The 115,745-nt window shown below is 44.8% G+C and overlaps 4 protein-coding genes and 1 pseudogene across 4 annotated transcripts; 4 read left to right on the top strand and 1 right to left on the bottom strand.

Moving 5' to 3' along the window:
* Positions 1-10,335: 10,335 nt before the first annotated feature.
* Positions 10,336-20,372, top strand: LOC130487605 (zinc finger protein ZFP2-like). Its single transcript, XM_056861135.1, is given in 7 exon segments — positions 10,336-10,609; positions 11,093-11,179; positions 16,268-16,341; positions 16,576-16,841; positions 17,010-17,918; positions 17,920-17,961; positions 20,339-20,372. Coding segments are annotated over 7 exon segments (1,686 nt in total).
* A 27,827-nt stretch (positions 20,373-48,199) lies between these two features.
* On the top strand, positions 48,200-50,354 carry LOC130487494 (zinc finger and SCAN domain-containing protein 16-like). Its single transcript, XM_056861038.1, has 2 exons — positions 48,200-48,898; positions 50,301-50,354. Exons 1-2 carry the CDS (start codon positions 48,200-48,202, stop codon positions 50,352-50,354), a joined length of 753 nt encoding a protein of 250 aa, XP_056717016.1.
* Positions 50,355-50,426: 72 nt separating this feature from the next.
* Positions 50,427-52,058, top strand: LOC130487412 (zinc finger protein 135-like). The gene is made up of 2 exons (XM_056860943.1): positions 50,427-50,559; positions 51,406-52,058. The coding sequence occupies exons 1-2, from the start codon at positions 50,427-50,429 to the stop codon at positions 52,056-52,058; spliced, it is 786 nt and encodes a 261-aa protein (XP_056716921.1).
* Positions 52,059-65,939: 13,881 nt separating this feature from the next.
* On the top strand, positions 65,940-66,569 carry LOC130487305 (zinc finger protein 182-like). The gene has a single exon (XM_056860831.1). The coding sequence runs from the start codon at positions 65,940-65,942 to the stop codon at positions 66,567-66,569; it is 630 nt and encodes a 209-aa protein (XP_056716809.1).
* A 15,504-nt stretch (positions 66,570-82,073) lies between these two features.
* Positions 82,074-102,871, bottom strand: LOC130487222 (zinc finger protein RFP-like; annotated as a pseudogene).
* Between the last annotated feature and the right edge of the window lie 12,874 nt (positions 102,872-115,745).

Below are 115,745 nucleotides of genomic sequence, written 5' to 3'. Positions count from 1 at the left end.
CCTTTACCTTTTGTTTTCAGGAGGTCAGTGATTGGCAGCGCCACTTGAGCAAAATTGGGAATGAAACCGCGGTAGAAGTTAGCAAAGCCCAGAAATTGCTGTACTTGCTTGCGGGTGGAGGGTGGAGTCCAGTCAAGTACCGATTGGACTTTAGCGGGATCCATGCTAAGACCACGATGGGAGATTATGTATCCCAAGAAAGTAATCTGTCTCTGGTGAAATTCGCATTTGGACAGCTTTGCATAGAGCTGGTGGTTACGCAGTCGTTGTAAAACTTCTCTGACCAGAGCCACATGTTCCTCCATGGTTTTTGAATAAATAAGAATATCATCCAAATAAACTACCACGCCGCGGTACAGTAAATCATGGAGGATTTCATTAATGAGTTGCATGAAGACCCCCGGGGCCCCTTTTAACCCGAAAGGCATCACAAGAAATTCATACATTCCAAAGCAGCTGGAGAAGGCGGTGAGGGGTTTGTCCCCCTCGCGGATTCGAACGCGGTAATAAGCTTCCACTTAAGTCCAATTTGGAGAAAATGCGACCCTCTTGCAATTGTCCCATGATATCTGAAATCAATGGTATGGGGTAAGCGTTGGCCTGGGTGACTGCATTGAGCTTTCGAAAGTCGATGCAGAGACGGAGATCCCCCTCCTTTTTCCGGACAAAGAACGCTGGGGCTGAGTTGGGAGCGTTCGATGGCCGAATAAATCCTCGAGCAAGATTCTTGTCTAAAAAGTCACGTAACACAGCGCGTTCGGAAACGCTCATGGGATAAATCTTGCTCTTAGTCAGTGTGCAATCTTTCACTACTTCATTCGCACAATCAGTGGTACGATGGAGGGGTAAGGCATCGCATTCTTTAATATTAAAGACATCTGAGAAGTCTTTGTATGCCTCGGGCAAAGACGGAGGTGGTGTGGTAGCAGAATTTAAGGCTGAAACTGGTGGGGACACCACCGCGATTTCTTGTCGGTGCAGTTCGCACTTGAGGTTGGCAAAGGTAATAGTGTCAGTTTCCCAGTCTATGCAGGGGCTATGTCCTTTAAGCCAATTAATCCCCAGAACCACTTCGTATCGGATGGGGGCTATGGTAAAGTCTATTTGTTCCCAATGAGAACCAATACCCATCGCCACTCCCTGTGTGCGATGATCGACCGGACCCCCCTTGAAGTGGCTCCCATCCATTTGGGCAAATTGGATGGGAGCTGGTAAAGCCTCGGACTTGACTTTGAGGGCTGCGAACGTGGCTTCATTGATTAAGGTGCGGCCGCAGCCAGAGTCAATTAGCGCCTTGACAGGCAGTTGGGGACCCCCCTTATGGTGTTGTAACACTGCGTCTACATAGACGGTGGTTTCTACTTCACTCACCTTGACGGGAGCTTTGGGTTTAGCAGATGATTCTGCAGGGGTCTGTGGGGATGCTCCACTCACCACAGACCGTATCCGTTTTTTGACAGATCAAGAGGGGATTCCAGGTTTAAAGCTGGAGCATTCCATGGGTGACCCTCGTCCGAAGAAGGAGAGTCGTCCCCCAATGGGGCACTTGCAATCTGGGACCCTGCGGGGTCACTTGGAGTAGAGAGGTTAGCAGTATCCTCGACGTGAAGTGCAGAGGGTGTGGGGCGTCCCGGCGCTGCGCTACGGGTACCCGCGGTGCCTCTGCGTGGAGGTCTCCCTCGAGCCCGAGGTATGCTGGGGCGTGTGATCTCCGGGCGGTGAGGACACGTTGCTGCAAAGTGGCCCACTTCTCTGCATATGAGGCAAGCCCCCCTCTGGAACCTCGTTTTGCGATCCTGAAGCGGTCGCGTGGGTTTCCGCGGACTGGGGAGCGATGCTTTTGCCGGGGGTTTTTGGGCGCTTTTATCCTTGTGTCGTTGCTGGACCAGGGAAATGAAACGCCGGCGGCTTTCCACCTCTTCAGCCAATAAGATCCATTCCTCGAGGGTGTTAGGATCGCCTCGCATATATGACCAGTTCAAAATGTCAGGGTGTAAGGCTTCCCTGAAATAGTGGATTAAGGTGGCTTCCGGCCAGTCCACTATTCTACTGGCAAGTCTCTGGAACTCATCTGCAAATTCCCGGACTGGAGACGAGCCTTGCCTGAGTTGTAAAAGTTCTGCCTTGGCCCGTTCACCCATAAAGGGATCCTCAAAGTGCCTTCGTAAGGCAGTCATAAAATTGTTGAGGGAGCGGATAGAACGAGACCGAGTATCAAATTGCAGAACCATCCAGTCAGCGGCTTTCCCCGTTAATAGAGAAGCTACGAAACGGACCCGGCTATCCTCTGTGGGAAAGAATTGTCCCTGTTCCCGCATATAACTGTCTACTTGATGTAGGAAACAGGGTAAAGTCTCGAGCGAGCCATCATAGGTCGTTTTCAACCGAGGTTGCTTCCATGGACCGGGCACGGGTTGTCCCGGCTGTATGGGGTGCCCTGGCAATATAGGCGCCCCGGGAGCTGGTGCAACTGGCGCTCCGGGGATCAGTGGTTGAACGGGGAGATTAGCTGGGGGGTGAGCCGGGTGAGCGGGCACAACCGGCTGATGAACCGGTGCGGGCAGAATGGGTTGCGCCGGAGTTGTTAGCGCCCGCTGTAAGCGCTCGTTCTCCTGGAACATACGCTCCATTTGATCCTGGAGACGGTCTACATGATCGTATAACTCTCAGTTTTGGGCCCGCAACAGGTGTACTTCCTCTTCGGGTCCACCCGAACGATGTGCTCGACTGGCCCTGAAGCCAGTAGCCCATTGGGAATTGTCCCCATATAAATCCTCCTCGTCAGAACCATCAGATACCCGAAGCCGTTCCACGAGGCGCTGCGCGCGTTGGGCGGTGCGGGACGGAACGAATGCCGGGGAAAACATTGGTCCCCAGGAAGGGTCGGCTCGACCGGAGTCTTTGGGGCGCACACCCGCCCGTGCCCGTTCCGCTGCCAGTTGCTGTTCCTTGTCCCGTACGGCCTGAGCCTTGGCCGCCGCCTCCGCAGCCACGGCGGCGTCTCTCTCCGCGAGAGGTTTGGCGGCCTCGAGTTTCTGGGCAGCATCTGCGGTCACAAGCGGTAAATGTTCCTTTTCCAAAAGGGCGAGGAGCGGTTCGGACTCCCCGCCCAACAGCGGTTGAATCTGGACCGCTAGCGCCGGTGCGGCTGTCCGGAAAGTGGGGTACAACAGTTGTGAAAGAGTGGCTACCGTAGTATCCTTTGTTAGTTCCACAAAAAGGAGCGCCGTTTGGATGGCGAGTCTTTTCGCCTCTGCTTGACAGTCAGATGCATTCAGCACCAGGGAAAAACTAGCCGGCGTGGCTCCTGCCATGGCTTCCGTAGAGTGAGTCTCACGGGCAATAAGTTTGTCCAACAAACCGGTTAATATTTGTAAATCCTCCACCGCCAGTTGGGCATCATCCACCAACCGATCAAGGGCTTGAAGGTCTAAAGTGGCGTTAGCATCCTCAACGTCAGACATCCAAGGAGAAGTTGCCAAAGAACGCCACTGAGTCTGGATCAAACCATTCAGTCGACTGACTTCCGCGTTAATTCTTAGTAGCTCAGTCACGACATCCCGGAGGAGGTCGGGGTCATCAGACGAAGCTTCCAGGGGAAGTCGTTCCAGGGCTCCAGCGGGAGCCCGCCACCCGGGGATCAGATCCACCGGGCCCGGGGCGAACCACACGGGGCTCTAGCCTCAGTCGAATCACTCAGAGAGCTCTCTCTCCCTAGCTCCCATCCGAGTGGCAGGCGAGCCCTCCAGGGCTCCAGCCTGACAGCAGAAAGAGGAGATTGCTGTCACAATGTCAGCGCTTGCCCTACCTGAACCAAAGACCACATCAGAGACAGTCAAGTCTAAAGAAGCTGGTTTACTTGGTCAAAATAGGTTAACAGTGCATACAGGGAAGGTGACAGCAATGAGCTCGCTGTCTAACACTCAGCAGTATAAAGGCAAGGATATTTGCAAGTGATTACAGAACATAAACATAGCTGCTGTTCCCAGGACTCTTTTGGGGAGAGTTCTCAGAGCTTCAAACAGGCTTTGGTATGCAGAGTTGTCCTTGAGCTTAGCCTGTGGTCGGGGCAGCGATAGAAACGAAAGCAAAACACAGTAACTGAGATACAGGCCTGACAGATACAGGATATTCTTGAAAGGCTGGAGAATTGGGCTAAAACTAATAAAATGCATTTCAACAGAGATAAATGTAAAGTTGTGCATTTAGGTATGAACAATCAAATGCATATTACAGGATGGGGGAGAGTTGTCTTAGCAGTAGTGTGTGTGAAAAGGATCTTGGAGTTTTAGTAGACCAAACATTGAACATGAGTCAGCAGTGTGATGCGGTAGCTAAAAAGGCAAATGCGATCTTGGGCTGCATCAACAGAAGTATAGCGTCCAGATCACGTGAAATGATGGTATCATTTTACTCTGCTCTGGTTAGACCTCACCTAGAGTATTATGTTCAGTTTTGGGCACCGCAATTTAAGAAGGATGTAAACAAGCTGGAACGTGTCAAGAGGAGGGCAACAAAGATGGCGAGGGGTCTGGAGACCAAGTCCTATGACAGTGATGGCGAACCTTTTAGAGAGCGAGTGCCCAAACTGCAACCCAAAACCCACTTATTTATCACAAAGTGCCAACACAGCTAGAAGTCCACAGGGGGCTAGGGGTTGGCAGGTCCCTCTTTGCCCTCTGACGGAGGTTCTTGGGGCAGAGCCTGAGGAGGGTGGGGTTTGGGGAGGCACTTCAATGCCATAGAGTCCAATTGCCAAAGCGGCCATTTTCTCCAGGTGAACTGAAATAGCAGATCTCCTGCTACTGCCTGGAGGTTGGCAACCCTGCATGGGCAGCCGTGCGGGGGTAGGAAAGCAGCTGGAGCATAGCCCCCACCCGTTCAGTTTAGTTCTTTTTCCAACTGTTATCTTCATACGAATTTAAAAAGACTGTTATGCGGGGGGGGGGGGCTGATGGTGGGGACAGCCCTCTGCACACGCTCAGAGGCACCTTCGGTTGCATGAACGAGCAGAGTGGAAACCCAAGCTAAGCAAAGGGCTTGGCTCCAGCACAAACGCCAGGCGGGCCCCCGTTCGGCCCTCACCGCCAATCCCCCGCGCTGCTGTCACCAACCAGCCTGCTGCAGATGGCTGCCCAGGCGTCCCACTCCTGGTCCAGCCACCTCTTCCAGTCCTCGGCAGAAGGCTCATTGTTGTCTTCACTTCCAGAGCGCACGGCCAGCGACTGCGGAGAAGGCACTGGGAAGGCATTGCTGGTCCCCAGCCTCCTCAGCCAGGGGAACAAACTCAGGCGAATTCTGTGCTGGGGCGACGGCATGCATGCCCACAGAGAGGGCTCTGAGTGCCACCTTTGGCACCCATGCCATAGGTTCGCCACCACTGTCCTATGAGGAAAGGTTGAAGGAGCTGGGTATGTTTAGCCTGAAGAGGAGAAGACTGAGAGGTGATATAATAACCATCTTCAAGTACTTGCTGTCATCTAGAGGATGGTGCCGAGTAGTTTTCTGTTGCCCCAGAAGGTTGGACCAGAACCAACGGGTTGAACTTAAATCAAAAGAGTTTCCATCTAGACGTTAGGAAGAATTTTGTAACAATTCGACCGGTTCCTCAGTGGAACAGGCTTCCTTGGGAGGTGGTACGCTCTCTTTCCCTGGAGAATTTTAAGCAGAGGCTAGATTCTATGATCTTAGGCAGAACATGAGAGGGAGGACATCTTGGCCATCTTCTAGACATGGAGTAGGGGTCACTGGGGATGTGTGGGGAGGTAGTTGTGAATTTCCTGCATTGTGCAGAGGGTTGGACTAGATGACCCTGGTGGTCCCTTCCAACTCTCTGATTCTATGGGACACAAGGCAGCGTATGTTGTTTTCCTCTCTCCATTTAAACCTCACAACAATCCTGCCATGTAGGTCTGGCTGAGAGGGTGTGACTCTACAGAACACAACAGCAAGCTGGCTAATCTCTATTAGTTATAATGGTAGCATATTCAAATATGTCAAGGAGGTCCGGCCTGCTCTCCAGCAAACCGGTTCCTCCTTGGGTCAAAAGTTGCCAAACTCCCCACTGGGCTTTAGGACTCTCCCTAAAGCACAATGCGGGTAGACTCTGCTACCTTGTCGAGGAGACTCGGTCTGCTCTCCAGCAGGCCGATTCCTCTGTAGTTCAAAGTCACTAAATGTTTCCCTAAGGAAACCCAAATTCCTTACTGTGCCCCAGGATTCCCCCTTTGAGCGTAGTACAGGTATTTCGCCACCAGCTCTCAATTCCAAAGGGCTGGCTTTCCCAGGGATGAGCTGAGAGCTACTCTTCCCCAGCCAGTTTCCCAAAAGTCAAAACAAGCAAAAACCGTCCCTGCAGAGTAGAGCTTCTGCCAGGGGAGGCTTATTGCCACAAAACACTAGGGTAGGTGGTTTTTCACACACACACACACTCAGGCACTTGGATTTAGCCCTGAGACCCAAAAAAGGTTTCTCAGACTTCAATATAAAGTCTATAAGTTTATTTAATAAAATGTGCTCGTTACAGAAAGGAAATTATTTGTGAGAGCAAAATAGCATGAAAACAAGAAAGTCTAACAATTGTTAACTACACAGTAATTCCTAAGCAGATAGGCGAGGCTTTGCAAGAGGTTATAAAGACAAAAGGACTTGTAGCCAAGTCGTTACCAGATTTCCAATTGTAAGGATTGTTCCCATCTTGCCCCTTCTCCCTGGGGCAAAGTGATGCAGCATGAGGCCATGTCAGCATGTCCCCAAAACTCCATGAAAACTATATCAGAAGAAGTTTATTCTTATACCTTCCGAATTCGTCAGCTGGTGATCAAGCAGCCAATGAATTCCTCAGGAAAACAACAAACCAATTTCATATATGTCATGTCACTAGCCAACTCTTTGAAGACAAGGGATAAATTGCATTCCTGCAGTAAATGCAAATCATCAGGAGACCCCAAGAGTCAGCGAGGGCTAAGGTGTGACAGGATGTATCACCTTGGAGACAGATGGGCCATCAGTGAGCAAGCTTCAAAGGGAAGGGGGTTTGAGAGAGTTCCTTCCCCCCGCTCTCACAGATTACAAACAGAGCTTTGAAATGCATTTGCTAGGGGTAACTAGGCCGCAGCCTGAATTAAAGTTTGAGCCAATGTTGTGCAGTATTGTAGCAAAAGGAAATGCAGGGTGTATTTCCTTTACAGAGGACATCTTGGCCATCTTCTAGACATGGAGTAGGGGTCACTGGGGATGTGTGGGGAGGTAGTTGTGAATTTCCTGCATTGTGCAGAGGGTTGGACTAGATGACCCTGGTGGTCCCTTCCAACTCTCTGATTCTATGGGACACAAGGCAGCGTATGTTGTTCTCCTCTCTCCATTTAAACCTCACAACAATCCTGCCATGTAGGTCTGGCTGAGAGGGTGTGACTCTACAGAACACAACAGCAAGCTGGCTAATCTCTAATAGTTATAATGGTAGCAGATTCAAATAGGTTACAGAATAGAGAACTAATATTACATTAACATAAACAATAGCAAACCAGCTCAGTTGCCCTTTCATGGTAAGAGTGATTTCAAATTACTCAGCAAATACTCACAGTTATTACTTACCCCTGGCTGTGTTCTGTTAAGATCAGTCCCCAAGACTCTTACCTCCAGATTATTCCTTATGCTAAGGCGATGTGTTAAACTTGCATTTGCCCAGATGTAAGACTACTGGACACCATTGGTAAGGACAACATTTGTTGTTGCATGATAAGTCATTTAACTGCATATGTATGTCGAATTGTTTATATTGTTGTTTACATTGTGGTTGACTCTGCCTGTAGACTGACAAAGCTTTATGCGCAAACGGAGGAAGTAATATCCAGAAATTCCGTCTCCTGATTCTTGATATTTATACTTACCAGTGATCCAAAGCTGATCTCCCAGGATCATGTACTGTGGATGAAAAGAAGATGTTTTTCATTTGAAGAAGAGAGTATCTTCTCAGTGATTGACTTTAATCCCTGTCGATTATTTGGATTTTGGACTTGTGATGTATTTTGCCCACTGAGGGCAACTGAGCTGATGTACTGGCCAGGGAGGCCGGTGGGGCTGCTGCCGCAGCACGGTGCAGAGGGAGCTGAGAGCGGCCGTGGCAGGAAGTGGTGGAGGGTACAGAAGCTGAGGCTTCTTCAGCCTGGGTGGCTGTACAGGAAACAGTGGGGGCAGCAGTGGTAAGGCAAAGTCTAGGAAACAGTCCAAGAAGTCAGGCCGGGGTCTCTTACATATCACAGGCTTGGCAGCAAGGGTCGCCGTTGAGCAGTCCAAGGTCCGGGTCACTGGCAAGGCGGCAGGCATCATCTACCTAACTGTCCAAGGTAATTCTCAGGCAAGGCAGCAAACAGAGTGGCGCTCAGCTGAAACCGCAATTCGGTACGTTGCTTCCACGCCTAGGCTGACTTTCGCCGTTCCTTAAATCTGGTCAGCTTATCAGAGTGAGATTGGCCCTGTCTTCACTCACTGTCATGCTCTACAGCTGGAGTGCCTCTCCAGCTTTGCAGCCGGGCCGATTGTCTTCTTTCATGCGGCCGGGTCCGGAGTTTCTGTCTTCGGTCAACCGTGGGGGAGGACTGTTGTGAGTCTTTTGGGGACTGGAATTCCTCAGGGGGACTGGAATTCCTCCGCCTGGCTAGACGTAGAAGCGTCTGATGGCCCCTTTAATTCCGCCTGGCTAGACATAGAAGCGTCTGATGGCCCCTTTAATTCAGCATCTGGCTCAGAAGGCTCTTCAGCTGCATTCCCGAGAGGGTCAGCTGCCGATGGGATGGCCAGCTGCTCCAGTTCTGCATCCGAGGCCTCGGACTCAGGCACCGGGTGGGGGTGGGGCGTGATTTCTGGTTTGCTATTATTTATGTTAATGTTATATTGTTATTAGTTATCTATTCTGTGACCTATTATAACTATTAGGGATTATAACTATGATACCATTATAACTATTAGAGATTAGCCAGCGTTCTGTTGTGTTCTGTAGAGGCTCTCACATGACAGCATAGGTTTTTCTTCCTGAGAGGGTGTGACTGGCACCAGGTCCCTGTGTCTCTTAGATCCTAGTCGGACACTCCAACCCCCACACTGTGCTGGATCTGATAGGACAGGGAAGTTGCTGGGTCCCGTGTCTGTTCTGTGTCAGTTTCCTGACTTCTCACGAGCAAACCTTTGTTCCCATTGCACATAGGAGAGGGATGTTGAAGAGCTAATCTGTGCCCAGGATAGTCCGATCCCCTTCATTTTTGGCCCTGCAAGTCTCACATGTTAACCTGAAGCCAGGGGCCAATATAAGCTAAGCAGGGTCAGCCCTTGTTAGTGTTTGGATGGGAGACCACCAAGGAATACCAGGGTTGCTGTGCAGAGGAAGGCACTGGCAAACCACCTCTGTTAGTCTCATGCCATGAATACCCCCCAAAAGGGGTTGCCATAAGTCGGCTGCGACTTGACGGCACTTTACACACACACACACAGCTTTTATTACTGTTGTTGTTAATAACAACAATAATAATTCCACCATCAACCTTAGCTTTGAATGCAAAAATTACATGGCATGGGGGGGATCTGGGGGTTTCTTGGTCCAGGGTTTTCCAATTCCTGGAAAGGTTGGCAAAGCTTCTGGGAGCTACTCATTTCCCACTGTATCCCCTCTCCACATTATTACCTCTTTCCTTCCTCATGGCAACTACCATTTCCTCACCATTCATTTCGTTCCTCTCACCTTTCCACCCACCAAACGAACTCCTCTCCCATCTTCAGCTTTCCCTCCTTCCCTCCCCCTGGCAGCCTCTAGCTGGGAGAAATGTGACCCAGTTATGATGTGCCAGCCCAGTCACTAGGGTGTGGCCAGGTATGTGGTGCTGGCTGGTCTGGGCCCAATTTGAAAGTGGGGAAATTGTAGGGACCTGTGGGGAGTTGCTTATTTTCCCCTTTATCTCCCTCCCTGCACTGTCTCCTGCTGGCAGCCCTCATATGCTCTGTTCTCCCCTGAGGCAAGGGCATCCTGAGCTGTGGGTTGTTTTCCTCTCCATCCGGGTAGGCAGGACTAAAATTGTTCTGACTTCCTGTACCCCGTTGGCGGGAAAACAGCCTGAGGAAGCCAGTTTCCGTCCTGCCTATCCAGGTAGAGCAGGCAACAGCGCAAAGCTCTGTGCCAACGCTCCATTAGGATTAGTGAGATTTAGTTTTTTCCCCTTTCTATTGCTTACCTGCCTTCTGTTAGTCTCTTCTTCCCTAATATTTGTCCCTCTCCTTCCTTCCCTCGTTACCCTTTCCCCCTCTTTACCTTGGGAAAGGGACTCAGGGCAGGATTAATCCAAGATGGCCGACGCCATCTTAACTAGAGAGGACGACCTTCTCTCTGAGAAGGATTACCAAAGGGGGTTGGTTCAAACCACCCCCAAGTGCTCCAGTTCCCCCAACGGCCGTTCTGACGGACCATTAGGGGGTGCAGAACAACCGGGAGAGACCCTGGCCGCTGAACCACCCGCGGCCCAAATAAAAATAAAAAAGGCGCAAAAAGCCGCTCCGCCGCAACCGGACAGCAGAAAAAGGAAGCGCGGCAACAAGATCGGCGCCGGCATGAAAGCCGGACGTAAAACGCCTGATTCGTCGCTGAAAGCGCGCAGCACCCAGACACGGTCTCTTTGGCGGCGGCGGCTGCAGTGGCGCCCGTATTCGTCCCGACAGGGAATAGTAATTTGGCGGCAACGGGGAATAGTAACTTGGCGGCAACGGGAGTTGGCAAACCCCCCCCCCCACTCAGGCGGCGGCGGGTGGCCATTTTCTATCATGGCAAAACGCTGATGAACTGATCAACTATGCCCTTCAGCGCCAGTGGCAAGCCTTCCAATCCTTCCAGGCCCGCCTCCCTACTCCTTTAGAACTGGGCCACTATGGGTCCCCCTCCAATTACCCCCCCATTCTCATCAAACTAGCAATTGCAATACTGTTGATGAGGGCGAAGGTCCTTCTACCTCTGCTAATGCAAGTAATACTACTTGACCCACTAAGGCGGCCATGAAGGCTAACTTCTCTGGAACAAGAGAACATTCTAAATCTCCCAACTCCTCTCTAGAATATGAGGAGGAAAAAGAGGAGGGCGATTTTGACTCTGATGACGAGCCTCCTCAGGAGTCGGACCAACATAACAGGCTTTTCTCTGGTGAGGATTATCAGGCCCTGCTGGCCAAAGCTATGATTGCTCTGGACCTTAACGAGGAAACAGACCAATCTGAGGAACCAAAGTCAAAGTGGAAAAAGGGAGTCAAAGAATGTTTCCCTGGACCGAAATCCACAACTAATTCAGTACCTTTCCCAGAGTTCTTCATCAATGCTGTAAGGGATGAGTGGGATCACCCAGCCCCTAACAGACAACTATCCAATAATATCAAAAAACTATACAACCTGGCGCCTCACGCCATGGCAATGCTTAAGGTTCCTCTGGTGGACGCCCCGGTACTTGACCTACAGTCACCAGGATTGGTTCCAGAGGACAGAGTTGGCTCTTTGAGAGACCAACTAGACAGAAAAGCAGACTACCTAGCGAGGAAGGAGCACGAGGCCTCAGCTACTGCTATTCAGGCCAGCGCTACCACCTCTATTTTCGCCAGGATAAAAAAGATTATCCAACTAGTTCCCGAGGATAATCTCAGGGTCTTAGGGGGCCTTGAGAGAGTCCAAAGCGCCATAACATTAATGGCCGATGCCTCGCTTGATGCTATGTCCTCAGTAGCGAGATCCATGGCATCGGTCACTTCCATCAGAAGGGGGCTTTGGCTTAGGGCCTGGCTGGCCGATTTCAAGGCTAAAACCACACTTATGGCTTACCCTGTTAAGGAAGGATGCCTATTTGGAGAAAAACTTGACAGTGTCCTCATAGAAACAAAAGATAAAAAACAGGTGCTGCCAATGCAGATTAAAAAGGATCATCGACCTTCCTCGTATCATTCCTTTCGTCCCCCCAAGTTCTCACCCAGATTCAGAACAGAATAGAGGAGAGGCTCCTGGGGAACTACTAGAGGTTCCTGGGGTAGCACAAGGTCATTTCGCAGGGTGGGGGGGTTCTCCAGAACCCAAGGTTTCCAACCCAGAGGTGACAAAGGAGACCGATTTGCAAAGAATAACCCCAGTGATGCCAGTCACGTTCAGGTGTTGGGGAGGTTACAGGAGTTCAGGGCAAGGTGGGCCCTGTCAAATCCAGACACGTGGGTTTCACAAATCATATCAAACGGTTACCTCTTGGAGTTTACATCTCGTCCAAGGAACCGTTTCCTAATTTCACAAATATCCCTGAAGAAGGGGAAACACTTAAGAACCCTAACAGCCATTCAACACTTGACCCACATCAAGGCCATAGAACCAGTTCCCAGCTGTCAGAGGGGCCAGGGAGTGTACTACACTTTCTTCACAGTCCCGAAGAAAAACGGGGACTGGAGGGCCATCCTCAACTTAAAATACATCAACAAGAGGATGGCCCACAGACACTTTCGTATGGAAACTGTCAAATCGATAGTGGAGTCCCTTCTCCCTGGCACCTTTATGACGGCGGTGGACATCAGCGAGGCCTACCTCCATATCCCCATCCATTCCTTGCAAAGACCATTCCTAAGATTTGTGTACGGGCACAGTCACTACCAATTCAAGGCCCTCCCTTTTGGGTTGACCTCCGCCCCGAGGGTCTTCACCAAAGTATTGGTGACAGTCATTACAACCCTCAGACAGGAGGGAATCCAGGTACATCCGTACCTGGACGACAGCTTGATATGCGCTCCAACTTTCAACCTTGCCTGCACACACACGGAAAGGGTTACTCAAGTCCTCCAGGAACATGGATTCCTTATAAATTTCCCCAAGAGTTCCTTGACTCCATCACAAGTGATGACACACTTGGGAACCAAAATCAATTCAAAACACAACTCCCTGTCACTACCACAGGAGCGCATAAACAAGCTAGCGATCTCTGCTGCCAACACGGCCAAAAAGAAGTTCGCCATGCTCATGTCTCCAGCGGCCCTTTTGGGACTGATGGTGTCATGCATAGCTATCGTCCCATGGGCACGATTCCACTCACGCCCTCTGCAATGGCTGCTGCTCCTGCACCAACTAGACATCACAAAGAAAAAGATCAAAAGGATAAATATCCCACCAAACGTCAGACACAGCCTTTGTTGGTGGATCAAAACATCAAACCTGCGAAAGGCAACACAATACATACACAAGGACCCCATACAGATTTTTACAGATGCCAGCCTTCTAGGCTGGGGGGCCTCTCTGGGCGATCAGATTGCCCAAGGGCGATGGTCACAGCAGGAGACACTTCTACGGGCCGACTGGCTAAGCCGCCAGTCCATAGATGAAGGAGAATGGGAATTAGACCAACAAACATTTCATCATCTTACAGACATATTTGGTACCTCTTCAGTAGATCTGTTCGCTTCAGAGTCAAATCGCAAGGTTCCCAGATACTATTCTAGGTACTTCCACCCAAAAGCAGAAGGCACAGACGCCCTGCTCAGCCCGTGGCCGAAGGGTCTGCTTTATGCATTCCCTCCAATCCCTATCCTCCCAAAAGTCCTACGAAAAATCCAACAACACAGAGCCGACGTAATCTTGATAGCCCCCTTTTGGCCACGGAGACCATGGTTCGTGAACCTAAAACGCATGTCATGCCAGGACCCATGGCAGATCCCAGCAAGACTGGCCATTCTCCGCCAGGGTCCGCTACTACACCCAGACCCTCAGTGGTTTTGTTTGACCGCTTGGCGCTTGAGAGGGTACTCTGAAGGGGTCATCAATACTATTATAGATGCCCAAAGGCCATCTACCAGGCGCATATATAACGCGTCCTGGAAGGCCTTCGTCCGGTGGGCTAGAAGAAAAAAGTTTGACCCAACCCAACCAGACATTCCCAAAATCTTAGAATTCCTTCAGGAAGGAGTTCGACAAAAACTCAAGGCTTCTACCTTGAGGCGACAGATAGCGGCCATCTCTACCGTGGTCCCATTCTTAGAAGGATGCCGCACATCTCAACATAGGCATATCTCAGTATTTTTAAAAGGGGTCTCTTAAATTCAACCTCCCCTCATTCATAGGTTTCCTACGTGGAATCTCAATTTGGTCCTAAAGGCTCTCATGGAACCACCCTTCGAGCCCCTTAGATCAGTTTCCATGAGATACCTTCAGCTGAAGGTACTCTTCCTTACAGCGATCACTTCTGCAAGAAGGGTATCTGAGCTCAGAGCTCTCTCCATTAGAAAAGGGCTATGTGTCTTCCACAAAGACAAGGTAGTGCTGACACTCGACCCTACCTTCCAGCCTAAAGTTAACTAACGCTTCCATAGAGCTCAGGAGATCAACTTACCATCATTCTGCCCCAAACCTTCAGGGCCAAGGGAAACCTCCTGGCACACATTAAACCTAAGAAGGGCTATCTGTATTTTCATCGACCGCACGGCAGGCATTAGGAAGACCGACTTCATGTTCATCGGCATCTCCAACCCCAGTAAGGGACAAAGAATGTCAGCTGCCTCCATTAGCTACACAATTAAATCATGCATAGCAGAGGCATACAGGGTATCTGGTAAGCCCGTCCCAGAGGGCATCACTGCTCACTCCCTTAGAAGCACCGCCACCACAGCTGCCTTCGATAAACAGGCCCCACTGGAGGAGATATGCAGGGCCGCCACCTGGACTTCGGTCTCAACATTTGTCAGGCATTATACGATTCATACCTGGTCATTAGCACAAACAGCCTTCGGCCATAGGGTCCTGCAAAATGTGGTAGAGTAATCCTTTCCCGCCCTACTGGGAGCTCTTATAAGTCCCACAGCTCAGGATGCCCTTGCCTCAGGGGAGAATATAGCCTTGGAAGCTTACCGTGAGGGCTTATTCTCCTCTGAGGCGAAGGGCATCCTGCCCCACCCTTCTTATCAAAAGTTTGCATTACATAACTTCAGCTGTCTTTCTAACTGAGCAAACAAGGAACCGCATTCTAAGTACACATAGATATCAGTTTCTAGTTCTCCCTGTTGAATTGTGTTCAGTTTCGAGTTATATTCAAGTTATACTGCAAGTTGGTTTCATCACTGTCTACATAGCTAGTATAGACGGTAACTGGCTTCCTCAGGCTGTTTTCCTGCCAACGGGATACAGGAAGTCAGAACAATTTTAGTCCTGCCTACCCGGATGTAGAGGAAAACAACCCACAGCTCAGGGTGCCCTTCGCCTCAGAGGAGAATAAGCCCTCACGGTAAGTTTCCAAGGCTATATTTCCCATGTTTCTTCTCTGCTCCCTTCCACCCACCAAGCTGCCCCCCTTGCATCTATACTGAGGATATATTTGCTTTACACATCATCTTTCTTCTCAATAGTGATTCAAAGCAATTCTCGGCTCCTGCATTACATCCTCACAACAACCCTGTGGAGTAGGTTAGGCTGTGTGTGTGTGATTGATCCAAAGTCTCCCAGTGAGCTTCTAGAGAAGAAGGGGAATTGAATCTGAGTCTCCCAGATGCTAATCTGAAACTGGCTTTGGCAGTGTGACAGTGTCATGTTGCCTGGCTGCGATTGGTGCTGGGCCTGGCCCAGGGGAATCCTCCCTCAAAGGCCAAAGCAGCCCTCAAATGGGCACTGTAATTTGATCTTGCCTCAAACCTACAGAAACCAAGGCTTGAAGGCTGACAATACTGTGTTGTGGCCCAGCAATGGCCACTGAGGGCATTTGTTTCTTATGTTACAAGCACTGCTTCTGTTATTGCGGGGTGTTATAACTGCCCAATGTACTTTCCCCCCAGATATTCTGCAAGCCTGGGTCAATTTCCAGGTTTTTAGAAAACTCTGTCTTGCCTGTCCAAGTCTCCAAACTCTAGATTTGTTTCCATATTTTATTCATTTTATTTAATAATTATTTCAATAGCATTTAAGATTTAAAAAAACACACATAAAAAACAAGATTTAAAAAATACATTTCTTTTCCTATTGTGTTTCTGTGTGTTCTCTGAATGAACACCAAAAAACATATTGCCTTTAATGTGGTCTCGAGTACCTATCTGCAACAGAAACAAGAACCCTTCTGTTGCTTTGGTTACCCATTTCCCCATTTCCAATACATCCTGGTGTGTGGGTAAATATTGCTGAGGTTTTTCTAGGCTCCACACTTTCATTATAGAAAAACCCATTGAGCACTGACCGTACCTGCTAACTGGTATTAGTATGTTTTCATTCTTATTTGATATCTGTCTCTCTTTTGCAGTTGCAGATGTGAGGAAGATGGTGTGCGAGAAGGAATCTGGAAGGATAGTTGTGGAAAAACACAATGATTGGCAGGTGGATGGAAAATGTAGGGATCAAGCAGTTCCAAAGCGAGGCTACAGTAGGGAAAGGGAAGCAATACAGAAGCCATATAAATGCTTGGAGTGTGGCAAATGCTTCTCTCAGAATTGCCACCTTACTGACCATCGAAGGATTCACACAGGGGAGAAGCCATATAAATGTTTGGAGTGTGGAAAGTGCTTCGCTCAGCATCCCCACCTAACTGGACATAAAAAAATTCACACAAAGGAGAAGCCATATAAATGCTTGGAGTGTGGAAAGTGCTTCTCTCAGAATTACACCCTGACTGCACATCAAAGGATTCACACAGGGGAGAAGCCATATAAATGCTTGGAGTGTGGAAAGTGCTTCTCTCAGAATTGCCACCTTACTGAACATCGAAAGATTCACACAGGGGAGAAACCATATAAATGCTGGGAGTGTGGAAAGTGCTTCTCTCGGAATGAAACCCTGACTACCCATCAAAGGATTCACACAGGGGAGAAGCCATATAAATGCTTGGAGTGTGGAAAGTGCTTCGCTCAGCATTCCCACCTAACTAGTCATAAAAAAATTCACACAGGGGAGAAACCATATAAATGCTTGGAGTGTGGAAAGTGCTTCGTTCACCATTCGCACCTAACTGGACATAAAAAAATTCACACAGGGAAGAAGCCATATACATGCTGGGAGTGTGGAAAGTGCTTCTCTTGGAATTACACCCTGACTGCACATCAAAGGATTCACACAGGGGAGAAGCCATATAAATGCTTGGAGTGTGGAACGGGCTTCTCTCAGAATTACACCCTGACTGTACATCAAAGGATTCACACTGGGGAGAAACCATATAAATGCTTGGAGTGTGGAAAGTGCTTCGCTCACCATTCCCACCTAACTGCACATCAAAGGACTCACACAGGGAAGAAGCCATATAAATGCTTGGAGTGTGGAAAGTGCTTCGCTCACCATTCCCACCTAACTGCACATCAAAGGACTCACACAGGGGAGAAGCCATATAAATGCTGGGAGTGTGGAAAATGCTTTGCTCACAATGGCAGTCTAACTGCACATAAGAAGATTCACACAGGGGAAAAGCCGTATAAATGCTTGGAGTGTGGAAAATGCTTCGCTCACAATGGCAGTCTAACTGCACATAAGAAGATTCACACAGGGGAGAAGCCGTATAAATGCTTGGAGTGTGGAAAGTGCTTCGCTCAGCATTCCCTCCTAACTGCACATCAAAAGACTCACACAGGGAAGAAGCCATATACCTGCTGGGAGTGTGGAAAGTGCTTCTCTCGGAATGACACCCTAAGTGAACATCAAAGGGTTCACACAGGGCAGAAGCCGTATAAATGCTTGGAGTGTGGAAAATGCTTCGCTCACAATGGCAATCTAACTGCACATAAGAAGATTCACACAGGGGAGAAGCCATATAAATGCTTGGAGTGTGGAAAATGCTTCTCTCAGAATAGCACCCTAAGTAAACATCAAAGGGTTCACACAGGGGAGAAGCCGTATAAATGCTTGGAGTGTGGAAAGTGCTTCGCTCAGCATTCCCACCTAACTAGTCATAAAAAAATTCACACGGGAGAAACCATATAAATGCTTGGAGTGTGGAAAGTGCTTCGCTCAGTATTCCCACCTAACTGGACATAAAAAAATTCACACAGGGAAGAAGAGACGTTGCGAAAAGAATTGTTGCAAAAGGATCTCTGACTTTTGTTGCTGACGCTCCTAGACTTTGATAAACGGACTTCTGACCCTTGGACCAGACTTTTGACTTCCCCTCTGCACACCGACTTTATTTTGGTTTCCAGCTCCTGGCGGGACTCCCCCGGATTCCTGCATTCCTGAGATAACAGCCTGCTCTCAAGACCAGTAGCCGGCAGTAACCCGAGACGACCTGGCCTAGCACAATGAATTTGTGGTGATGGCCAGATTGACTAGCCTGATGAAAGAGAAGACAACGGATGAATTTCAACAAAAATGGGAAGGTTATTTGGATTATGTTCAACAAAAGGGATAGATTGTTGATTAACGAGATAGAAACTAGTTTTAATAACTTTATATTTTTATGTTATTAAGTGTACTAAAAACTGTTTAGACACTTCTTCGGAAGTCGGGTGAAGGGTCACTTCGTAGGTGGGTGGAGGGGAAAGGGGTATCTTCTTTAATTTTATAATATTGTAATCATGAATGTAACAACCAAGATGTAAAGATACCCTTCTGTAATTTTTTGTATTTTCTTTCTATATTTTTTCTTTTTCCCCTTTCTTTTTATAGTTTGTTTTTATTTCATTGTATTTGTTTGTTTTTATGTTGTTATAAAAATTTAATAAAAAATTATTAAAAAACAAAAAAAACAAAAGGGATAGATTGTAAGAAGTAAAATTTAGATTATACAAAATTTAATAATTAGAATAGAAAGAATTTATTATATAAATCAATGACAATGTAGAAGACTTTTGAGATGTAAGATGAAACAGACTTCCCGAAGGAGTATAAACTGTGAATGTATGTGTGATTATATGTTTGTTTGTATATAGTGAAAACTTTAATAAAATATATTTTTAAAAAGTTATTAGCCATGGTGACTATAAGGAATCTCCATGTTCAGAGGCAGCCAACCTCTGAATGCCAGTGTCAGGAACAATGAATAAAGAAGAAAATAGATTGCTTTGAAATGTGGTGCTGTTGGGAGAGTTTCACGGATACTGTGGACTGCCAAGACTTCTTTTCTGTACCGTAAGGAGTCTCAAAGTGGCTTACAATCACTTTCACTTCCCTCACCCCACAATGGGCATCTTGTGAGGTTGGTGGGACTGAGATCTGAGAAAACTGTAACTAGACTAACGGCTCCCAGCAGGTTTAGTTTTATCTGGTTCTCCAGATCAGAGTACACTGCTCGTGTAGAAGAGCAAGGAATCAACCCAGTTCTCCAGATTAGAGTCCATTGGTCTGAACTACTATACCACACTCTAGGTCAGTGATGGCGAACCTTTTAGAGACCGAGTGCCCAAACTGCAACCCAAAACCCACTTATTTATCGCCGAGTGCCAATGCGTCAATTTAACCCGAATACTGAGGTTTTAGTTTAGAAAAAACAACTCATATGTTAACATCTTTTGCCTTAAAAGAAAAACACAATAACAGAGCTTTCAATTATACAAACAACTTTTTATCGAAAGGCATGCTTTTGAACAATTAATGTGATTTTTGCTGTTGTGTCCATGCTGATAAATTGTCTACCCTTGGCTCATACTTTGTAAGTTTGAGAACAACACATGCAGCACTCAGGTCATCTGTTAGCCTGTTTCTGGTGTCAGATTTGATATAATTCAAAGCTGAAAACAGCTGCTCACAAGCATAAAATGATCCAAACAAAGTGAGGAAAGCAATCCCAAGTGCTTTCATTGACTTAAAATTATTTGGCAGAGAATTCCACACTTTTAAGGAATTCTGAGTGGCAAATCCAAGGCAAAACCTCCCATTTATAAATGGCCAGTAACCCCCCATGCAGAGTTTTGAGAATCTGGGTGGGGGAAATGTGCATCTGAGTGGCAAATCCAAGGCAAAACCTCCCATTCACAAATGGCCATTAACTCCCCATGCAGAGTTTTCAGAATCTGGATGGGGAAAATGTGCATCTGAGTGGCAAATCCAAGGCAACACCTCCCATTCACAAATGGCCAATAACCCCCCATGCAGAGTTTTCAGAATCTGGATGGGGAAAATGTGCACGAGAGTGACAAATCCAAGGCAAAACCTCCCATTCACAAATGGCCAATTACCCCCCATGCAGAGTTTTGAGAATCTGGATGAGGAAAATGTGCAAGGGGCCAGCTTGCCCCAGCAACAGGGTGTATTGGTGGGGAAAGAGAGAGACACCCCCCCGAGGAAAGGTCAAGTCGTCCGCAGGCTTGCATGAAAACCCGCAAAGCGAACTTTTGCAACTCGCCCTCCAACGATGCAAAGACACAAACACACAAAAAAGCCTCCCGCGTTGCAGAGGAAGAGGCGCCTTTGCATCGCGCCCCGGGTAAGAGGGGGGCAAGCTTGCGCGCTTTCCACGCCGGCAACAAAAGCCGTGCGGGTGCAAAGGGTGGCAAGTTTGCAAAAGTGGGTTGGGGGGACTGGTGCCCAGCAGAGAAGCGCGCTCAGTAGCAGCTCCCGACTCGGGGAGGGGAAGGAAAGGGGGGGAGCGATTCCCAACTCACCGCCGCCGATCACAGCGCAGCCTACCGGGGGGGAGAGAAACCCCTCTTCCCCCGGACTCTAAGGGGCCAGGCCCACTCACAGCAGGCAGAGGACGAAGGCGCCGGCCACGCTCTTGCACACCAGGAAGCTGCCGTCACGGCCGGCCCGGGCCAGCAGCTCCTCGGCCGCTGCCCGGCTCAGGTCCTTGTGGTACCACGGCGGCGGCACAGGCAGGGGTGCCAGGCTGGCCGGCGGAAGAGCCGCCCCACCGCAAGCCATATGCCTCCCGCCGCTCCGCCTCAGCACCACCACCACCACCGCCGCCCCACCTAGGCGCCGCTCCAGACTTGCCACCGGCTGCTCATGCTCGGCCCCGAGGGCTACGTGGCCGGCCGCACCACTACGCCTGCCGCCTCGCCCCCGCCTCCGCCCCGCAACAAAGTTGGCTGCGGCGTGGCGGAAACTTGCGTCGAGGCCTCGAGGGGCGGAGGAGGGGGCAGACGCGACGGCTCCGCGTGTGCCCACAGAGAGGGCTTGGCGTGCCGCTTAGGACACGCGTGCCATAGGTTTGCCAACACGGCTCTAGGTTCTGAATCAAATCAAGCCTGAACTGTCTCTGGAGGCGAAAATGTCTGAGCTGTGGCTATCGTACTTTGGTCGTATTATGGGAAGATAAATGTCACTAGAAAAGACAATTAAAAGTTAAAGGCAGTGGGAAAAGCGGAAGACTCAATATGAGATGGATTGTGTCAGGCCTGTGCATTTTAGCTAGAGCAAAGGCTCTTGACATGAGTTAGGCCAGGTCTGGCCCCACGTCAAGTCCTTGGTTCTCATACCGATGAACGTCTGTGTACAGTTTCGCTCATCCTGTTTTCTGCAGCTGTGGTAATGTTTAGTCTGTCTTCCTGGGAGCCGCTTATCTCGGGGTTGCCTAGCAATGTTTACTTTTTCAGTCCGTAGTGTCTTAAGCATGTAACCTGGCTGTATTCACCATTACTAGCCTCACCTGTCTGTAGGCAGTCAGTCCTTTAATCTGTCTTATTGCTCCTAATAAAGTATTACTGCTTCAGAGCTACCTGCCTGGATGAGTTTGCTTATGGGATGCTAGGGACAGATGCCTGATCCTGACATTAGGCTAGTAATCTTCTTTTGGGCTGTGGTGCCGTGTTCTCCCCAGCACCATGGGTGAAGCTCCGGACACCAAAGTGCCCGATACCACAAGCCCGCTGATTCCTGACCAAGACCCGGTGGACCCCAAGGTACCGGATGAGGAACCTAAGCAACCGGAGAAGCCAGAGGAGGCCCCCAAGTTGCCATTGAGACAACTGCGGCCTCGGGGCATGGAAGGAGTGGTGCCCAGACTTCCGGACGTTTGTCCGCGGCTCTGGCTGGAGTCTCCATGGGTGCCTCCACATGTTAATACCAGGTGGGGAGCGGGCTCCGTCTTGCCAGAGGAGGACTGGGAATTTTCAGTCGGCTCTCGGATGGGAGCAACGAGGGTTTCTGAGGACCCACCTGTGTGGGGCACAGGATTGCGCCAGGCGCAGAAGTGGTGAGAAAGGGATGAGGACTAGCCATGCCTCCAACAGAAAAATCATGAACTGCTTGAGCAGGTAGCTATGCTGCGGGGCTTGTTGGAGGGACTTTGGCAAGAGGTGGCCGAAGTCTGTCAAGCGCAGCCTGCACAACCCACACCGCTGCCGCCCCAGCAACCAGCGCCACCACCGCCTCAGCAACCACAAGCGCCACAGGCGCCCCCACCTCCGGGTCAACCGGCTCCCCAGCCTCAGCCACCCGCTCCGCGGAGGGAGTTGCAAACCTCCTTTGACTGCTCAGGGGAGAAGCTCCCTACTTTTTGATTCAAGTGGACAGTTTCATGAGAGAGCAGGGACCCACTTTTGCTTTAGAGGAGAGTCAGTTACGGTACGTAGCTTCGCTGCTGGAAGGGGAGGCAGCGAGCTGGATGGTCCAGCAGTACGGCCTTCGCTCCCGTGCTCTGAGGACCCTAGATGACTTTATGTTTGTGCTCAGACAGCATTTTGAGGATCCGCACCAGAGCGAGCGGGCCAAGACGGCTCTGCTACAGCTTCGCCAGGGTGCCAAGTCGGTGATGCAGTATGCGAGTGAGTTCCAGTTGCTAGCAAGCAAAGTTGTGGATTGGAGCGAGGACACGCGTGTGCAGTATTTTCGTGAAGGACTGAACTCAGAGATTCTCCACTGGGCTTTCATGCAAGGAGACCCCCCTGATCTTGAGGGGTGGATTCTGCTGGCAGTGGAAGTGGAAAGCTGCCAGCCATTACTGAACTTGTCAAAACTACGCAAAGCATGAGGCTCGGAGCCGTGGCCTGAGCTGGCAGTCCCAAGAGGGGGCTCCAGACCACCAGGGAGGGCGGCCGCCCCGAAAGCGGACAGAGTGAGGTGTTTTCAGAGCAGGGCATTCCTGGTTTGGGGCGGAATGGGACATTTCACTGCCGCTTGCCCTTCCCAGCTTGAAGGTTCCCCAGCCGCTCCGCACCCGGCCTAGGAGGAGGTGGCACGGACAGGAGGCAAGGATCGTTGAAAGCGTGCGACTCCCGGAAGACGAGGACCCTCCGCTCTCAGCCTCGCATCAACTAGCCAAGAGGGACAGCTTACTACACAACTCTATCCAATGGGATCGCAGATTACAAATGTTCCAGTGCTGAGCCAGGACAGCTTGTCAGCCTCGGAGGAGGAAGAGGCTTGGAATCGCCAGCCAAAAAACATCCCAGGTCTGCTGTAACTGGAGCTCTGCAGCAGACCTCTTCCAACAAAGAGCAGGGGGCTCCAGTGATGGTGAGCGATATGGGAGAGACTTTATTTTTAGATGTTGTTTTACAAAGCCCTAGAGGGGGGGCAAGTTGCAGTGGTGGCTTTAGTCGACTTGGGGTGTGCACGAACTTTGATCAGTGAAGAGACTTTTAACGCTTTAAAAGTAAAACCAGTGAACTTGCCCCAAGCCATCCACTTCAGTCAAATGGATGGCAGTGACTTTAGGGGGGGTCCGGTTAGCCACCACATGGGCAGAGTGGTGCTGGAAATAGGGACTCATTGGGAACAGATCCATTTCACCATCGTTCCAAGCATCCAGTACCTGGTGGTACTTGGAGCAAATTGGTTACAAGGACATGGTCCCTCCACAGATTGGGTGGCCCTGACTATTGCCTTCGCCCAGCCACAGTGTGACCAACACCGGAGAGAGGTGGTCGTCCGGGGGTGTGCTGCCATGGCTTCGAGGAATCGGGATCCTATAACCCCCAACTACCTGGAGAGTACACCCAGTTGCAGATGTGTTTAATGAGAAAGAGTGCAATGTTCTGCGTCCCCACTGATAGACAGACTGTGCCATTGAGTTGGTGGGAGAGGGCAAACTACTGAAGGGGAAGATTTATCCCATGAGTCCGAAGGAGAAGTCGGTGTTACGGGAATTTTTGGGTAAAAATTAGCTCGTGGGTTCATCCGACCCTCGTCAGCGCCTTGCTCCACTCCCTCCTTTTTTGTGCGTAAGAAAACGGAAGATCTTATGTATTGATTTTCGCAGACTCCGTGCAGTCAACCAGACTAATGCCTACCCCCTTCCATTGATTCCAGATCTGCTCAGCCAACTGAAGGAAGGTCACATCTTTACCAAATTGGACTTGGTCGAGGCGTATTATCGCATTAGAATACGGAATGGGGACGAGTGGAAAACAGCTTTCTCTAGTTGCTTTGGAATGTATGAATACCTGGTCATGTCCTTCGGTCTTAGTGGGGCTCCTAGTGTCTTCATGCAAATGATTAACGAGGTGTTACATGACTTACTTTTCAAAGGGGTGATTGTGTATTTGGATGACATCTTGATTTATTCAAAAACTTACGAGGAGCATGTGAAGTTAGTCAAAGAGGTACTGAGACGCCTCCAGGACAATCACTTGTTTGCAAAGTTGTCCAAATGTGAGTTTCATCAGGACAAACTGACCTTTTTGGGGTACGTGATTTCGCACAAGAAGCGAGGGCGATTTTGGAGTGGGAGCCATCGGCTACACACAAACAATTGCATCAGTTCCTTGGTTTCGCTAATTTTTAAAGAGGGTTTCTCAACAATTTTGCGTAGATGGCATTAGCCATAACGGATTTGTTAAAAACGAAGGGGAAGGGGAGAAATCCCTGGGAGAAATCTGGCCCAGTCATGAGGTGCCTGCATAGCCACAAATGTGGGCCCTGTTGAGTGGTGCTGATCGGGCCCCGTTGTACAGTAGTGAATCTGCAAGGGTTTGTGGGGAGTCCCTTATTTCCCCCATTTCCCTTTTCCCTCCACTATTTGTCTCCTCCTGGCAGACCTCACATGCTCTGCTTTCCATCTTTCCTCCTGTACTTCCCACCCACCCACCAAGTGCCCCCCCATGTTCAGCTATATTGAAGATTTATTTGCTTTGTACCCCACCTTTCTTCCCAATAGTGGTTCAAAGCAGCTTCCACAATTCTGCATTTTATCCTCACAACAACTCTGTGGAGTAAGTTAGGCTGTTTGTGTGCTATTGGCCCAAAGTCCCTCAGTGACCTAGAGCAGAATGGGTTATATTCCTGGGTTATATTCCAAATTTCTAGAAAGCTCCATCTTGTCTGCACAATGTCTCCAATCTCTAGATTTGTTTCCATATTTTATACATTTTATTTAAACAAAAATTATTTCAGTAAAATTCAAGGTTATTAAAATTTTCTGTTTTCTATTCTGTTTCTGTGTGATCCCTGAATAAACACCAGAAAACATTAACCTTAATGTGGTCTTGACCACCTTTCTGCAACAGAAGCAAGAAATCTCTCTCTTCCCTTGGTCACCCATTTCTCCTTTATAAGACATCCTGGCTTGTGGTTAAATATTGCTGAAGTTTTTCTAGGCTCCAAATTTTCATTGTAGAAAACATCATTGACCACTGACTTTACCTGAAAACTGATATTTGTACCTTTTTCTTCTTATTTAATTTCTGATTCTCTTTTGCAGTTGAAGAAATGAGGGAGATGGTGCATGAGACAGAATCCGGAAGGATAGTTGTGGGGAAAGACAGTGATCTGCTGTGGAAACAAAATCTGGGGATCAAGCGTTACCAAAGCAAGAGTGCAGATGGAAAAGGAAAACAATACCAAAGCAGAGGAAGGAATTGGTTGTCTGTCAGAGTAGGAATCAACCTGAAACCTCATCCCAAAATGAAATACGGAAGACAAGGCATAGCGGTCCCATGATTCAGAAAGGGTTCAGTGGCAAATTCAGTGTTAAAACATATCAGAAAGTTGCAACATGCTGGAAAATGTGTAAATGCTCAGAATGAGGAAAGAGCATCCACTGCATTAGTAAGCTAAAAAAACATGAAAGAATACACTCAGGGGAGAAGCCATGTAAATGCTTGGAGTGCAGAAAGTGCTTCTCTCAGAATGGTGACCTATTTAGACACCAGAAGGTTCACAAAGGGGGAAAGCCATATAAATGCTTGGAATGTGGAAAGGGCTTCTCTCACAGTGGCCACTTTGCTGAACATCAAAAGATTCACACAGGGGAGAAGCCATATAAATGTTTGGAGTGTGGAAAGTGCTTCTCTCATAATCACGGCCTAACTATACATCAAAGGGTTCACACAGGGGAGAAGCCGTATGAATGCTTGGAGTGTGGAAAGTGCTTCTCTGATAATGACGTCCTAACTAGACATCAAAGGATTCACACAGGGGAGAAGCCATATAAATGCTTTTTTTTTTTTAGTAAATATTTTTATTGGTTTTTAATAGTAAATGGGATACAGAAGGAAAAAAGGGTAATGGGATGAAAAAAAGATATATACATATATAAATAAATGAATGCATAGATATTATACAGCGTTAATATATTTAGTAGTACTGCCCCTTTGTAAAGTGTCATAGTACCTTACATTATTAACTGATTAAATTTGATCTCAAGTATGAATCTGCTGAGTCTCATAAGGTTATATTATTGTTTTTTGTTTTTATGTATTCATAGAAGGGTTTCCATTTGTCTCTATTTCGTTGTTGAGTATCTTTCTGTAATGTTTCAGTTAACTGTGCCATTGTTATGTACTCGTATGCTTTATCAATCCAAATCTCAATTTGTGGTATTCTGTTTGTTTTCCATAGAGATGCTAAAACTACTCTTGCAGCTGTAATTAAATATTTTAGCATATCTTGTTGATCCTTGTCAATGTTATCTGGAGTTTTACTCAGTAGATATAGTTTAGGATCATATATTATCTTTTGATCGATAATGCCTTCTACGTTCTTATGTATTTTCTTCCAATATTTCTGGGCCGATTTACATGTCCACCAACAATGATAGAAAGTGCCTCTGACTTTGTGGCATTTCCAACATAAGCCAGATGTCGAGCTGTTCATATTTTGAATATCACTCGGCGTCAAGTACCATCTATGTAGCATTTTCAACCAATTTTCATGAATCCCTTGGCATAAGGTGAATTTAAGGTTTCTACGAAATAGCTGTTCCCACTCATCGATTGTTATGACTTCATTCAGGTTTTCCATCCATTTAATTTGGCATGACTTTACTTGTTCGTCTTCCGTGTCATATGTTACCAAGAGCTTATAGATTTTACCTAGTAAATGTTGAGGTACTTTGCTTATCATCTGTTCAAATTCTGTCTTTGGCTTCAATACTCCCCTAATTATGCAGTCTTCCTTGAATCTTGAAATTAGTTGGTGATAGGTTAACCATGGCATCTGCTGAAAGTCATCTTGTATTTCCAATAATGTTTTAATTGTGCCATCTGTTTTCACCAGGTCTTGATATTGTATTGTCCCATATTTTTTCCTGTCCATTACAGTACCAAAAGCATTAAAGGGTGTTATCAATAATGATCCGTTAGAGCTTAATCTTGGTTTAAGTTTCTGCCAAGTAATCACCATGTTTTCTACAGTTGGGTGACCCTTTACTTCTTCTAGATTTTTCTTCCAGTTTTTCCCCCATAGTAAGTGATGTGCTCCACAGTGCACTCCAGCAAGTTCTAATTTGATACTTCTTTTATTGGTCTGCATAATCCAATCTTTGATCCATACCAGGGTCGCTGCTCGGTGGTAGATTGCCAAGTTTGGAAGTGCCATGCCTCCTCTTTTCTTGTCGTCCGTCATAATTTTAAATTTTATTCGGGGGCGTTTGTTGTCCCAAATAAATCTATTGATTTTTCGTTGCCAGGATGCTAGTACTTTGTCCGAGATTTTAATAGGTATTGCTTGAAATTAAAAATTTAATCTTGGGAGTACGTTCATTTTAACAATGGCTATTCTACCTAGCCAGGAGGCTTTTAGTCTCGCCCAGGTTTGGAGATCGCCTTCAATTTTATTCCATACTATTTGGTAGTTGTGTGTAAATAAATCTTGATTATCTTTTGGGAATGTTATTCCTAGATACTTTATTGGTTTAGTTGATATTGTGCATCCTGAAAAGGCAATTATATTTGATTCTTCTTCTTTGGTTGTGTGCTCCAGAAAGATTTTGGTTTTAACTTTATTCAGTTTATAGCCTGTCAACTCTCCGTATTTTTGAATATCGTTCATAAGTTCTTTTATACTTGATTCTGGTTTTGCAATTGTAAACAGCACATCATCTGCGTATGCTTTTATTTTAAATTTTCTTCTTGTACTTGTAGACCAATTATTTTCTGATTTTTCCTAATTTTATTAGCTAATATTTCCAATGTTAGATTGAATAATAACGGTGATAGAGGACAGCCTTGTCTAGTTCCTTTCTCTATTTTTATCTCTTTTGTTAACGACCCATTTATTAATAATTTGGCCTGTTGATCCGTGTATATGCTAGAGATCCAATGAAATAGGTTGCCTTCGTTGCTTATACTATGAATTACTTGTTTTATAAATTTCCATGAGACGTTATCAAAAGCTTTTTCTGCATCAATAAATATAAATGCTAGTTTTTCTTTTCTATGTTTTACCAGTTCTCTCGCGTTGATCAGGAACCTAATATTATCTACCATGTGTCGTTTAGGTATAAATCCTGTCTGATCCAGATTGATCAAAGTATCATTGTTACTTAATAGTCTCTGTGCTATTATTGTAGTGAATATTTTATAATCTGTATTAAGAAGAGATATTGGCCTATATGAAGCAGGTGACATTGGGTCCAATCCTTCTTTTGGAATGAGCGTTATATAAGCGTCTTTCCACGTATCTGGGACCTTGTCTTTCTTACATATGCCATTCATTACCTTTGCTAGTACTGGCGTGATTTCTTCTACTAATGATTTGTAATACATCGCTGTAAGCCCATCAGGTCCAGGAGTCTTCCTGTTCTTTAACTTCTTAATTGCCTGTTGCACCTCTTCTATTGTAATATCTTGATTCAAAAGAGTTATATTATCCTCAGAAAGCTGGTTAAGGTGGTTTTGTTGAATATAATTTGTTATGTCCTCCGTCTGTTCGTTCTGTAATTTTTTCTTATAAAGTTCTTTGAAATATTCTAAGAAACATTGTATTATTTCATCTTCTTTATGTGTTATCTTCCCGTTTATTTTTGTTGAGGTTATAGCTCTTTTCTGTTTTTCTATTTTAATCATAGACGCCAGGTATTTACCTGGTTTGTTAGCGTATGCAAAGTGTTTTTGCTTTGCAAATTTTAATTTTTTTGCCATTTCTTCAGTGTAGAGTAGGTCAATTTCATGTCTGATCCTTTTAATCTCTTTCAGAACTTTCTTACTATTTGTTTGTTGATGAGTTTTTTCGAGCCGTGCAAGATTATTCTGGAGCTCCGTCAAAGCTTTTTCTCGTTCTTTTTTATTTTTTGAATTTATAGATATAAAAATACCCCTCATATAAGCTTTTGAACATTCCCAAATCGTAGTTAAACTCATACCTGGAGTTTCGTTTCTCTGTAGAAATTCCTTAAGTTCTGTACGACACATATTTAGATCTGTCTTTTTGCTGAGGAGTGTATCACTTAGTCTCCACCTGAATGTTGTTCTCATCTTTTTTCGCCATTTTATTACTATAGGGTTATGATCTGACAAGGTCCTAGGAAGTATTTTAACATATTCTAGGTTATTCACCAGGGTGTCCGAGATCCAGCACATATCAATCCTCGAGTATGACCTATGGCTATCTGAATAGAATGTGTAGTCTTTAGTATTTGGGTTTTTAATTCTCCAGATATCTTGTAGGTTAAAACGTTGCATTTCCAATTTAACGCTTTTTGGGAGTTTGCCGCTCTTTTGATTTTTTGACCGATCCAGCTTACTGTCCAAGACTCCATTCATGTCCCCAATTAAGATAATCTCATATTCTAGTTGTTCTTCTAGTACTGTGAAAAGTTCTGTGAAGAATTCTTCTTTTGATATCAAAGGAGCATATATGGATGTTAATATTTTTATTTCTCCTGTTGGTAGTTGTAGTTTGAGTATTAACTGTCTACCTTTTGTATCTTTCATTACTTCCAACACTTTAATGGTAGGGTCTCTAATGTATATTGCTATACCTCTTTTTTTTTTCCAATGCTGAAGACGTATAAACTGTTCCAAGACTCTTGTCATTTAGTAAATAGTTGTATTTTCTTTTTATATGAGTTTCTTGAAGACATATTATATTTGCTCTGTATTTAGAAAGTGCATGGAATGTTTTCTTTCTTTTTTGTATTGTATTCAGGCCATTTATATTGATGGATAATATTTCTAGGCCTTCCATTATGTTGTTTTTCATTTGTAGGCCGCTGCCTCATCCAGTAGGCCTTCTTGATTCGTAGCGGAATTTTTGTCCCCATTTGGGGGTGAGTCTGGTCTGCCTGGTTTGTCGTCCTTGTTCTTTTTCTTCATTTTAAGTTCTTCCTCTAGCTCCTCAGCTTCTTCTATATTTCGTATCGGTATTCTACCAGAAGGGAGTAGAACACTTAGAAAATATGGTCCAACCCATCTATACCTTATTTCTCGTTCACGTAGCAGCTTGCGTATAAAATCAAAATCACGTCTTTTCTTCCTCACTGAGAAGGGTAAATCTGGGAAGATCTGTATTTCTTTTCCTTTGTAAATTAATGGTTCCTCCCTTTGTTTATTCAATATATCTTCTTTTATTCGTTTGTCAGCAAATTTTATTAAAATTTCTCTTGGTAGTTTCCTGGTTGTACTGTATTTGGAGTTAACTCTGTATATTTCTCTGATCTCTATAGCTTCCTCTTCAATCTCCAGGTACGTGGCGAGCAGTTGGTTCATTTCTTCTTCTAATCGCTCCTGTGTCATGTCTTCAGAGACTTTTTGAAAGCGGAGATTGTTCTCTCTTGCTTGCATTTCAGTGGTGGCTATTCTATTTTCTGTTTCTTTCCATATCTTATGGTCTGATTGTGATCTCTCTGTTCTGGTTTGTCTTGCTTTGATTTTCTTTATGTCTTCTCTATTGTCCAAAATATCCTTGGTATTCTCCTCTATTTTTTGTTTGATGTCCTGAAGTCCTGTGGCCAGTTCTTGTTTGACTGTCTTCATTTCCGCTTGTACAGTAAGCACATCCATTCTAACCGAGTTGCATTCTTTAGTCAACCGTTCTAATTCTTTGTTTACCTTGTCCATCTTGTTATTTATTTGATCCACTTTTGCCTCTAGCCTTTGTTCTGTTCCCGTTAGTTGAGTTGCTAGGGCCGTCAGTTGGGTTGCCAATTTTTCCAACGCTTTCTCCATGTTAACTTGTGCTTTGCTAGATCTCTTTTGTTGCGGGTGGTAGCTTGCAGTCTCTTCGGAGCTGTCTATGTCTTCCTCCTTCTCTTCTTCTTCTTCTAAGTTTTTCCTTGAAGTTGGGTTGCTGGTTTTATCTGTTTTTCTGTTTTTCTTCATTAAATTATATCTATATGTTTTCCTTCTGGTTTGTAGTTCCTTATAAGTACCGGACATGCACAACCGCTATATATAATAATTAGTATTTTTTAGGTTAGGTATTGAATAATCTTATTTAATTGTTTAGTTGTTATTTATATCAAATCACTTATACTGGATGTGGCAGTCAATTCAGTAGAACCAATTTAATTTTTACATAAAAAGAAAATTATGTAAATTATTTAATTCCAATAAATACTCTTTTAAGATGTTCACCACTGATTTCTAAGTAAGTTACTATCATAGGCACACTTAGTTAATATAATATCCCTTCTATGCAATTAATCTATATTCTTAATCCCACTTAGGTTTTCCCAGATCGTTATAGTTGGGTTTCTTAATTCCCCAAATCTTTGTATTAGGCTCAGCCAGAGTACACGCAAAGACTCTTGGGAGTTGTAGTTTTATGTAGTACCGGTTGACGTCACCGGGGCTACTCGCAGTTCAAGAGGGTAGGTTGTGCAGGCTGCAATCGTTGCCTCAGCCTGAAAATCACCTCTACCACCGTCGCCGCCGCAAACTCCTGCAAGCAAACCGCCGCTGTGTGCTGTCTTTTCGGGAGTCAGCGCCGCTGTCCTTTCTCACGCTGCTGGGCTCTTGGGCGTCGTCTCCTCCTCGCGAGTCAGCGCCGCTGCCTTCATGTACCGCCGGCCTCTGGGGCCCACATCTTCTCTTTACCAGTTAGCCCCGTCGTCCCCTTTCACCCCACCGGCCACCGGGGGTTCGTCTCCTCCTCGCCAGTCAGCGCCGCCGCCCTCCAGGGTCTCGTTGCTTCCTCAAGAGTCGGAGCCACCGTTCTTACTCAGCAGGATGGTTCCTTGGCAAAAACAAAAGAGAAAAAAGTTAGTGGAGTTCTTATCGATTTAATATCTTGAATATATTGAATTTCTATGTGCAAAAAAGGGGTACTGTTGGGAAAAGGAAGGGGAAAAGGAGGAAGGGAAAAAGGGTGGGGGGGTAGTCGGTTGGGAGGTCGGAGCTATACAGGACTCACCTGAAGTTACCTGCTGGCACGTCCAAAACCCTTTTTGGGGCAGCGACGTCCCTCCTCTCTCTTGAGAGTTGGGTTTCTTGAAGAAAATCTTCTGACCCAGGGCTAAATTAAGAAGTTATTAACCACAGTACAGGTATTCTTCGCTCCCGCTCCTGAAGGTGCGGTCACTCCGCCATCTTGCCCAACCGGAAGTTTCCAAAAGCGCCATATAAATGCTTAGAATGTGGAAAGTGCTTCTCTTGGAATTATATCCTGACTGCACACCAAAGGATTCATACACGGGAGAAACCATATAAATGCTTAGAATGCGGAAAGTGCTTTTCTCAAAATTGTTACCTATTTAGACACCAGAAGGTTCACATGAGAGAAAAGCCATATAAATGCTTGGAATGTGGAAAGTGCCACTGCCAGCTGTCAATCATATCTGATGTAGAGGTGTATTTGGGAGAAGAGGTCTCCTCAAGAGTCAGTAAAGGGAGGCAGGAATTGGGAACTGCTAGGGGAAGGGGGGATAAAAGGCTGGAGCAAGAGGAATTGTCTCTCTGGCACAGGCTGGAAGTTGAACAGGAAACCATCCAGTCAGGTTGGGCTGGCAGTCCTTGCACCCTGAAGGAATTATAAACCCAGTGAGACCTGATAGAGTGGTTCCTCAGTGGAATAGGTTTCCTCAGGAGGTGGTGAGCGCTTCTTCTGTGGAGGTTTTTAAGAGGTTAGATGGCCATCTGTCAGCAATGCTATTCTATGATCTTAGACAGATGATGAGAGGGAGGGCACCTTGGCCATCTTCTGGACATGGAGTGGGGGTCACTGGGGGTGTTGGGGAGAGGCGGCTGTGGGTTTCCTGCATTGTGCAGGGGGTTGGACTAGATGACCCTGGTGGTCCCTTCCAACTCTATGATTCTATGATAGGCAGGATTCCTTCCCAGGAATACGGGCGGTAGCCTCTCCGGGGACCTTGAGACCCCAGCCTCCTCAAGGCTTCCCTCTGCAGGAAGGGGGCAGCGGCTGGAAACTCTGCCTAAAAGGAGCACCGGAAGGGCCTCTGCTTGAAGCAGCCCTTGAAGCAAGGAGAGGAAGAAATGGGAGAATGGGCCTTCTGGCTGGAGCAGGACTGTCCGTGGCAAGAGTTGGCTGTGGTACCAGACAAGAGAGCAGCTAAAGCGGCTTCTCTGCAATTCTCTGGCTTGTGGGTTGTCTGTGCTGGAGGACCTGGGAGGATGTGATGCCCAAAGGGCCCTGGGGTGGGTATGCTACCCTTAATCGTCATTTTGCTCTTTCATTTCCATCAGCCATTGGTAGTTGCTAATTCATACTGGTAATTTAATTACTTTAATTATGATTCTTGAGGTATGAAGATGCGAGAAAGGTGGAGTGTAAATGACAAATACATAAAATAGTTGAAAGTAATTGTTATGACTATATGTTGTTTATAATTACTTTGTTACATCCTATATCAGAAATTTACAATATTTGAAATGGGAACCAGGGGAAGGGGCATGGGGTTGTGGGCAGCATTATCTGCACGAGGGTGTTACTTCCAGGGAAAACCTGGAACGTGTGTTGGGTAGCTCTAGGAATTGCAGGGAAACTATGGTTTTCTCCGGGAGTGATGTTGTGGCACCGTTGATGCTGATTTGTGTTTTCTCTTGGGTAATGAAGGTTGCTGGTGGGCTGGCAGCTCTACCCTGGCGGTTGCTATTTGATAGCTAATATTTGTAATTTGAAACAACCCCACAAAGAAATTAAAAGTATTTCCTTTGCAGTACATTTCTATCCCAAGCCACATTCCAATGTATCTTGGGATAGAAAACGTCACTCCATACCAAACTATGTGTTGGCAGAAGTCATTGGCAATGTCAACAAATCCCAAGTCTAAGAACAACGCTAACATGAGGCAGAAGGGTTTTTTTCCGAGAGGACATACTGCTCTCATTTTTGCATCTACATTAATAAAAGGATTAGTCTGTCCGTCCATCTGTCTGAGCAGGCGTAACTCCTCAAAAGTGACCTCTCATTTCAGGATGATGACAGGAGTTCCTGTGTCCAAAATGGACCATCCTAGCCAAGATTACTTCCACACACACACACCCCTTTTGTCTTGGAAGCTATGATTTTCTGTGGCTGGTATAACTCATCCAAAACTAAGGATAGGTAAAGGTCCCCTGTGCAAGCACTGGGTCATTCCTGACCCATGGGGTGATGTCACATCCCCACGTTTTCTAGGCAGACTTTGTTTACGGGGTGGTTTGCCAGTGCCTTCCCCAGTCATCTCCCCTTTACCCCCAGCAAGCTGGGTACTCATTTTACCAACCTCGGAAGGATGGAAGGCTGAGTCAACCTGGAACCCACTTCTGCTGGGATCGAACTCAGGTCGTGAGCAGAGCTTGGACTGCAGTACTGCAACTTACCCCTCTGCACCACGGGGCTCTTACAAAACTAAGGATAGGACCCTCAAAATTGGCCCCCTTCTGTGAGGGTGAGATTAGCTACACAACAACATATTGGTGTTTGCGATGGAAGCAAAGGTTTACTGATGAGAAGCCAGGAAAGTGCCAGCAGCACAGACAGGGAAGGTGGAAAATACTACCAGGGAAGGTGTGTGAAAAAACACAGGGAAGGGGTTTTAACCTGATCCTTGAAGTCATCATGAAGAGCAAAAGATGGGAACCATCTTGCCAGAATCACCCTCCTGATGCTTCACTTATGCTGATCTTCCTATCTTCGTGTATGTCAGTGTACACTAGGAAGTTAGACGTTTTTATTTTATTGCACCTACTCACATCCCTCATGTTTGTACCTGAACATTTTAATATTCCTTTTAATAAAGCCTTTTTTTTTTTGATGAGGTTTACTGTATATACAAGAGTCCTACCCAGTCTCGGTTGAGCTACCTTAAAGGGGATTAATCTCAGGGTCCCAGGTTTGGGACAGAGTGATTGAATCACCTAGGAAGGTTGGAAAACCTGGTCGGTCCCTGACAATGGGGACTGGTGTCTTGGCTTGCTGGGAAACTCCCATAGACCCAAGGTTCCTTGGAAAGCCACCAATACTCTGGGACCTCCTGCAGACCTCTAGACTTGGCCTGATGAGAAGCCACCCTTCTAGCGCAGTGCTAGATCAATAACAAAGTGACTGGGAAGAAACACTAGGGAATACCTGATAATCAACTATGGAGGGCCTATGCCGTCCAGCACGAGGGGAAGAGATTCAGAGAAATAGATTGTGTGAAGCCAAAAGAGGCTTTATATATTTTAAAAGGTTTATTATAAAAGAGAGAGAAAAGCGTTGGATTGAAAAAGGGGTTGGGAAAAGGGCAGAACAAAATACAGGGAAAATAACACCCAAGAACACAGCGCACAGAATTCCAAACTAGAAAGCAAATTAGTTGAACTACACCAGCTAAGAAGAAGAAGAGTTGTTTTTTATATGCCGACTTCTCTACCACATAAGGAAGAATCAAACCGGCTTACAGTCACCTTCCCCTCCCCACAACAGACACCCTGTGAGGTAGGTGGGGCTGAGAGAGCTGTGACGGGCCCAAGGTCACCCAGCTGGCTTCATGCGTAGGAGTGGAGAAACAAATCCAGTTCGCCAGATTAGCCTCCGCCGCTCATGTGGAGGAGCAGGGAATCCTGATTTCCTTGAGCCTGTTCTGCAATTATACCGTTCTGACGGCAGAAAATGGCCTCCACAGTGATACTTTAGAACTTTCCTCATATCTCTTAAGGTCTCTAAGGAGGAATATCAGTCCCCAAGATCTGAAGAAAAAGGAGCACATGATGGGACACTAACTGGAAGAGATTTACAGCAGAACCCTCAGCGACCGGTCCGGCCTTATTGCGCACTTCAGGACCCACGCACAAGACAAACCATTCAAGTGCTCAGAATGCGGGAAGAGCTTTAGTGTCAGGAGCAGGCCATACGGATGGTCTGTGGTTGTGCTTCCAGGTGCTGTTTTGCTATTCTGTCCAAGGCCAGTCTGGTCTCCGTGTTTAGTCTGCATAGATTCCCATACTGTGGGAACTGCCAAATGCTCCTTCCTGCCTGTTGGAAGGGGTGTGTGCCTGGGTAACCCGTTATCTCTTTTACTCTCCCATATATGCTGTGTGCCTTGCTTTTGAACCTTACTAGTATCCTTCTGAATATGGCTTCTGAAACCTGCCGATTCAACCAATAAAACTGCTTTCGTGGATTTGCCGTCTGCTGAAATCTGTTCATGGGTTCGTCGCAGGGCTAGAGCTCACATTTAGTAAGAAGTCGCACCTGAATAACCACAAGACGATCCACACTGGAGACAAGCCGTTCAAGTGCTTGGAGTGTGGGAAGGCCTTCCGGGTGAGCTCCTTCCTTACCCTGCACCAGAGTTCACACAAGCGAGAAGCCGTATGTGTGCCCTGGGTGGGGGAAGGCATTCCCTATCAAATCAAGCCTCAGTTCCCACGAGCGAACACACACAGGTGAGAAGCCATACAAATGCTCCCACTGTGAGAGAAGCTTTAGTGTGGGACCTAGCCTTGTCGCCCGTGAGAGAATCCACACGGGAGAAAAGCCCTATGAGTGCTTAGAGTGTGGCAAAAGCTTCCGTCGGAGCTCCGATCTCTTCATTCACTAGGGTAGACACAAGGGTGTGCAACCGTACCTTTTTTTCCTTTTATCACTTAGAACAGGTGGGGAACGTCAGGCCCGGGGACCATATAAGGCCCGCAAAATCATTTGGTCTGGCCCTTCATGGGTCCTGGTAGATCTCTAGCTCAGAAGGATGCTGCCCTGCCTGAATCTCTTGGACCCAGCTGGGGACAGCAGAGCTCAAAAGCGAGTCGCTCTACGTGGCAGACACTCGGAGCCGTCTCCGGTCGTGCCTCTTGGCTAAATGTTTGACCAAAGACAGCAGGCTAATTTTTAAGTTGATAATTTTGTGTGGCCCCCGAATGATGTTGTAAATTTCCAAATGGCCCTTGGCAGAAAAAAGGTTCCCCACCCCTGCCTTAGAAGCTCCTCGATCAATTGATCCTGAGCAGCATATATCTAGTGTTGGAGGGATATAAGGATTGAAACAAATCTTGCCACTGACAAAGTACCAGTGTTCGGTCCGTGGGATAAAGTCTGGAGAAAGATCAAAACTCATTCCCTGTTTCAGGATCCACTCAGGAGAGAAACCATACAAATGCTCAGAATGTGGGAAGAGCTTCACCCTAAGCTCCTATCTGAATAATCACCAGAGAATCCACACTGGCGAGAGGCCCTACATGTGCAATGAACGTGGGAAGAAGAGGTTTCTTCCCCATCACCTTTTGTCTCTTTTTCAGCATCTCTCCAGCGGGTCTCTCATGCAATGGGAAGCTGCCCCCCCCCCACAGAGCCCCAGAAGAGAGAAGAAACCTCGGACCTTCTTACGCAGGGGAGGTTTTGCCTTGGATTTGCCCCTCTCTAGATGCACATTTTCCCCCCATCCAAAATCTCCAAACTCTGCATGGGGGCTTATTGTTGAGTTTTGAGAATTGGGATGGGGGGGGGGGAATTTGCATCTAAAGAGGGGCAAATCCAAGGCAGAACCTCCCGTGCAAAAACGGCCCTCCTCTTTCCAAACGCTTCTGTTTTTGTTCTTCCGTCTGGGTCCGGTTGTTGCAGGGGACTACATTTCCAGAAGGCCTTGCGAGCCCCCCCATGGAGGTCCATCCTGCCTTCCCCAGGCGTTGAAGGGGGGGGGCTTTCCAAGAGCGGGAAGGGTGGGCAACGTGGAGTCTTGCAGGGCTTCTCCCCCCCCCTTCTGGCTCCCCCCCGGCTGGAGGGAGCACCTGGCTTTTGCACGTCTGCAGGGGAGGTGAGTGGAGGGTTTCATGCAGCAGATCTTGGGCAAGGGGAGGGGGAGAGAAGACACGTGTGAAAGAGGAAGCGAGAGAGCGGCTTGCACGGGAGGATCTGGGCACGGCAGGGCGGGCGCTGGTGTTTCCAACCCGCTTCAATATGTCATCTGAGTGGACCAAGACAAGCTCAGCGGTGTGCAGTTTTCTGAATTTGCATTTCTTGGAGACTGCCACAGTATTCTGCTTTCCAGACGTTGGGAAAAAATAATGCAATTTTGATAGCTGTCTGTTTTGCAATCTTTTTGCAATCTATTGTCGAAGGCTTTCACGGTCAGAGTTCATTGGTTCTTGTAGGTTATCCGGGCTTTGTAACTGTGGTCTTGGTATTTTCTTTCCTGACGTTTCGCCAGCAGCTGTGGCAGGCATCTGCAGAGGAGTAACACTGAAGGACAGTGTCTCTCAGTGTCAAGTGTGTTGGAAGAGTAATATATATAGTCAAAAGGGGTTGGGTTTGAGCTGAGTATTGTCCTGCAAAAGTAATGTGCTAATCATTGTCCTGTAAGTATCAAGATAATGTGCTAATGAGGGTATGGTATGTTAATATGGAACCATTGTATCCTGAAGTGATCTGTTAATGTGTGTAATCCAAAGCTAATCTTCATGGCTATTGTTGAATGTTGTCTTTGTTAGTCTGGAGGTTTTCAGAACAGGAAGCCAAGCCTTATTCATTCTTAAACTCTCCTCTTTTCTGTTAAAGTTGTGCTGATGTTTATGAATCTTTTTGCAATCTTTTATCAGTTGGCTGTCCAGTGGGTATCTTCTTTCTTTCCTGAATGCTCGGGGACAGGAATCGATGCTGAACAGGGCGACCTTTTCCTTTTTGCAGAGATCCCCGGTGGTCCTTGGAGGAGGTGGCCGTGTTCTTCACTTAGGAGGAATGGGCTCTGATAGATGCGGGCCAAAGAAAACTCTTCTGGGAAGTTATGGAGGAAAATTACGAGACGGTGGCCTCTTTGGGTAAGGATCTTTTCACATTTTAAATAATTATGAACAGAGAAGAGAAGGGTGGGGGTGGCAGCTTCCTTTGGCCCTCTTGAATTTCTGGACCCAGTTGTATTTGCCACAGAGGAAAGGGTAGAGGTCCCACACCCGGGAAAGTAACAGTGCCTAAAAAAGAAAGCCTTCAACATTTCATGCTGTAAAGAACAATCTGTTGAGGAAGACGGACGATCTCCAGGTAGATTCCTGCTAGCAAATCCCAGCAGCTCCTGATTTCCTCTTTGGCCTTTCCATTGAGAGGCAGCATGCTTCTCCCACAATCCTTTGTTTGAGTAACTGGGGCTGATGAGTGGTGAGGAGGAATGGCCTTGTTGATTTGACTTGGCCAGAGGAGGGGCCCTCGCTCAGTGGCAGAGCTCCTGTCCTGCATCTCAAAAGTCTGGAGTTCAGTCCATGACACTTGAAAAAGGGTTAAGACATGAAGATTTTGGGTTGCAGGGCTGGGAAAGGCCCCTGCCCGAGACCCTCCCGAGGCACCACCCCTTGGGGTGAAATCGGCTGGGCTTGATGGAAAGTTGCAGGCAAAATCTTGGCAGAGGAAAAACGGGAGCCCTCTGTGAACACTTCTGTTTTGTGAGAAAGATGGTGAGGATGGGAGGTGGTATGCGGGGGAAGAGAAGCCAGGCAAGAGGTGTGGAGGCCATGTTCCAGGAGATGCATATGGATTTGGGAGCCAAGGGCTTCTCTTCGTAATGTTCTACTCTTCTTTGGCCAGCCCAGGGCAATCCCTTGAGAGGAGCCAAGCCAGGCACAGATCAGGCCCACAATTTAATATTAGTAACAGAGACAAAGATGGATTTATGTGGGGGGATCATTTCTCTCCTCCCTCCTCTGCAGTTCAGGGAATATCTCTCTGGAAGTTTGGATGAACAAACAGGTGAATTTTGGCCTCACACAATAAAAGCTGGTGGCCAAGTTTCCAGTGCCTTGGCTTATTTCCTGAGGAGGCATGCCTGCAACGAAAAAGACAGACAGGCAGGTCCCTTTAGTAATATAGACAAGATCCCACTCCCCATACCGACCCCAAAGCTTGTTGCACTCACACTATTTTTTCATCGGGGAAAGCCCCCTGTGCCTTCCGTGAGTTAACATGTGAAGCCATATTTTTGTCTTATAATGGTAAACATTTTCAATGCAATTCCTTCCTTGAGATCTTCCTTTGCTGCTTCCTGTACAGTATGATTCCAATGTCAGTCATGCTCAAGAAGACCTCCTCGCTGGCAAGGTTAACCTGGCCCCAGGTGACCTCCAGTAACCCCGGCCCCGTTCCTGTTTCCAGTGACTATATGTGGAAGCCCACCCTTCTCACTCCGCTTCCCAATCCCATAGCTCGCTGCAATTGCCATATTATATTACTAGACATATGCTTGCTATATTTAACGGTAGTTCCCATACTGAATGAGCAGCTCTGCCTAGGGATGAAATCCTCCAGGTGGGGCCTGGAGAGCACCCTGAATTACAAGCGATCTACACGGAGCACTATCCCTGGAGAAAATGGCTCCTGTGAAGGGTAGACTCTATGCCCTGAAGCCCCCCCCCCCCGCCCAAACTCCACTCTCCCTAGGCTGCATCCCCAGATCTGCAGGAATTTTCCAACCTGGTGTTTACAATCCTAGCTCTGCCTTCTGACAAAAGACTTCCAGCAATACTGGATGAAGGAACAACCTCAGAGATCTTTTTTTTCTCTGGAGAACTGTAGGCAAAATTAGGCGTACAACAGAATTCATATTGCCCTTTCTCCCTGTGGGGACCCAAAGTGGCTTAAATTGTTCTTTTGTCCATTTTATCCTCGACACAACCCTGTGAGGTAGGTTAGGCTAAGAAGTGCGCCAGGCCCATGGTCAGCCAGCAGCTTTCATTGGCAAAGCGGGGATTTGGCCCTGGACCTCCTAGATCAGGGGTGTCAAACTCATTTGTTACGAGGGCCGGATATGACATAAATGTCACTTGGTCAGGCCAGGCCATGTTTAACATAAAATTTAATGCCAGGTACCGGAGATACAAACTGCAAAGAAGACACAGGCAAAGCCAATTAATGATATTATTTTTTACTTAAAATAGAAACACGCTTAAAACAAGAACACTTTTACAGTGTCGCAGGGGAGGGATTAGTAAGCTGCAAGCTTTGAGGCAAGAACCTCATCCCAAGGATGGAAGTAAATGTGACTCTTTTGGTTGATGGCAACTGTGAAGGCAGCTCTCTGCGAGCCCCAGGCAGAATTCCACTGAACTGGATCCTTGGTGATCTTTTAACTGAACCTCTTGGAGAGGGATGAGCATACTCAGTTCTCATCAGGCCATGTTCTGAAGTGGGATTTTTTGGTTGTTTTTCATTTACTAACACCCCAATATAAGCAGAGTTACACCCTTCTGAACTCATTAACGTCAGTATCATAGAATAGAATCATAGAGTTGGAAGGGACCACCAGGGTCATCTAGTCCTACCCCCTGCACAATGCAGGAAATTAGGTGTACAACAAAAATTAGATGTACAGCAAAAGTCATACTGCCAGTAGACTCCGAATCAAGATCAGATTTATTAGTACGCCATACGCCAGTAAAACATTTGTATCATCTAGACGTGAGATAAAAGATTACATAGATTTTAAAAAGCCTGCCAGTAGACTTTGAGCAGTGCAACTCTGCTTAGAATTCCATTGTACAGTACGGTACAAGTTTATTGTATATAGACAAAGGCCGTTACAATCAAATAATCATATATCCGAACAGCTTCTGCTAAAAAAAGGCACAAATATACACTGCTATCAAATTACCTTAAGTTATCCTGTTTAAGTACAATACTGGCTTGAATTTTCCTTGCCGCTAAGGCAAAAAAGAGACAAATTGCCTGAGACCCTGGAGAGCCGCTGCCAGTCTGAGTGGACAATACCGACTTTGATGGACCAAGGGTCTGATTCAGTATTAGGCAGCTTTGTGTGATCGTGTGTGTGTTCAACAACGGGGTTGTAAGTAATATTGTGAGGCAGGCTATAAGAAGCGACCTTCCTCAGAGTAGCTGAGTGACATTTCATGGGTGAGTAGAAATTTCAGCCCAGGTCTTCCTTTTTTACACCTTTGTTCTTCCAGCATACATAGTTCTCCCAGTGTGATGAAGTGGTTAAGAGCAGTGCTTTGGAGCGCTGGTTTGATTCAAAAAAGAAAGATGTAGTAGTAATGGGAGATTTCAATTATACTGACATCTGTTGGAAGGCTTACTCTGCCAAAACGACTAGGTCTAACAAATTCTTCACTTCCCTTGCAGACAACTTCATAGTCCAAAAAGTGGAAGAAGCGATAAGGGGAACAGCCATTTTGGATTTTAACCAATAATGATGACTTGGTTTATGGGGTAGAAGGAGTGGGATCTTTGGGTGAGAGTGACCATGTTCTCCTGGAGTTTGTTATACAGCAGAAAGGAGAAGCAAGAAATAGTCAAACTTGTATTCTAGACTTTAAGAAAGCTGATTTCAATAAATTTAGGGAACTACTGGGTGTGATCCCGTGGGTGAGAATATTGAATGAGAAGGGAGTATATGAAGGATGGGGAATTCTAAAAAGGGAGATATTGAAGGCGCAATTTCAGTCAATTCCCACGAGGAGAAAAAAAGGTAGAGGTTTGAAGAAACCAGGATGTCTAAAGAACTTTTTGTTGAGATAGGATTGAAGAAGGGCATGTACAAGAAGTGGAAAAAGGGAGAAATCAACAAAGAGGAATTCAAACAAGTAGCCAGCACATGTAGGGAGAAAGTCAGGAAGGCTAAAGCGCAGAATGAGCTCCAGCTAGCTAGGGAAGTTAAAAAAAAAAAAAAGGGAATACAAAGTGCGGTAACCCCCTCAGTCTTCTCCCAAAAGGGGAATAGTGCTCAACCTGGGAATAATGGAGCAGAGGATGCAATAGGGGAATTCCAGCATAGTATAGACACTGAGATAGTACGGGAATACCTGGCTACTCTCAATGAATTAAAGTCTCCGGGGCCGGACGAACTGCATCCAAGGATGTTAAAAGAACTGGCTGAAGTGATTTCAGAACCACTGGCAATAATCTTTGAGAATTCATGGAGAACAGAAGTTCCAGCAGACTGGAGGAGGGCAAATGTGGTCCCCATCTTTAAAAAGGAGGAAAAATAAATCCCAAACAATTATCTGCCAGTCAGCCTGACATCAATACCAGGTAAAATACCAGAGCAGATAATTAAACAGACGGTCTGTAAGCACTTAGAAAGAAATGCCGTCCTCAGTGACAGTCAACATGGGTTTCTCAAAAACAGGTCATGCCAAACTAATCTCATATCTTTTTTTGAAAGAGTGACAAGTATGGTAGATGAAGGGAATGCTGTAGATGTAGTGTACCTTGATTTCAGTAAAGCCTTTGATAAAGTCCCCCATGATCTTCTTGAAACAAAGCTAGTAAAATGTGGGCTGGACACTGCTACTGTTAAGTGGATTGGTAATTGGTTGACCAACCGAACCCAAAGGGTGCTCATTAATGGCACAACTTCATCCTGTAGAGGAGTGACCAGGGGTCTGTCCTGAGACCGGTACTATTTAATATTTTTATAAATGACTTGAATGATGGGATAGAGAGCATTCTAATCAAATTTGCAGATGACACCAAGTTAGGAGGTCAGAGTTCAGAATGACCTCGATAGACTGGAGAGCTGGGCCATAAGTAATAAAATGGATTTCAATAGGGAGAAGTGTAAAGTACTTCACCTAGGCAGAAAGAACATAAGGCACAGGTAAAGGATGGGAGAGAGTTGGCTTGACAACAGTACATGTGAAAGATCTGGAAGTCTTAGTGGACCACAAACTGAACATGAGTCAACAGTGTGATATGGCGGCTAAAAAGGCCAATGCAATTCTGGGCTGCATCAATAGGAGTATTATGTCTAGATCAAGGGAAGTAATACTACCTCTGTATTCTGCATAGGTCAGACCTAACTTGGAATACTGTCCAGTTCTGGGCAAGTTGGAGCGTGTCCAGAGGAGGGCGACCAGAATGGTCAAAGGTCTGGAATCCATGCCCTATGAGGAGAGACTTAGGGAGTTGGATTTGTTTACTTTGGAGAAGAGAAGGTTGAGGGGAGACATGATAGCCATGTTTAAATATTTGAAGGGATGTCATGTTGATGAGGGAACTAGCTTGCTCTGTTGCTTCAGAGACTAGGACACGGAGTAATGGATTTAAACTAAGCAAAGTGATTCCACCTAAACATTAGGAAGAACTTCCTGACGGTGAGGGCTGTTCGATGGTGGAATGCACTGCCTCGGAGGGTGGTGGAGTCCCCGTCTTTTAATAAGGACTGCCCTGACCTGGATGGCCCAGGCTAGCCTGATCTCATCAGATCTCAGAAGCTAAGCAGGGTCAGCCCTGGTTAGTATTTGGATGGGAGACCCCAAGGAATACCAGGGTTGCTGTGCAGAGGCAGGCACTGGCAAACCACCTCTGTTAGTCTCTTGCCATGAAAACCCCAAAAGGGGTCGCCATAAATTGGCTGTGACTTGATGGCACTTTACACACACACACAACCTCTGAATACCAGTGCCAGGAGGAAACATCAGGGAAATGCCTTGGCCTCTTTGCTTTTTTGTTGGCCCTCCAGAGGAACTTTGGCCATTGTGTGAGGTGGTTTGCTGGACTAGATGGACCACTGGTCTGATCCAGCAGGGCTCTCCTGAAGTTCTAACGTTCCTAATATTTGTCCTCCCCTTGGAAGACTAATGGCCAGCGTCAGCTATCTTCTATAGCCATTAAAGCTACAATATCTCTGTAAGAAGAAGAAAGTGTCAAAGCAAGACTACAAATGAACAGCAAGAAGACAAAAGTAATGACTAATGCGGGATTTACTCAACTTAATGGTTGACAAGGAGGAAATTGAAATTATTCAAGACTTTCTATTCCTTGGCTCCATCATCAACCAAAAGAGAGACTGCAACCAAGAAATCAGAAGGAGATTGAACCTGGGAAGGGCAGTCATAAAGGAGCTAGAAAAAACTCTTAAGCGATGGTTGTCTGTGGCTGGCATAACTCACCCAAAATTAAAGCTAGGAGCCTCAAAATTGGCCATCTGCTTCGGGGTGATGGGACATGCGGTACCAAAAATGAAGGGAATCGAACCCTCAAGAGTAGCTGCACATCATCACTCTGGTGTTTGTGATGGGAATAAAGGTCTACTCATGTGAAGCCAGGAAAGTGCCAGCAGCACAGCCAGGGAGGGTGGAGAATATACTACTACCTTGTGAACATGGTGTGGGGGTGGGGGGAGGTGTTAACCTGATCCTTAGAGTCATAATGAAGAGCAAAAGATGGGAACCATCTTTCCAGAATCGCCCTCCTGATGCTTCACTTATGCCGCTCTACCTATCTTCATTGTACGCTAGGAAGGTAGACATTTTTATTTTATTGCACCTGTTCGCTTCCCTGGTGTTTGTACCTGAATCTTTTAATCTTCCTTTTAGTAAGGCCTAATGCTTTTATTAGGAGCCCCGTGGGGAAGGGTGGTAAGCTGCAGTACTGCAAGCTCTGCTCATGACCTGAGTTCGATCCCGACGGAAGTCGATTTCAGGTAGCCGGCTCAAGGTTGACTCAGCCTTCCATCCTTCCCAGGTCGGTCAAATGAGGACCCAGCTTGCTGGGGTAAAGGGAAGATGACTCGGGAAGGCACCGGCAAACCACCCTGCAAACAAAGTCTGCCTAGGAAACGTGGGGATGTGCCATCACCCCATGGGTCAGGAATGACCTGGTGCTTGCCCAGGGGACCTTTACCTTTTTTTAATGCTTTCATTGGTGTGAAATGGCAAAATCCACTGCATTGAAAGTGCATGATTCAGCATGTGTGAGAGCGCCCCAAAAGCTCTGACAAGTCCGCGTTAACGGCTTTTCTATCGCCAGCTCGTCCCTCCCCTCCCCCCCCCCCACATTCAGTTTCGGAAACTGTTGGGTTAAACCCATTAAAAAATCCTGTTCCTAGAGGGTCTGAGGAAGTAAGAAGGATGAGCAGGAGGCGTGCAAAGACACAAAACGAACTGCAAAACAGTGGGAGCTCTCTGTTTTCCCTGCTGGGGGAGATGCTCGGGTTTTCCACCTCCTGCGCTGCAGAAACAGGAGAGGAGGTGGGTTGGGGGGCATGCAAGGGGAGGAGGGGCGTGTTTGCAGGTGGGAGGGAGAAGCAAGAGGATCCTGGGGGAGGAGAGCCCCACACCTGCTTGCTAGACGCTTCCCCCTCCCTTAGCCGGGTTGCTGGATTCCCTAGAGGAGGCGTCTCCCGGCTGGGTCTGGGTGCCAACCTCCAGGTGGGGCCTGGAGTGGTGGCTTCCAGATTACAGAGCTGGGTCTCCCTGGAGAGAACGGCTCCTTTAGAGGGTGGGCTCCATGGTATGAGACCCAGCTGATGACCCTCCCTTCCCCCCAAACACCTCCTCCCTCAAGCTCCATTCCCAAATATGCAGGACTTCCCCAGGCTGGAGTTGGTAACCTCAGCTTCTGCCAGATCTGGGAAAGGAGGAAAGATCTCTGCAATTTTTTTTTTTTTTGCAAAGCCTCTTTTTTTGCAGCTCCTTCGAGATGGGGCAGGGGAGAAAGAAGTCCTTTCCCCTTCAGTCTTACAGATCCCCCAAACTCACTGAATTCTCAATTCTAGCAGGCTGCCTTTTGGGGTGGGGGGCAACTGTGTTCCCACCTGGAGTCAGCAGGGTGAAAGCTGACACCAGTGGGCGACTTTTCTTATGGCATCGTTATCTTCTGTTTGGCGCCTGGGGTCACTTTTTACTTTGTTTACTTTTACTTATCTGCGAGACCTAGGGTTGCCAACCTCCAGGTGGTGTCTGGAAAACTCCCCCTATTACAATTGATCTCCAGGCGACGGAGATCAGCTCACCGGGAGAAAATGGCCATTTTGGAAGGTGGACTCTATGGCATTATACCCCATTGAAGTCCCTCCCCAAACCCCACCCTCCTTAGGCTCCACCACCCATATCTCCAGGTGTTTCCCAACCTGGAGGTGGCAATTCTAGTGAGGCCACCTATCTGTAGAAAGGCCTGTCTGAGGAGGTCAGAAAAGCTCCCAGTCTCCTGTCTTTCCACAACCTATGCAAAACTGAATTATTCAAGAGGCCTTTTTTACACTTGCATTGTACTAAATGATTCATAAAGTTACTTAGAAAATTTATTAGGGACTGTGGTCTGTACTACTGTGTATAGTTTGCTGAAACTAGAATTTTGCATCATTTAATGTATCATGTTAATATTTATGCTTTGCTTCAGTTCTTAGACTTCTGGCCAGTTCTACAATCCTAATTCCTGTTGCAGTGTCAATTGAATGTCCCATCTGTCAATTTTATTAACTCACACTGTGTAATTTGCCTTGAGTCCAAGTGAGAAAGGAGGACTATAAATAATGCTAATAAATAAATATTTTGCTTCCATCTATAACCTTTTCCCCCAACTGGGACCCAAAGCACCTTATGCCATTCTCCGCTCCTCTGTTTTATCCTCACAACAGCCCTGTGAGGTAGGTTAGGCTGAGAAAGTATGACGGGCCCAAGGTCACCCACTGAGCTTCCATGGCACAAGTGGAGAGTTGAACCTGGGTCTCTCAGGTCCTAGTCTGACACTTTTAACCACTGCGCCACACTGTTAGTAGTTATGTATTTTATGTTTTCAATGACTGTTGAATATTTTAAACCAAGAGTGTGACATGCAAATTTATTTAATAAATAGTTCTAAAGAATGTGTGTATACACACACACACACACACACATAGTGCCAAAGATGGAATATTTGCTTCTGTCAATTTGCTTTCTTGTTCCTGTTTACACCTCTTTCCCCCAAGGTAAAAGCACATGATGCTGCCCTAGAAAATCACGATCTCATGTTTGTTCCTCTATTTTAGCCTGCAATGAAATTGGAGGTGCAAGATCCAGCTGGGCCCGCACCGGGAATGGGATCCCACAATGAAGGAAAAGCCCCGCATGCCAACCAAACTGGGAGTATCCGAGAATTCTTGCAAAGACTCCCTTTAAGTCAAGTTAAGCAAGAACCAGACGAGGGTCTTCTTCAGCGCTGGGAAGTCCAGTGGCAGGAATTCCTGAAGACGATGGAGTCCCCTCATTCAGACTGGGGGTGTCTACCGTTACCAGAAGAGCCCTCCCACTGGGATGATGCCAAGGGGTTTCTGGCCTCCTTCGAGCAAGTGGCCAAAGCTTGCCGATGGCCCAGGGAAGAGTGGGCTACCCGACTCCTGCCAGCGTTGAGCGGAGAGGCTGAGCAGGCATTTGAGAGGCTGCCAGCCCAAGACAGAGAGGATTATGGGAAGGTGAAGGCAGCTGTCTTGAAGGGGGACTCCAGACGTCGGGAGAAGCTGCGCCAGCACTTCCGGCATTTCTGCTACCAGGAGGCCGAGGGGCCGAGAGGGACTTACCGCAGGCTTCAGGAGCTTTGCAGTCAGTGGCTGAGAGTCGACAGCCGCACCAAGGAGCAGATCCTGGAGCTGCTGGTCCTGGAGCAGTTCCTGACTGTCCTGCCCCTGGAGGTCCAGAACTGGGTAAAGGAGCAGGGCCCGGAGAGCAGCGCCCAAGCCGTGACCTTGGCTGAGGAGTTCCTGCAGATGCAGCGAGAGGCCGAGAGGCAGGAAAAACAGGTGAGGTGATTCCACCGTGGCATTTGGCACTATGATCCAGGGATGGTGGCTCAGCCTGCCTCAAAATAGAAAGAAAGGGCTGCTTTACCCTCTAGAGGGTGGTTATTGCCTGCCTGCCTGCCTGCTGCTCATGGTGGACAGCTGATGACAGTTTTACCTGAGATTCATTGCCAGCCGTCTCCCAAGCTCAAATCAAGTCCCCCCTTTAAATGCTGCTCTGTAATTGGCTTACTTCGCAGTGCTCACCGTGAGAGAAGATTTCCTCCCCCCCAACCCTACTGCCACATAAAAAAGCATTTTAAGAACAAAATACAAAAAACAGAGCAATCTGAAAGAAGGTGGGGGGGGGGAGAGAAAATCCAAGCCTCATTTTTAAAAATCCTTTCTTTTGCTCAGAAAGATCTCTGAGGTAGCAGGAAGGATTTGAATCCCCGCCTCTTTACACACTGCTTTGTGATTGGCTGTGAGAGAAGCCAATCTTCTGTGTTTCCCCTGCTTACCATCTGCACTGCCAGGTCCAGGAGACAAGACTGACCTTTGCGGACCAATGCTCTGATTCATTATGAGCTTTGTGTGTTCACTTGCTTTCTTTGATCTGGCCTTCCTTCACCTGGCCCAGTTCGATGTAAGTCAGGTGCATCCATGTTTTGCTTTGTGCCCATCTATAAAGTCTGCCAAAGTTCCTGTGTTTCTAAAGAAACTGTCCTGATTTCTCCTCTTTCTCCATTGTTATTCCAGTCTTTTTCCAGGTAACTTGGGGTGACATACGTGGTAGGTTGGAGCACCTTTCTTGTTAGGAAAGGTTGAAGGAGTTTGGGTGCTCCAAGACACCACGAATTCCTCCCCAAATACTAGAACTCGGGGGCATCCAATGAACTTGTTGGGAAATAGGGTCAGGACAGACAACGGGAAATAATTCTTCACTCAGTGGGGAATTGAATGGTGAAATTCGCTGCCAGAGAACGTAGCAATGGCCACAGGCATAGAGGGCTTTAAAAGGGGCTTACACAGATCCATGGAGGAAAGTGGCTACTAGCTATGTTGACTAAAGGGAACAAAGAGAGCCAGCGTGGTGTAGTGGTTAAGAGCAGTGGTTCAGAGTGGTGGAGTCTGATCTGGAGAACCGGGTTTGATTCCCCACTCCTCCACATGAGCAGCGGAGGCTAATCTGGTGAACTGGATTTGTTTTCCCATTCCTACACACAAAGCCAGCTGGATGACCTTGGGCAAGTCACAGCTTTCTCAGCCCCACCCACCTCACAGGGTGTCGTTGTGGGGAGGGGAAGGGAAGGTGATTGTAAGCCGGAGTCTCCCTTAAGTGGTAGATAAAGTTGGCATATAAAAACCAACTCTTCTTCTTCTCCTCCTTCTCCTTCTCCTCCTCCTTCTCCTCCACATTCAGGAGCAGCCAACCTTTGAATACCTGAGCCAGAAGGCGACATTTGGTCCTCTGTAGTGACTGGTTGGCTGCTGTGTGAGATGGGATGCTGGACCAGATGTTCTCCCATTCTATTCTCTGACCTTACTCATGTTGCAGGTGCCGATGCTGTTAGGGGAGGTAGCTGTGAGATTCTCGGAGGCTGAGAAAGCTCCATCAGGCTTCGAGCCCCAGCCGTGCACTGTGGCCAAGGAGGAAGATGATGGAGATGCCCACTTGCCGGGTAAGGAAAGGGTCCCTTTTATGCCTGTGATCTGGGATGCTCTGAAGCTCCTTCTTGGTCTGATCTCAGCTGTGGGCCCTTCAGGGAGCTCAGGGGCCGCTTAAGGCTCACAGTGTCTCTGGGATGGAGAAGATAGCGTCGAGCTGTGTGGGTGAGCGAAAAAGGGAAATATAGAAAAATAGGTAAAGTTCTTCTCTGTCACACATGAGAGGGCCACTCATCCAAGATGGTGCCCGTTACAAAATGTGTAGACATCATTTAAAACAGTTCCCCAACATGGGGAACTGCCCGATGAACTTTTCTTTAACCTGAAAGGGTATCTATATTTATTTATTTAAAACATTTCTATGCCGACTTTAAGCCCTAATGGTGCCCCCAAGGTGGTAAACATCAAATAGTTAAAAATTTTGAACACTCATATCTAGAAATATTGTAAATAAATATTACTTGTTTCCTTACTGGACTCCTTTTTAAAAAATTTTTTTATTTATTTAAAACACGTATTAGCTGCTTTTCTACCTTACAGGAAGTCCAGGTGGCTTACAATAAAAAACACAATAAATTATATTAAAACCACACGTTAACATTGCATTTGCAAGCTGCCAGCTGTCTCCTCAAAATCAAGAGTGAGGAGACTAGGCACACCTCCTTAGGGAGGGTGTTCTATAATCATGGAGCTGCCATTGAAAAGGCCCTGTGTTATGTGCACACCAAATCAACCTTTCCCCCAAGGTTTGGGAAAGCTGTTCTTCCTAGTACTTTCGTTTCCTGCTTTGAAGCTCCTTTTTTCTCTAGTCCAGAAGATAAGTCCTGTTTGGGTTTTCTTATTTCTCATTTCTTCTGCAGGCCAGGGGTGGCTGACCATAAATCAGGGTGAGAAATCTGCACCAGAAAATTCAGACAGAGATGGATTATTTGGAACACCTACAGAAAACGCAGACAAAACTGGCCCTCAGTGTTGTGATCAGGAAAATGCCCTCTATGATCAGCCGAGAGTAGAGTTCCAGCAAGAAACTGACCTGGGGAAGCTCATGGATGGATCTGTTCCTTATGGAGGGTCTTACATAGATCTGGGAGGAATGACAGTCCAGCAGAGGAGCCATACCAGCAAGAGACACAGCGCCTATGGTGCTTATGGGAAGAGCTTCTGCCACAGCGGGAGTTCCCTGAAATACAAGCGCATGCGCAAGAGAGGAAAGCCCCACAACTGTTTGGTGTGTGGGAAGTGTTTCCTTTACAGCTCTGGCCTCGCCACCCATCAGCGCATCCACACCGGAGAGAAGCCATACAAGTGCTCGGAGTGCGGGAAGACCTTCATCTGCAGCTCGGACCGCAACCGCCATCAGAGGACTCACACGGAAGAGAAACCGTATGAGTGCACTGACTGTGGGAAAAGCTTCCGACAGCGGTTCAGCCTCAGCAGGCACCGCAGGGTCCATACTGACGAGAACCCGTATATCACATCCTCCGAATGTGGGGAAAGCTCCGTTATGAGCTGAAACGCAGTTGGAGATGTTCTCGCAGGAGTGAATCCATTTCAGTGAATGAGCTATGGGTGGGGGAAAGGTATTCAGAATGTTATCAGAGAGTAAAAGGAGCAAGGCACTTCCTCCGTTCCTTCAGTCCTGCTTGTGATTTGGGCCATACTGGATAAAAGCTCTTGTCAGCTTGAGACACTAAAGGGGGAGACTAGAACCTGTGGATGTCTGGTCTTGAAATTCAGGATGGCCCTTGCAAATTTGGGATGTCCATTTGGGGACAGCCCCGGCAAGCTCGGGCCATGCAATTCAGGATGTTCCTTTCCTCTATAATGGGAATCAGACCCACACCTCTCCGAAATGTGTTAACTTTTCAAGTCTACCTGGGGGAGGCAGTCTGCAAGACACTGGGAGTTTTTGGTTGTGCTAATGCTACAGGAGAATTGCTCAACTTTAAGGTTGGCAATGAGGAAATTGAAATTGTTCAAGACTTTTTATTCCTTGGCTCCATCATCAACCAAAAGGGAGACTGCAGCCAAGAAATCAGAAGGAGATTGAGACTGGGAAGGGCAGCCATGAAGGAGCTAGAAAAGATTCTGAAGTGTAAGGATGTGTCACTGGCCACCAAGACTAGATTAATTCATGCCATCGTATTCCCTATGACTATGTATGGGTGTGACAGCTGGACAGTGAAGAAAGCTGATAAGAAGAAAGTAGATTCCTTTTCAATGTGGTGTTGGAGGAGAGTGTTACAGATTCCGTGGACTGCCAAAAAAACAAATCAGTGAGTTATAGATCAAATCAAGCCTGAACTGACCCTAGAAGCTAAAATGACTGAGGCTGTCGTACTTTGGTCACATTATGAGAAGACAAGAGTCACTGGAAAAGACAATCATGCTAGGGAAAGTTGAAGGCAGCAGGAAAAGAGGAAGACCCAACAAGAGATGGATTGACTCTTTAAAGGAAGCCAAAGTCCTCAATTTGCATGACCTGAGCAAGGCTATTAAAGATAGGATGTTTTGGAGGACACTGATTCATAGGGTCGCCATGAGTCAGAAGCGACTTCATGGCGCTTAACATGCACACACACAATTTCATCTTGTTTTTTTAAAATAAAACTTCCTACTGAAATCACATGATATTGTTTTGTGGGTTTTTTGTGTGTGCTTAATCTTGTGAGCAACAAGTAGTTTTCAAGGGCCAGTGGTGATAGTGGAATAAACTAGGCAGACTCAGATGACAGACTCAGGGCTGGTGCCGGTATATGCAGAGGTGGGGTAGCTGGCAGGGCCAGGGATTTCTGGTGGGGCCCACTGCCGCAGACCCCCCCCATTGGTGAATATTCCAGCCTTTACACCAATAAGTGACAACAACAGGCCGCACAATATAGAAGGCAATTATTTTTAGCATACCTTTATATGTGTATCTGAAATATGGAATTGTATGTATGACCACTGAAGAAGGCCCCACAGGCCAAAACGCATTTGGTTATCCATCGGTCTTTTACATATATTTATGATCATCAACCATGTTTGTAAATTAGCAATTATCTTTTTAGAGCCTTTTAATTGATTAGCCTAATTTTGGGGCCTAGAGTTTATAACTGAGTGTACACTGCATAAGAAACAATATCAGTATTTTGTATAAATTTGCAGCTCAGCTTTTAGGGTCTCTGTCTGTCTTGCTCAGGTTGAGGGTTCCCCCCCTCCCCCCCTTTTCGTTAATTCCGTTAATATTGAGTTTACCTGGGCAAAATGTGGGATGTGTTCCCAAAAGACTTTCTTTATGTACAACTTTTATATTCTGCCTTTCTGCCCTTACAAGGACCACCAAAGCAGCTAACAATTTAACATGATAAAATTACATTTTAAAACCATTAAAATCAATTCCCCAACACATATCATTAAAACAAATTTAAAACAGTTAAAAGACTAAAATATAAAACCAGAAATGAAAGCATTGATCAGGACGGAGGGATCACTGAGGGAACACCAAATGGAACAAAAAAGTCTTCACCCACGGGCAGAAGATGTCAACAGAAGGGGGCATGTGAATCTTCCTGGGCGGCCAGTTCCAGAACTTTGGTGCCATGACGGAGAAGGCCTTCTCAGATGTTATTTCCCATCACAGAATCCACACATGGGAGAGACCATGTCACTGAAGAGAGCAAACATGGTCTCCATCAGATTAGTCCGAACAGAGAAGCCAACATAACTTTGCACAGGAAAAAATTACTTCTGGGCTTGAACAGAGTGCTTTTCTGTCACAACTGGTCTTTTATACATCTAGTATGAAGAAGCAAACTTTCCTGCTCAGAAAGGACCCCCCCCCATGGGGGTGGGTGGGAATGGAGGGCAAGTTCCCCCCGAAATGACACCGTCATTGACTACAATATTTTAACGGGCTAAAACACCCCAACTGCTTGAAAGGCACATGAAAAAGATGAAAGTATGGAAGACAGAGTTGCCAACTCCTTTCTTGACTGTCCAGTCACACCCATACATCGTCATAGGGAATACGATGGCATGAATTAATCTAGTCTTGGTGGCCAGTGATACATCCTTACACTTCAAAATATTTTCTAGCTCCTTCATGGCTGCCCTTCCCAGTCTCCATCTCCTTCTGATTTCTTGGCTGCAGTCTCCCTTTTGGTTGATGGCGGAGGCAAGGAATAGAAAGTCTTTAACAATTTCAATTTCCTCATTGCCAACCTTAAAGTTGTGTAATTCTCCTGTAATGCTACATAGTAGTCTATAAGTTGGTGCTTGTCTGTGCAATCTAAATGCCATTCATGGGAAGAAAAGACTCCCGGGTTCATAGAAAGGCTTTTCAATCGGACAGCCCCCCCACCCACACCCACCCCTTTCCCAATGCTTTGCTCTGTCTCTGGAAATAAATGCTCCGCTTTGCTCTTACAAAAGCACTGTCCTCCAGTGGTGGAAAGAGCCGTCAAGTCAAAACTGACTTATGGCTACCACGTAGGGTTTTCAAGGCAAGAGACGTTCAGAAGTGGTTCAGAAGTGGTTTGCCATGGCCTAATGCCAAAGTAGCGTTTTTAAAAACCTGCACAGCCTATCAAATCTATAATGGTCAGTCAAAAGCCTTGCTGGGAATAGCTGGGATTATTTATTGCCACTTTTATTGTTTTATACTGTTTTCATTGTATTGTTAATGTGATATTTAGTATCTTTTGTTTGGTGGTTTAGTTGTCAGCCATGATGAGTACTGTTTCATTATAAAAAGGTAGGGCTTTAAAAAAAACCCTTCTATTAAATAATTTGTAGCCTAGAGTCTTTGCTGCTGTAGTGCACCATTTCTCTATAACAGTGGTTCCCAACCTTTTTTTGACCAGGGACCACTAGGACTTTTTTGTTCGGTGCAGGGACCTCAAGGTTCAAAATGAAAATTCGGAGAATTTGAAAATAAACTTTAATCATAACTGTTAGTTAAACATTAAACTTAGAATAATATTTGAGTATATATTTTTATAATAGAGAACTTTAAATTGAAAATATTAATTTATTATGGGTTTATAACTTTGTTTCGCGGACCTTAATTTAGTTCTCGTGGACCCCTGGGGGTCCATGGACCCCTAGTTGGGAACCAGTGCTCTATAAGAAGACTAGCCAACCTTTCGAAAAGAACATTAGTGTCAATTGGAAGACCCAGGTAACTCAGATGTAAATCTTTGCCAGCATCCAATGCTTTCTCAGTAGAGAAAATAAATGCCTCCCTCCCAGTACATTCCAAGGAGCTGAGATCATATACAACGCAGTCAGTGTGGGATACTATCAAGGAGTCTCAGGTTCAAATCTTTCCCTCCACCATGGAAGCTTGTGAGATGAACTTGGGCCAGTCCCCCTCTCTCAGCCTAAACTACAACACAGGATTGTCGTGAGGATAAAATGGAGGAGAGAAGAATGGTTTTAGCCGCTTTGGGCCCCCATTGAGGAGCAACATACATAAGTGCCGTCAAATCGCAATCCATGTCTGTAACCCCCACAAGGGGCTTTCAAGGTAGGTGAGAAGCAGAAGTGGTTTACCATGGATTGAGGATGAATAAACAAATAACAATAGCATTGCAGACCATAGCAATGCTGGTTCCCAAAAAAGGTTAACACACCATCTAATAACAGTAAGAATACCAATAGGTTATACGAGATAAACTAGCAGAATTTTAATACAATACAAGGTTTTTTTAAAAAGCAGTGAAACCAAACACGTTGCGGCCACAAGGCCTTCCTCAGAGGTTCGGATTCATAAAATACATACTATAAGTATTTAAAATACAAAGTATAACATCGCTGGCCAAGCTTTAAAACGCTCATAAGAAATAGGGCCAGGTCATTAATCCAAACATTTCCCATTTCGGTATTGGAATAAACTAGGCCCATCCACAATCATTTTTCAGATTGCTGCCCTTAATGGTCCAAATAGCTCTACAAGCAAGGTCAGACAGAATCGTGGCTCTATGGTATGAATATCCACAATCGGGAAGCAGACTTCTTTTTTCTGTTTTGGTTTTGCGGACCGTAGCAATGCTGCCAGCACCCAATGTTTGGAAGGGGGGGGCACTCAGCTCCCTTTCGCCAGGCGTGAAGGAGAGGCTGGTTCAGGAGGCGCCTTGGCAACCAAATAATGTCATTTGAAAAACTGCCTCCGCTTGCCTCATGATATCGCAGCTGCCATTTTTGGGCTGCCAAGGAAGTCCCCGACTGGAAGAAAGTCGTTTCCTTTGAAATGTGGTGTTGGAAGAGAACGTTGCGGATGCCGTGGACCACCCAAAAAAATAAGTGGGTTCTAGATCAAATCAAGCCTGAACTGTCCCTAGCAGCTAAAATGACTAATCCCAATTCACGAACGGACTTGCCCCTGTAATTCAAATTCCTTGGATACAACTGAACATATTCTATGTGATTGCCCTCTATACGAAACACCTCGTAGAAAATGGTTAAAAAACTGGTTACATCCCAAGTTTCACCTGTCTAATAAAGTTAAATTTAAATTTGACTTTAAATTTAAAGTCAATTTCTAATGAACGATTCAGCTCCAGAAGTTACTGTGGATGCCGCCAATTATTTAGCAGAAGTGCTAAAGGTCCAAAAACGTATAACCTCTGATATCTGATGTTACTGGCTATGATTTTATCTTATTGGTTTTAAGATTTATGACCATTGTTCGTATCAATTGTAACAATTTATATGCCATTAAAGGTTTATGATTGAATGAATGAGCTAAAATGACTAAACTGAGGCTATTGTACTTTGGTCATATTATGAGACGACAAGAGTCACTGGAAAAGTAATGCTAGGAAAAGTCGAAGGCAGCAGGAAAAGAGGAAGACCTAACATGAGATGGATTGACTTTGTAAGGGGAGCCATGGCCTGAGCAAGGCTGAAAACAATAAGAGGGTTTTGGAGGACGTTGATTCATAGGGTCACCATGAGTGGGAAGTGATTTGACGGCACTTAAGGCACAAGGAAGTCCCTCGAGATGCCTCTGCCTTGCCCTTGGCTTTGGAGAACCCTATTAAGTGCACAATTGGCCAAAACCACTTAATGCTGCCCTCTCCGTCCAACCCTGATAGTGAGGGGTGGGGGCAGAAGCCAGAGGTAAATTACAAAGTAGGAGTAGGAACTGGAGGGGGGGGGAATGCAGAAGTAGGCCCTAGTGGGAGGGGAAGAAACTAGTGGGGAGGAGAAGTGAGAACAGGATCTGGGGAGGTAAGCAGGAGGCAGAGGGGGTAGAAGCAAGATGAAAATTTGAAGAGAGGAAACAGGAATAAGTAAGGAGAAGGGATTGCATTTCCCAACTCCAGGCTGGGAAATTCCTGGAAATGTTTAATTTCTCAAACATTGCTCTCAAATTTCTGGGTTAGTGCACCTCATTGGCTTCGTTTTGTTCTTGCACTAATATTACTTAGGAGCTTCGGAAATGCTCAGGAAAGGAGGCAGGCATATCAATATTTTAAATTTAAAGGGCGAGGTTTGGGGAGGGAGGGACTTCAGTGCCACCGAGTTCAATTGCCGTTTTCTCCCGGGGAACTGATCTCTGTCGGCTGGAGATCAGTTGCCATAGCGGGAGATCGCCACCTTCTACCTGGAGGCGATCTACAAACAACAGCACATGGCTCAAAATATTGCAATTGTATAATTTTATGGAAGGTCTTTCGAAGCAGAACCTCAAAACGACAATGATAACTCAAATATGTACAACAGAAAACACATAGTCCCCGTGGGAATTATAATGCATTCCTCTTCAGTATAATTCAATATAGTTCATTCCTATGAACATAGGAACATTCAGTGAACATTCCCACTGGGACTATGGGCGAAAACGCATGGTCACTTTAGCCTCCTTTATTCCCTGTTTCAGCCAGGATTCAGCCAGGATCGAACGCATGCGTTTCACCGAATGTGCGTTCGATCCTGGCTGAATCCTGGCTGAAACAGGGAACAAAGGAGACTAAAGCGACCGTGCGTTTTCGCCCTATAGGTTTTCTGTTGTACATATTCGAGTGACCATTGTTGTTCTGAGGTTCCATTTCGAAAGACCTTCCAGGAAATTATACAGTTGCAATATTTTGAGCCACGTGCTGCTGTTTGTAGACAATCCCATTATTTCAGCATAGGTCTGTTGTTCATTGAGACCGTCTAAACGACCTGGAGGCTGGCAAGCTTAACAAATATTAAAAAGCAATATAAAACCACAGCAAGACATATGAGAGCGGGGCGGGAAGGGAAACAGGCTCTGCAGCGTTGCACTGTTAGGCAACTGTTGCAAAGACTGAAACTGCTCAGGGGAGCTGCCACGCGTGTGAGGACCTCACGTCCATTCTGCAGGTCCCTCCCTGCTCGGGTCCCGCCCCTGGAAACGGGCTCCTCCCCCTTCTTTCTCAAGCAGTGTTTTTGGGTAAGACTATTGTTTGTTGGGAGGGGGAGAGGCTAGAGAGTGTGGCTTGGGGTGAGCGGAAAATTTTGCACATCCAAGGGAGGGAGGGAGGGACGCTTCCAAGCCGGGAGATCTTTGCATCCTCAGAAAGGAGAAATGCATGAAAAGGATTCATTGTTTGCAAACAAAAGGAGAGATTCATTGTTTGCAAACAAGAAAGGGAGTGTGCGTCTGGGTCTGCGTCCTATGGGGAGCGGTTAAGACGCTTAGGGGGCTGTTGAGCTTGGAAAGAAGGCGGTTAAGGGGGAGACATGATAGAGGCCTATAAAATTATGCATGGTTTGGAGAGAGTGGACAGGGAGATGTTTTCCTCCCTCTCCCATCATACTAGAACGCGGGGGTCACCTGCTGAAGCTGGAGGGCGAGAGATTCAAAACAGATAGATGGCCATCTGTCAGCAGTGCTTATGCAGATGAGGCGAGGGGACACATCTTGGTCATGTTCTGGGCATGGAGTTGGGGTCACTGGAGGTGTGGGGGGGGCGGGTAGTTGTAAATTTCCTGCATTGTGCCGGGGGTTGGACTAGATGACCCTGGGGGTCCCTTCCAACTCTACGATTCGGAGTATTTTTTCAGACAACGCATAGTTAAATTGTGGCACTCCCTGCCCCAGGATGTGGTGATGGCGGCCAGCTTGGAGGGCTTTAAGAGGGGAGTGGGCATATTCATGGAGGAAAGGGGTATTCATGGCTATTAGTTAGAATGGATACTAGTCATGCTGCATACCTATTCTCTCTAGTATCAGAGGAGCATGCCTATTAGTTTGGGTGCGGTGGAGCACAGGCAGGGTGGTGCTGCTGCACTCGTCTTGTTTGTGGCTTCCTAAAGGCACCACCTGGTTGGCCACTGTGTGAACAGACTGTTGGACTTGATGGGCTTTGGTCTGATCCAGCAGGGTCTTTCTTATGCGTGGGGGGTGTTTTCTCCACTGGCTGGGTCCCTTTGTGCCGTCTCCTAAAACAGTGCTCTGGAGAAAGTAGACCTAGGGTTAGCTATTTGCAAGTGTGAGCGGAGGGAGGGAGGGTGTATTTGGGTGGTCCCAACCCCCACATATATTGTGCAGTAAAGGGCTTATTGGTGTAGGGTTAGGGGTGGATGGGAAGGAGAGGTATCATTTGCAGTATATCCTTAGGGCTGTTTAGCTTGGAAAGAAGGTGGTTAAAGGGAGACATGACTGAGGTCTATAAAATGATGCATGGTTTGGACAGCTGTTCTCCCTCTCTCATAATACTAGAACGAGGGGTCATCTGCTGAAGCTGGAGGGTGAGAGATTCAAAACTGATTAAAAGAAGTATTTCTTCACACAACGCGTAGTTAAATTGTGGAACTCCCTGCCCCAGGATGCGGTGATGGCTGCCAACTTGGAAGGCTTTAAGAGGGGAGTGGACATGTTCATGGAGGAGAGGGGTATTCATGGCTACTAGTAAAAATGGATACTAGTCATGATGCATACCTATTCGCTCCATGATCAGAGGAGCATGCCTGTTATCTTAGGTGCTGAGGAACGCTGGCAGGATAATTCCTCTGTAGTCATCTTGTTTGGGGGCTTCCTAGAGGCACCTGGTTGGCCACTGTGTGAACAGACTGCTGGACTTGATGGGCCTTGTTCTGATCCAGCACGGCTTTTCTTATGTTCTTCCTCCCACGTCAAAGGGATGTTTGTCACTTTTACTGGACTTTTTTGTCTGTTTTCATAAAGATAAAAAGAAATCCTCCAGGACTGGATCCCCCATGCTGTTATACGTGTGTGTTTGCAAAGTGCCATCAAGTCACAGCTGGCTTATGGCAACCAAGCAGGGTTTTCAAGGCAAAAGACGTTCAGAGGTGGTTTGCCATTGCCTGCCTCTGCATAGCCACCCTGGACTTCCTTGGTGGTCTCCCATCCAAATACTAACCAGGGCTGACCCTGCTTAGCTTCCAAGAGATCAAGCTAGCCTGGGGCTATACAGGTCAGTATGCTGTTATATATAGCTGTGTTAATATGAACACTTTGGTTAATGATGTACGTTTGACAGAGAGGGAGAGGAAAAGAACAGTGTTTGTTGACTTTAATTTCATGCAGCTAGTCCTGCTGGCCTTCCATAGAAGAGCAAGATTTGTATGTGATGTATATTTGTATATTATTATTATTATTATTAGCATGTATTTATATTAAGTTCTTGGCTTTTCCAGATGGTTTTAACCAGTTTTCAGTAGCCTTTGGCTTTTGGAAGAAGAGAGAGGAAAATCCGTCCCTCTAAAACAGTGGTTCTCAACTTTTTTTGCTCCATTCCCCCCTTTCACCATTGTTCAGAATATAATTTCCCCCCTCCCAAGATAGTCAAATTCAAAAAAAAAACAAAAAACTAAAATTTATGTAGTTTGTAGGTAGGTTATGTACAGATTGTACATAATCTACAGGACATCACACTTTGCTGAATAGTGGTCCCAATCCCCCCCCCCGAACCCTAAAATGCCCCCTGGGGGGGAATTCCCCCCTCGTTGAGAACCCATGCTCTAAAGACTTTGTGGCAGAGACAGGATTTGAACCAGGGATTTCTGGCTCGCAAGCCAGTCTCTGAGCCTCTACTTCATGCTACCTCTCATGACCCCTTATGTTGTTCCTCTTTTCATTGCAGATCCTATGATATGATGAGAGGTTATTGCTACAGGATTGACCACAAGGTAGCCAGGATGAAAATGGAAGAGCAAGAGTTGATGAGCTCCATGAAGGAGAAATTCGAAGGATTGGGGAAATCTTCTCGCATCCTCCAGGCTGGGGATATCCAGGAATTCCTGCAAAGGAGACCAGAGGAACAAATTAAATGTGAACAGGATGAGAGGCAGTTTCAGCAGTGGGAAGACCAGTGGCAGGAGTTTCTGAAGACCATGGAGTCCCCTCAATCTGCCCCGCCAGCACCAAAGGAGACCTCACCCTGGGACGACACCAAGGCCTTCCTCGCTTCCTTCGAGCAAGTGGCCGAAGCCTGTCGCTGGCCCAGAGAAGAGTGGGCGACCCAACTACTGCCCGCCCTCAGTGAAGAAGCTGAGCAGACCTTTAGCAGGCTAGATCCCAGAGATAGAGAGGATTATGAGAAAGTGAAGGCAGCCCTTTTACGAGGGGACGCCACGAGGAGAGAAAAGATGCGCCAGTATTTCAGGTGTTTCCGCTACCAGGAGGCCGAGGGGCCGAGAGGGGCTTACAGCCGCCTCTGGGAACTTTGCCACAGTTGGCTGAGGGTAGAGATACACACCAAGGAGCAGATCCTAGAGCTGCTGGTCCTGGAACAGCTTCTCACCATCCTGCCCCAGGAAATGCAGGTCTGGGTGAGGGACCGAGGGCCGGAGACCTGTGCTCAGGCAGTGGCCCTGGCAGAGGACTTTCTGCTGAAGCAGCAAGAACAGGAAAGCGAGGAGAAACAGGTGAGGCGGTTTCATCACGATGTTTGCAAGTGACCCATGATGGGTGTGGAGTGAACGCCTGCTGCAGTAAACTAAGGCTGCAGATAACTACCTTTTTTTTGCCCCAGAAAGTTTTAAAAAGGGATGTTCCTTATGGTTTCTAAAAGTTTAGCTCTGGTGAATGGGTTTTTAACTATGACTCCTCGGTGGGGTGGCTAGGTAGTAGCTGGAGATCTTTTGGGATTACAATTGGTGTAAGCTGCTTTGGATCTTTTGGGATTACAATTGGTGTAAGCTGCTTTGGGTTCCCATTGGGAAGAAAGGTGGAGTATTAATGAAGCAAATAAATAATAAGGATGGGGAGGAGGGAAAATGCCCTCTGTCAACACTGTCTTTTAGGGGTCTCTGCCCTGGGGAAGAATTTTAATTTTGCCAGTTTGGGGAGGCAGCTGAAGGCAGGGAGGGAGGAAAGTGATGTCAAATGGGAGGCGGGATGTTGTTGCACCAGCTCAGGTGAAGGCTAAGCCACGTTACCCACCAGGCTGTGTGCCCCTGTTCTCAGAAAGGGAACCTCCTGCCATTTCAGGTGCCAACGCCCTATTTGGAGGCAGCAGTGAGTTTCTCTGAAGCAGGACAGACGCTGTCCGAACTCAAGGTGAGACGGCCGTGCAGAGAGGTCAAACGGGGAGGTGATGCTGAATTGCGGGGTAAGTCCCATTCCCTGCGCCTCCGTCACTGGATGCTTTGAAATGCCTGCAATGTTATCCATTCTCTCCGTGAAGGGCAGAGGTCCCCAACATGGTGCCCATGGGCGCCATGGCACTCACTGACACCTTTTCTGGCATCCACCAAGTGTTTTTAGGGAATGGGGGGAGGCAGGTAGGTTTGTTTCCCAGTAAGGCTTCTGATTGGCTATTGGAGGTTTGATTGTCTGTGCAAATTTTTTTAAAATGTCGCTTTGGCAGCAGCTGCCACCACAGCACAAGGATCAGCACTGTGTTACCGAAGTTAAGCTACGACAATCATTTTGTGGCTGGCTCCACTTCCTAGGGCAGCCATTATGTTGCTGTATACACTGTCCAAATGTGCCTGCGGGCTCAAGAAGGTTGGGGACCCCGGGTCAAGGGGTTCACACACACACACACACACACACACACACACACACACACATCTATATCTATCTATATCTATATCTATATCTATATCTATATCTATATCTATCTATATCTATCTATATCTATATCTCTATATCTATATCTATATATACACACACACACACATATATATAAATGAATACAAAATGTTTGAAAATCAATCTTTTGTTCAGTAGTTCAAAGGGATATTGATATTGTGCTTACATTTGTGATATTTCCCTTTGTATTCATTCTGCATACATAAGATTTGAATCCAGTAGCACCTTAGAGACCAACAAGATTTTGGGGTTATAAGCTTTTGAGGGTCAAGGCTCCCATTTGTCAGTTACGGTATTTGAGTGGCTCCTCAGTGGAACAGGCTTCCTCAGGAAGTGGTAAGCTCTCCTTCCCTCAAGGTTTTTAAGAAGCGGTTAGATGGCCATCTATCAGCAATGCTGATTCTGTGACATTAAGCAAATGATGAGAGGGAGGGCATCTTGGGCATCTTCTGGGCATGGAGTAGGGCTCACTGGGGGTGTAGGGGGGAGGTAGTTGTGAATTTCCTGCATTGTGCAGGGGGTTGGACTAGATGACCCTGGTGGTCCCTTCCAACTCTACGATTCTATGATTCTAAGGAAGCTTTGACTCTCGAAAGGTTATGCAGGCATACCTAGTTTCATTGTGCTTTGCTTTATTTGTGCCTTGAAGATATTGCATTTTTGAGCAAGTCTATCGGCACCATTTTTCCAACTGCACGTGCTCAGTTTGTGTCTCTGTGTCACAGTTTGGTAATTCTCGCATTATTTCAAACTTTTTCATTATTATTACAGGACGTTGTTTTTTTAGTATCTCTGATGTATCCTTGTACCCACAAAATCTTGTAGTCTCTATAATAACATAACAAAAGCCATGCTGGATCAGACCAAGGCCCATCAAGTCCAGCAGTCTGTTCATGCAGTGGCCAACCAGGTGCCTCTAGGAAGCCCACAAGCAAGACGAACGCAGCAGCATCCTGCCTCTGTTCCACAGCACCCAATACAATAGGCATTCTCCTCTGATACTGGAGAGAATAGGTATGCATCATGACTAGTATTCATTTTGACTAGTAGCCATGGATAGCCCTCTCCTCCATGAACATGTCCACTCTCCTCTTAAAGCCTTCCGAGGTGGCAGCCATCACCACGTCCTGGGGCAGGGAGTTCCACAATGTAACCATGCCCTAAGAAGCTACTGGTCTCCAATCTAGCTGTTCTAATGCAGAGCAACATGGATGTGTGTGTGTGTGTGTAAAGTGCCGTCAAGTCGCAGCCGACTTATGGCGACCCCTTTTGGGGGTTTTCATGGCAAGAGACTAACAGAGGTGGTTTGCCAGTGCCTCCCTCTGCACAGCAACCCTGGACTTCCTTGGTGGTCTCCCATCCAAATACTAACCAGGGCTGACCCTGCTTAGCTTCTGAGTTCTGACGAGGCTAGCCTGGGCCATCCAGGTCAGGGCAGCAACATGGATATCCTCCCAAAAATGTGAAGAAATAGTGTGTTAGGAAGACTGTTCAGTCAAAACACATTTGGTTTTCTATTAATTTTAATGTGAATACTTTCTTATAATATCCTGTGTCTCTATTAAAGAACAATTGTTTTGTTTGGATGGCTTTGGTTTCTGAAATAGACTCTATCTGTTCCTCAACCTTTTCTGTCGTAGTAGAAAAGAGCAAGAGTCCAGTAGCACCTTAAAGACTAACAAAAATATTTTCTGGCAGGGTATGAGCTTTCAACCTTTTCTGGTTTACTGTCAAATCCATATTCTGCTTTGACTCCCACTGGATGATTAGGGTTGCCAGGCCACAGATTCAAACTGGACTCTAGGGGGTGCTGCCACATGATGCCGTTGTTATGCCACTTCCAGGGTGGGGGGGGGGATCGGATTTGACATTTCACGTCTCTAGGAATTGCCAGAAACTCTGTGATAAAACTATAACGTTTCCAGTAATTCCAAGTGGTGTTAGGTGTTTCCCCCGGAAGTGATATCATGCTGTTGCACCAATGGGTAATTCTTTTTTGTCCCATGGCAACATGAGTACTGGTAGATAATGGGAACCGGGGGTGGGAGTTTTCCCACCCCCAGTGGGTCTCAACCCTATGGATAATCCTGCTGGTCAAGGCGTTCACTGTCAGCATACCCTCACAGGGTTGTTGTGAGGATAAAATGGAGGAGAGAGAGTTCTATGCTACCCTGAGTTTTCACAGATTTTTTCAAAGATATATTCATGGCCAATGTTGTCTTCTTCATTCCAGCAGATTACAGACAGGTCAGTGAGGGCGAAACACAAAAACATCCATTGGAAAGCCCAGTGTGGATGGAACCATTCCCAAAAAGACATAGAGAGGATTTTTCCCAGAGCCTCATGCACATGGAAGCTTCTGAGCATGAACACGGTACAATGATGCAACCAGGCAACCAACTCTGCTTGGTCCCTTCAGATGAGAAGGCCTTCAATGAACTTCAACAGCCGCTTGAGCAAAATTCACCTGGCGTGCCTGAGGAGGGTTTTAAGCCAGGATCTGATTTTGTTAATCACAAGATCGCCCAGGCTCAGGAGGTGATGTACCAATGCACCGAGTGTGGGAAGAACCTGAGTCGCAAAGACCACTTGAAGAGACATCAAGAGATCCACAGCAGGAAGAAGAAACCCCACCAGTGCTCGTATTGTGGGAAGTGCTTCCGGCAGAGGTCAGACCTGGTTTTTCACGAGAGGATCCACACGGGAGAGAAACCGCTCAAGTGCTCTATTTGCGGGAAGAACTTCAGAAGCACCTGCCAGTTGATTGTCCACGAGAGGATCCACACCCGGGAGAAACCGTACAAGTGTTCTGCCTGCGGCAAGAGCTTCAGCCAGAATGCAAACCTCACTGTCCACCAAAGGACCCACACGGGCGAGAAGCCCTACAAATGCTCCACCAGTGAGAAGACTTTCATTCAGAAGTCACACCTCATGAAACATGAGAGAACCCACACCAGAGAGAAGGCGTGCAAGTGTTTAGCTTCCTTTGAAATTAGCTTCTTAAATTGACACAGAGACCATGAGAAAAGCACTTGGTTTTGAATTCACTCCTTGTTTTCTAGGAAAGGTTCTAGAGAAGATGCTACCCTTTGTGGGCAAGTTGCAATGGTAACGTTCTCACAGGACACAAAAGCATATCGCCCCACCCTGTTTCTTTAGGGAAGATACCTCAGACCTTTTTGGTGACTATGTGATTCTTTGGCCTAGCCTAATCTCATCAGATCTCGGAAGCTAAGCAGGGTCAGTACTTGGATGGGAGACCACCAAGGAAGACTCTGTAGAGGAAGGCAGTGGCAAACCACCTCTGCTTCTCACTTTCCTTGAAAGCCCCTTGCCAGGGTCACCATAAGTTGGTTGCGACTTGACAGCTCTAATCATAAAATCATAGAGTTGGAAGGGACCACCAGGGTCATCTAGTCCAACCCCCTGCACAATGCAGGAATTTTACAACTACCTCCCCCCAACACCCCCAGTGACCCCTACTCCATGTCCAGAAGATGGCCAAGATGCCCTCCCTCATGATCTGCCTAAGGTCATAGAATCAGCATTAGTTGACAGGTGGCCATCTAGCCTCTGCTTAAAAACCTCCAGGGAAGGAGCTCACCACCTCCCGAGGAAGCCCGTTCCTGTATAATATACAGAATGTGATATAATATATGGTATAATATAGGGTATATGGTTATTGGCAGCCTAATAGCCCACCCTGGCCTGATCTTGTGAGAAGAAGAAGAGTTGGTTTTTATATGCCGACTTTCTCTACCACTTAAGGGAGACTCAAGGGAGACTAAAACCGCTTACCATCACCTTCCCCTCCCCACAACAGAGGTAGAGCTCTGTGAGGTAGGTGGGGCTGAGAGAGCTCTAAGAGAGCTGTGACTTGCCCAAGGTCACCCAGCTGGCTTCGTGTGTACGAGTGGGGAAACAAATCCAGTTCACCAGATTAGTCTCCGCCGCTCATGTGGAGGAGTGGAGAATCAAACCCAGTTCCCCAGATCAGAGTTCACTGCTCCAAACCACCGCTCTTAACCACTGCACCACACTGGCTTGGTAGCTAAGCAGGGTTAGCCATGGTTAGTACTTGGATGGGAGAACGCCAAGGAAGACTTGGACTGCTTTTCAGTCAGAGGCATTGGCAAACCACCTCTGTCCATCGCTTACCTGGAATGTCCCGTGGATGGGGTCGCCATGAGTCAGTTGCGACTTGATGGCACGTCATTATTATCTTTGGTTCACAAGTTCAGTAATGTCTCCTCAAACTGGCAGCTGCTCTCCATAGTCCCAGGCAGAAAAGGGTCTTTCCTACCACCTGCTACTTGGGATCCTTTAACTGGAGATCCCAGGGATTAAACAGGGAACCCTCATCAAGTGAAGCAGGTACTCTTCCCGTGAATATTGGCCCCTCCATATATGAATGTTCATATGTTTCTGTTCAGGCTAGTTTTTATTTATCTCACAACTCCATGGCCCTGACTTGGATGCCCCAGGTTAGCCTGATCCTGTCAAATCTCAGAAGCTAAGCAGGGCTGGTCCTGGCTTGTATTTGGATGGGAGACCTCTAAGGAAGTCCAGGGTTGCCACGCTGAGGCAGACAATGGCAAACCACCTCTGAATGTCTCTTGCCTTGAAAACTCCATGGGGTTGCCAAAAGTTGGCTGTGACCTGACAGCACTTTCCTCCACCACGACTCCAGGCAGCAAAGAAACCTTTCTGGAGAGAACCTTTGTGATTCTTTCCATACCTTCAGAGGTGATTACGAGAAGAATCTCAAACTGAGTAAAACCCAGGGGAAAGAGCAAGCCAGGCAAGGGCGTTTGATTTACGTTGGGCTACCCTAACAGGATTTTGAAGCCAAAGGACAGTCTGAAGTAGAGAAAATACTCCCTTTTATAACTGCTTAGAAGCCTTAGAAAGAGATTCTGCTAGGCTGGCCAGGTAGGGAAATTCTTGGATATTTATGGGTGGAGACTGGGGAGGGCAGGGTTTGGGGAGAGGAAAGGCTTCAGCAGGGTAGAATGCCGTAGAGTCCACCCTCCAAAGCAGCCATTTCCTCTATGGGAACTGATCTCTGTAGTCTGGAGATTAGTTGTAATTCAGGGTGATCTCCAGGCCTCACCAGGACGTTGGTAAGCCTAGATTCTGCTATGCAGTTTGTTTTGATGGGATTAATATTAGACTGGGCCAGGAAGGACATCTGTTTAAGGAACCTAATTCACAGATGAGATTTTGACAATCTTATACTCTGGTCACATTCAGATGTTACTATACCTCTTTTTATTTGTGATGGGCATAGACACAGCATTATTGAGCTTATATCCCCCCCCCCCGGCCCTTACATGTAGAGAAGAAGAATCATTTGTTTTTATATCCTGCTTTTCTCTACCTTTATAGAATCAATCATAGAGTTGGAAGGGTCACATGCTTTTTGAAGTAAGCCCTCCAGAACTTCACACAGTATTCCAGGTGCCACCTGACCAATGTAGTCTACAGCAGAACTATAACATCTTGCAATTTGGATGTTGTGCCTCTGTTGATGCACTCCAGGATCACGTTACCTTTTATTTATTTTATTGTGCATCACTTTGAGTCTTTAAGGAGTCTCAAAGTGGTTTCCAATTGCCTTCCTGTTCCCTCTACACAACAGACACCTTGTGAGGTAGGTAGGTCTGAGAGAGTTCTGAGAGAACGGTGACTAACCCAAGATCACCCAGCAGACTTCATGTGGAGGAGTGGGGACTCTTGACCACTATACCCTGTTGGCTCTCAGCACAGCTGAAGTTTAGGGAGGGGGTGCTCAGCAGGTATACCGCCATAGAGTCCACCTTCCAAAGCAGCCATTTTCTCCAGGGGAACTGAGGCTTGGAGACCAGCTAAAATTCTGGGAGAATTTTCTAGCCACCTACGAGAGGTTTACAACTGATCTCCAGATGTCAGAGATCAGTTATCCTGGAGAAAATGGCCATTTTGGAAGGCAGACTCTATGGCACTATACCCCGCTGAAGCCCCTTCCTTCCTAGGGTTGCCAGGTGTCTCTTTGCCACTGGTGGGAGATTTTGGGGGCATAGCCTGCTGAGGGTGGGGTTTTGTAGGGGAGGGCTCTCAGTGCCATTGAGTGCAATGGCCAAAGTGGCTGTTTTCTCCAGGTGAACTGCTCTCTGTTGGCTGGAGATCAGTTGTAATAGCAGGAGATCTCCAGCTAGTACCTGGAGGTTATGCAACAAAAATAAACTAGCACTAGACTAAACCTCTCCACATGTATTGTATATCTTCAGTTACAATGTGCACTTACAACATACAACCTATAAACATACTATACACATAAGAAAATGTACTCGTCCAACAATGCAAAACAAAAGAAGTAAGTCCATACAGATCCTGTTTCCATAAACTTGAACAACTAGCATTTTATCAAGGTTGCAAAGTACCTGGAGGTTAGCAACCCTATCCAGTCCCCTAAGTCCCACCTCCAATTTCCAGGTATTTCCCTACCTGAAACTGGCAACCTTATGTCTAAAAGGCTATAATGCTTGAATGCAGCCGCCCGCCCTCCGGGCAAATTGTAATGTGTTTTTTCCTCACCACAAAGGACTCAAATCTCAATTTAGTTATAGCGTGCTGGAGTTTTAAGAATGTCAGAATAGCCCTGCTGGGTCAGACCAGTGGTCTAACCAGTCCAGCATCCTGTCTCACACAGGGGCCAAAATAGTTACTCTGTTTGATTCAAGGATTCCCCAACCAGGAAGATTTCTGTCATGTTCTTTGCAGGGCACAGAAGCTACAGTCTTGCCCATCACAAACAGGTTTATTTTGTTGTCTGAATGCATCCTCCACGATCAAAGGCAATCCTAGGCATCATTATGATGCTTTATGAAGTCAAATCCTAAGGGTGGCTTCATTGTATTTCATTGTTGCTTTATAATTACTATTTTGATATTTAAAGTCTGATACATTAGTTATACCTAAAGGTGTATGTTCATTGAGATGTACGTCCTCGCACAAGTTATAGGATTACATCAGATGGGTCTTTTTTCGCAAATGCATCCTTGTGCTCTCCTGTTATAAACTGAGGCATGGATCCACCAAGTTAATACTTTATTTATATATTAAAAAAAGATTTTCTCAGAGTTCATTTCGTGTTTTGTCACATCCCTTACTCTGATCAACCATTCCTTTCTAAAGGGTTGCGTTTTTATGAATTTCTATAATCTGATAAATTGGACACCTGAACATTATAATCTTGAGGGTGTCTTCCTTGATTTCAGAAAGTGAGAAACCTTTTCTCCTCACCCCTATGGTCTAGGGCTGCCACCTCTGGGTTGGGAAATATATGGAGATTTTTGGGGTGGAGCCTGAGGAGGGTGGGGTTTGGGGAGGGGCAGGACTTCGGTAGGGTATAATGCCATAGAGCCCACCTTCTTAAGGGGCCATTTTCTCCAGGTGAACTGATCTCTGTTGCCTGGAGATCAGTTGTAATAGAAGATCTCCAGCCACCACCTGGAGGCTGGCAACCCTACTGTGGTCCCTTCTTTGTGTTTAATTCCATTTTTAGTTAGGGTTACCAGGCAACTGGTGCACTGTACTTGGGGAAGGGGGATTGTGCCAAGGGTTAGAGGTGCAGGATAGAGAAGGAGCTGAACTAGGCGTTGCCACCTCTGGATTGGGAAATTCCTGGAGTTTGGGGGTGGAGCTTGGGAAGAGCAGGGTTTGAGGAGGGATCTCAGCAGGGTATAATTCATAGAATCACAGAGTTGGAAGGGGCCATACAGGTCATCTAGTCCAACCCCCTGCTGAATGCAAGATCAGCCTAAAGCATCCCTGACAAGGCGCTGCTTGAAGACTGTCAGCGAGGGTGGATGCTATGATACCACAATGAGGTCCCTACTCTCCCAAACCCCACCATACCCCACCCTCAAATCTCCAGGAATTTCCCAGCCCAGAGTTAATAACTCTAGTATCCAAACTAGCATCCGCTGTGATGTTTCAATGGTCGTGACGAACCATTCCACCTCCCTTTAGGATTGCCATAACCTGGAGAAAGTGTGTCCTGTCCCTTTAAGAGAGGCTTCATGCGTTGAAATGGGTGGCTCAGGCTTTTCATGGCAGGGAGGGAAGTCACACCACCTGGCAAATAACATCCTATTAAGCCTCTGTTAAAGGGACAAAGGCTGTTGCCGCACTTGTATTCCCAGCGATGTATTAAGAGTTTGAAAACGTTATAAAAAATACTGTTCGCACTTTGTTTGGCCCCTTTAGCTGTGAAGACGTCTTCCAACCATTTATAAGCCGTGGTATCCAAAAACCCTTTGAAAGCAATGTTTTTTACAACATTTTCAAACTCTTAATACATCGCTGGGAATACAAAGTGCGGTAACCCCCAAAGTCTTTTTCTCCCCCTGGGTTGTTAGCAATCCTAGCTCACTTCTCTACCTTCTCATTCCCATAATGCATGTGTGAACTAGGCATAGGACCAGCAAGACCTGGGTTCAAATCCCCCTCACCAGTGAAGCTTACTGAGTTACCGTTGGCCAATATCTCAACAAGAAAGTTAGAAGAGTTTGGGGCTTTTCAGTCTGGGGTGTGTGCTTGCTTGTGTAGGGATAAAACAGAGGAGCACGATGCAAGTTGCTTTGGGGTCCCCACAGTGGAGAAAGACAGGGTATAAATGAAATAAAATAAGCCAAAAATGGAGAATGTATAAAAAGAAATATTTTTATGGCACACATCTATCAGCAGATATAAACCATAAAACCTAAAATGGAGCCTCCATTTACAGAGGCAGTGTACGTAAGAACGCCTTGGCCTCACTCCATCTCTTGCTTGTGGGCTTCCCAGAGGCATCTGCTTGGCCATCTTGTCCAGCAGAGATTGACTTATATTTCTTAACTATATTGTTTCAAAGAGAAGATGGAAGGACATTGATCTACCAAAATTATAAGATTTGGTGGTTACTAGATGTGTTCCTGGATCCAAATGCAAACTGTGGAACAATCAATGACAGGGAGTGTGGAGTAGTGGGTGGAGAAGGGAGTTTGGAGTGCAATTTTCAAAGCACTTTTCTGTGTTTTAAAAGCCCACTTGAATAACATTAAGTCTAAACACACTTGCTGTTTCAGACTGGAAAAATCATAGGGTCACATTTTCGGGCAACTCCCAGACAAGTCTGAGAAACTGCGACTACGGTTGTCAACAGGTCTGGGAAAAAACTGTCATGCCCCTTTAACAGAGGCTTCATGTCGTTTCTTCTAAGAACTCGATTTTGTTTTTAACATCTCAGAAAACTTGATTTTTGTTAATTAGTAAAAATTCTTTAAAATTCTCTGTAATCCCTTGACAATCCAATAACAGTCCCCAAAGAGAGGAGAAAAAGAAAAATCAAGAGATAGATAAGGATACCAATAGCATGCTACCCATACTTCCGGATTCCAGTGAATGCTGCCATCAGCGGGAAGAGTGCCTCCTGCAAAATGGTGCAACAAAAAAGTAGGCAGATTTTTTTCCCCTGGCGGTCCAGCTAGATACAGCAGCACCTTAGAAACCAACAAGACTTTTGAGGGGTATTGTAATGCCCAGATATAAGGGCTGGTATAAAATACTATGTACTTATATGCACACACATGGAAGCTTTGGGGAAGTTGGCATCCAGGAGCCATGAACCAACAAATCGTGCTCTCTGTGCTTGGTATGGCCTTTCACCAGTAGAGCTCTGAATTACCTTCATCCTTAGGAATGTGTTTTCTACTTCCAAGATCACAAGACCTAAAACTTGCTTAGAGACGGCTTAGGGCAATATCTATGGCTATGCTAATTAGAGTGAAGTAGACACTTAATGTGCATTGGTGCTTTTGTGTATCAATCTGCTTGTCAGCAGCCATGGGCCTGCCCCATGCAAATGCATAAATGATCCTAAGCTTCCTTTGTTTCTGGGGTGAGTAACTCTGCATCTTATTTGTGGGTTATTTCACCCCCAGGTCTGTGTTTAGCTAAATAAAGAACTGTTGCTCTTTTTAACCTCCTCCTAGTTGTCTTCATTGGACTCTATAAGACAACCAGGGCACTTCAGTATCAGGTTTCGAGAGTCAAGGCTCCCTTCCTCAGGTACCAGTCACCTTTTTGCTGGTCTTGGACCGTATTAAACTTATTATTATTATTATTACCAGTCACCTCCAGTCGGGTAGACTGGTGGTCTGTTGGGAACCGCACATGGTTCTATGACTCTCTCTCTCCCCCCTTCCCTTTTGCTTCACACGCTAAATGAGAAAAGCTTTTAAGCGATTGCAGAAGCGGGAACAATCAGATTTTTGCAAAGCCAGAGAAGGGGAATGGAGAGTCCAGAAGAAAATGCAGGCATGCTCTCTTCTCCTTGTGCAAGCAAACAGAACTTAGCATGCACCCAAAACCCAGCACTTAATTAGCATTATCTTTGGATGGTTGCAAGAGTAAGTATTTTTTATTTTATTTGGATTTCTTTGCCTCGTTTATTACAGCCGACCGTTTGACTCCAGGTGCAACGTAAACCGGTGCAATCGGCAGAATAAGGCATAGGATGAGCGAAATCATAGAGGTAAAGTTACAGAAGTCTAGACGGAAGGAAAATGGAGTTGGAGGCAGAAAACCCCAACTCTTTACCGAGATGATAAAGCTGTGTCTGGGTGGTATTATCTTACCCGACATAGGATTGATGATACTGCTCCATGTTTAGGAGACCATGTTCTTGTCAGAGTAACAAGTTGCCCATAATAATCTGACAGACAGCTGACAGGTAGCTGTCAGATCAGAGGCATCTAGGATGATGCAAGAGGCAGCAATAGCCTTGCAGGTTCTAGGGTGAACTGCAACTAACCGGTTTAAAGCAGTAAGGATGATGTAATACTATGGCCAGGTCTGCAGGTGGCCTTATTGGTTTCAGGTGGTGTTATGTATATAAGCCTATGTGTAGTGGAAACTGCGGAAGACCATTGTACTACGAGGAGGTAGATGGTGGTCAATGCAGCCCTTCCCCATGTGAGAGCAATCTCAGGTCATTAACTTTCACACAGCACTGTAAATGATGAGCACCTGGTGATGGGGGAAAAGGTTAGTTTTCACTCTGTTAAAAGAAGGGGAGGGCTTCAGATAAAGAGCCAGCCAGCTAGGAGGAGGGCGTCTGGACGGCTGCCAGAGAAGAAGCGGCTTGCTTGCCTCCCAGGAGACAACTTCTCATCCTTATTTTGGATTCAGCCTGGATAAAGGGTATTTTTTGTTAAAAGATTACTTAGCCTGGGTAAAAGGGTGCATTTTTTTGTTTAATAAAACTGCGTACTTTGTTTTCCCCCAACACTTGCCTGTTGGAATCATTTCTTTACCAAACCATGGGTAATACACTATGTAACTGTAACTCTGTGTTGGGAAGTTTGGTGGAGAGAAGTGTAGGTGATGGTTTGTCTTTTATCTGTGCACTGTAAGTTAAACAACACTTTTCTATAAAGCAAGGAGTTCTGGTGGTGTGTCCTGGATAACTGCTAATCCGCCTACTTCCACGTCAGTTCTGCCTGTAAAAAGCTAGCATTTCAGGGCGAAGACTTAAACGCCCTGCTTTTAGAAGACTAGTATGTCTGGTTCTAATCACTCAGGACAGCTGCTAAAGAATGGGGGGGGTGTTGGAGGCTGTAGTTGTGGCCAAAATAGGACAACTGTCCTAGGTTTATGCTATCTAGAAAAGCTAGTCAATTATAATAATAGAAGCAGTTCAGAAATCTAGATGGGAAGCCAGATGAGAAAGTGGAATTGGAGAGAGGACGCCCCAACTCTTACGGAGGTGATAAAGCTGTGTCTGGGTGGTATTATGTTGGAGGGAAAACTGACTTGGTAGGATTGATAATCATGCTCTGCCTGCAGAAAGGTAGAGCTTCAGGTTGAGGACTTATGCCCTGCATTTAGAAAACAAGTATGCCTGGTTCTAATCACGCAGGACAGCTGCTGAATAATGTGTGTGTGGGGAGGGCTCAGCTGTGAACCTGTAGTTGTAAGCAGAAATAGTACAACCTAGGTTCTTGTAGGTTATCCGGGCTGTGTGACCGTGGTCTTGGAATTTTCTTTCCTGACGTTTTGCCAGCAGCTGTGGCAGGCGTCTTCAGAGGAGTAACCCTGAAGGACAGTGTCTCTCAGTGTCAAGTGTGTAGGAAGAGTCAGAGAGGGGTTGGGTTTGAGCTGAGTACTGTCCTGCAGAGGTAATGTGCTAATCATTGTCCTGTAAGTATCAAGATACTGTACTAATGAGGGTGTGGTATGTTAATATGGAACCATTGTATCTTGAAGTGATTTGTTAATGTGTGAAATCCAAAGCTAATCTGCATGGCTATTGTTGACTGTAGCCTTTGTTAGTCTGGAGGTTTTTCAGGGCAGGAAGCCAAGCCTTATTCATTCTTAAACTCTCCTCTTTTCTGTTAAAGTTGTGCTGATGTTTATGAATTTCAATGGCTTCTCTGTGCAATCTGACAAAATAGTTGGTAGAATTGTCCAGTCTTTCAGTGTCTTGGAATAAGACCCTGTGTCCTGTTTGGGTCAGTCCATGTTCAGCCACTGCTGATTTCTCAGGTTGGCCAAGTCTGCAGTATCTTTCATGTTCTTTTATCCTTGTTTGTATGCTGCAAACAAGTACAGTACAACCTAGGTTTATGATCTCTAGAAAAGCTATCCCCAAGTGAACCATTGTTTTGAGCAAATGAAAGATTAAGGCATATGCTGGAGGGGGTGGGGGCTATAACCCAGTTAAAAGACTCTACAGTGTGTTTTTAAAGGTGGTTCATAATATGTGTGTTTGCTTAGGAACAGCAGTGTAGTGATAGCAGAAATTAGAGTTTGCTGGGATATTTACCAGGTGATGTGATTCACCTCCAAGCTATGAAAAGCTTCACCTGCTGGTTCCCCATATAGTTAAAGGCTCTCTTAAAGGAACAGGACTGTTTTTTTTCTTCCAGGTCTATTAGCTACCCTAGCAGAAATGTGCAGCAGTCCCTGCATTGAGGGTTATGTAAAGTCCGTAGCTACTCTTGGGCTGTTAAGATGGCTTTCTGGGTCTGTTTGGAGCCCTGTCAAGACAGTTTGAGGCAGGAGAGGAAGTAGGTAAGTTACAGCTAACTTGCTTGCAGTGGCTGAATGCCATCTGGTCTGAATTTGTTTGGGTGTGGTTGGAGGCTGGGGTTGCCAGCTTCCAGGTGGAGCCTGGAGATCTCCTGACGTTACAACTGATCTCCAGACTACATGGATTAGATCCCCTAGAGAAAAGGGCTGCTTTGGAGGGTGGATTCTATGGCGTTCCCCTCTCCACAATCCACTCCCAGGTCTCCAGGAATTTCCCTGTTTCTTTGTTTTGTTCATTTTCAATTATGTTGTTTGATTGTTGTAATTATAGTTTGGCATCTTATAAGTTTTTGGGTCTGTGATTGTCACTAATGTGGAGAATAAAGAATGCTCTGCCTCTTTAAGAGAGGTTTAGTGTTTTGTAAGCGGGCAGCTGAACTTTTCATGGCACAGAAGGAAGTAACATCCCATTAATCCTTTACTAAGAGGGGAGGTAGAACTCTTTTCAACTTGGTACTGGCAAACCTGTTGGACTCAGGATGCCAAGGTACAATCAGGGCTGATGGATCTTCATTCTCTCATTTGTGTCTGATAGTGAGCTTTGGCTCATGAAAACTTATACCCTGGAAAATGCAGTTGGTCTTTGTTGTGCTGCTGGACTGAAATTTAATTTATTTAGGATACTTCTTTGCTGCCTCTTCAGAGATCTGCTTGAGGTGGCTTACCATTGAAATAGGTTGTTCCGTCATGGGGAGAACCTCCCTTGGTGCACGTTTGGATTTCTGCAATTTCCTGATTGTGCCTATTCATTTTAATTTTTATCCCTGTTTTTTTCCAATAGCATTTGGAGCTCTGAGAGATCTTCTTTGCTGTTCAATTGGCCAACAAGTTGCTGGGAACAAAATGGAGGTCGCAGCAGGGGCCAAACTAAGGAAAGGATTGGTTGGAGTGGGGAAGGTCCCTCATGTCATCCAGCCTGGAAAACCCATCTGGCATCCGCAAAGGGTGTTGAGAGAACATGTTTAAAAAGAGCCAGAAGAAGGGCTCCATCAACATCGGGAATGATGACAGGAGCTCCTGAAGAAGATGGAGTCTCCTCACCCAAGTACCATGGTTGGCGGAAGAGCCTATAACCTGGGACAACACCAAAGCCTTCCTGGTCTCCTTCTAACAAGTGGTCAAAGCTTGCTAGTGGCCCAAGGAAGAGTGGGCAGCCTGACTCCTGCTGGCCCTCAGCGGAGAAGCCAAGCAGGTTTTTTGGAGGCCGCAGCCTGGTGACAGCAAGGATTGTGGGAAAGTGAAGGCAGCCATCTTGTGAGGAGACATCATCAGCAGGGAGGAGCTATGTTGACATTTTGTTATTTCTGCTACCAGAGGGCTAAGAGCCACTTAGTTGACTCTGGGTGCTTTGCAACAGCTGGCTAAAAAACAGAATAGCAGCAAGGTGCAGATCCACCAGAGATCCAGAGCGTGGGGGAGGGATCAATGCCCAGAAACCTGTTCTCAGGCAGTGCTCCTGGCTGAGGAGTTAATGCAGAGGCCAAGCCTCAGAAAAAGCTAATGAAATAACCCGATACGATTGTCCCATCCAGACTAGCACCATCTGTGGAGAGCAGTGACTCTCCAGGGCCTCCATCAGAGGAAGATCTTACAACATCTTCTGCTTGAGATCCCTTGAACTGGAGATGCTGGGATTAAACCTGGGACCTTCTGCATGCCAGGCAGAAGCTCTGCCACTGAGCCATGGCCCGCACCCTTAATTAACCTGCTTTTTCCTGAGTAAGACTCTTGATTGGTCTCATCCTTTCAACTGGAGATTGCTGGGGATTGATCCTAGGACCTTCAGCATGCCAGATGGAAACTTTTCCACTAAGCCATGGCGTGTCATCAGTATTCTTAGGGTGGAAGGTGGAGTGAGATCAGTGACTGTCTTGCTATAAAACAAAACAGAGATCTGCAGGCCACTTCAGAGCTGAGCTTCTTGGGAATGTTATAATGGAGTTGAAGGCAGCTGGAGAAGTGGAAGACCCAACATGCAATCAAGGAAGCCCCAGTCTACAAGACCTCAGCAAGGCTATCAACGATAGGACAATTTGGAGGCCATTAATTCACAGGGTCAGAAGGATCCACGCAAGGGCGAAGCTGCACAAACGCATTGTATGTGGGAAGAGCTTCAGTCACAAAGAGTGCCTCACAGCACATGTCACCATGCGCACAGGGGAGAAGTCATATACGTCTGCTATGGCAGAAAGTCATTCCGTTGCTGTTGAGGCTTTATTCCACCACAAGAGAGTCTGTGCTGCAGATAAACTCTACAAGCGGAAATATTCAGCTATTATCCCCACTTTTTTCTGCATCAGAGAGCCTACAGAGGGAGAAACAGTGTAGGTGTTTTCTTCAGTAGCCATTTGGCCCTTATGAGACATGAAGTTGTACAGAAAAAGCCATTTATATACTCAAAAGGACAAAGGTACCTTGTTTGCAGTTAGGCATTAGTTACCCTCTGTGAGGAAAAGCTAGGGTGGTTGGTCTACTGTGATTTTGTTGGGTGCACAGGAAAGGGCAGGAAGTGACATACAATGCTTCATTCTGGGAATTGTAACATTCTTGTCAGTGAAAAGCAAACTTCTGGCCCTTGTGACTATGGAGTTATTCTAGACTATGGGGAGTTTTATTCTCAGATGCCCACTGGGTCGCTGAACACAAAGCTGTGATATAGTAATGTGGTATAGTAATGTCCAACTAGGACTTGGGGGACCCAAGTTGGAATCCCCACTGAGCCATGGAGTTCACCAACTGACTTTGGCCCAATCACTTTCTCAGCCTAACTTGCCTTACAGGGTGGTTGTGAAGATAAAATCGGGTGGGCCCTGTGGTATACTTCCTTGAGGAAAGGGCAGGACAAATATGTAACGAACTCTGCAGAAGCAGAAATTATTTCCATCCTGTGAAATTGTAAAACTAGCATAAGCCAAATTATATAGACTGCAGAATCCAGCTTTTCTTGGCTCAGAATTTGAGCTTCCCTTGGGTGCAGAATATATGCTGAATCGTATTTTTAGGACATTGTGCACACCTCTGTTAACCATGAGAGGACAAGTGTGGCTTTCCCATGTGTGCCCCCTGGTCTTGGGCAGTTTATATACACAGGTGTGTTTGGGAAGGATACTGAGAAAAGTGATTGTTAAATAAGAAGGGTCCATCTTGGGGGCTGACAAAGGCAGAGCGGAAGAGACAATTTCAAAATTGCAGCAATTTATAGCATGACCAAATATGTTACATCTTACCAGTCCAGTAGGCCATCTGTCAGGGTCTGTGCTGGGACCCTTTATGGAGGGTCAAGGAGATGGTAGGAATAGGAAAGGTGGTGGACTGTGGAGCTGAGGAGGGTCTGGAGAGAAAGTGCTCTGGGCTGGCTGGAGGGAGGTTTCAGAAGAAGGATGGGTGGGGGTAGATGAGGGAGGATATTTGGGGGCTAAAAAAAATGAATGACCCAGGGAGGGCCAGCTGGAAGGGAAGCTTCAGGACAGTGTTCTACCGGGAAGGGGGTCGAGGTTGAGGGGTTTGATATGTGATGAGGATTGAATATGTAAGACCATGGGGTGGGGCTAAGTTAAGTCATCCATTGGTTGATCCTGTGTTGCAGTGTGCTTTCCAAGCATCATGGGGGTGGAGGCCAGCTTTTGGGGAGAAGATTGGCTCTAACCTGCCAGTCTATAAGCTTTGGATCTTGGCTGCTTGTGGTAGCTGAGGAGGCTGAAGAACGTGGAACAGTTTTGGAGCTGTGCTAACAATGGCAGAAGGTGGTTCCTCTCTTGGCTGGTTCTGGAAGGCACCTGGATCAGATAATCCGATGGCCTGGGTTAGGCTGGGAATTTTCTCAAGGAGGCCTTGAGGGTTAGTCAGATTCTCACAAGCGCACCGGTTGTTTGGGGTGATCTGCTGGAGCTGCAAGGCAAATACTGTGGCAGGAGGGCTGCAGTGTTCCTATGGCTTCTAGTGATGAGGCCTTTGTGGCACTCCCTTCCAGTTGTTGCGAGACTGTGTTTCCTTGGCTTGATTCAAGAGGGAGTCTGCCCATGGGGAATGTGAACAGGCCTCTGGGGATAACATATGTCTAGTAGACATGATCCATCTCTGGGAAATGTTTTCTGTTAGAACTTGTCTCCTGTTGAACATAAAAATCCATATGGAGTAAGTCGATGAGATTCTCTTGGGTTAGCGTTTGTTTCATTTGATACTACTTTTCAGGAAGCTTTAGAGTGATTTCTTTCAGGCCCTCCGCGGTCCCTTAGCACCAGCAAGTCTACAGCTTTGGATATTTCAGGCCCCATAATGTGGCCCTGTATTATTTATTAAATGTCATCTCAGGTTCCGTATGAGAAACCTTCTTTTCAAGGAAATGTATCATGGCCCCATAGGTCATGGCAAGCCACCACCTGTGAAGGCTATGGAGTGACCAAAAGTCAGATGCAGGGTGATTGTCAGGGCAGAAAATAATATTGTTTCTCTCCTCTGTTATCTGTGTTCAAGACTTGTTTAGTTAAAGCTACAATTTAATAGCCGAACACATTATTTCATTATAGACAATACTAGCCCACACAGCAATATTATAGTTCAGAAAAAAATTAGTTCAGAAAGATATACTTTACAGGACCTTGGAGACTACTGCCAAATATTTAAACAGTATCTCTTGATCCTCAAGGTTACTCTGTAATTACAGTTGTGTAATTCAGCACAAAGACATACAAGTTTAGCAATAGAGAATGTCTTAAAAAATTCTCAAATAATATTCGCTACATATATTTACCTTCCAGGCTATGCTGCAATTCCCTCTTGTAGAGTTGCTAGCGCATATCTGCCTCCTGTTCCTGTTGTGCTAATGGTGCTATCCTAAAATAGTTAAATAGTTTAAAAAAATGGAGGTAGGATCTTTATTCGGTTTAGGGATTAGCACCAATTTAGACTCTAACCAAGAAGGTGGTAAAGGAGTCCCGTCCATTATTTCATTAAATAACTTCGCTAAATAAGGAGCCAATATTCCCTTAAAATGCTTATAAAATACAATTGTATAACCATCACTCCCAGGAGCAGCTCTATATTTCAAATAATTAATTGCTCTTTCCACCTCTTCTAATGATATCTCTTTATCTAACATTTCCTTGCTTTCAGGTTTTAGTTGTGGGATATTTATTGATTGACAAAATTGGTTAACCTCCTCTTCCCTTATCTCTTTGTCGGCATATAATTTGTCATAAAATTCCAAAAAGGAATTGAGGATTTATTTTGGTTTATTTATTACTTTACCATCTGAATTTCTTAGCACCAAGAACCATTTCTTCTTTTGAGCTCCTTTAATGTTATTAGCCAATAATTTTGTGGCTTTACCATCCCATTCGTAATTTTTTTTGGTTCAAGTACCATAAATTTAATGTTGTTTTATTTATTTCCAATATATTAAGTTCTCCCATCTTCTTCCAGCAGAAACATGTTGATATCAGCCAAACCCTAGATCTTGCTCTGCAGCTCAGGAGAAAGAGACCACCGAGGCTGAACTTTTTCCCGCTCTTCATCCATCTGCAAGGCGTGTCCAATATCCTCTAGGAATTCATTTGCTAGCAGCTGGCTCACCTCTGCCATCTCATAGATGAGATCTTGAAGAAAAGATTGTTTCTTGGAGAGTGCAGAGGTATACTCTTTCTTGTATATTTTAATCTCCTTATACACCTCTTTCACCTGAGCCAGCAGCTGTCTCTTGAGCTTCCAGAAACCCCTGCATTGTTTTGAACTCGGTCCTTGTCTTTCCCACATCACTATTGTTTGTGTAAAGAAGTATAGAGTCTCCGATTCAAGGGTTGCTTTATTAGACAGAACATCTTTTTCATCCTCTTTGAGATGGTCCAGGCATTTCTGCATAAAAATCTTGTACTCGTGGGCGGCCAATTCCGCAAGGGCCAGGTTGTGGTCTCGGTGCTCCTTGGAAGGCGCAGCACATCTGGCAGAGGATGACTTTTTCCTCCTTGCAGAAGTAGGCCCTCTCAGAGTGCTCCTCACCGTCTCCCTCCCCACCATCAGCCTCTAGTTCCTCCAGCAACTGTTTGGTGATCTCCACTAGGTTGGACTGATGCCAGTTGGTTGTCAGGCAGCTTGGGTCAAATTCTGTGGCACAGTGCAGACAGACGATGGGTTACAGCTTCTCCATGCAAGCCCGGGTTGGTGTAAAAGCAGGTGCAAATGTCACAGGAGGCTTCCACTCTTCTCGATCACAGCCATGGCTTTCAGGGCCAGAAGTCCAAACTCGGTTTTGCCCTGAGGCGGCTGGAGATTGGCAGAACCTGCAGTCTGCTACCCCAGAACTAAAAGGCAGGATTCAGTGCTGGAGGTAAAGCAGAGAAAGGCAAAATGACTCCCATACAAACATATGACAAATTAACAATAATTGCATTAGAAACTTTTAAAAATTAATTTAAAAAACCCATAATGAACAGTCTGGACATGTTATAAGAAAGCCTTACATAATTTCTAGTTGCACATCATATTATACAACAAAAACATCTTATGTACTAAAAAAGAACTAAGAAGTTATTCTTTTACATGGTCCATAACAGAATGATAGAAAAACCGACATTGTGGCATACCTTCTTCAGAGATTTCTCAGCTCCCAGCTTGAACAATTGAATGAGTTATGCAGAGCTGGCTATGTTTTATAACCAGGTGTGATGCAGTACCCTTTAACCCTTAAAGGACTGATGATCTCAAAAAATGCTGAGTCACTATATGTCTAGGAGGTCCAGGCTCTCATTCAGCCCATGAGGGGCCAAGGAGCTCAATCTGAGCATCTGTTCAGCTTCCTTATTATCATTTTGGCCAGGTATTTTTTGGAAAGCCCAAAGTACAATATCTGTGGCCGTATGCTTGTTTTCTATTAAGTGTGAAACGAAGGATGCTCCTGTTGTTCCCAAGGAGATGTTGGCTTTGTTTTCTGACTTTGTTGATCTGTTTCCATACTACATCAGGTGAGTACTGAATTTTTTTAAATTCCGTTGGAGATTCCACATGTGTGGATCTCTGTCAGAGGGATCAGAATAGATGTGGCTGTAGTGTAGAGATTAGCTGTAGACAAATGTTTGTTCCGTTTGTTTGAGGTGATGACTGGAGGTGTGTAGATGTTTGGTGATCGGTAGGTTTCCAGAATAAGGCAGTTTTTATGCTGCCATTATACAATGGTGTCCAGAAAATTTACTAGGTATGTGGATTAGTTCATGGTCAGGTTGATGGTAGGGTGGAAGTTTATTTATTAAATGTATAGCCCGCCTTCATTCCCAGTCAGAATTCATTCCCAGTCAGAATGAAGGCAGGCAAGGTTTCCAAATTCAAAAGCATAGAGGTTACCAGAATTCTCAAATGGTTTGTTCTCATAAGCTGAAATCCTCCAGCATAGCATCAGAGTTTTAGAGTCCCAGTGTCTTGGCCTAGAGAATAATCAAAATGTTCAGTGTGATGGGCCATAGTGCCCTCAGGCACATCAGGACATCTTAGTTTTGCATAGCCAAAGGTCCTATCTTTATTTCCAAAATTCAGAGTGCTGAGAGCTTTAAAATCCAATCAGAATTCTGGAATATGATCTAGGGTAATGATGTACCTAGAGGTCACATGTTATAGGCAAGGGCCAATTCATGTGACAAAATAAGGTTCTTAATTGAATGATGTCCAGTTAAGGAAGGAGGTTGGCCTTGGCAGTTTAGGGAGTAATGGCCATAAACTGAAGACACCTGGCTTATCTACTCTGAGGTTGAACCGGTCTCAGTTTCACAAATCAAGGCCTGCATTCCAGCTGTTGCAATATCACAAATTTCAATCCTGTGTAGGCCATAGGCATGAACCAAACAACTAACAAGAAATTAAGAGGTTTAATTTCTTGACAGCAAGGTCGGCTGTGGTATTGATAGAGATGGTGTCCCTAATGGCTTGTAACCCATCTTTGTGGGGGATGTTTGTGTATAGAGACGGTAGCCAAAATACTGTTCCTTGAAAGATTGTCAACAGATTGTATTTTTCTCAGGAAGTCTGTGATATTGTGCACATAACTGGGGGCATTGATGGCATAGGGTCTGAGAATAGAGTCCACAATACAACATGCTGGGTTGCTGGGATATTTTGGGCAGAAGATAGAAAGTGCCCAGTCAAGGGTTTCCTGTTGGGTTTCCTGTTGGGTGTCCGTGTACATCTGTTCCTGTACATACATGGGTAATTCCTTCATAATCCTGTTTAGTTCTTTTTGGTAATCCTGAGTGAGGTCTGATGATAGTTTTGGAGAGTTGTCCTTCAGCTTCCTGAATGTAGTCTTTGCATGTCTAAGAAGCTTATTAACTATTTGAGATTGCCTTTCTTCCAAGCTCTTCTTTATCCCAGTCTGCATGTCTAAGAGGGTTATTAGCCGCTCTTAAGATGCTTTCTTTTTTAGGGCAAAGGAAATCTTCCTGTGGGAATGGTGGTCTCCTCTCTCCTTCCTGTCCCTCATCACCCTGCAGTCATTCTTTGGTGCATGACTTAGTTCTTTCCAGTTCTCAGATATGGAAACTGTTCTGCTGCACAGAGGTGTTCCAGTGGAAAGTATGAAAGAGTCATTCTTAGCCCCATTCGTAGCCTTCTCTTTTTCAGTCCAGATATTGGTCTACAGACCCTCTTTGGGCGTTGATCTTCTTGACCATTTTCAATCTTGTAGTATGTTCTGTCTGCAGTTTAGACAGCTCTTAGGCAAGTAGGGACAGCAAATTCTAGCTCCAGATCCACAATCGGTCTCAGCCAGTTGCTCAGAGACTGGTTCACTTCAGGAAAGTTTGGGGCCTACTAAGATTCCTCCAGCCTTACCAGTTCCTACTAGTTGGATGTGCTTCTCATTAAAGCTAATGTTGGACGCAAAAGCCAGAACCCATTCAATGGCACAGACCCACCAAGAATGGGGACAACTTGGGTTATTTCTTTAGAAGCAAGAGGTAAATTTTATTATGCCAGCAGGAAGAGTCTGTCTCAAGACAGCCAAATACAACTCTTCAAAGGCCCCATGCAACACATGGGAGTATTTATACAATGTTGAGTTCTTTGTCTACCTTTTTGCTTTCTGCGCATGCCTATGATTTCACATGTGCCTTCTATGCATGCCCAGGAGCCCACACTATCAATTAGCTTAATTGGTGCAGCACTTTGGCCATTTCTCTACGATATCTTTATTTCTGTGCCAACCTCTATACGTTTGAAACTGGCCAAATGCCCCGGTTTAGCTCATCCTGCTTGAGATAACACATGAGAGGTATACCTTCTAATGTTATTTTGGCATGCCTTTTCCCAATTAAGCTTTTATCCTGGCAGGCCTTCGTCCTATTGAATAGGTGTGATCTAATCCTTGGAGTGGTTTCTAAATTTCGGTCTTATCTAGTGAACTTCTGTATGCTTGCTGATCTCTACCTTCTACTTTTCTGAGGAGAGCCAAATCCCTCCTGGCCTATGTAGATATCTAAAGCTTATACATACATTCTCTTAAATGCTTCAGTGAAGTGCTTTCCATACATTTCTGACATATTTCAGTGAAGTGGTATTAACTATACGGTGGTACCTCTATAATATGTGTGCTCATACAGTGATACTGTGAATCCCTATATACTGGGATTTCAGTTTGTGTGTTCATGAGGTTACACTGTGACTAACATATATTTTCTACAAACTAGGATTTTAGCTTGTGTGCTTACTGGAACTGTTGTGATGCACAGTGAAAACCAAACAAATTGAGATTTTACACTTCCTTCACTAATGTTTTTTTTTTTTTAAACTGGACATTATTTTCTTTGTGCTCTGAGGCTGTGACGGGGGTGCCCTCTTCTGAGGTGAATAGGAAGCTCTGCCTTTTTGAATTAATAGTAATCTAAGGTCTAAAGAAATTTAATATTATACATTTCTGCCTCTGTTCAGTTATTCATTTGTGATCTGATTTCTAATAGGCGTATCAAGATTTGTGTGCTTTTGGTGATGAGTCTATAGATGTTCAGGGCAATCTGTCAGGAAGGCCCAAAGCTTGCAAGTGCACCAAGTTTTGTACAAAGGAAAGGGGCTAACTGCAGATACGGCTAGTGAGGAGGGAAGATTGTATTTGAGTTGCATGCCTCCTCGACGTTTCATTGCCTCACCATTGTTGGAAGAGCTGTATTATATGAGATTTGGCCACGTCGTCCGTATGGAAGGCTGGCCTGCCATTTTAGTATTAGATTGCCTCGTCGTGTCAATTTGTAGATCTGTAAACGGGTCAGATCTCTAGGATCCAGATTCTTCTGCTGGCCTCAACGATAGTGCAGCATGTCTTTGGGTTGCATCGATGCTGTGAACCCAACATTTCCCAGCCCAAGCCATGATAAAGTTGTGCCCGTAGAGGGGTGTTTGGGCTCTGGCTTCCTGATCTGCCAGTCTCCTTGAGAGTCAGGAGTTAACCTTCAGATGATCAGTTGTCAGGGTCTGGGGCCCAGGAGCTGGTGCTAGATCTAGCATCCAAGAGTTGTGGCCGGGTGAACTGGTTGATCCAGTAAGGCTTCAAGGTAATCAGCCCCAGCTGTACTGCCTTCAGGTGCTGGAGTTCCAAGGCTGGGCTGTGCACTGGCCCAGATCCTACAGGGAAATACCGTGCTCAGTGCACTGCTCCAGTTCTACCGTGGGCCTATGTTCAGCTGGTCTGGCTCTTTGCCTCCTCTGTGCCCTCTCCGTCCAGGCCTTCTGCTGCCCCTGTTCCTATGGACTGAGAGAAGCTCCCATAGGGCTACAGTCCAGGGTTTGAGGCCTGCTTGGTGGAGGTCTTGGCGATTGCACTTTTAAAATTTTCTATATATAATCATTGTGGTTGCCATTCCAAGAAAGCTAATACAGGATTAGACTTTACTGAATAAGATGGGGCTTACTTCTGAGTAAACATGCATGGGATTGCATTGTTGTTGATGTGCTGATGGGGGTTAGATAGTGATTATTTCAGTTTTATTAATACGGTCATAGACCAGCACAAATCACAGCAAAATTCAAAAATTAACTTGCACGCATGAATTGGATTTTAATTTAGGGGAAATATCAGTTAAGTAGAACAATAAATAAGGTTGTTAAATTAATATATAGCTAAAAATTTTGTAGCAGTCAGTGCTGTGTAGGCAAATAGGTTTCTAGGTCTTGTATCTCACTAAGAAATACGTTACCTTGCTTAACCAGATGCCCCATAAGCAGTGATACAAGCTTTGAACTTTTCTAAGAAAAAATCCTTTTTATTGTAAATGCTTCAGAATATAAAAAGAATGTGGGATCAGGGCACAAAGTACTTCAGTTACAAACATAATATCAAGTTAGTTACAAGTCAGTTACAGCTACATTGTAAGTTTTTAGCAGATAAGCAGATCTTCTCGAGGTATAGAGCAGTGTAAAGTACAATTCATTGTAAGCAACATAACTTCAAATATTTCATATCACATAAGCACACAGTTCAAACAGCTCTGTTTGCAAAATAACTTACAACAGGCTTAGCATATAACATTTTTGTACAATACACAGATCACAAATGCATCTATACATACATCACTTACCGCTGGGAAGGTCACTTACCAAGACCTCCAACGAGCCCCTATTCCAGACCCCTTATATATGTTCACTGTATGAATCAGTGAATTGCGTCATCCGCAACCTTCAATGCTGTCTAGGCTAGATAAGGAATCTCATCAGTGATGCCAGGTGTCTGTCCAGCTGGCTTCTTCCTCATATCTCAATTCTTCTCTTAAGATATCTGTGTAGCAAGAGATCCTGTAATTATCATTCCTCGCAAACATTACAATTTAAAGTAGCTATTCTATATGGTTCTTGTCTATATGAGCCTGTAATACTCTCTGCCCACAACCATTTGAACTGTCAGTGTTTGGTGAATTTTACAGACAACACCACCTTCATTATTGGCATGTGTTCGCAGCGAAGTACAAAAACAGAGAACACAGAAAACTAGGGCTAAACGAAGTCAGGATTTAAATTCTCGGCGCTTCATAGTCAGTTACAAACATTTTGCTACCCTATCTATTGTGGTAGGATTGTCCAGAAAGGAAAAGCTGTATCTTGGGCTTGTCTGAGCATTTCACGTGGCTAGGAGTGAATTAAGAAGTTTAGCCCGAATGTCAACATATGGGTAATACAGAAAGACATGTTATAGTGACTCTACGCATCTCAGTCAGTAGGGGGCAGAGTCTGTTTATATATGGGGTTTTTCTGAAACCTTCCAAATAGCATAGCTGAAGGTAGAACACTAAACCTTGCAAGCATAAAAGGCTCTACGTTGCTGTGGGTTGATCCGGTGGTAGAAACAGAACGCTGGGCTGTCCAAAGGTAGTGGAATCCCAAGATACCCCAAGAACAGGTTTTCCTGGCTGCACAATTAAGTTCTTGAAATTTTATGTCTAGGATTATTCAGATAATTCAGAGACCAATGCAAGCGTGTCTAAGGAGATTCCTAAAGTTTTAATTTTTTGCTCAGTGTGGCTTAACCATTTGGAAGGTGGATATTCTGTGAGCATTAAATGGGTAAGACTAGTGGAATCAGGGCTAAAAAGTAAATCTAGCCAGAATTTGATTGCTGGAAACCAGAGCGTGGTTGTTAACAGTCTTTGGTTGTTAGACAAATTGCAGTATATGGTGCACAGTTTAGGATTCCAAGAATCCTACGTAAGAATGAGGATTGGACTGCTTACTTGAATGCATTGGGTGCCATAAAGCAGTTGGGAACATGATTTGGCATTAAAAACTTTGAGCAGTGTGGGCACATATTGGCTACCTCTTGTATTTTTTTTTTTTTAAGCCACAACCCGCATTCCATTTTTCACTAAATTTGTTGCACACTTGCGATGTGTGAGCCAATTTGCGTTGATTTGAAAATATAATCTCAGATACTTGAACTGCCTAACCTGCTCTGTTTTATTCCTGTTAATATTCCATTTAAAGGGTTTCCATGTTTTTGAAAAGACTATTACTTTGGACTTCCCGTAGTTCAGAGAGAGCCAGTTGGACTCACAATATGTTAAACAACGATGAAGTAAGCGTTTCAGACCGATTCTTGAACAAGTCAAAATGACAGCATTGTCTGCATAGAGGAGAAGTGGGACATGTAATGGGGCCAAGTTTAGGACGGTGACCGTCTGTACCAGACAGTAATGGAGCAAGATCGTAAAGGATAAGGTTGAATAAGAAGGGTGCTACTATACAACCTTGTTTGGCGCCTTTGCTGATTGAAATTTTTGGTGTTATGTTCCCAGACAGGGTGTATGGGAATATAGCTTTCTAATTAAATTTAGCACCCTCCTATCCATGTTCATTTTGAGTGACCTAGCCCATAGTAGATCTCTGGGGATTGAGTCAAAAGTTCGAAAAAGGCAGCATATAGCTTGGTACCATGTCTCCCACTGTATTTATTAACTAGATGGGAGAGGGTAGCACAGTGATCCAGGGAGGACTTTCCTTGACAATCCCTGATTTGTTCTGGGCCCAGGATCTTATGCTCAGATATCCAGGTGGAAAGTTTGTTTAGAAGATGCCTAGCATACAGTTTCCTCACAACAGAAAGATGACTAATTGGTCCATAGTTTGTTGGTGATGTGGCATCTCCCTTTTTGAATATTGGAACTGGAATTGCATTCATCCAATTATCCGGCATTTTACCTATTCTATCGATTATGGTAAAAAAAGCAGCTAGTGGTGGAGCCTACCAATTGGGATGATCCTTCAATAATTCAGGACGAATCATTTCAGGACCTGGGGAATTCCTTGATTTTAGCTGGCCAATAAGTGTTTTGATTTCTTCTGGCGACACAGGTGGCCATTCTGGAATATCTTGTAAGAAATTATTCTGAGACCTCAGGAGAATTTGTTCATTTCTCATGAAAAAGATTTAAAAAGTGGTCATACCAGTTATGGGCGAAATTCTCTTGTTGAGAGTCAGTCTGCAGCAGAAGGCTCCTGAGATTATTGTCCCAAATTGCCCGGTATTGTTCGCAGTAGTAGCCTGGATTAATTGCTCCCATTTTTTATAAATTATTTTTATTTTTTGAGCTGGTTCTTTACACTAAAGTATTCAGTTGGTAAGGAAGTCGCCATTGAGCCTCGGTATTGTTGATAGATAGCACGGAGATTAGATTTAAAACCCTGGCAATCGCGGTCAAACCAGGCATTTAGATTAATCCTCAATTAATTTGGGAGGATTGTAGCTCATTAAACGCATTTGATATAAACAAATGCTGGGCATACTGGGCTACGCTCTGCTGCCAGGGAATTCTGAAACCAAAAACCAGCAGCCAGATGCCAAAGCGTTCAAAGTTGCACAGAAAAGTTTTCATTCCATATATATACTTCCAATTATTCAAACACCAACATAAGAAAATTATACATCAAAATTGCCCAAAGTTCTTATATTTATAAGTTCCAAAGTCCAAGCAAATTTCAGTCATTTCAAGGCAAAGATTGCAACTTTCTTCTCCAAGTTGGAAACTGTAACGTTCTCCTGGATCGTGTGTTACTATGCTATAACGAAGTCGTTTCACTCGATCATCAATAGGTTGAGTAACCTTCTCGAGCCCTGAAGTTAAGTCCCAACCAGGTAACAGACTACAGGGTGTCAAGGATTTCCTCCCCTCGAAGCCTAGCCCCGAGGGAGGGAGAATTCCTATCTGGATCAGAATGCAACAACCTTGCCGAATGCAGGGCACTCTGCCAAGCCTCCGCCAGGCACAGGAGCCCAAATAAGCACCCGAGCAAGAATTGTTAGCTTCCCCTCTGAGTTTAGCGGGTAGAACTGCCACCAGCCCTTCAAAAAGATTACAACTAGCAGAGCCTAAGGGCAAAGCTGCTGCCAGCCACTTACCAATACAAAAGCAAGCTCACCCTGCAAGGTAGAGACCCAGCAGGGGGAGGTTTTACCTTCAAAAGAGATTACAGACTGTGGTAGCAAGCCTTAAGGCTTCAGGCACTCAGATTTAGCTTGGAACCACCAAAACAAGAGTCACAAAAAGCCAATTTAAAGGCTAACAAGTTTTATTCACAAATAGTATAATTCCACAGCCAAGTTTCAGAGAAGCAAACAAGCAACCTGGTACGTTCTTAACAATGTGCCAATGCTTTAACACAATCCCTCTAATTAGGGGAGTTATTGAGGTATACTCCAAGGAAAAGGTAAGTCTAGTCCCCTTTTCCCTATTTTTCTTTCTTTCAAAATTTCGGATCTCTGTTTCAAGCTAGCTCTTTGCAAAGCCCGCTGGACAACAGTATTTGGATATTGTCTTTGAGCCAAATCCTGTCTCAACTGTTTGGCTGCTCTTTTAAAATCCCTATCTTCCATAGCATTTCTTTTTAGTCTTAGAAACTGACTGTACGGAAGGTTGTTCCTAAGGTGGGCAGGATGAAAAGAGCGGTAATATAATAGGTTGTTACAATCCATCACTTTTTTGTATGGTCGTACACCTAACTTACCATAATTCTTTTTATATACTACTGTGTCCAGGAATGCTGATTGCTGTGCATTGGACCCTCCTGTTCATTCTATATTTGGATCCTGAGTGTTGAGCCATTCCTTAAATGCCTCAAATGATGCTGAATCTTTCTTGGCCAGAAGAATATCATTCACGTATCTCCTGTAAAATAATATTTCTTGTGCAAAGGGATTTTTAGACATGATGAACCTCCGTTCAAATGATATCATATAGATGTTGGCAATGGAGGGCACATAGGCGCTTCCCATTGCTGCGCCCCTTACTTGTAGGTAGAAGTCTTCTTGGAACATTAAAAAATTGTGCTCCATGACTACATCTAGGAGACTGAGCAGGAAGTGTGTAGGTGGGCATTGATGCCCTCGGGAATCAAGTAGTTCCCATATAATATGTCTGTCTTCCTCCGTTGGAACATTGGTACAGTGAGGGGAAAAAGTATTTGATCCCCTGCTGAATTTGCCCATTTGCCCTCTGACGAAGAAATGACCAGTCCATAATTTTAATGGTAGGTCTATTGTAGCTGTGAGAGACAGAATAACAGCAGGAAAGCCCCCAGAAACCCAGAAGACAAAAGTCAGAGATTGATGTGCATTATAATGAGTAAAATAAGTATTTGATCCCTTTGCAAAAGATGACTTAGTACTTGGTGGCAAAACCCTTGTTGGCAATTACAGAGGTCAGACGTTTCTTGTAGGTGGCCACCAGGTTTGCACACATCTCAGGAGGTATTTTGTCCCATTCCTCTTTGTAGATCCTCTCCAAGTCAGTAAGATTTCGAGGCTGATGTGTAGCTACTCCAACCTTCAGCTCCCTCCACAGATTTTCAATGGGATTAAGGTCTGGAGACTGGCTAGGCCACTCCAGGACCTTAATGTGCTTCTTCTTGAGCCACTCCTTTGTTCTCCTCTGGGTCATTCAGATGTGCATTGACAAATTGCAGACGGGCCTGTACATGTGCTGTCTTGACCAAGTGGACCTTGCGGGCTCTGCAAGATCTCGGTCCTTCACGGCGTAGTGTGTTACCAACTGTTTTCATGGTGACTATGGTCCCAGCTGCCCTGAGATCATTGACAAGTTCCCCCCGTGTAGTTCTGGGCTGCTTCATCACCGTTCTCATGATCATTGCAACTCCACGAGATGAGATCTTGCATGGAGCCCCAGACCGAGGGAGGTTGACAGTTAGGGTTAGGGTTGTCACCTTCTCACCAAGCTGCTTGGCAATAGTCTTGTAGCCCAGTTTAGCCTTGTGCAGGTCTACAATCTTGTCCCTGACATCCTTGGACAGCTCTTTGATCTTGGTCATAGTGGCTAGTTTGGAATCTGATGGATTGATTGCTTCTGTCAACAGGTGTCTTTTGTACAGGTACTGTAACGAGCTGGGATTAGAGGTAAGACCTCTCCCTTAAAGCTGGTGCTTCTAATCTCAGCTCGTTACATACAGTGAAGATACCAGGTAGCCTGACATCTGGCTGGTTGATAGGGGATCGGGGATCAAATACTTATTTCACTCATTATAATGCACATCAATCTCTGACTTTTGTCTTCTGGGTTTCTGGGGGTTTTCCTGTTGTTATTCTGTCTCTCACAGCTACAATAGACCTACCATTAAAATTATGGACTGGTCATTTCTTTGTCAGAGGGCAAATGGGCAAATTTAGCAGGGGATCAAATACTTTTTCCCCTCACTGTATATAAGGCATTTACGTCCAACGTACCTAACACGCTGTTTGGAGGAACTGTCACCTTTTCTATCTCAGTAATAAAGTGCAGTGTATCTTTAATATAAGATTCTGTATGGATGGCAAATTCATGTAAGAATGATTCTACGTATTTGGCAATTGGATCTAGTGCTGAATCTATCTTGGCCACGATAGGTCTACCGGGTGGGGGAATGATTCCCTTATGGGTTTTGGGAAGGACATAAAAAATGGGTATTTTAGGGAATTTATTCACTAAATATTCAGCTACTTCCTGGGTAATGTGGTCCAAGGCAGAAGCTTCATTAACAATGGTATGTATAATCAACATTATCTCTTCAGTTGGATCATGTGTAAGTTTCCGATAGTAATTACTGTCATTAAGTTGTTTTTGTATCTCATTAACATAATTCTGTTTACTCATCACAATAATAGCCCCGCCCCTTATCTGCAGGTTTTATAACCAGATTTGGGTCATTAGCTAAGGAATTCAATGTCTCCCAATCTTGTAACTCAAAATTGTGTTGTTTAAAATTTTTGAGTGTTTTAATGTCAATATCATGCAATACCACTTCCTGGAAAGTGGCTATCAAGTGGTTGTTAGAGGCGGGAATATATCTGGATTTTGGTTTAAATTTGTTTCTATGTTGTGTTGCCCTGACATTTTCCTCATTCCCATACTGTTCCTTCAATTTAAGTAACCTAATTAGTTTGAACACATCAATCCTAGTCTGCAATGTTGAATAGTTAGGTGTTGGCACATATCCGAGTCCAAGATTTAAAATCTTCCTTTCTCTATCTGTAAGTGTACATGGGGATAGACTGATAACTAGTTCTTCCGTTTCCTGCGTCCTCTGCGTTGGTGAAAAGGGTAGGGGTTCCCTCTTCCCCTACCTTGACTAGGTCTTAAATTATACTCCCTGTTGGAGGCTCTACTCGATAAACTGGAGGAATCACTCCTATCTTGTGCTCCTGAGGTATCCCTACTACTCTGGTGAATCGGAGCTTGTTCGTTTGTGTTATTATACCATGGGTAAACCGTATCCTCCGTGTAATCATTAGTGTCTCGTTCCAGTTTTTTAGTTTTATATGCTCGGATGTTGTCCCGATAGGCTTTAAGTTCCAATTCCATTTGTTTGATATCAAAAGTGGAAGGAATAGTAGAAGACTTAATGTCCTCTTTAATTTTGTTTGTTTCCTCTTTCAATTTGGTTACTTCCACATTGGCTTGTCCTATAATTAATGTCATTAAGTCAAAAGCACACTTATTTAAAATTGCAACCCATTTATCTTTGAACTCCAGGTCCTTGAACTGGAGTATCCTTGAACAAAGTAGGTGCTTTTTGCAACCGCAAACCTCTTGGAACCATTTTGTTCTTAACATATTGAACCAATGAGGATGCGTGCATCTCGTATTTGATTTCCTTTTTCATGCTGTATAAGAGAGCATTAAAATCAGAGGCTGACTCTATTTCTAATGTGGAAAATCTGAAGTGGGCTCGGTACTGTATCTGTAACAGAATCTATAAGATTAATATCTCACTGAGAGATATGGTGCTTTATTAGACTGTGTTACCAAAGTATGCGAGGCAACCTTATTGAATCAGCAAGATTCTTTTTATTGCTAACTCCAGTAATAATACAAGCGAGTTTCAGAACTTTGAAAGTAGAGTATAACAGAATGTGAAGTGAAATAGAGCAATACAATATGTGACAAAGCAATAGTCAAAATACATAGCAGTGATAAGGCAATATGACAATATACACTCAATATAATGCATTATATAACTTAGTCATATATAAGTGAACATATTCAATGAAGCCATAAGCACATTTCATTGCAAGCATTTCAAACAGTTCAATGTCAAACATTTCACATCACATAAGCAAACATAAGCAAAATAACTTCAAATATAATAATTTCAAACAGTCTTAACATATATCAGTTTATACAATCACAGATCAGAAATTAATCACACATATCACCTACCGCTCAGAAGGTCCCTTACCTAGACCTCCAACAAGCCTCTATTTCAGACTCCTTATATACTGTCTCTGCAGGAATCTTATCAGTGAATACTCTCGTCATCCATAACCTTCAACACTATCTTCAAGGCTATGAGATATGCCCAAGGCTGTTAGGGTAGATAAGTGATCTAATCTCGAGGCCAGATGACAAACATGATGATAAATCACATTTGAATCAAGGTCCTAATTCAACACAATAGGAGTCTGTTACCCCCACAAGTTGTTTACTCATCACAGTTGGCATCTTCTTAAGATACCTTTTCTTGCTCTTTTAACTAAGTATACAACTACCTGCATCCCCATCACATTCCTGCCCACAACAGGTGATGCTGAATCTAAGATTTTATCCCTTTCTTCATTTGAAAAGGCAAAGGTCTCTTTCCATTTTGACATGCTAACAATACAGGTTAGGAAGATAATAAACGTTAGCCTGCTGTGCCGTGTGCTCAAACCAAAAACCAGCAGCCAAATGCCAAAGCGTTCAAAGTTGCACAGAAAAGTTTTCATTCCATATATATACTTCCAATTATTCAAACACCCACATAAGAAAATTATACATCAAAATTGCCCAAACTTATAAGTTCCAAAGTCCAAGTCAATTTCAGTCGTTTCGAGGCAAAGATTGCAACATTCTTCTCCAAGTTGGAAACTGTAACGTTCTCCTGGATCATGCATTACTACACTGTAACAAAGTAGTTTCACTCGATCCTCAATAGGTTGAGTAACCTTCTCGAGCCCTGAAGTTAAGTCTCAACCAGGTAACAGACTACAGGGGTCTGGGTAACTCCCTGTTTCGACATGTCTTCCTCAGAAACCACTATAATAAATACATATAAACCGTAATCATCATCTCCAATAATAGACTTCTGGGCAAAATAATAGAATCATCGACTATTACCTTACATCTCAGAGCTGAATTAACATTTCAGAGTTGAATTAACATAAGGCCTAATATCTGTCTTGCCTCTAAGACTATTCCTCTCACAACCTTGCCCAAAGATCACAGAGAGATGATGTGGATCCAAGTCAGCATTTATTTGCCAGCAAGAGAACAGAGGTTATAACATTTTTAAAAGCTCTATGTTTGGTAGAGCTAATCTTCCAAATGAATTGTCAACATTTGAAACAAAAAAACTGAGTTTGGGTAGCACACTCATTTTGATAGTTGAGACTCTACCCAGCCATGAGATTTTTAGTTTCAACCATCTCTTCAGATACTTTTCAATGTTGGCCAAAGTTGCTTTTTAATTATCATTGTACAAAGTTTTATTATGTCCAGGTATCTTTATACCCAAATATTTTATACGTTCTTCTGTCACTTTACATCCTATAATAGATCTGAATTTGTCTTCTGATCTTTTGAGGTGTTTTAAAATTATATTCCTCTTGGATTTATTAATCCTATAGCCTGAATATGATCCATATCTTTCTATTATATCCATTAGATGTCTAATTGATTCTTTTTTTTTTAAATTTTATTTTATATTTTAGGGGGTACAAAGGGAAAAAAAGGAAAGGGAAAAGATAAATCATGAATATATAAAAACATCGTTGGAATTTCGTTAAAAACAAGCTCATAGAATACAACAAATATCAAACAAACATTATACAGTTTATCTAATAAAATGACATTAAAGATAGATATCTTTCATTTGTCAATATATTGTTTTAAAAGAGATATTAACTAATCAATTGCTTATCTAGAAGACATATAAGTGTAAAATAACTCCCATTTTTCATTAAATTGTTCCGTGGATTCATTGATCTTTGGATTTAAAATAAAAGTCATTTTTGCCATACTGGCGTAATCTAAAAGCTTTTCTTTCCATTCTTCAGTTTCGGGAATAGACTTTGTTTCCAAGTCCTTGCCAGAACCGTTCTTGCTGCTGTTGTGGCATATTTAAAAATATCATGAAATTTCAAAGGCAAGTTTGGTGGGACGATACTGAGTAAATAATATTTAGGATCTTGTGGTATCTTCATTTTCAATATCGTCTGGAGTTCTCTATGAATCTGTTTCCAGTACTGTTGAATTTTAGGGCATGTCCACCAAACATGAAAGTAAGACCCGTCTGTGTTTTGACATTTCCAGCAAACGCCTTTTCCCCCGGAAGATGTCATATGAGAGAGCATATTTGGAGTCAAATACCATCTATAAAATGTTTTATACCAATTTTCTTTAACTTCTTGACATACAGTATATTTTAATTCAAAGGTTCAGAGTCTTTCCCAAGATTCCATATTAATCATTTCACCAAAGTTTTGCATCCATTTAATCATATTCGTTTTTACTTGTTCTTCTTCTGTCATATTTTAAAAGAAGTTTATAAATTTTTCCTAATAAATGAGAGTCATTCTTGGTTATTAGCAGTTCAAACTCTGTCAATTCTCGAAATGGCCAAGAATGTAAGCAATCTTTCTTCAGATTAGACCTCAGTTGGAGATAAGTTAGCCAGTTTAATTTTTGAAAATTTTTTTGAAGTTCAGTTAAGCTCTTGATTTCACCTGTTGGGTCTATCATATCATTGTAAGTAAATTGAACAGCCGGTTTCAGTTTAACATTGTCATGGTATGCTTCGGTTGGAGACATTATTGATGGTGGAGTTGGACTTATTCTTTTCTTATATTTCTTCCATACTTTTAGTATCGCCGTCTTGATGTCACAGTCTTCTGATGTTTTGTCCTTGTGATTGCTGTGGGATCCCACAAAATTTTATGAAATCCTTGTCCGAGATCCGCTCGTTCTAGAATCAAATGTCTATGATTAGGATATTTTATCCATTCTGCAATCCAGGTTAAGCAGGCTGCATAATAATATAGTTTAAGATTAGGTAGTGCCAAACCTCCTCTTTTCTTTTCATCTTGTAACACTTTAAATCTAATTCTTGGCTTTTTCGCGGCCCACACGAATCGATTTATTTGTTTTTGCCAATTTTCTAGTATTCTGTCTGGTATACTAATCGGCAGAAATTGAAATAGAAAGTTCAGTCTTGGGAGTACATTCATCTTTATCACCGATATTCTTCCCAGCCAAGAGATGTTCATTTTTGACCATAAATTTAGATCTTTTTCTATGTCTCCCCATATTTTCAAATAATTTGACTTCATAAGTGTCTTGTTCTGTGATGATATTCTGACCCCAAGATATTTAATAGACTCCTTCGTTATTTGGCATCCAGTAATTCCTTGTAGATTCACATCTTCATCAGTTGTAGTATTAAAGGTCAAGATTTTGGTCTTTGTTCAATTTGTAGCCGGAGAATTTGGCAAATTCTCTGATGTGTTGATAAACATATGGTAAAGTTCGTTCAGGGTTTTGACAAATCAATACAACATCATCTGCATAACTTTTAATTTTGTGTTCTTCATTTTGAACAACCAGACCTAAGATTTTAGGGTCATTTCTTATATAGTTCGCAAGAACCTCCATTGACAAGTCAAAAAGAAGTGGAGAAAGTGGACATCCTTGTCTGGTACCTTTGTTAATTTTGAATTCTGTCGAAAGAGATCCATTTATCAATAGACGTGCCTTTTGAACGGAGTATATTGCGTTGAAGACCGTAAGAAGAGTATTTCCACAATTCATTTGTTGTAGTATTTTAGAAATAAAGTGCCAAGATACGTTATCAAAAGCTTTTTCCGCATCTAAAAAAATCATTGCAGTCTTTAAAGATTTTGACTTTATATATTTAATTGCACTGAGAACCAATCGTACGTTATCTCTCATAAGTCTCTTTGGTATGAAACCAGTTTGGTCTGGGTGCACCAATTTGTTAATATGGTTTTGAAATCTTTTGGTGATAATAGAAACAAAAATTTTGTAATCAATATTCAACAAAGAGATTGGTCTATATGCCTGAGGAAGATATGGATCGGTGCCTTCCTTTGGTATAAGAGATATATGTGCTTCTTGCCAGGACAATGGAATTCTTCCATGCTCAATTACCTCATTGTACAGAGATAGTAAAATAGGCGTCAATTGTTGTTCAAAAAGTTTGTAATATTGTGGTGTAAATCCATCAGGACCTGGTGCTTTATCCAATTTCAAGTTATTTATGGCATCCACAATTTCTTGTGTTGTTATCTTCTGATTAAGACTCTCTTGTTCTTCTGATGATAGTTTAGGGAGATGTGCATCTATCAAATACCTTGTTAGCCCCTGGTCTTGCAAATCGTCCTTCACATACAAATTGTTTGTAGTAATCAACAAATACCTTTTCAATTTCATTTTGACTGTTGTAAGTTGTTCCATTAACTTTTGCACCGGTTATCTTTCTTTTCTTCTCTTGTTGTCGAAGTTGACTGGCTAAAAAACGGCCCGGTTTATTTGCTCTTTCAAAAAATCTCTGCTTGGCATATTTCATTTTCATTTTAATCTCTTCCGTTTCTATCAGTTCGATATGATGTTTAGTCATCTTAATGTCATGCAGAGTAATTTTATCTGGCTTAATTTGAATCTTTTTTTCCAATATTCTTAATTGTTCTTGAAAATCTTTAAGTTTCTTTTGCTTGTCTTTTCTAATCTTGGAATTCAAAGCTATCATTTTCCCTCTAATGAATGCTTTACTGGCATCCCACACAGTAAAATCTGACATGTCTGAGGTCCTATTTAAAATAAAGAACTCTTCCACATCACGTTTACTTTGTTCAAGCATGTTTTTTCTCCGCAATATTTGATCGTTTAACCGCCATCTTCTAATTCCTGGTCTTCCTCTCGTCACTGTAAATTCAATTGGATTATGATCTGACAGTATTCTGGGGGCGATCTGTATTCTGTCCAAACTTGTTAAGATAGATTTGGAAGTCCAGCACATGTCAATCCTGGAAAATGATCCATGACGGTTTGAGTAAAATGTGAAGTCTTTTGTTTTTGGATTCTTCGTTCTCCATACATCTATTAAGTTAAATTCTTTCATACATTTAAAGACATTCTTCGGTAATTTCCCGGATGTGCTATTGTGGGATTTGTCAATCATTGGATTTATTACCGCATTAAAATCTCCTGGAAGTATAATTTCTCCTTGATGAGAGTCTGCAAGTTTCTTGAACAATGTTTCAAAAAAGATTTCTTTAGAAGCATTTGGAGCATATATATTTACCAGCGTAAAACAGATTCCATCTAATCCAAAAAGAGTTAAAATTTGGTAACGTCCATCTGGATCTGCCATGTGAGATTTGACAGTTAAGATTTTTTCATTGATATATGTAACCAGACCTCTCTTCTTCTCTCGAGCCGAAGCAAAGTAGGGAGTTCCAAGGTGGGTCATGTGTAAAAGTTTCTCATGTTCTCTTTTAATATGAGTTTCTTGAAGGCAGATAATGTCTTTCTTTTTCTTTTTTAAACTGTGAAAAACTTTCTTTTGTTAGGGGAGTTTAGACCGTTGATGTTCAGTGATAAGATTTGTAACAAATTCATGCTGAAAAAGAGGAGTCTACGACGCTGTTGCTTGGTCTAGTTTGTCTACTTCAGAAGTCTTCTTATGTTTACGTAATTCTCGCTTTTCCAGCGGTATTTTTTTGTCTTTCTGAGTCAGTTGGGAGGTGCTGGGAATTGCTTCCAAAGTGTTTTCTGAATCTTTTGGAGAGGAGTCTTCTGATGTTCTTAATTCTTCGAGCAACTCTTCAGCTTGTGAACGATTATGGCATAGTGGGTTTTTTTTTCCACCACACTTATAACAAAACTTTCCAAATGCTGGACGTTCTTGAGGCTTATGCACAATACCACACTGTAAACATTCTTTATCTCTAACACAATCGTGTCTATATTCAGAAAGTGACTTCTTGTGTCCAAGTGCCTGGACAGGAATCCCCTTAACAATCCTTGTCCATCTCAGATGCTTCATACAGCTTCTTAGAAAAAGTTGCCATGGTGTGCAGCCGAGATGTTGTTGCTTCAGCTAGTTGACATATCTCAACTGCTTTCTCTAGATGGTCAGATTCCTTCAAAAGTCTTTCCTTTAACTTCTCCGTTGCACTAAAGACTATCTTGTCTCTGACCATCTCATTAGTTGTCACACCTAATTCACAGCTGTCAGCTTTCAACTTAAGTTCAGTTACAAATTGTTCAATAGCATTCACTCGTCTCCATAAAGAATATGGATTCCAAAAAGAATAACATTCAAATATCACATTATTCTGAGGAGTGCAGTATTTCTTGGACTGTTCAAGGACTTCTTCAATATCATTTGGCTCCCCACCAGGAAAAACTAAAGTGTTGTATACCAGCAAGGCTTCCTCTCCCACACAGTTCAACAAAATAGCTACTTGCCATTTATTAGATATCTCATCAGCTCCAGCTGCTGTAAGATATGGTTGGAAAGCTTGCTCCCAACACTTTCACTTTTCAGCCAAATTGCCTACAACACAAGTATAGGTTGTCTTGTTTGTGGGCTTCCTAGAGGCACCTGATCGGCCACTGTGTGAACAGACTGCTGGATTTGATGGGCCTTAGTCTGATCCAGCAGGACCTTTCTTATGTTAGAGGTCGAAAAAAATACATGTCCGTAACTTCTGACACCGTGTAATATTCTGTCCTTCAAATAAAGGCCTCAAAAAGTAATCAGGCTTCCCATAAAGAAATAACTTACTTTAATAGCATCTCTTAACACAGAAGGCTCCGCAACAAAACCAGCCAGGAAACGACAACAATCAAGTGGTGAGAAATAATTAATAAATACTCTTCAGCTGTGCATGAGCGAGTGCCGACGTTGCCTGTCAGGCGGTGCTCTGGCATGCCTTCCCGGGCCTTCATATCATGCAGCATGTAGTCGTCCTTCACACTCCATGAGAAGTGACTCGTGAGCTGCTGGTATTTCATCGTGAGATGCCGGAAATCATGAGTCGTGGCATCCAGCCTGGTTTCTTGTTGGGATCCCAGGGCATCCCTCACCACAAGGTGGAGAAGGTGGGCCGCACAGTAAATACGTGCCTCCAGGCCCAATGCCGCTGCTGCCGCCCTGATGTTTGCACCGCCGTCCACCATCGTGAAGCCCATGGTGATACCCTTGCATACCCAGGAATCTTTTTTTTCATGGCGGTGGCGATGTTGGCCAACGTGTGCGCCTTGTCGAACTTCTCGGCAAGGAGCATAGCGTGGTGATAGCTGGCCCATTGGCCCTCACCCTGCCTAGCGCTGCTCCCCACACTCCCACCCAGAAGGTCATATGGTTGCCACCAGGGTGCAGTGAGGGAGAGGTACCCGTGCTGTGACTGTGGGCTACTCCAGAGGTCGGATGGGAAGTGCACAGTTCTCCCGGCAGTGCAGGAAATCTCTGCCTTCACATAGCTATTACCGGTGTTGTGAGGGTGTTTTTGTCCTTGTGTTGTGGTCTTTGTGTTGAGAGCCAGTGTGGTGTAGTGGTTAAGAGCGGTGGTTTGGAGTGGTGGAGAACCGAGTTTGATTCCCCACTCTCCACCTGAGTGGCAGTGGCTAATCTGGTGAACTGGGTTGGTTTCCCCACTCCTCCACACAAAGCCAGCTGGGTGACCTTGGGCTAGTCACAGCTCTCTCAGCCCCACCGACCTCACAAGGTGTCTGTTGTGGGGAGGAGAAGGGAAAGAGATTGTTAGCCACTTTGGGACTCCTTAAAAGTAGAGAAAAGCAGGATATAAAAACCAACTTTTCTTCTTAAATGTTAGAGAGTTACTGTAAGAGTTGTGCATAACCTCTCTCCCTGACATTTTGTGGTTGGCTCCGCCTCCTGCAGCAGCCATTTTGTTGTTGCATCCACCAGCCCGTTTCAGAGTTCCAAAGGTGCCCGCAGGCTCAAAAAGGTTGTAAACCCCCTGCCACGGGGTCTTCCTGGGCAATAAGAAGCTAAGAGGCCTACTGAGATCTGCGGGGTAGCCCCCATAACCTCTAACTATGGTTTGGGAATACCTGTGGAAAAATTGTTAAATCTACTCACATACATCCAAAAACTGTCAACCTACAGTTTAACTCTCTTTTTATGAAACAGAGGTATTTTAATAGGAAACTGTGTCTCTTGTATATGTCCCATATGCAGCTACAAATCTGTATAAGTTCCTTTGCAGTATTGCCCCCCCCTTCCAGGTCTTGCTAATAAAGGTGTTGCTTTTATTACCTCTAATCTCCTTATTGTTTCTCACGAGTCAACAAGGTTATTCCTTCTGTGTTACTTAGGCAGGGGGACAGTGAAGCATACCTGCACAGGACTCCTTTGGAAGGCTGGGGTTGTCACAGTCTCTGACATAACTATGGTAGTCTGTGAACATGTGCAGGATTAATTCCATATAGAGCTAGTACACATCATGCAAACTGAGCCACTGCAGAGGTTTGTGTAATGTATAATGAAAGTCTGTGTAATGCTGACAGGCTGATGGAATACTCTCAAGGTCAGCTCTATCAAGCGCTGACTAGTTACCCTGATCTGGTCTTGAAGGGGCAAAGCAGAGCACCTTTCCTTATCTATCAATAAGATGTGACCAAAATCACCTTTCTGACTCAGCTGCCAGATGTCAGAATCACAAAAGCACGACACTTTTGTCCTTCTCAAGGTCTTAAGATATCTTAATGTACTAAGAGTGCATTAATAGCTGAACCTGTGCTTATTATAGCCTAAAGGCATTAAAGTTCTCTCAAAGATATGCTTTCTTGCTCTTCTGTAATCTTGCCAAAGGCTATGCTACTGACTACTGTAAACAAAGACACTTTGCAAGTGACAATGTAAGCTATAATTGTGTTTTATGAGTTATATAGTTAAATGTTGTGCTACAGATTTCTAAGTAGTCTCATTTAATGCGTATTGTCCTAACGAAGAGGATAGTATACAAATTATGTATATAACGTGATCATGTAACTCAGAAATAAGTGTTTATACTTTAAGCAAAGTGGACTGAAAGGAAAGGATGCCCATATATGGACATAAAGAGCTGAGCAGCTGCTAGTAAGCCATTTCTGCACTGCACATCATATCAGACAAAGGGAATAAAAGGTATCCCTCTTAATGGATAAGAAAGAAGAGATAAAGGATCTCTCTTCACTCTTAATGAGTTTAGAAATGGTATAAATACAGCCACAGTACAGCCAGTATTTCAGATTGTTATTGCTGGCAGACTGCAGCTGTCTGAAGTAACATTTCTCCATCTCAGAGGCTTGAGATGTAAAACATTGAGACTCTGATCCTTGCGTGGACAGCAGTTCTCTGAGGTATCTTGAAGTATCAAGATCTGGATATTTCAACATATCTTACTTACAGTCTTCTTGTGAGACTGCTCTATTCCTAGAAGAGGATAGAGACCCTTAGAATTCCTATACTTTGAATGGGAACCTAAGTGCAGTGATCTTTCCATATATTGGAACACTGAGAGTCCATTGGATTTATGGATTCTTACAAACTAAACCTATTTGGCTTACCAATGCTAAAGAGCATCCTGAACACAGAGCTAATAGCTAGACCTCTGAGATAGTGTCAGAAGGTCCTTTACTTAACAGGGACTTCTGAACCTCCTCAGAGCAAGAGACCAGAGATGTTCCTGAAGGGAAAGGAGACTCTCTGTACTCTGTGAGATATGCACAATGCTGATACATTGTACAGCGCATACACAGATTGGCACAGCCAAAGAGACTTTAAACAGCTTTAAGCTAACAAATAGTATTTATATATTCAGCATTGCTGTCTAAAACTAGAAAGAATATGCATAGCATGTACATAGACAATGCCTGATCTTAATGATGATCAGTTAAGAATATTAATAGAAGTCTTTAAAGGATTCAAGACTTAGAAAATACAGATACTCTGGGATAACTTCATATGTTCTCACAAGAGCTTAGATTCTTAGAGGACTACAGATGACACAGCAAGGTATAGTGTGTCTTCTGTACTGAAATATTATGATGTTTTGAATGATTTAAGTTAGGATGCTTCTAACCAAATCTTTCTCCAAAGAATTAACCATATTTTGACAGGATTTCTGTAACTTTATATTCTGAATGAAAGTGCATTGCACTAAGGATACTTTATGAGTATATTCTGACTAAGATACTCCTTTATGGAGGCATAGAGAGTGTGAATGATTACTTGCTACATAAACATGTTTAAGACTAATGATGTCTAGCCTTATATGATATTTTAAGGCTTTGCAACCAAAAAGCATATATTATATAATTTAAATAAATGTGTTTTTTATGCTTCTACTCTTGTCCAGTATTATAAATTTATTGGCGTGTTCAAGAGATTTTCTAGGAACCATAACAAGTTTCTAGGAACTGTTGATTCCGGTCTAGTGGTGTCTCGCTGAATAAGATAACATATCCCTTCTCAGGAAGGGATCCTTTCTAAGAGTATAGGCACTTAACGGCCCGAACAGCGACAGGATGTGCTTGTAAGTTAGTATAACTGACCTCACAAAAGGCAGCCTACAGAGAATTCACAAAGGAATTTTGGTCTATTCCTAACCATCTTTCTGGCCACTGGCTTATTTGAATATACCCTGATACAGGCCACTGTGGGAGGTGGGCCATCGAATTCCTGAAAAATCAGTAATACACTAACACTACCACAAAACGAAATAGTGGGCTTTATCTGTTGGGTTATCCGCTTAAATATACGTGCTCTCTGCTGGCCCACCAACATGCTTGTCATGCATGCCCAAGAAGCTGGACACAGCGTCTTCAAAAAGGCTGTGGGGAAAACTCAGCATTAAAAAAAAAATGTATATGAGAGGCTTTGGAGACACTCCATTTGCCTGTCACAGCTGATACTAAAGGTAAACTGCTTTTGTACATGGAGGTTCCACTGTTGCCTAAAACATCCAATCATTTTTTATTGTAGATCTTATTCTCTTTATGTAAACACTTTACATAAACACTGTGATTATTGTAGATCTTATCCTCTTTACATTAACACTTTACATAAACACTGATTATTGTAGATCTTAGCCTCTTTACATTAACACTTTACATAAACACTGTGATTACTGGATTCATCAGTTTGCTAAGTTATTACTTGGAAGATACCTATTAGTTTTCTTTTTCTCCTTTTTCAAGCAATATAGGGTGGGGAAATTCCTGGAGACTTTGGGGGGTGGAACCAAGGGAGGGTGGGGTTTGGAGAGGGGAAGGACCTTAGTGGAGTATAATGTCATAGAGTTCATCTTGGAGAGCCAGTGTTGTGTAGAGCTTAAGAGCGGTGGACTCTATAATCTGGAGAACCAGGTTTGATTCCCCACTACTCCGCATGAAGCCAGCTGGGTGACCTTGGGCCAGTCACAGTTCTCTCGGAACTCACTCAGCTCTATCTACCTCACAAGGTGCCTGTTGTGGGGAGGGGAAGGGACTATGATTGTAAGCTGCTTTGAGACTCCTTAAGGTAGAGAAAAGTGGGGTATAAAAACCAACTCTTCTTCATCTTCCAAAGCAGCCATTTTTTCCGGAGACCCTAGAGACCAATTGTAATTCTGGGTGATCTCCAGCCACGACCTGGAGACTTAGCAAACAAGAGTTAGCGTGCTGTCAGTTAGTTAGCAAACATAAAACAGCAATTATACTGTATGCAACTCAATTTTATATACACAAAGAAGAATACCCAAAACTCATGACCAACATAATATAGTATCTGGTAAAAAGATAATCAATGTATTTTTACAGTCCATGTGCACTAACATTGAGACTGGCAACCATAGAACTTCAGCAGAGTATAGTGCCATAGGGTCTGCCCTCCAAAGCAGCCTTTTTTCTCCAGGAGATCTGATCTTTGTAATTCTGGGAGATCTTCATACCCCCACCTGGAGGTTGGCAATTGTATCCAGAGTAAACTTTCAGTTTTAAAACCACAGATCGCTACAAAGCATCGCAGTGATGGCACTAAATAGGTCTGTCTACACCAGTGGTTCCCAACCAGGGGTCCGTGGACCCCCAGGGGTCCGCGAGAACTAAATTAAGGTCCGCGAAACAAAGTTATAAACCCATAATAAATTAATATTTTCAATTAAAAGTTCTCTATTATAAAAATATATATTCAAATGTTATTCTAAGTTAAATGTTTAACTAACAGTTATGATTAAAGTTTATTTTCAAGTTCTCAGAATTTTTGTTTTGAACCTTGGGGTCCCTGCACCGATCAAAAAAGTCCTAGTGGTCCCTGGTCAAAAAAAGGTTGGGAACCACTGGTCTACACTTAAGCCATGCTTTTTTTTTAAAGTGCAGAGAGATTTGAATTTTGTTCCGATCTCTCCAAAACGTTGCTGAGGAATAAACTTCTCTAAAAGTGAGATTTAAGGGTTAACCCATCCGAGCTGTATTTCCTAGAGAGGACATGATGGATGTAGCATGTACAACAGTGGCAGCTGTTTTCCTGTGGTGGGAGGAATTTGATTTTGAATCTCTTTGCAGCCTTAACAAGAGGGAGCTTAAGGTAAGGCAGAAACAAAGGGGGAAAGAAAGCGGAGAAAAGACACCCGGAAGGCAGTGGACAGGGACAGATGCTGTCCCCTTTCCCTGTGATCAGAGGCAAAGCACATCTGTCCTTCCAGCTGATCTCAGCAGAATATCCTCCTTCCGGATTGGGTGGGGCAGCTCATCTCAAAGAGGCAGTCACTGGATCCTGCTTGGATTCATTGATCAGAGTTGCCACTGGTAGAAGAGGGTGTGAGTGTGGGAATATTTTCTTTTCAAATTTGTCTTTAATAGCCCATAAACAAGAACTTTGAAGCGTGTATGGGAGTTCAGTCACTATTGCCCAGACGTACGAAGGGTGCGGATGTATTAAAGATCCTCATCCTGAATTAGATCAGTGGTTTGTATATCCAGATTTGGGCTATTCCGACCGGCCATGGCTTTCCAGGGTCTCAACCAAACAAAATATAGCCAAGTGCTGTAATAATAGTGATTAGGAAATAAACAGCACCCAAACTCAATGTACTAAACAACTCCTTATTATTGTATTTTTTTCAAGAATTTTTTCACACAGTATAAATACTATATTCTAATATCAAATCGATGTCCATATATACACAAATTGAACATAAAAATGGCAAGAGTCCAGTAGCACCTTAAAGACTAACAAAAATATTTTCTGGTAGGGTATGAGCTTTCGTGAGCCACAGCTCACTTCTTCAGAAAGCTCATACCTACCAGAAAATATTTTTGTTAGTCTTTAAGGTGCTACTGGACTCTTGCCCTTTTTGACTACTGCAAACAGACTAACACAGCTACCCACTGTGAATTATGAACATAAAAATGTCTCTGCAGCTTCTTTGAACATTGTATATCAATCTAACTTGGACTCAACATCTGCGATCTCCCGTACTTCACGGACTTTGTTATAGTGGAGAGACATTTTTATGTTCAATTTGTGTATATATGGACATCGATTTGATATTAGAATATAGTATTTATACTGTGTGAAAAAATTCTTGAAAAAATACAATAATGAGTTGTTTAGTACATTGAGTTTGGGTGCTGTTTATTTCCTAATTTCCAGGGTCTCAGGCAGGGACAGGTCTTTTTCACAACCTGCCGCTTACATCCTTCAACTAGAGGTCCCAGGGACTGAATCGCAGGTGGGACTATGAATTCGACTCGTATCAGAGGCCGTGTAAACCTGGCTTATACTAGCCCTGCACGCTCCTTAACAATGAATGTTTGTGTACAAAGTACTCTTGGTTTTTCTTAGTGTGCACATTGAGTGAACATGCGATTTAAACTCTTTCTGTTTATCCAGGTACTGGTCTCCATTTTTATTTTTAAAGTGGATGTGTGTTGGCTCTTTCTTACACACAGAAGCATGTGCGTACATGCAAGAGGAGAATGCGGGAGCCGGGTGACAGAGTCAGCTCCCTAGTCAGTGATGTCAACTCTGACTGGTAGCTCTCCAGGGTCTTAGGCAGAGAACAGTCTTCCCTACCATTTCCTGTCCTTTGAACTGGAGATGCCAGTGACTGAGCCTGAGATTTTTGTTGTCTCAATAGGTGCTGTACCAGTTCCTGCTTTGGCTTGGGGATATGGCACATCAAGCGCATGAAAATGCTAACCTTTGAAAGTGTGTAGTGCTACGTCCTAGTATGTAAAGGTAGTCCCCTGTGCAAGCACCAGGTCATAACTGACCCACGGGGTGGCGTTGCATCACGTTTACTAGGCAGACTATATTTATGGGGTGGTTTGCCATTGCCTTCCCCAGTCATCTACACTTTACCCCCAGCAAGCTGGGTAGTCATTTTACTGACCTAGGAAGGATGGAAGGCTGAGTCAACCTTGAGCCGGCTACCTGAACCCAACGTCCGTCAGGATCGAACTCAGGTCGTGAGCAGAGCTTGGACTGCAGTACTGCAGCTTACCTCTCTGCGCCACGGGGCTCATGCTAGAATGTAATCAAGGCAAATTTTACAAAATGGATGTATCTCTTGAGAATGTGCCCCCCCACTAGTATTGCCTGGCAACCAGTGGGAGCTTGCGGGGGGGGGGGACACAGTGACATAGTGGAAAAGCTCAGAAGAGATGTGAGATAGCTCTAGGAATCGGTGGAAATTCTATGGAAAACTACTGAGTTTGCAGTGATTCCTAGAGCTACTTGACACCACTTCTGGGTTTTCCCCAGAAGTGATGTCACAGCACTCATGGAACCAACTTTATTTTTTTCTGCCACTGCTCAGGGCAGCGGTGGGCACCCCCAACTTTATGTATGCATTTAACATGCTGAATGTTTGTGTCCATACACTCTGTGTCTCTTCCCTCCCATTTCCCCAGAAAGAAGCCTGTTGCGGCAGTTCTGAATGCCCAAAGCATATTAACATTTTGTTCTAGAGGTATTCTCCATCAGAGATAATCACTGTGGGATCAAAATGGAAGAGCAGTGTTCAACAGGCTCCCCACTGATGAAGAAACTGCGAAGAGTAGGACAAGCCCCTCGTGTTCTACAAGCTGGGAGTATCTTGCAAAGGTTACCAGCACAAGCAGTAAAACAAGAGCCATGCGAAGGGCTGCTTCAGCACTGGGAAACACAACTGCAGGCATTCCTGAGGACAGTGGAGGCCCCATGTCAGTCAGGGTGGGTGGCCTCACAATCACCAAAAGAGCCCGCCCCATGGGATGACACAGAAGCCTTTCTGGCTTCCTTTGAGCAAGTGGCCAAAGCCTGCCAGTGGCCCAAGCACAAGTGGGTGGCCCAACTCCTGCCGGCCCTCAGTGGTGAAGCGGAGCAGGCCTTTAACAGTCTGGAGGCCAGAGACAGAGAGGAATACAGGAAAGTGAAGGCAGCCATCTTGCGAGGAGACGCTATGAAGAGGGAGAAGATTCGGCAACGCTTTAGGCGCTTCTGCTATCAGGAGGCTGAGGGGCCAAGAGGGGCTTACAGCCAGCTGCAAGAACTTTGCTGCCAGTGGCTGAAATTTGAGCAACACTCCAAGGAGCAGATCTTGGAACTACTGATCTTGGAGCAGCTGTTGACGATCCTCCCGCCTGAGATCCAAAGTTGGGTCAAAGAATGTGGACCAGCGACTTGCTCCCAGGTGGTGGCTCTGGCTGAGGAGTTCCTGCTGAGGCAGCGAGAGGCCCAGGGACGGGAGAAAGAGGTGAGATCTTTTCACTGTGCAGTGTGTAATTGGCCCAGTGTTGGCAATGGAGGCTGATCTGAGATCTCTGCCCATCTCAGAGTAAGACCAAGGAGCTCCAGGCCATGATGTGCTGGATCCATCGCCTGCCTCTGCAGGAACATTCAGCAAAGTAGTTGCTACTTGGATCTCCAGGTCTTAAATGAAATCTTGGCTACACAAGCTCTTACTCATGGCTAGCGTTGAGGGTGAGGACATAGGGTTTGGCATTGCGAGCATGATGATGTCATTTCTGGGGGAAATCTGGAAATGATGGCAGTAGCTCTAGGAATTGCTGGAAACTTTATGGTAAAACCATAGACCTCCCGCAATTCCTAGAGCTACCGCCCTTACTTCCAGGTTTTCCCCAGAAGTGACATCATCACCTCACAACACCAGTCAGCTTTTAAACTTCCCCCCTCTACCTCCACACTGGGCAATGGGAGCTGCTGGCGGCGTTTGATTTTAGGGGGTATGTTGTAATGTTGCAGTTTATTTTAATGTTGCAGATTATTTTAATTGATTATTTTTAATTAACCCGGATAACTTACAAGAACCAATATTTTAATTGCCTTTATTGTTTGTATGCTGCTTTGTTGTTCTCATGCAAAACAGTATACAAAGAAAAAAGTGTAGTCCGCGCATTCCTTCATTAATCTACATTCTGATTGTGCTTGCTGCCTTTGGCACTTCCCATTGGGATGAAGGATAGAATCCAGCCTTTGCCTTTAGACTCATCTTCCCATCCTGAAACGGTCCTTGCTGCCCTTGCAGGTTATGACCCCACGTAAGCAGGCAGCTCTGAGTGTCCCTGAGGCAGTCCAGGCCCTCTCTGATCCAGAGCAGGGGCAGCTGTGCCCCGAAACCAAGCAGGAAGAGGACGAGGAGGATTCCCTGTTGGGTAAGTGGGGAATCCCTTTCCCAAATGTTTTGCTGCTTGCTTCCAATTTTTCAGTTATTCGCTTCTGGCTGTTCAGGAATCCCTGTGCCTAATCTGTTCTCATTATTTCCTGAATATTTGGGAGGGAGGTGCTGGGCTCCAGTTTCCTGGCTAGGGAAAAGGAAATATGGAACCATTTCTCTCAGTTGCCCAGATGATAACTACATGTCAATGTATCAAGCTGCCTTAAACTGAATCAGACCCTCAATTTACCAAGGTTAGTATTGTCTGCTCAAACTGGCAGCAGCGCTCCAGGGTCTCACACAGAGGTCTTGCACATCCCCTACTGCCTGATCTTTTCAACTGGAGATGCCGGGGATGCTCTACCACTAAACTATAAACTAAAATTAGCCTGCCTTTAACTGAATGAGACCCTTGGTCTATCTTTATCCTTTCAACTGGAGATGACAAGGATTGAACCTGGGACCTTTTTCATGCCAAGCAGATGCTTTGCCACTGAGCAATGGCCCCTCCTTAACCTACTTCTGCTGGAACCATTTGGTCAGGGATGCTAGGTGGCTCCATAACTGGGTAACAAATAACCTTTGCAATGACAAATCATTATTTTATTTGTTTGCAGTATATCATCTGTACCCTGTAGCATTGAGGTGATCTGCCAAACCTCATTAAGGAGATCAGCTGAGGATACAAAACGATGATCTGTTATTTCCTACAAGCATCCCATTTATTAACAGTGTAAAATTGGTATGACAATTGTATATCATGGAAGGTATTTCTCAACACAGCCCCTTTCCCCCTTGTCTTCATTTCCCCCTCTCAGATTACATTTCGCCCTGTTGTTGCTGCTGCTGCTGCTGTTGTTAGTACTAATAATAACAAGAACAACAAAAATGTATATCCTGCCTTTTCTGCCCTCACAAGGGCTACCAAGGCAGCTAACAATTTGAAACATACATGATAAAAGTCGTATTTAAAAATCATTAAAATCAAACCCCCAGAGCACACAGCAGTAAAACTAATTAAAAACAGAGTTAAAAAAGCAATTGAAACATTGTTTAAGAAGGAGAGATCATTGAGGAATGCCAAAATGAAACAAAAATCCCTTCACCTGCTGGCAGAAGATTGAAGAGGGCAGATGAGTCTCCTTAGGGAGAGTTTTTCAGAACTTCAGTGCCATGACTGAGAAGGTCCTCTCCCTGGGTTGTCACCTGCCTAACCTCAGAATGTGGGGGCACCTAAATCAGGGCCTCTGGGGATGACCATATTGGTTGGACAGGTTCATAAGGGAGCAGACAGTCCTCTAGTGCCAGCAAGGAACAATGATTGTTTTTTCTTGTTTCTCCCACAGGTGAAAGGTGGATGAGCATAGAAGGAATGGAGACCAATACAGCAGAAGATTTAGAGCAAGTGGGACCATATGGGATGCCAGTGTGGAGAGCAGAAGAGACCATTTCTCGGCAATCTGAGCAAGAAGCCACTGAAAATCAGCAAGGCCCAGAGCAGCATCAAGATGTTCACCAAGGAACAATAGAGGAAGAATCTCTAAGTTGTGGGGGTGGTCCCAAGGATATCAAAAAAGCTCCAATCCAACCACGCATCCTCAGTGGAAAGGGGCAAAAGGTGTACAGTGTTTGTGGGAAAGGCTTCAGTTGGGGTACAGGCTACATTGAACGCAGGAGGAGGAATGCGGGAGGGAACTCGCACAAATGTCCAGTGTGTGGAAAATGCTTTCTTTATTGGTCAAAGTTTGTCCGACATCAGAGGACCCACACTGGGGAGAAGCCACACAAATGCCAGATCTGTGGGAGAAGTTTCAGCAGCAATTCGAACCTTATTCGGCACCAGAAAACCCACACAGGGGAGAAACCGTATGAGTGCTCAGACTGTGGGAGAAGCTTCACAGAGAGAGCAAGTGTGAACAGGCACCGTCTTATGCACACAAGCGAGAGATCGTATCCAAATGTGGAACGGGGGGAAGTACACCTTTGAGCTAAAGACTCGTGGGATGTCACAAAATCCATTGTTCTGTGTTGTAGTTCCATAAGTGTGTGTGTGTTGTATTTTACAAGGTTTTGCAGCGACCAGCGAGAAGGGGAGGGCAAATGATGAAAATAAAGAAGACTCTATCATCATTTTACATTTTTTCATCTGCTTTTCCCTTCATCTGTCAACTTTTAAGATGCTATTGACATAGCATCTTAGTAACCCCACATGCCTAGTTGAACAAAAACTTACTTCCCACTGCTCAAACTGTGCCTAGCTGCTACATGTTGTTTTATTATACTCTTGGCTTTGGCATTTCTTTATCACTCTGATGGGAACCAGAGTAGCCAGACAGGGCACTTTGCTAGGATGGTGAGACTTACAAGGCCCACCGCCCACAACTTGACGTTCTGGCAAGTTCTTCTGCCAATTTTGGTGTCATAGTTGCTGATTCTCTATAATCTCACTTGTATTCTCAATGTAGGAAAGAAGAGGGGAGAGTCATTGGGGCCTAGCAAGATGTCAGTTGCCTCTCCTGCTTCAGGCTCATTATTGCACATTGCTGTAGCCTAGAAATTTCCCCAATCACATAAGTTCCAATTTTTAGCCAATCCTACCACCCGGTGTTGTTCACTCTGCCAGTTCACTTCCAGTCAGAGCAAGGTGTACCAAATTTCTTGCGATGGCAGTAATCTTCCCTGTTGTCCATTGGCACCTCAAAGCAGGTGGGAGAAAAATGGTGGCTTATTTGGGGGAGGGGGCATGCTAACATTGCGCTTGCGCACAATGTCATTTCCAGTGAAAAGATGTCATGAAGTCAGGATGGTGCTTTCATTTTAATCATCTAGTTTTTGCGAATCCTAGTGTGTCCCCCAGTGATATTGTGACCTCACTTCCAGTTTTCACCAGAAATTATGTTGTACGTTCGCATGACGTCCCTGCCTCCAAAATATTCCCAGGGGTTCCAAACTGTGGCCTGGGAACTGTAGTCAGAGCCCAGCTGTGGGGTGGAGATGGCGTAAGCAGTTGGACTCTCCTCCCACTAAGGGGTGCCACAATGGCATGGGGGCCAAAGACTGATATTAGAGCAAGCCACTGCCTACCTCAAAATGGATGCCTCTCAGAGAGTTTTGGGATCCATCTTGTGTGTCAAGCCTGGGCAGGAAGGCAGTTGACTGTTGAATTTTCCCCTGGCCCTAAGGTGTGCCTGGCTGGACATACCACCTCATACCACCTCAGGACCCATTTTGAGGTATAAATATTGGTCCATTGGCCATTCATAGTGTGTGTGTGATCCGTGTGTCCACCCCAAAATGCATGTGGGCTCTTTGCTCCTGGAAATGTAGGCCATTTTCCAATTCAGTGCTGCTTTCCCTGGACATCCCTTCAAGACTGGTAACTCTCACTCATCCCTGCAACCCTCTCCAACTTCCTCTCT

The sequence above is a fragment of the Euleptes europaea genome, chromosome 1 (genome assembly GCF_029931775.1).
Source record: "Euleptes europaea isolate rEulEur1 chromosome 1, rEulEur1.hap1, whole genome shotgun sequence".
NCBI classification, from domain to species: Eukaryota; Metazoa; Chordata; class Lepidosauria; order Squamata; family Sphaerodactylidae; genus Euleptes; species Euleptes europaea.
The sequence above is the reverse complement of the archived record's forward strand: the minus strand, read 5'-3'. Positions and strand labels throughout refer to the sequence as shown.

What these genes read in the sequence shown, in the direction of transcription:
- LOC130487494 (XM_056861038.1), top strand. Translation starts at nt 48,200, where the DNA reads ATGGGATCCCACAATGAAGGAAAAGCCCCGCATGCCAACCAAACTGGG. An exon ending in CCGAGAGGCAGGAAAAACAG is followed by an intron (nt 48,899 to 50,300) that starts GTGAGGTGATTC and finishes CTCCACATTCAG; the next exon opens with GAGCAGCCAACCTTTGAATA.
- LOC130487412 (XM_056860943.1), top strand. Translation starts at nt 50,427, where the DNA reads ATGTTGCAGGTGCCGATGCTGTTAGGGGAGGTAGCTGTGAGATTCTCG. An exon ending in TGGAGATGCCCACTTGCCGG is followed by an intron (nt 50,560 to 51,405) that starts GTAAGGAAAGGG and finishes TTTCTTCTGCAG; the next exon opens with GCCAGGGGTGGCTGACCATA.
- LOC130487305 (XM_056860831.1), top strand. Translation starts at nt 65,940, where the DNA reads ATGATGCAACCAGGCAACCAACTCTGCTTGGTCCCTTCAGATGAGAAG.